Below are 144,179 nucleotides of genomic sequence, written 5' to 3' on the forward strand. Positions count from 1 at the left end.
CTAGTTCAGTACAAGGTACATAACCATAGATGCTGTTGGCTTAGGAGACAGTCATCTGCTCCAATGCTGGGCATTAAGGAAAGCACCACATTGCTGCAGAAGGTGTGTGACATCTGGAGGATTGCTTTTGTTAGGTCAGCATGTCTGGTTCTGGTCCTATGAGCTTCTGGGAATCTCAGCAGAGACTTCGGCAATTCCTATATGAGCCGCAAAAGTGTTGCATTTCATCCCAAGCCATTGGTAACTGGGAAACAAATGGAAACTCTTATCTCAGGGGATTTCTACAATTCCCATTTCCAACTTTCATTTCTATCAAAAGGTAGTTCTCTCTCCTGATGTGAGTATGCATGCATGTATTTCTTCCTTAATCAGTTTAATCACATAGATACTTACCTGCATAAACTCCCTTCTAAGATTACAGGCATGCAGCACTATGGACAAAAGCAGCCTGATCTACCAGGGTGAGCACATATTTCCAGCAGCAAGCTGCTCCCTACTTAGTAAATCCCACCTGAGCATGTGGACCTCATGTGGCTCAGGTGAAGGCTGGTCGGTGGTGAAGGTGAGGAGAACCAGAGAGAGAATGGCAGTGATGTGGCTTACAGGTTTTGTAGCCAGGGAGTTGCTCCTTGGCAGAACAGACGAACAGAGGGCACCTGGACAGCACGTGCATTATGTGGGCAGTAGAAAAGGCTGCCACTGGAGCTGGAACTGCCAGTTTAAGCAGGGTTTCCACAGTGAAACCAATTTTAAACAGGTTTTTTTGTTGTTGTTTAAAACGATGCTGATTTCCCACTCTGCTCTGGAGAAGTCTGAGTGGGCTGCTCTGCTGTGGGAAGTTGGCTGTTGGGCCCTGCCCTCCAGCAGCCATCCAGCCAGGCCTGCCTCCCTGACCACCATGGCCACTGTCCCCCTCCTCAACCCTGGAGAGCACTGTACTGCCCTTATCAGAGCACCGAGTGCTGTCAGGGTGGTGCAGCCCAAATGGCCAGTTGGGAGTGGTGCCATGTGCCATAATGTCCCCACACCTGTGTGCAGTATCCTCCCTTTCACAGGTGACAGCCCTGCCAAGGAGCATCTCCTGGTTGGCATTGATTTGGGTCTCCCAGCATCCATGCTGGGAAAGGCTATGTTAGCCCTCAATGGACAAACCCTACAATAACAAGGAGAGCTGACATTTGCCCTCAACCTGCTGTCTGAACAGCAGCAGACTTGTGGAGGCAAGTGCTTCTCCACAGCTCGTCCTCTGCATGCAGGTCTCCAAAAGCTGGTTAGGAAAGGGGCTGCTGGGGCCAGATCCTGGCAGAGAGACATCATGCACTTCACTTGGCTGCACACACCAACAGGCTATTTTTATGCTTATTTCCTGCTGGAATACTGGAATGCCAGACGTGAGTCATGTTCATGTCCAGAACCAGGAGACTGTCTCACCTCTTCCCTCTGCCCCAGTGGGAGCTGCAAAGGTACCCAGAGAGGAAAGCTGGCAGCTGTTGAGTCTGAGAGGAGCCACCATAGCTACAGATGCAGAAATCGCCTAGCCAGGAGTACTGAGCTGTACAGTTCAAAAAATAGAGCTGGGCTCTGCCCTCACAGCAAGGGAAACTGAGGCACAAAACGGAGGGCAGAGAAACAGTCATAGCCTGATTTGCCTGCAGTAGCATCACAGGAGGGAAAGAAAGGCTTAATGCTGACTGACACCCCACAAAAATGGCTCTGCAGAGTTGGCGAACCCAGGGGCACTCCATCAGCCCCTCTTGGCACCAGCAGGCTGTGGCTTAGGCTCCTGGGGAGCAGACAACCAGCACCTGTGCATGGCTCAGGAAAAGGAGAACAACAGGATTCATGAGGGGTGCAGAAAACTCACCCTCCAGATACACCTTCCAGGAGACCATGGCAGAGCCGCTGCCTGAAGCCACCTGGGAAACATCCTGCCTGCTCTTCCCTGGGCTGGGTCTGGCTGGCCTGAGTTAGAGGCAGACCTGCTCCTTTGCTCATGCTTGTGGCTGGGAGGGAAATGAGCTATTTCCTATTTTGACCTGTGAGTCACTTCAGCAATGCAAACCATTAGAATTGGCAAAAATAGACAGAGGACTGGGAAACTCCAGAGCCTGCAGAGAGCTACAGTTTCTCCCTGCATACTTTTTCCCTAGAGATGGACAAGTGCTGTGAGGCACCAGTAGTACCTGGCCATATCTGCTAGCTTGGGAAGAGACAGACCCCACCAGGGTCTCTGTGACTGTCCTGGTAGACGAGCTGTCACTTGTGGTGTCTCACAGACAGGCTTTGTGCATTTTTGGAGCAGGTCGCTCCTGGTGACCCACAGTAGACTCAAGTCTACCATCATGATGACAATGGCTTATAAGGGTAATTAACTACCTTCTGAAGGCACTTGTCTGCTGAGAACATTGCAGCATTTCCCAGTTGGAACCAGGCCCAACAGTCTCACTCACTGGCATCCCATTATCAGCAAGGCTCCCAAAACACCTTACACAGGTAGATCAGAAATCCAGAAAAGAAGAAAACCATAAAAGTAACCAGGACTAATCCCCACCTCTAGGCATGTTCACTTTTAACTAAGCTATTCCTGATGCACAAGGAAAGAGAGGCACAAAGGAGCCACAGTTGCATTTTTGAAGAGGATGAGCTACCACATATGCTTGCCATATTTTCCCATTGGTTTTGGTTGGCCAGATATGCCTTTGATGATGAAGGGGAATCTTGGGACTCCTGTTTTCAGCTGAAAACATCTTCCTATGTACTGAAAAAATGGAGACTACAAAACATTTGAGAGCATTTAGTATTTTACCCTAACAGTGCATGAGCCATCATCAGTAAGGAAAGAGTCACTTTATTTAGTAACCTGTGTCAAATGCACGTGTGTTTATTACATGTGGTTATGTCTTGACTGCTATGTTCCTCTGTACCCTCTGTGAAGACTCATGCTCTAAATCCCTATCCCTCTACCATCAGACAGAAAAGTGTATCCCTCTAATGTGAGGTGTTCTGGGTCACAGGACCTAGGAGATTTCTGCAGAGCCCTTATTTCTATCATAAAGGAACAGACAGTCTGCACCCAAGAATTATGGCCCAGAGGCTCAGCAGGATGCAGGACACCAGCATGGACGAAGGGCTGCTGCATGGCAGCGATAGGCTGGCATGAGTTGAGCTCACTTCAGTGAACTCTGTGGCAGAGACACAGGTGGGGTTATCTAAGGACCTTCATGAAGTATTTATCCATGCACAACAATCCTGCATCTCTGAAAGTTTAAAAAGAAACATTTCTCAAGCTGTCACAGGCAAAACCTTTCAGCAGGATTTTCCTTTCTTTCAGGGAACTCTCATCCCATTGTCTCACAGTTCTCCTGAGCTGCAGTCAGAAATCAGAGTAATACCTGGCTCGGAAACTTCCAGTGTACCCTCCCTTGCAGTATTAAGAGGGGTCCTCAATGTGCAGGGAGCAAGGAACTTTGCTGTAGAAACCAATGAAGTTTGAGATGAGTCCTAATACAAAAGGGCAAAGCACGTTCACAGAGTAAAGATCAGACAGATTCCAGCATGGGCAACATGGTCTGCCTGTGGTTTCTTAAGGAATGGGAGGACAGGGGGAAAGGGCATTTTTTCAGTTTCTGGCTCAGATTGTAAAAGCCAGTAAAATTCTTGCTGCTGACTTCCATGCAGCCAAATAGGGTACACTGGTGTATGTTCACATGTAAAAGCTGTTCCTGAGACTGTGAAGTATGTTTGATGAAAGATGCTATATCAGCACTAGAGGCTATTTATAGTCAAGTCCGTAACCAAAGCCCTGGATCTGCACATTCCCGGTCTCTGGGGAAGTTCAGGTCAAAACTGAATTTTGTTGTCTCAGGCATGCATAAACCTAACCAGCCACAGCTGCAGCCAGTGTCAGGGTTTTGTTAATGCAGAACAAAAATGCCCAGAGCCCTGGCTGCAGGACTGCTTTTGTTTATCTGATCTCTTTTGAGAGCCCAAGCCTGCTTTTTGCGTAAGAGGCAGATGGAGGAACAAAAAAGGAGCGAAGGCCACAAAACCATTCTGGGTGAGTATTGTCTTGCCAGCTTGAGGAGCAGACTGAGAGCAAGCCGGGCTCTTTGTCAGAGCCCCTGACTCCACAAGGGAAGAGCACAGCTCCAGGCAAAGGATTTTGGCTCCCATTAGCAGCACAGCCAGTTGGAGCTGCCAAGAGGGAGGGAGGTGCCTGCCTCAGCCACCATGCAGCTCCAACCTGCTTTGCCATGATGATTTAATGTGGCTAACGGATCCCCAAAAATCAGTGCCCACCGTTTTTGCAGATGAGGTTTACATGGGCTCGGGGGGCTGCATGTGTGCAAGGACCAGCTTCCTTTCCCATTGCACACAGGGCTGTGGTGGCCATGCTGGGCAGACTGAGCATGTAGCACAGCTCAGCAGCTTTGTAGCAGCCTTGATTACCCATAATTGCAGCCTGCTGGGGTTGGAGATTTTTGTGGCCTACCACTGTTGACCTTCTTGCCTGTCTTATGTTTCCACCAGTTCCCCTCCAATCCTTAATGCGGCTTGAAGAGATACAGAGAAAGCATTAGAAGCAGGGAGGGAAGAAAAAACTAGCCTCAGAGACAGTGAGGGAGAAGGGGTCTTATGGTCCAGTCCTGTGTCCTGCAGGCAAGACTCCTAAATAGTGGTGGTTGTGTTTGAAGTCTGGTGACTCCGATGTTTTCATAAGTGGGATTTGCCATAGAATTTATCTTTGCTAAAGTCTTGAGCTCTAGCATCTTATCTTGCATAGCTTTCACTTTGTTTCTATGTGTTAGATAACTTCAAGATAGCAGCAGTAAGTTCAGATCCTGTCCCATGTGTTAATCAATGTTTGGGCACTTGACTCCAGTGGAATTTACTCAGCATTTCTACCCTGGTACCTGAAATCTAAAAGGGTTTCCAACAAATGATGGCTTACTTCTGAATTAGGCAAAGATTAAATTTCTCACGCTAGAAACAGGAAACTGAGGCACAGAACATATGCTTGTCTCTACACAAATGATGAATTAATAGCAACTTGGGGATGGGATTCTGACAGCCCAACCCTATGTTCTCCTCCTGGCTGTGCTGATTAGAAACCAGGTACAGAGAAGCTTATCCCCTCTTAAAATGACCCCGTGATGAAATTCTTGGTAGTGTTTAACCAGTAAGCACTTTTATTGGTGATTTTGAATCCATTAAGACTACATTATGTTGGATTATAAGACTTTGGCTACATCTCCCACATTTGCATGCAGGCATTACATTTGCAAGGTTTTCTCAGAAAAATGGAGCAGGCGCATAAAATGCATAAAGGTTATATGATTATAACATGGAAGCAGCATGTCCGTTACAGAAATTTGTACCACATGTACCAGTAACAAACCCACAACCCCATGTAAAACTTCTTTGTCCCTCAAAAACCCAACTGCTTCCTCTGTCCCTCATCTCCATGTCCTGGCTGGCTGTCAGCCTGTTCACTGTTTCTGAAAACACACATCTTTTTTAGAAAAAGCATTTAGTACAGTACATTTTTCCCCTTGAAAATGAACACATTTCTCCTTCACTACCCCCCCCCCCCCCAGTGAAAAATCTAACATAATCTACACATCTGTTCAAGCACTGTTATATGTTAGGAATCTCTATTGCATTATTCAAAAGTATCAGATCAGTAACAAACTTCTAAACTAGGATGACTCAAAAATTCCCCTTCCCCACAAACTAGAGAGAACTGAAAATGCTATACTGCATTATCACACTTACTTGCATGTAACCTGAGCCACCTGTATTTATTCACCTTAAGCCCCTTTTAATAAATAACTGTCCAGCAGTAACATCCAGAAGTGTGCTGTCTCTTCCAAATTAAACTCTATATTTACAGAAGTAGGGCTGTTTTTTCAGTGAAATGTGTTTTTTTAAAAAACAAACCAAAATAACAACAATAAAACCAGCAAACTATTAAAGAGAGAAAGCATATTATTGATCATGTTGTCTGAAGACCAACAGGAGTAAAAAGCATTAGGAGCACCAGGTGCACATGCATTTGAACTGGTACAGTTCATGAAATAATGTCATTCATTGTTATGCTCGCTCACTGAAGATGAGGAGCTGATTATTTTCTTTTTTCCCTTTTTACATTTAGGACCGTCTGCTCGGTAGGCTACGCCCGCAGATGGCAATACATGCACTGAGGTTGAAAGATGGCTGTAAATATGCTTTGATCAATGTGGTTCTGTATCAGCTTTAAACACATGGGGTTTCCCTCCCCGCTGCTTTGCACCTTGTGTCATTTCACATCTGTGCTAAGTGTGAGCCAAAGGTCCCTCGAATCCACACTTTTGGATTTGGGGAAGCATTAGATACTTTTTACAAGTTTCAAATGATGCTATATGCTGGAAAATACAGGGGAATCATCCCACATGGGAACATTTCTGAGCAGTGTAACTACTGTAATCATAACTGGCATACAAGCGTACTGAAACAAACACTGAAATATCAAGCCAGTTAGAGGCATTTTGTCCCTTCATTTATTTTGAGCCAGCTCTCAGCTGATACACACCAGTATTACTGCTTTGATTTCAGTTCACCTATGCCGATTTACACCAGGTAAGGATCAAGCTCAACAGACAGTAAAAGAGCAACCAGTTTCTTCTATTACATTGTTATAGTGCCTGAGATCACCACAGATAGGTACATTTCTACACAACCAAAAGGCCTTTCTGTAGCCAGTGCATCATATTCACTGCCTGCACCTTTGCAAATACAAATCAGTTCAGGTCCACTTTCTCCCCGCTTTACTGGCAAACTAAGCCTGCAGTGCTCCCATCCCAGAAGCTGCAGCCAAAACTTGAGTGATACAGCAAATGATTAATTTTTATATAGTGAAAATGCTGGGAACTCCATTTATGCTGAATGTAATTTTCTAATTCATGGTGATTCCTGCTTTATCATATACAGATCTGATCACCTGGAGGACCATTCCTATCCTCACTGCACTTGCAAGTTACGCAGAAATTGCTAATATCTGTTATCTCTGCAAGACTGGCTGTTCCAGCAGAGAATATTCCCCTCAACCGCAAACAACAGGCATGCTGGGTGTGTGATTGTGAGAAACTCCCCCTAAGCCAACATCTCCATTCTTACTGGAAGTGAGTCAAATTCTACCAACATGAACATCAATGTAAATCTGCAACAACTCTACTGACACCTCTTAAGATCTGTACAGGTGCAAGACAATACAAAATATGTCTTCCAAGCTTTTTCATTAGCTAAAGTTTACTCCTAAGCCATCAATTCAACTTTATTAGCAGATACTAATTCTGTAAGCAGGTTTTCCCTTTTATTATTAAACCACATCACTTGTGAGATCCACTACTGTTTCAATCTCATCACCACCTGCTCATAAAAGACTTGCCATCTACAGAGCAGTGGTCCACCCCACTCCCAGAAGCAGCTAAACCTCAAATGCCATGTTTTGTCCCAGCAGAGGAATCGGTTTTATTACCTTCCGCCATTTCAAATCCTTGTTAGCATTTGTTGGCTTAACTATTCTTAGACAGCCAACATAAGAGGCTGTTGGGTTCAACATTACAACTGGTCTTAGGCACATGAAGTTTATTTCACATAGGCTTCCATATGACCAAAATAATGTCAGCCAATGATCTCTGCTTGTAAAGCATCTTCCCCCACATTCAGGTCTCTACCCCCTCACTACAGTCATCCAGTTTCTTTCACTGGTGTCAAAAGTGGAGATTCACCAGAACTGCAGTGGAAAATTGGACATGTTTTAGTTTTACCTTTCAACTGAGAGCAACAGAGGTAAGTAAGTGATGACTGTGTGTCACGCTGGCTGCAAAAGGCCTTTCCATTCATAGGAGTACTACTCTCCAAGCAGTTTTTGTAAAGGAAGAGAAACCAAACAAAAAAACTACACAGTTCCCACACACACGCACACACTTCTCTCTCCTCCAAACAGAAATCCATTCTTACGGACCAAATTATGCAGACCCTATTCAAGTGACAAAAAAGAATGAGGATAGGGTTGAGTGCATCCCAATTCTCCTTTGTGATCACAATGAAGTCAGAGGTCAGCAAAGTACTTGGGCATAAGGATGTTCCTCTTGACTTGCAGGACATTTTAATGCATGCAGAAGTGCTTTTCTGGCTCGGGCCTAAATTAGGAACAGCTCCAAGGCCAGCTGGCACCCACAACTGTGATTCCACTACCTGTACCAATATACATGAGGTAAGAGCGTAAGTCAAGAGAGCAGAGCAGTGCAAGAGGAGAAGGAGGCTCCGTGGTTCTTCTGAGTTTATCTTTGACAGTCTCAGCTGCATACACACGGCATGTCACAGTGATCAGCATAGACCAGTGAGAGCTTGGTATGGGGTTCTGTAAGTGGGACTTCCACTAGAAGTAGTAAGCCTGCTTTCTATTTGTACCAGTGCAACTTTAACAACTGCATAAAGAGGCCTCAAATCTGGAGTAACTGCATGACACAGTGTTTTATCTTGGACTTCTGTGCCAATAACTGTTGTGATCTGCTACACACCCGCACCTACACACAGATGGAGAGATAGGTATATGCTGTGTCATAATGCAACATAAACCTTATTTCTACAACTATCCTAATAACACAGCCAGTGCCAAAGCGAACCAGCATAGGGATTTGCAGCCACCCTCTCAAATACAATATGATAGGTAGTGGTGGAGAAAAAGCAAGCTCAGGTGTTATTTTTATTCACTAGGGAATGATCTGGGCAAAACCCACTCAGGTATTGCTTAGTGAACACTATTCATGGGCTGTCCCAGTCCCGCGTCATAGATTCCCACCTCTGTGTGGGTGCTCGCATCGCTTTCTGATGACACACAGAATTGAGGTCATGAGTGAGCAGTCATCATGTTTGGGAAATCCTCTAGCCAAACATTATATAAAACAGGGATAAAAGCTCATACTGACACTTCATGCCACGCTTCTCAACCACAGGTAGACTGCAAGGTTACATAGAGGTGGGATCTGGACTGTCTAAAGAAAGAGCTACTCATAGAGGAATTCATGGTTGAATCACAAAAGGATCTAATTCTGCCTGGCAATAAGATCAAAAGGAAATGTGTCTAACTGAATAGCAATAGAATCAGTCTCTCAATGCTGCTGATAGAAAAAACATCTGCTGTTTGTGTATAACAGCATTCATGCTCAAATTGCATGTATATTTGCTCTATTTGGACCACGTTTTCTGTACATGAAAACTAAAAATTCCTCTGAACTTTGGACAAAACTTAACCCCTGTCTTGTTTAGGGTTTGGATTTCTAGAACCAACATCCAGCCTTCAGTCGGCTATCCTATGCAGCTAAGTCTAAACATATGTAGAGATGGCAGGCTCAAAACTGATTTTTCTCAGGAGAAAAAGATATCCCTCTTCTGTGATAGATTACTGTTGCTAGATTATTGGCACATAGTCTCATCTTACCTCATTATTGTTATAGCCACCTTATAAACTTTCATGGAAATTCCACCTGCAGAACCAAAGGCAGAAAGTTATCTTTGCAATTATTGTTCCATATTAACATGTGGATGCAGTAGTGTTGGGGAAAAGAAAGCAAATTCCTCAGTGAACTATGTTTAACCAATTTGCAGGTGGCAGCTATCAAAACAACTGATGCACATGTACCGGCTAAAGTTATTAAAGAATGATCTGACATACCAAGTCAAACAAATGTCATACCTAAGTACATCTTGAAATGTATACATACAAAAGCTGCTACTGTATCTAGATGACCATTTTGGTTTGTTTCTATACCCCATAGCTCTGAATCTATCCACTGCATGTTTGCTCAGCACGTGTGGTATAAATATATTCATACACCAAAATTGACACTTGGCAGTTTTTTTTTTTCTTTCTTCTTTTTTTTTGCTGACCAGCAACAAATTCTGATATCTTTAACTGTAAACCAATACTCAATAAATATGCTGTGTTCAGCAAAGAGACATGTTTTGTCGATCAGGGTTTTGCTGCACTCTAAGCCATGGGCTGCGGGGGTGGGCGTGAAGGAGGAGGTCCAGGAGGGGCTCGGGATGGGGGTGGGCCAGGAGGTGGCTGCCTGGAAGGGGGTTGCAGAGACACAGGAGAAGGATTCTTTGGAGCATTGTTGAGAGGAACATTGTTGCGCTGTGGCAGCTTCGGCGGTGGGCTGTAAGGGGCAGACGTTCCATCCGATTTCACCCGAGTGAAGTTTATGCATCTTCCCTAGAGGTAAAGAGAAATTAATTATTCATAAAAAGCAGGTGTTTTGACTCATCAGCAGCTAGCCAAAGGGACTATAAGCAGAGGGGCCAGGCTGCACTCACTTGCTGGATGAATATCATACATGCGACATTCAAACCATGCTGTACTAATGGTCAGCATTATAAACCAATACTTTCCTTGGGTTTCAGAGCTCCTGTCTACAGAGAACAGCCTAGGACTGGTTTAAACCAAAAGGACCCCAGCATGACTTTGCTCACACGTGCACTCTGCTCTGCTACCGAAGCCATGCCTGCCTTGGTGAGATCCCTGAATGACAAAGCTGTGCTTGAAAAAAACCTCATAACAGAGACACAATTATACCAGAGAAACAACCTTAGCAAAGACACCATCTGTAGCTTTCCTTTTCACAGTGATGCTAGCCTACATGGTGTCCATGCTTGGAACACTACACTGGGATAGTATATCTGTCTTCTGTTCTCCAATGTAGATGTGGCTTCTGTCACAAACACCAACAAGGTGTAGGACTTGCACAAAGGGCTCTCCAATGAGTGTGTTTTCAGAATGTATGTATGATGCAGACAGGCAGGACCTGATGGGAGAACCGTGGATGGAGATTTTATAACAGGAGTAGCTTGGATTTGGAAAAACAGCAAGCACTGGGGATGTCCTACTCAAGCAGGGGCTGAATGTAAATGCATCAGGGTTTCATTAGTCAAAACAAAGCCTTGCATAGGTTCCCACTAACTAAGTTCCAGACAGGAAGAGGGGCAGACAGACCCCAAAGACCACCTAGCCCTTACTGTGGGGAACAGCCAGAGGGTCCTGGGCACTTCAAAACATGGATGGCAGCCTCAGTTAGACACCAAGATCTCTGCTGTCTGCTGTACTTGTTCCTCTCCACGAACCCTAAGTTTTCTAGAAAACTGCTCCACTATTTCTGCAGAGGCCTTGTGAAATCCTGCAGACACAACCTTGTGTGAGGAGATACAACACTTGGCTTCACTGTCTCCACCTCCTCACCTAGGGAGGTGGGAGGAGATGCAAGAACCCAGCTGCTACAAGCTTGGCAGAAGCCTGCACCTGGAAGGCAAAAAGGCTCTCATCATCATGTACAAAGGCTGGAGATGAAGACTGACTTAAAATACAGGAGTGACACTGCCAACAGCCCATTTACAGAAGCTGGGATGTGTTTTTAAATAAGTAACTGTGAGCTGGAAAGTACCCATCCCATCAATGACAAACTCCATTTGCCAGCACTTTGTCCTTTCTGTAACAGGCTAATTTTTTGTGCCATGTAGCAATCACCCTAATGAAAATGGCCTCTACAGTTTAGCATGGAGGGAAATGTTACCTGTTTCTCTCTTTTCAAGGCAAACACTAGCTGGGGTAAAAAGCAAAAATCCTGTTTGGTTTGTTCAGAAAATATCAGTCTCAGAAGGTATCTTTCCTCCATTATTTTGAAAGACCCACAGAACCACAATGCTAATGACAGCCAGAGGTTTAGGTTGCACACTGGAATCAACAAACCAAATTCAGCTCAAGGTTATGCCAACATCCCCCACGCAAAACTCAGAAGGCCTCCAGATTTAGAAAAGCTCATCTCGGAGCTAAGAAGCTGTAGATCATGAATCCCATAGCTACCAATGGCTGTGATAACAGGGGAATACAAGAACTCACACCAGTGACATATCACTGCTAACTCTGTGCCACCTGGCATGAGGAAACTCTGAAAGGTGTTTAGGGAACTGGCTGAGTTTCTGTGGCAACCCCACAAAGCAGAATTTCCCCTCGAATCAAGGCAAAAGCCATCACAACTGAACCACCACTACCTGTTTTAAGACTTCCAATGCCTTCAACTTTGTTCATGAAAACTTTCTTTAAGAAGAAGGGAATCACTTAGTCTATCGCTTTTCTGAAAAAAAGGCAAGCAGCATTATCAAGAGAAACTATTTGTGCAAGTTCTAGAGAGCTCAGAAAATTATTCAACAAATGTACTAACACCCAAAGGGTATACTACCCTATCACTTACTTGAATTGGATGGCTCAGGGCTTCAAGAGCTCAGCTCGAGTCAAGAGTTGTTTGAATGGGCATGTTGTTGCCTGTACATGAGACATACTCAGTAGTTCTCAGTCCAAGATTTCACCATCACAATTCACCACTACACTTAACAGCATCAGTAAGTAGGATAAAATCCCCTTTCTAAAAATCTAGGCTTGTTACAGCAGGCTTTGGTTATGAACCAGGTTCAAGGCAATATACTGGGGCCAGAGCCTTTGCATGGAAACAAAGGGCAAAAGCCAAGGTCTTGGTTACTTCTGCAAGAAAGATAAACCCCTGGATCAAAAAACCCCAAGTGGATGCTTTGCTCTACTCCATCACAGAACTCAAGTCCTCACCGGCACTGCAGAGAACAACAATCCCTGTCAGCCATTTGTCTTCTGCTGTGCTCCATTGTATTCAGAGAACACTTGGAAATTCTGCAGTACTTACTGCCATGCAATGAATATTACAGATATATTTATCAGCTGTACTGCAAATACATTTATAAATATTAAGGCTGAATTTTCTTAAAGTTATGAATTTAGAACAGCTAAATAATCACCCAGGGGAAAAAAAAAAAAAAAAAAAAAAAAAAAAAAGAGATATTCGGATGAGATGTACCATATGGGGAGGGGAAAAAATTAAGGATAGAACAATCTCCCTCATAGTAAATGCAAAGCTGCAAACCCAAGTAGTGCTTTTGCCTACAAGCCTTTCCTGCCTCTCTGTTGTGTCTATCTCCCAAACATCTATTCCAAATATATTTATAGTCTATAATCAAAGGGGATCCCACAAATCTGTTTGCATTACTTTCACTTCAGTTAAAGTGATAGGCGACGTCAAACTGCTGCCAGTTTCTGCCACACTCACTGATTTGTCAGACAGATGGGTAATTTAAAGGCCATGCACTGCATTGTGTCATGAAAAATACGGTTGGGTTGGGAGTCTGACAGATATAGGCTTGGATGATCGATGTATGTATTGTGACACTTCCTCACTAAAGATTATTGGTGTTAGCCTACAATCTCATATTTCAAAGACTTCTGGTGAATACTGGAGCAAATCCTCCTCAGCACTTCAGGCAGCCATTGATAAAATGAGGCCAAACTCTTAGCCAGTGTTAGGATTAACAGCTGAAAGGGAAAGGGAGGAACAAATGATAATAAATCATAAGTCACAGTTTGGACTTATCAAGCGTATTTCAAAGTGTGTCAACACACAAAAAATCAAAGGATTTCTAGATTGAAGAATTAAGACCTCCACTCACCATACTTTCCTAGTAACAGAGTGCCACAGCTATTCTACCTAACATGCACATACCTCTGGGGTTAGTTTATGAAAAAATCCATGATGTTTCTCAAAGAAACATCCTAACCACAGGAGTCACAAGAGTTAATATTCTGTGTTTGAAAGGATTAAGCAATTTCCTCTCCAAAGGCATATAAAGGCTTTTAAACCATAGAGGACATGGACAAAAATCAGGTATCCTGCACACTCATCTATGCTCTCCTTGCACAGGGAATTAACAGGGATGAAGAGCCACCACCACTCTAGCAGTGGTAACAGTATTATTTTCCCTGAAGTGGTGTATCCACTTAGTGTATATAAGGAAGGTGTCCAAGTTGCAAGGTGCAGTAATAGCATGATGATCTCAGGCACAACAGCTGTCGGTAGCTGCTTTATTGTTTTCTAGGAAGCAGACGATCTGCACAAATCCAGTTCTGTCTGGTTCCAGCCCCACTCTCAGTACAGCATCCCTCAGATGGTACGACCTGCAACGCATACTGTCATTCAGGCACCAACTGAAGGTCAGCAGTGTGCCATATGGAGTTACGCCCTTACTTCAGCTCACATCTGCACAGTCTTCCTAATGCACAATTATTTTGCCTCCCCATATGTCCATCCACTTGTTAGGCTCTTGTTATGCTGCTTGCCAAATTGGCTTTTCAGAAAGTACAAATACTGAAGCAGCGGGAACTGCCGTTGTCCCGACTCCAGCTTTTATCCCAGTGTAACAATCACATGTGCAATTCAGGCACTTTGTACTTCTAGGGAATGCCTCCTCGACCACCTAGGATGTGTTTTTGTGTGTGGTTTAAGGGGGGGAAGGAAGGGAGGAACCTCTTGAAAGCCACCGCATCTTGTTTCTGGGCTACTTTCATCATAGTGCTCAGTACATCGTTCCCCAGAGAGCGCTTGTTCCCCCAAAATCTTTAGCTGCTACTCAGCAAGTTTTCAATGGAAAGAAACAACTGTTAAAAGGATCCAGGCAATTCAAAGAGTGTCATGGGCAAGTCTCTTCACCCATGATCCTAAGAGGGCTTGCAAAAAGAATTTTAAAAATCTGCCCCACCTGCCAGTAGCCGTCCCTTTTCTGTTCATTTTAATATACGTGTTGTTGTTTAACAAAAATCAAATCCAGTTTCATCTTTGTGCATGCCAGAGTGTTTGTGTACACAAAAGTGTCTGTTTCTCATTTTTAGCTGCAATAGTTGACATAATAGAAGATATCCTTCCTGTTACAAAATTTGCTTGAGTTTTCATTCACTCTTGGTTTTGCTTATGGAATCTCAGCACAGCAATTCCAACTAGCAGAGCAGGGTATCTGACTGAGGAAGAATTGGCTTCAGTTAAATATTTACTGAAATTTGTTGGTCTTTGATTTTGTACGAATAGGATACTTGCCTTTAAATTTTAGAATGGATTAAAATAAAATAATTCCTTTAAAGTTTCAGCATAGCAATCCAAAACACTGGACTACCAAATTAAAAAAATTAAGCTCTCAGTCAAAAGTATTACATTTTATGATGCTGAAATCTGAAATTAACATAATTTCCTTGGGCTCAAATGAGTAGTCACCTTTCTCCTCAATTTTGTTTACGGATGTCACTGGGATGACTCTGCCAGCTTGCTATGGATGTGGTTCATCAGCATGTAGCTTCACTTCCTAAATATTTATCGATAGTTCAATGTAAAAGCGGAGCTCTAAAACTCAGAAGAATAGATTCAGGTTTTTATGTTACCTACAAAACCACAGGAGTGAGCATCCACAGTCAGAATCACTTCAGCTAAGTGAGGCTTTTGATTCACACACCCATAAACCAATAGGATATATACCTTTAAGATCAGTGACTTTTACAAAAGTTGTATGTTGGAAAAATCCCTGTCCTCTAATAAAGAACAAAAGTGTTCTAGCAGAAACGCCTACACCAAGTATCCTAGAATAGCAACAGTATGGGAAACTTGTTCAGCAAATGAGGTAGATTACGGATACAGTAATTTTATAGAGAAAGAGCTGAACCGAGGTGGTACAGAGTTCCCACTATTTGAGTTTCCTGGGCAAGAGTTAGGATTAGCAGCTGGCTCCTCAGGAGCCAGGATCTACCCACATCAGCCTTTGCCAAAAGCTTCCTCACACTGCACTGCTTCATGCTGACTGTGTGCTGAACATGTCACGGCTCATTAAAACCTTCACAGATTTCCTGAGAATTGCACTGATTACCCTGCAGTGCACAGGCTAGAAATTAAGTGAGCCGCTGAAACAGTTTGTCACATAAAACCTAAGCCTGCCTGGTTTTCAGGCACATTCAAGTTAACTTTTACTAACTCCTACATTTGGGACTCAGACCGCTTTCGTGTTGAAAAATAAAGTACTGGTAATGTCAGATATTCCTATATCAGCAGTCTGGTGGCTGATCATGCTTTGAGGTCAATAACTATGTAAATTATAATTAATTTCTAATTATATTATTTAGCAATTAAGTTTTGATCATCATTTAATTATACTGTGGTTATTGCATTAATAGTTAATTTATTAACTTGCAATTAAATTTTATATGTAGCCATTTTATGTTATTAGGTCTCAAATAAAAACCTAACCTATCATCAACATAAAATATTTGTTTGCATGAGAATCTAACTCTTTAAGTACCTTCCAGTTTAATAAGTCCTCTCTTGTCAATAACAATTTTCTGGGAATCTATTTATCAGCTCAGCAGCGGTGAAGAAAACTGTGGTAATCCAAAACTATGAAGAGGTAAGAGAAGAGGGGGTTGACTGAACAGAGGAAGATTTTAGAAGTAAGGTCCAGTAAAGTGGCAGTGTCCAGCAATGAGAATATAAAAATTATTTTCTTTAGTCTGCTTTTAAAAAAGAGAATCAGTCCAGCCCATTCTTTATCCAGTGTATTATCTGGCCTCTTTATAAGTAAACTCATATCACTTCTGTTCCCTTCCTCTGTGAGGGAGTTATTGGAGGGGAAGGACATCACTGCGTTGTGAATCACTCCTATGGTAACAGTGAGGACCCTATAATGGCCTTAGGTACCTCAGATAAATTCAAATTGAATATTAGAAAAGGATAAATGCAAATGCACACAGATGATACAAGCAGCAGCAGAAAACTCTGTTTACAGCACAGCATGAGCAAGGTGGTGCTGCCAAGAGGTGTAACCTACTGGGCTCACTCAATGTGCTTCACACCGCTAAAGGAATCTGACTGAGCTTTAAGATATGAGAGGTAACACAACTCTAAACAGGACACATATCCTGACCCAGAAAGTGGCAGTGATATTTAAAAGCAGCTGAGGCACATGTGGATCCTTCACAAAGTCCACAAAGACACATGCATAAGCAAATTTTGTGCATTTTGTCTTGTTTTTTAGCAACCAAGCTAAACCACTGATAAGCTCCAGTCACTGTCTCACTGGTGCAGCACCAGGGAGACACAGCACAGAAAATGAACCCCTGCTTCAGAAACTGACATGGAGTCACAAATGAGAAGATAGCTGCATACAGGCCAGGAACAGAGCACATGGTGACAGTGAGACACAGCCAAGCACGCTTTAGGCTTCTGACACATTCAGAGTAAAACTTGGTGGCTTAGCTAAAGGCGTGGCCCACTTCCTGCCCAGAAAGCCCAGGCGAGAGCTGAGATGCCTCAGCCCCTCTCACAGAGGTGAAGGGGGACCAGCCTTGCCTTGTTACGAGTCTGGGAGAAGAAATCCTTCAGGAACTCAGCATACCCTCAGACACCCTGGCTATGGGAGCCAAATAGCTGAGAAAGGGTTTATGGGGAGGGCAGGGAGGAGAAAGCACAGGAGCTCTTTTGACACCAAATATGTGATAACCCCATCCAGGGGATCCCCCAGGGACCGAGGGCAGTAGGTTGCCAGGGCAAACTCACAAACAGGCCCATGGCATGCACCACACAACAGCAGCAATAAAAGTAATCTTTAGGTTCACTTGCTGGCCAAGGGAAAAGTCAACAACAACCAAAAGTCTTAATTTTTCAGGTAAAAGGAGTACGTCAAAATAAGTTTCACTTGGGCTTGAAACATGTGCAACTCAAGACATCTTTGAATTTTGGACAGAGAAGGTGTTTCAAAACAAAAATTGAAAATATTGAGACTTTTTTAAGGGTATTTTTTCCACTTCAGCTAATTTCATTAACATGCAGAAGTATTTACAGACCATCTAAAAAAGCAGTTTCTAGCCAAAACAAAGCAAGTCATATGGAAAATGGTGTCCAGATCTACTAAGGAATTAAGATAAGAACTGTTTTGCAGTAATATTAATAGCTGCAGTATCCCAGGCTACTGTAGCTTCTTTAATCAAAATACCGAGAGTTAAATACAATCAAGTACTGATAGGTTCCCAAGACAACACATGTCTGCAGACCTTCCTCCCCAGTTCACAATCCCAACTGCAGGGCACTGCTGGAAACTGGGGGTGGGTCCTCTGAGAGCAGAATATTCCGTTAGTTTGAAGACTAGTGCAGGAATACACCGAAGTATGCTACTTCCCACTAGAGAAACTAGCCAGTAATGAGGAATCTGAGGGAGGAATAGCTCAGTCAGGGAAACCGGCCTTTTAAGCTAGGACCAGGACCCATCAGCAAAATAAACTTTGTGCTGAATGCATCCCCATGATCCAGCTCACACATGCCTGATAGTTTTCCAGCTTAGGCACACAAGGAAAGTGACATGGAGACATGAAGCAAGTGACATGGAGAACCCATCCCAGTATTGAAGACAGGGCTCTTCAAATAATTTGTATCACGCTCCATTCAGCAGGGAGCTGCATGTTGTTTCCAGCCCTACCTTTGCAGGAAAACACAGCAATGGACTACAGACACCTCCTGAAAGAATGGCCAGAGTCACAAGATATCTTGCAGGAATGCACAAAACATCACATGTCTTGGACCTTGCTGAGCTTGTGGCTGAAGTAACACACAGTGCAGGTCCATAACAAAGCCTGTTGAATCTGAGCCCTAAAAAAACTGAAGAGGCAAATGGAACAGAAAAGGATGACAACGGGCATAATCAAAGTTAAGGTATGTCAGGCATACTTTATATTCAGTAGATCTCGAAGTACAATCATACCAAATCTCACCCAAACCTGAGAGAAGTATCTTAACCTAAACCTGCACTCACAACGCATGATTTACTGACCTCCTCTTTTCTGACAGGTTTTATGGATGAGGCTCACAGAATGGAGGAAGTGAGGAGAGCCACTGTCAGGTCATATACCCAAGGTTATACAGCAGCTTTAGGGGAGAAAAAAAATGGTATTTACAAGTTCAGGACTCGTGACTCACATCCCTTGTTTTAACCACAGCACCATGCATTTCCACACTTGAATGCTGACCAGACTAGAATGTGGTTCAAGAAAAAACAACAGTGGTTTGTTTGCAAAAGATTTTTCTTTTTCCTTTGGCATTTTCAGGGAAAAGGAGCTTACATTTGTCCATCACCTAGAACAGGGAGGGCTTTGGAGCATAGCAACAAGAGCAACAAACATTTGCTGGGTGCAACAGGCTCAGCCTTGAGGTATTGGCAGCTTGCTGGGAGGAGCAAATTAGGCCACAAAGGACCATAACTGGTCTTGCTTAAACTGCAGTTAAGTGTCATCATGCTTTCTGGGGTGAATTATTTGATTGTCTCTTCAGGAGCAAACTGGGATTATGGCATGCACAGAGGAAGAGCACAATACTCTTTACCCGCCTAGGGTATAGGACAATGTTGGAGACTCAGAGATTTCTGGTGAAAATGGTTATTATTTTTCCTTGCCTCATCCAAAAATGTAAGATCATGGCCCACCACATAGACAAGCTGCCTCTTTGTTTAGAGTCTGGAAACAGATTCAAGTATCTCCAACCCATATCTGGGTAACTGGCCTTTAAATGACTCTGCTGCTACCTAGAGCAAGTAGATGGTAAACCCAGAGTTCCCAGGTTCCTCTGTGCTTATCTCACAAGGATTGTCTTCTCCTAGGATGAGACTCATACAGCTCATTATCAGTGTTGGCATATTTACAAAGCACAAAAAACCGCTTCTCCCCCAAAAACTCCTCCATTAAGTTGGATGGAAGAGCTTCTTGGGACACAACCCCTTCTGATTTCTAAGAATGAACACACCAGGGAAGAAACTCAAGTACCAAAGTCCTGACACGGAACTCTCCTTCCCATTTCAGGTATGATATAGAGACCTAACACTCTATGCAAATATACTCCTGTCATGTTTCCCCGCTGCAGCTTGACCAGTCTATCAAGTACCAGCTCTGCATTTTGAAGTTACTCTTTTCCATGAGCACCCTATTGCCACCTCTCATACAAACTCTGTTATACACCGTGGTTTCAACAGAGATAGTGACCTGTCCCACAGCAGTAGAAAGCAGGCACCAATGATCCAGCCAGGAGAAGTCTGAGGAGCATCAAGAAGGATTACAGAGCCCTGTGAGCGGCAGTAAGGGACTCTGGAGCACAGGCAGTTTTTTCATTGGTCCTCCCAGTCAAAGGGAAGAGGTTTGAAAATTAAATCTGGCAAATCAACAATTGGTTATGGGACTAGTGCCACAGCCAGAGGTTCAGCTACTTAGACTGTGGGACTTGCTTTGAGAAACCTGCTCTACTGAGGGCTGATGGGGTCCGTCTGTCAGAGAAGGGGAAGAGCACCTTCAGTCACAGGCTTGCCAAGCTGATGAAGAGGGCTTTCAACTAAAGTTGCCAGGGGAGGGGAACCTCAATCCATCCCACCCTATCAGCTTGCTGCCAGTGACAGCAATAGATGCCCAGAGCCTGGAGAGAGATCACAGGTCAGCAGGAGAATACCTGAAGAGCAGCAAAAAGGAATTCCAGCCAGTAAATCAGCTTCATCAGGGGCCCAACTTAAATGTTGCTATACAAATGCACATAGCATGGGGAATAAAAAGGAGCTAGAGACATATGCATGCCTACAATCTTATTGGCATCATGAAGACATGGTGGGATGACCTCTATGACTGCAATGTTGGAATGGAAATATAGGCAAGGGACATGAGGAGGAGGTGTCACCCTCTATGTCAATGACTAGCTGGAGCACATGGACCTCTGCCTGGGGATAGATGAGGAGCTGACTGAGAGATTATGGGTCTCCACAGTACTCCACCTGAAGTACTGTGTCCAGTTCCAAGGACCCCCACATAAGAAGGACATAGACCCATCAAAACAAGTCCAGAGGAGGGCCACGAAGATGATCAGGGGGCTGGAGCACCTCCCTTACAAGGAGAGGCTGAGAGAGTTGGGGTTGTTCAGCCTGGAGAAGAGAAGGCTCCAGGGAGACCTTATAGTGGCCTTCCAGTAAGTAAAGGGAGCCTGAAGGAAAGATGGGGAGGGACTCATTATCAGGGAGTATAGTGATAGGACAGGGGGTAACAGTTTTAAACTGAAAGAGGGCAGATTTAGATTAGATATAAGGAAGAAATTCTTTACAGTGAGGGTGGTGAGATATTGGAACAGGTTGTCTAGAGAAAATGTGACTATCCCCTCTCTGGCAGTGTTCAAGGCCAAGTTGGATTGTGCTTTGAGCAACCCGGTCTAGTGGAATGGAGGGGTTGGAACTAGATGATCTTTAAGGTCTCTTCCATTCCAAACCATTCTGTAATTCTATGATAGTTACTATAAGTATGTAAGCAGAAAGCTAAGGAAGGCTACATAGATTAATTTCTGGACTGTTACCCAATTCAGAAGACAATAAGGGATGCAAAGCTCCCAGCAATCCAACTGAAACAAGGTAATATGGCGTTCAGCATTCATCGAGGGGTGCTGCCAAGAAACAAATAAACATATTTGCCACAGCATATCTGTTCATTTGCACGTACAAATTGTGGATCTGTACATACAGTCCTAGTAAGAACTGCACATGCATTTGAGCAGTTGTCTTCTCAAAAAAGATGTACCTCCACTTGTGGGCCTCCTCGTAAGTCAGGCCTGCAGAGCCTAGATGCACTGTACTCTTAAGTATGATTGTGGAGCACCAGTGAAGTGCTGCCTAGGAAACTGTGATAACAATACACAAGAGTCTAAATCCCCCAAGGCAGACATGTCAGAGTTGCAGTTAACAGGGGGCTAAGTCCCCAGTTCTTATCCCGAAGTCACATTCCCTATAAAAAAATGAGAATTAGACCAGATGAACCTGTTCCTTTACCATAAATATCAAAAAATATCAAAGTGGTACACATGTTTTAGGAATAGCAGAGTCCATCTATGAAGTGCTCAAAGTGCTGTTCGGAACATGGGCTCGCCCTCCGAGAACTTACTGTTCACCTCATTTATCACTGTGGAACACAGTACAACAAAAGTGAAGTAACTTACATCAGCTACAGCCAGGGTCTCCAAAGTCACACCTCACTGTCTTAATTACAAGGCCAATCCTTCTTCATCTTGTATGCTACGTGGCACCAGCCCTGGGATTTATACCCATCCTTCAGAAGAGCCTCCTGTGATTGTTGTTACTGAGCATGCTTCTGGCTCCCAAAGACATGGACAGACTGCTAGTTCCACCCAGGGGCAGACAGGCAACATCTATCTCCAAAGCCTATTTGTGAATTCTTCTTCTACATCAGAAATAACAGGATCCTGGCACCAGTGAGAGGTAATGCCAGTAGGGGGGCTTCTTGTAGGACAGGAAATTCAGTAGTCACTGATTATCTGTTTCCAGCTGCAGTGCTCAACACATCATGGGAACTGTGTTTTAGGACACTGGTCTCACACCAGGGAGCTTTTTAACCCCATGCCACGCCTACTACAGACGGAATGAACCTTACAGATACTGGTGTCCTTAGCAAAAAGGAAAAAAAAAAAGAAGTAAAACAGGAGCTACATGCATCGCATTTTCATTGAAAGTGACAAAGTGAGATCACCTACTGTGGCAGGTGATGTCCTCATCTCTTGGCTGCTGAAAGATTAAGCAAAGGGAGGAAAGCCACAGAACCAGGCAGCAGTCACTGCTGAATACAGTCTGAAGGATCTCAGTGCTGCTTTTCCAGCACCCCCTGCAGCTCTACCAATTACTACCTGAGCCATCACAACACATCTCCATGTGGCAAGGGAGTCTATTAAAGACCATTACTTGGTCTTGAGAATAAGTAATTCAAATGAGCTCCAAATAGCACTGGTATGTGGGCAGCCAGCGTGGAGTGACAAGCAGGTGCTGCCATCCCTATGGGCTGCACTCAAACTGCTGATGTAGCAGCCAGAAAGTAATTACTAGCCACTAATAATCCACAGATTTGGTCTCCCACCATTCATCTGAGGAGTCCCAAGTGCCTGGCAGGACTTAACTAAACCTCACAGCTGTAAGGAAGGTAAATCCTGTGTTCTCATGATTATTTTGCAGCTGGGAAAACTAAAGCACATAGATGTCTTGGTCAGCATTATAAGGAATCACTCAAAATTTGAGGGTAATCAGATCTTCTGAGCTTTAACAAACCTATCAGCTTAAGAGTGATCATTCTGAAAGGGACACACAGAATAAGGAACCCAAATACTCCTGTTCTCATTTCAGAGGCTGGTGTTTAAAATTCCAGCTGCTGTGCCTTGTTCAAAGCCAGAGTAACTCAATGGTGTGAACTTGAAAGGACCCAGAAGTTCTGGCTTCCAAAATGACCAGCAGCTCATAGTTTATGACATTTTTGGCTGCACAGCAGCCTTTTTACCTTGTTTTATGGAATTAAGAAGGAAAAAAGGCTTTCAGATTTTTATACAGACTGCTTCTAGTCCCCTTCCCCAGGAAAGGGCTTCGCATGTGCAAACCACAGGGTAGTAATGTTAAAGCACTGCTTTTTTTCCCAAGTAAAGTCCCATGAATATACAAGGGTGATGGTGACAGCAAAATCCAGACTACACTCTCCCTCTCTGTTGCAGGTAATTTTCAGTGACAAAAATGAGATCACTTTCTAAAGCTTTAAAATACACAAGAGCAATTCTGCCTGGGGAGAAAAATGTCTTCTTTTTTTCAGTTGAGGTTTTTGGTAAACCAAGCCTCTGAGAATTTCCTGTGACAGTATGTGCTGAAATGCAAAACGGAATGGAATTGCTGAAAGCAGCAACTAAGCAGACCATTTGAAAGAAGCATCTCACCTTCTCTGCACATAATGGGGCTTTTAATTTTTACTTGCTGGTGTTGGTAACAGCCCCACTTTTGATCCATGAGGCCAAGGGGAAGAAGCTCGAAAGATCCCTTTTGCAGAGACTACCAACAACCTGCCTCACCAGTTACTGTGGTTTCGATAAGATATTTCATGATAGCCAGACATTAATATTTCCCAAACTCCAATCTTCATAGCAGCCCCCTGCAAGCTCAGAACCAAGCTCAGGACAACACAGTGACAGGGAAGTCCTCAAGGCAGTCTGAGTATCTTGAGCAACGCATAACTGCTTACCAGGCCACGTGGCACTCTGACATGCTCCCTGTTGCTGAATGAGCAGTATCCCCACCTCAGAGCTGTCAGTCCCTTTCCTGGTCCAAAAAGGCGACTGCTAGTCCTTTAAGTCCCGAATCTCTGGGGGTGGAAGGGAAGAAGAGCAGCCTAGCTCCAAGGGATCAATCACTGCAGCAGTAGCACAAATGCCTGTGAAGGCTTCACCTTGCAGTAATGTACAAAGGAAGAAAACCCAGCAGTCTGCAGCAGAGCCACTAGACATTTTCATCTGCTGATGCTCTCTGAGAGCTCAGCAAAAATCCATCCCACAAATAGCAGCCTATCTGCTAATGATGGGGTAGAGGTAAGTGTGTTTATCCCTTGCTGTCCATCCTGGTGCAACAGAAGCTCCTGCTAGGAGTGGCAGAAGTTGAGTGAGCAGGGTCCTGTGACCCTTAACTGAGGTACTTGCCAAAGTAATAACCAATTTCAGCACTGGTACTGTGATATGATCTTAAATGGAGACTGCGAGGAGCGAAGCCAAACACTGGGAGCACAGCTCCCAGGAGAAGGGGCATCAGAGCTTGCGCTTGGCTGGTTTTCTTTAAATAGGCAGTTCCAGAAAGCACCTGTGATTTTCACAGCCAGCCCTATTAATACAATCCTGCCTAATACTGATGGGTCATCCATCCTGTGATCATTTCGTTGATCAGTCCATGGAAGGCATGAGCCAGGGCAGGGGAGCTCTCAGGAGCCTCAGCCAGCTCTGCTGTGAGGCCATAACCCAGGGTGTGCTGCTACCAGCACAGTTCCTGCAGTGTGAGCAGAACAGGGGAAGGAAGCTTGTCACCAGCCCACTACTCCCAGAAGGCAGGACACCAGTCTATCTCATCAAGGGGAGGTGTAGGAAAACAAGAACGGAGAGAGACAGCAAGAAGAGGAAGAAAACACAGAAGAAAATGGAAGGGAATGTCTAGGGCAGGAGTCCAAGGGGAGCACAGGTAAGGAAGAGAGCAGGTAGTGTGGGAAAGGCAACAGGATCATGGTGAAGGAAGACGAGGATGGACGAACAGCAGCCCTGGCCACCCAGAGGAAAGGACAAGAGAAAGGCCCTTGCAGCAGTCAGCTGTGTATTCCTGCACACATGCTTCAGCCTAAATTTTCACTGCAAGGCTCTCACACACTCTGGAATGGGCTTCACCACATGAAGACTCAAACACAGTGCTGTTTTTAACTTCACTTCATGATGAGAGTGGGGGAGAAGTCATGATTTGAAAACCTGGTAGCAATACTGCCTCCACTGTATGGTTTGCAAAGCCAAAGAGAAGAGGGCTGTGTTGGGGGGGAAAGATGCAGCTCTAAAAAATGTATAACAGACTTTTGCTTCTCTGTGACAAAACCAGGTACATTGGTGAATGTATCAAAAACATTAACATATTCATCTTCCAGCAAAACTACCACAGAAAGAGTTTTTCTACAAGTATTTTTCAGATTTACTGGGGAGAAAAGCTCCCAAACCACAGTACTCATTTTCAAATGGGAACATTTGAATACACTTTTCAAAACAGTTTTTAAAGAATCTTTTAATGTCAAAAAATTCTCCTTTGCCATCTTCTCCCATCCCAAAACACTTGTGAAAAAGACTTTCCTCCCTGTACTGTGGATGTTCTCTTCTCTATAATTAGTATTTTCATTAGGCAGAAAAAAGTATTTTGCTATAATTTCTTCCAATTGCTTCAAAAAGCAAACAATATGCCAAACAGAAGCAATAAAAATGAAAAATTAAAACTTTTCTTTTTTTCAATGGAGGTAAATTGTGAAACAGAAATTTGGAAAGTGTAACTTCAGTGAGTTATCTTGTTCCAATGTGAAACAGCCTATATATCTGATAATACCTAAAAATGTAAAGATAATAACTTGACTGATTGTGGAAAATTCAGAAATAGGAATTTTCTGACTTATGAATCCAAATACCACTCCCAAAACAGAGTTGAATGATGTTCCTTTTGATTACTGAGCTCTAAGTTTTCCTGAACAACCATGAAATTTAAAATCAAACAAAAAAAGGCAAACTAACAAATCCGAAGCACTTTTCCCCCTGTCCCCCTAGATCCCTCAAAACCCCATAAAGCAAAGCAATCCCTCTCTCCAAGATCACCACACAGTCACTGGTGTCTGGATAACACAGTCTGGAAGAACTGTGGCCAAGGCATGTCAGGTTTTACTTTCATGTCTACCCAACAGTAAACCAAAACCCATTGACTGCTGTTAGCACACCCGCACAGGAGTGACCTTGTCCCTGCCTGGGCTGGGTGGAGCAGAGCTGTGGGCTTGCTCCTGTGGCTGCCTGGCTCCTCCAGCTCTGCTCAGCCAGATCTCCAGGCTCTCCACACTGCCAGTCATTCACAGCACTGACTTGATCTCCCTATTCTTCAGCCACAAAGTAAGTGTGCGCATACTCACATACACTCATGTGTACATGCATGTATATTTATACACCTCACCCACACCAAAAGCCTAATTCACACAGAATCAGTTCACCACTGAGGGGCTGCTACTAGAAAAGTCAACCAAACAATAAATAATAACCTTGCTCTTTTCTGTGCAAGCTTTCTCCCTGAAATACAGGCCTGTGATAGCCTTTTTTTTTTTTTTTTTTTTAAAAAACAGCAGAAGGATGACTAGTCATTTTCTTGTTTTGCTTTCAATATTCATCAGCTTTAGTTAATTTCACAGGCCAGGGAACAGAGATGATCCTATTCTTCCAGCAAATCTGGCTCAATAGAATTCTTTCCACCCTATTTCCCAGATGTACATTTGGTTTTTCTAATGTTCTCCCTGATCCTTCAGCTTGCTCTGTTTTACATCGCTTCTTTTGAGCCCCTTGTCCTCCCCGCAGCAGAGCTGGAAGGCAAGGAACTGAGGATCCCTGTTCATAGCCAGCCCTCTGCATGTTTCTTGATCATGCAGGCTAACAGAGGCTCTGTTGTGTTCTGCACTGATAGAAATGTACCAACTGAGGGAGTTAAAGGCAGAGGACAGATTCATATTATACAATGTTAGTGCTATCAAAATACAGCTGGGCCTAAAGAGCCTATTCAGAAGCTCTAGATCGTGCTTAAAAAGTAAATAAGGTGTCTCGAGCACAGCTGCTGTGAAAATGTAGCTTAGTGAAACAGTTAAGACCATTTTACAAAACAGCATAGGAAGCTGAGTTTGTTCTCTTAGTTTCCTTATGCACCAAAAGAAAAATGGAAGAGACTAAATTTTAAATACTGAAGCCGCATGTTTGGTTAATAACTAGACAAATGCCATAACAAAATTTTACCAAAAGCCAGAGGGATGCAATTTATTTGCTCCAGATGATGCAAATTAGGGCTACTTTAAAGTCTGTTATTAGGTGTGAAAGTCACCCAAGACTTTCAAGCCAAGAGGCCCAGAACAAGGGCCTCTGCACCACTCCGACCCCAGAAAAGCACTTTATGGTCCCTACTGCTGTAACTCGATAGCCAAGGTGATGAAATGTACAAACTCTGGCCAGAGAAGGGCCACAGAGGGGAAGAAAAATGCTGTTGTCTCTGCTCAATCCTCATGTTTTGAAGCACCACCACAGAAAGCCAAATCTGAAGGTTTTCAGCAGCACTCAATTCTTATGGAGTTGTCCCCACAGAATAACAAGATAGAGATAACTGTAAAGGTTCCAGGCTCACAGGGAAATTGTGAGAGCTCTGAACTAAGCTATCGCAAGTGACTGCACGCTGACATCTCTGTGGCTGTGAAAGATGTAGACTCCTTGCTTCCTCTCAGGAGGGATCTCCTGGCTTATGTTTGGCCTATAGACTTTATCAAGGCAGGAGATACTCTCTGCCTACATACAGGACGTGACCAAGGAATATGTCTTTGCACAGAATTCTACAACTCTATTCTCCATCAACTTTGCTATAATTTGTTCAATATCTGCACAGTTCATGATTTCTCTCATTAATTGCTTCATTATTAAATCTGAGAAGCATTTTTATGAAGGTGGGTAGGAATGATAATTACTGTTGTAGAATGACTACTGCATATTAAATTCAAAACAAGCAGTCCCCCAGAACCCACAAACAAAGAACCTATTCTTTGACTTCAACACATTCACCCAGAAAAAAACCTGCTAAGAACTTATATGGCTGAAAAAGGTCTCATACACTACTGCTGCCAGCCAGCTTCTTCCTTGGTCCGCTCAAATCATCACAGGGGAGATATTGCTGTTGACCTTTTGGGGAAATACTTTTAAATAGATGCCACAGCAAACATTGTAGCTCATTTTGAAATCTCTGGTTCTTGTGACAAATTTTTAGCCTCAGGGTAATGTGAAAAGAGGTGAAGTCACACACAAAAAAAAAAAAGATAAAAAAAAAGATGCAGTGGTTGGGAGGGAAGAGCATTGCTGCTAACAGAGGAGTAACATGCCAGTGTGTTTGTGACACCTTACCTTATCCCCCGGCTGTGGTCTCATAAGAGAGACTTGATCATAGCCTCGTCGAACCAAAGCCCACAGTGCATCAAGTTTGCCCTGGAATAAATAAAAAAGAATAAAAATGACACGACCAAGACATTTTGGGAAAACAGCATGAGATTAAACTACAGGTGAGTTGATCCTGCCTTTCTGTATTAAAATGTTGATACAAACATTGCTCCTGTGCCCTTGCCCTCTGTATACTGCTTATCTAGACCACCAGAAAAGACCTCAACAGGGTAACATGCACCTGGTATGCAATGGGCTAAATTCAGCCTGCTCAAAACTCACTGAAGATACCTGTAGTTTAATGTGAACAACTCCCCTAAGAGGCACAATTAGACAGGTGTTACGTTAACAAAAGGCAGAACAACCAACGTACTGTACTGATGAGAGGTGAGCTGGAACACACAGCCACAAGACTACCTACCTAGGCAAGCTTTAAAATTCACAGGTATTTTTCAAATAATAAATTCAGGCACTGTTCAACTGATCTGTGTGCATGGTGGGGAGGAGCGACCTCATCCCACAGAGCACTGGTTTGAGACATGGTCTCAGGTTTCTGGGATGAGCATGGTATGCTGCTCCCTTGGCCTGTGCTAGCCCTCCAGCTTCCTTCTCTGTAAGTGAAGATAACAGCTCTGCCCTGCCTCAAGGGTTGTGTGAGGATACATACATTAAAAGACAGGGAGACACCAGATACTATAATGACACAGGAGAAATGGGGATGAAAGTGTGGAGAGACTGAGTGACTTGCCCAAAATCACACAATACATCTTGTGGCTGAACTAGAGGGGAACAGAGCAGAATCCCAACCCAAGGCCTTAGCCACAGCGCAGCCAAAGCAAGGACGGTGCACTTTATCTGATCCTCTTTGTATGCTGCCTTGAGATGACACAAAACAGCATCCACCCTCCCTAAGAGCTGAAATATCTGCTGTTGCAATCCAAGCTGTGCAAAAGTACCTGAAAGGAAGGAGTGAGCTGAGAGAAGGAATATATCAGCTCACACCCTCCAACACCCTCCACTCTTCCTCAAAAAACTATGGCAACACAGTGCCAGGTGAAATGCATGTTCCAAGATGTGGGCAAAGTTGAGGGTTACTGGCCATTTTTCTAAATAGGGTCTCTCAACACCACCACAAGAAACGTTGTGCTAAGGAAGCAGGATGTAGTAACATGCATGACGTAAGAGACTTGGTAAAACTGAGGGGCAGACACATTACCTTGATTGGAGTGTACCATTTCCGCCGGGAAGGTGGTTTTCTCACATGGGGCTTTTTTGGCTTGGGTTCCCATGGCTCATACTCTTGTTCTGGCAACTTAATAATAGCATTTTTGGGCTTCTCCAATTTTGCTCCTTCCTCCGTTGATCCCTTGTCTCCCCATCGCACCTGAAGTCAGGAGAGCATAATGTAAGTAGAGACATTTCAGCAGTCCCCACCAGCAGGTGGTTTTCACTGACATTAATCTAGTTCCCATCAGATGACCCAATGCCACCAGACATGAAGCCAAAATTTATGGAGGCACCAAACTCCCACTGTAATCAGAAACAGACATTTAACAGTCAAATAGTCTCACTCAAAAGCTGCTTGAACTACTAGCCTTTGAACCTAAGGTGATGTGGGAATTCACAGCACCTAGGGCAGATTAACCCATTTCCAAGTGAAACCTGAAGCACTCTTCCCAGCTGTGCTAGCACAGGTGTAATAGACTTCCCATTGCCTCATGCAAAAAGCAGGCAGCAGCACCAGCTGAAGGTAGGCAGTCTTTACAGTTAGCCCTAAGCAGGTCCTTGTTGTTCAATTCAAAATGAAAAAAGAGTCAGTGGACAAGTACATGAGTGGTTTAAGAGCATCAGCCCTCAAACTTGTGCAGCTACTACCAAAACCAGCTCTTCCAAAGATGACCTTGCACAGTCACAAGAGAAGTCAGTAACTTTATCTTCACAAACTATACACTACTGATTTCAAGCTGAAATTCTGATTTTGTTGTCTGACTTACCTCAAACAGAAATGAGACCCCGCATTTAAAGACAATATATGATCCATGGGGTTACTCAGCATCAAGGATAAAGTTCTCCCAAGGAAAATGGCTAGGGATATTAAAATGCAATATTTCAACTGCAGACTTGAAGGGACTTGCTGAGAAGCCATTGCCTTTGTTCTGTTATCCCTTTTTGGGCCCATACCCCCAGCTGGCTTACGTTAGCCCACCTCCCCCAGCTAACAATTAAATATAGTGGGAGTTTCTGGTGTGACATCCCTAGAAGTAATCATTAGGCCCTCAGCTGATACAGGTGAGTGACAGTGCCCTGCCTTATATCATCCATGGGTAGGAATATTGAACTATTTCACTAACATGGTTATTTACAGGAATTAGTAGCCGATCACAGCATTATCCACTGACTCCCTAAAATATACATGCCACAGGACACCACAAGGCAAATTTCTTTCACAGTAACACCTTACTTTACATATCAACTGGTTTGTGCATAAATCCCAGGGCAGGAGTTGATTCATTGGCCAATTTCAACACAGATGTGCTTTTGTGCATGAAGAGTTAATGCTTAACTGAAAAAAAACTCTCAAAAAAACAAACTCAAAACATACAAACAAAAAAGAAACAAACAAGCAAAAAGAAAAATCACTGGTTTAAATTCTTCAAAGCAACTGCTTCCTGCCAGCCAGGCATAGTGTAGATGGCACCCTCAAATGCCCAAAGCCAGTGTAACTCTGCCTGAGACAAAAGAACTGGACCCAACTGCCCTGAAGGATTTGATTCAGTAAATTAAAACTTCTTTTGGTGTTTATCCCATTTCTTAAACTGCAAATTTTCTCTGGCTCATAATGCTAGATCCATTTAATTATTCATGCAAATGATGACAGCTTCATGTCTGTTACTTGGTGCAATCAGGTGGACAAGCCCTAATTAAATCCCAGTCTTTAGACCATCAAGGTTACTTTTTAAAAATCATAAAAACATATTGCTACGATTTATAATTAAATGTGCTGATTTTTACAACACTAAAGAACAAGCCAAATACCTCCATCCTCTTAATCCCACCAACACCTCGACCTCCATAATAAGATGCATCCACAGTTGGCCACTTTTTCTTTGGCAATCCATCTTCATCATCTGATTCCTATGGAAAAGACAGGGAGACGTTACTGCTGTTCTCACATAAACAGCATAAACTGTGGAAAACAACTGAACATCCTATAGTTCAGTCCTTGGATATCTGGCTTTATCTGTTATATTCTGACAAAAAACAAAAGTCTCTTGTTGTTGCAGCTGCAATTTTAACTAGGGAAGCCAAAGAGGATTGACTATTCCTCTCTCCAGGCAGCTTTTATTTAGTCAAATATGCATTGAGCTTCAAAATCACAACTGACTTGTAAGGGAAGGCAAAGTGGAGATGAATCGTACATTATACTGGCTTGCCACTATGCTATGCAGAAAATGCAGTAATCAGTTAGCCCAAAGAAATCATTTATTAATTGTGCTTTTAGAACTTAATGTCACCTAACAGAGGAAAAAAGCTACCACTGTGAGTTTTCTAACATGTGCATCAGACCCTTTTCTCATGGCAGCTGTAACTAGTTATTCTACACTGCTTGATTCTTTGTAGAGTCTGGCTCAGGCTGTACAGTTTAGAACCAGGACTCAGACTGGAACATCTCCAAATTGTCAGGAAACTCAGATCCAGAGTTTTTGACCCGCAGTTACCAAGACTGCAGATTATTTTTCTTGAACGTGGGAGAGCCCAAATCAGGGCTTTACTTCAGGTTCATTGTTCTGTTCTTACTTAACTAAAAGTTGGCAAATGTTTCTGGTTCAACAACCCTGGGACCACATCTCCAGCTCTATCATCTTGAGCTGACAGAAGTCACAGGGATTTCTGAGACTCCCTATCAATACGCTGAGTCACCCCATGACACTCTCCAAATACACGAATAATTGAGCAAAGGGCCCAACAAGCCTCCTACAACACCATCTTCATTCCTCACACTCTTTAATAAAGTCAAATAACTACACCTCATGTTGATATGCAGATGTGCCTGCTGCTCTTGGACTGGCCATGCACAGTGCTGTCTGCGTATTTTTATCAGCACAGGTATGTTTCTAGAAACACTGGCTGGACTTAGTTTTTACTAAAAAAACCCCATCCAACAATAAAGTGAAATCCACATACTAGAGAAGGACACAAATTATTGTCAGATTAATAGGTGGTATTTTCTCAAAATTGCCCTACATTGGAATTTAAAAGGAATTGAGAGTACAAAAGCCAATTATAGCTAAACATGCCTTAATTTTTGTTTGTTCATATTTAACTCTCAGGTTATGCCTTGGAGAAGGGTATTCCCATTAGTTATTCAGTGACACCTGATCTCTCAGCTATGGTTCATGGGTCAGTTCCTCCAATAAATTCTTTAGTATGGGCAGGCAAGACTAGACCTGACATTTCTGTTAACTAGTAAGGGGGTCTGATTTTTTTTTTGTTTTGGTTTGATTTTTTTCTGTTGAGTGTTTTTTTCCCTATTGTTTTGGTTTTATCCTAAGTCCAGGAAATAAATATACAAGAAAGGCACTGTGGTTTGATGTTGGGTTTTGTTGTTTTCGTTTTTGTTTTGTTTTTTATTTAAGAGTATAATAAATATATATACACATTTTATCCCATTTCGTGGCACATCTAAAACAGTTAGCAGCAAACTGTAAGCTTCTCTTGTGGGTTAAGCAAGTATTTTTCCATCTTAACTGTCTACGCCTAGGAAAGAAATAAAGGTGGGAATGAGTTTTCTCTGGAGGTATTTGTATTTATCACTATTATTTTCATGAAATTAGTACAGTGAAACTAAGCTGAGGTCAGAATCAGTATTCTACTGTCCCCAAAAGAGCTAAATACAACCCTGCCTTAAACAGCTCTCAACCTAAATGGGAAAAGGCTAAATGTCCTTCCAAAGTTCACTCTGCAGCAGGGCCTCAGCCAGGGCAGGCTCTTGTCTCTCTCTCCTGTACCAAAGCCACAAGACTGTGGCCTTTATTGTCCTTTCTTCTATTTGCCAGACTTTGTTCCTTACTGCCTATCTGGGATAAACTCCTGCTGAGAACAGCAGCTTTACTGAAGTAGGGACAGCTTTCAGCACAGTTTGAGAAGCAAAGATTTGCCTACACATCCACTTGATGCACAGCGGAAGGAATGAAATGCCATAGGAACTGCTGGTCTGTGGACTTCTGAGTTATGCAACTATTTTCTGTGTGGATAGAAATAATTTTGCTGTGTGTACATAAAGAGGCCAGAAGGCAGAAATAATTGTCCTGACCCAAAAGACTTCCTCTCCCAGTCTTCAAGGTGTCATTAAGACACCTACATGTTCCTGGCCAGCAGAATACACTACAGTGGCTGCAGACAGTGCAACAGCTCAAAAATAGCATACTTACAGGCTCTGGAGGTGGTGGTGGTGGCGGCTCCTTGATCACCTGGAATATATAAACAATGGGAGAAATCTGAGATAATGGTAGGGTTCATTTATCTTTCTGCCTTCTTGCTCATATCACAGATGGGTTGCTGTGCTCCATTCCTCCACATTCAATCCTCTCATTAGCTCCACTGCTTTTCAGCAGGCATAAAATAAATGCAGATCAGAAGCTAAATCCATCACATTGAACTATCTGATTAGTCAAGAAGTGCTCTATTAATTCATATACAGCTCCATATTCTGGTAGTTCTGCCTTAAAAATATCATGCAATTATCAAGCTAGTGCAAAATATTCACTCAGAACCTGCAGCTCCTCTGAATAAAAAAGAAAGCCTAACTCTTGTCTTTAAAAGGGACTGTAACAGCCTATGCACGTATTAATAAATCAGTTCCATTACACTCTTCTGCAGCAGGTTTCAAATCTTGTTCTAGGGAGGTCTCAATCCCTACAGAAACTTGGGCCATGTCTACGAGCTCACTTAAACTTCTTAGTCAGTGTCAAAATCACATAGGCCTTGCAACATTCAAAAACCCAGACCAGAGTGACTTCAACAAGCACTTTAAGCAATTTGTTGAATCAAGGCCTTACAAACCTGGCAGCATTTTTGTTAACAAAGTTAACCACTCACTCCAACACTTTAACTCTGTGCTTTTGGAGAGAAGAGACGAAACTAAGTCAAAAGAATAAAAACTTGTACTTACCACTGTGCAGCAAAGGGGCCAGAACCACCACAGAAGAGCCAGAGCCAGCATCAGAAAGAGAATCAGGAGAGCAATAAAAAGGATGGTCCCAGTCAGCTGAAAGCAAGATGATTACTCCTGAGTTATCTGCACACGTCACAAACAAGTCAGGATCCCTGACGTTATATATGTATAATATTTATACGAGGCAAAATGAGCCAGGTTTCCCTCACTACGAGGTCTTAAGTAGATTGTGCAGTCAATCACTGTTATTACTCGGGTCACATCAGTATTGATTTGATGTGATAAACCTGTATTTGAAGTCATAATTCAGGGAAGTACCTCTTGTTTGTGCTGTGTATATGTATAATTTATGTATAAATTTATGGTATATTTATATCCACTAGATTCAAGGCTGTTAAACTTTTGTATACACACCATTTCCAAATCTGTGTTGACAGGTCCCTTAACACTGTCAGAGGGGCGCTGCAAACTACATGACCACAGACTCTCAGGTGTGCAGAGTAACCTTCCATCACTAGAGATGCAGAATATGCAAACGACGATATTCCAAGAATGGGAATACTGGCACTAAGAGCTTACGGGTAACTGTTTGCATGTCAACAACACAGAACAGAGCACAATTTACTTGCTCAGCCTCATGAGCTCCCAAGCCTGCCTGTATTGCCTCTTGACTCAAACTACACACACAACCACAGCCTGAGTGATTATGCAAACTAGTCCTTAATGCTGCTGGTCTTTGGTATGCTTCCTAGGGTTGGTTTGACTAATTTTAATGAGATGCTGTAATCATGGTCTTAAGCATTTCTGAATCTTATATTCCATATTTGTCTGCAGACAATGATGGGACTCCAGGACTGGATAATTAAGGGTTTACATTCAAAAATAAAAGTTAAATTTTCTTTAAAATTACTAGAATAAAAAAAATTTTAAGTGTTAACACTTGAAATTACTTTTTCAGAACAGCCAGGCAACCAAAGAGAATCATAGCTCTGATTTTCCTGAGTAAATCTTGATGGATTCTTTGTACTTTGAGCATTTCAGTCAGTGTGTTCAGAAGTCTGGATGGCTCTGATGACTACAGGTGTTCGTATGCTGCTTGGCCCCTGAAGAACATACAGAGCACATGGCTTTTTGGAAATTAAACATTTGCTGCAGATGGGCAGTGGCACGCTGGGACATGCCATTTCCTTGGACTGCACCGTTATCAGGGATGAAGTTAAGATTAGCTCTGATACTTCAGCTATTTCTTTTATAGTGGGAAAAGAAACCTCTTCAATGGTAGATTTTCTGAGTTTAAGAGGTTCAGTTCACCAGCAACAGGGGTACCAGAGAACAGGGAAAAACTGGCAGCAAACTAGAGGAGAGCCTGGGACTAGGAAGATGTGAAAAGACCTTGAAGAAAGGTTTGTGAGTCAGGCTGAGGGAATAGAAGCTGGCTAGAGAGGAACCTGTAAGAGATTTTCAAAGAAGGATAGGTGGGAATATAAATGTAAAGAAAGCAAATTCCAAAGAAGATTTATGGAGAATAAAGTCTATGAGATTCACCTTATTAAATCTGAAGCTACTTTTGGGTGGTACCTAGCTCCTTCTCAGGCCAAATCCTAGAGCTGTCAGGACTGACATGTTCACGACAGGACTAACACAACCACAGTTCCTACTCCATGCAGGTGTCCCACATCTCTGTGTCACAGCCTCACCATCTCTCAACTGCTCTGTGGCTTCTTGTTATGGATGCAACAAAACAATCTGTTTTGGGATATGCTATTTAGGTCACCCCATTCATTTGGTCAGGGAGCAGCTGAAAGCCCAGGTGGAGTGCTGTGACATGTGCCAGATCCCCTGCTCAGAGGAGTCCTGTTAGAAGACACAGTGCCCAGCTGCAGTTCAGTGCTGCAGCCCTCCTCTATGGCCCCATGTAGCATTCATGCATCTGGAAAGCAGACACCTGAGAGGCATGAATTCCCACAGAAATCACTTTGCTGAGGAAAGGATGAATACAAGTCAAGCATAACATTAAGAGGTATTGATGCACTCCCTAAAAACAAATCCAAGCACAGCACCAATGCAGCGCATGAGCCACAGATGCACAAACCACTGCTACTGTTATTCCAAACACACATCACCTCCTTGTTTTGCAGCCTTTGTTCCCAGGCATTGCTTCTCCCATGCTAATGGTCATATAAATCACCGAGACATTTGCCAGCAGCAACGGAGGAGCTGCTGGCAGCAAGAAGCTAAAGACCCGTTTTTTAATTATAAAATATACAAAGCATTGCAGTGAAGCTGGACTTCGAAAAGGAAATAGCAGACTTCATGCAGATGAACAGAAATAAGCATGGGGAATCACACAGAGGCTTTAGGAGTAGGGTGAAGAGAAGATACTTACTGTAAAGAAAGGACAGAAGGGCCAGCTGGGGAGGAAAGCTGAGCAGGCCAGCTGACTGCCACCCACAGAAAAGGAAACGGGAGAGGAAAGGAAACAGAGGGAGTCTCTAAAACGAGAAGAGTGAAATGCATGAAATTAAGACAAAGTTGGAAACTGAACTGCCAGTCTCCCTGCTTATGGGATGTGACTGGAGCGAGACAGTCTTTTTTTGTACCTGCTGAGAATAAGGCTCCCTGCCTCCTTCACATTCAATCTGCAAGAGGCCGGTCAAAAACTGTTAGACTGACAGGACTGGAGATTGGATTCCTCTCTTTATCATAAGGCTACTGAGAGGAAAGCTTCCTCTGTCCATGTTCTGGTCCATAGGAAGCCCAGACAGAGCTAAGACTTCAGTCTTCATCAGAAATAAACTACATATGGGTAACTAAATGCATCAGTTAATGCCTGTGTTTCACTGCAGATTCAAAAGGCTTTATTGTACCTGAGGTAGAAGAGAGGAATAAGTGTGAAAATGTCAGTCTTCAGTGTAGAAAATTTGGTGGAAAGTTTTGGAAAAATAAAAATAACCAGGTGAAGCAGCAAACACATCTCTGCTAAATTCTGAGTCCCTGCACCCCAGACTGTTCGAGCAATCTGGCATGAGCTTCATTGCTGAAAAGACCAGAAATCAAAAATTTGCAAATTCAGTTACTGCCTTTATCTTAATTCTTGTCCTTCTGTTCTGCAGCTGTCAAAAGGGCCAACAATGATTACAAATCAATATGACAGCACTTGGCATAGGCTATAAAAGTCCTTTTGACCCTAGTATCAATAAAGCTCAACTTGTATCAAAGTGTTTGCTATCAGGTACTTCAGCAAACTTTGTTTAGCCCACAAGCAGAAGACCAAATCTGTAGCTACCATACTTGCTTGCACCAGCCACGGGCATTGCCTATTTTTACTCCAAGGCAAGGAAGACCACTGCTTATCCAGTAGTCAGCTTCTTCATTTTGATGGTTTGATTCTAAAATCAGATTTTGATAAGGGATTACTTCTAGCTGTTGGCTCCTGACACTACACCTGGGGATAGGTGGTCTTTCTGACCAAGAGATGCTTATATCACAGCCATCGCTGTCCCACAGAAGCACATTCTCTCTCGGCTGGGCTGAGCAGCAGCCTCTTATCAAGAAGCTTATCCCAGGATCTGAGGCTGCTATCTCTTTCTGGTCATCCCCCGTGACGCCAAGAGAAAAGTGACCAGCTCCTATCACTAAAACTGTAAAAATACCTTAGTGAATCCTGAACTAGTAAAGGAAAATTGTGGAGGTCTAAGAACAAATACTGTAAGCTCCAATGAAAAAATAACCGTGTAAATTTAGAGGACCTTCCACACTGTAGCCCTTCCAGATCCAAGTCCTAGCAGCTGCACCTTTCACTGCAGATCCCATAACAGATCTCAAAGCTTAATGGGGTGTTGCTTCCTGATGCTCCTTCCCTCGTTTTACCAGATTCCCTTCTAGTCAGATCCCAGCTTTGAGGTTCTCTCTTTCCTGGGATAGGAATGGGCAGGGTTCTTTTTGTTGTAATTTTTTATTCATTAAATCTATCATGATTTAAATCAATAATGATTTAAACTTAACTAGCCCTGGTTATTTTTCAAAGAACTGCTGGGATCCAGCCAGTAACTGTGATGCAGAAGCTCTAGAGAACTCACGCTCACTCAAAGAGACTTTGCCTGAAGAGCCACCACCTCTTTCCAAGATGTCATGGTTTCTCTGTCAAGCCCCATTGCAATTACTTACACACTGTGTGCTGGTGATACTGACAGAACTGGAGATGAAGGTTAGCCCATTGTTCATGCTGACTTGTAGGAAAACCACCCTAAAGCATAAAACAGATACACTTATTTTTAGTGTCATCTTTATACCCATTGTCCCCTTTATTCTGGCTCTGTTTTAGCCATTGGCTTATGAACACACATGGATAAAATGTCCTGCTGAGTCAAGACATTTTCACTACTTCAGGTGCTTACCTGCATTTGTGTCTCTGATTGCCCAGGAGCTACCCTTTTTATGTTGGCTTAACTGAGTTGGGGCACATGCTCTTTATGTAAAAACCTACATTCCACTCGGGGCTAAGGGCACTAGGACAGTGAGTCATAACATAAAGTCTCAGATGTTTGCAATACTACCCTAGATAGCACAAGAAACTTGAAGGCTTTTTTTTTTTTTTTCTTTTTAAACCCCTTCTGCAGCTTAAAAAGCCACAATGTGTTGCTTTTACATCCAAATAAATCCAGAATACCTGCACTGAGGTTGAGGGGTTAAAACACTGAAATAACACTGAAACTGAAGAAGAATCTGGCCTTAGCCATTCTCCAATATCAGAGAAAGGGTCTGAAGGAAAAGAAAAAAACCCAACAAACAAACCCCAACCAAACAAAAAAACCCCACAAAGCCCATACCAAACAACTTTTCCTCACCCACAATTAGGAAAGAGGAGGGAGGCATTCTCCCTCACCCCCAGTACAGTATTTAAGCACCACAGAATCACCCATGGGGAGGTAGGGCCTTGTGGCATGTCTCCCAGAAGTCTGCAGGTTCACAACAGCTGAAAAATACCTAACACTAGCCAGAGCAGGGCAAAACACAGGAAGCAACATCTACAACAGCAGCAAAGGAATTCAAATCAACTATCTCTTTTCAATCAAAATGAAAAGTTTGCCTAGAATTCAATTACCTTTTGGTTTGAAAAAACAGGATATAGGACCAGAGAATAAATCACCATTTTATGATTCCGTGATATGGGATCATGGTCCAACAAGGCCTTTGGTTAAGCTGTGCTGAAGATCCAACACTGAATACAGCTATGCTGGCTCATACTAGAAAGCATTTGGCACAAAGGGGATGGAGGTAATCCTGCCACATACACACACACAAATTCATTAGCTTGGCACTTCAGCAAAATTCTGAGCCCTTGGCTCATTAATGACATCCTCATCCAGTAGTCCCCTCTCTTGACATGTGCCAGAAAGCAATACTTACTGTCCAGCGTCTTCTATCACCGGGGCAGGACAAAGTAAGTAAGTATCGTGAACAAGGGTCGGTTTTTCATCTGAAAAGAAATGAATATAACTGTCAGGGATGAAAAAAAAAAAAAAATTGTCCCAAGCAGGCCACCCCCTGGAGAAGCACTGACACCAATAAGATCCACAGATGAATTCAGTGTATAGGCAAGTACCAATATTCCCCAATGATACTGATTACAAAGCCGAGTACTAGGATGATGCTTCTTGTTGATGCCAATATAACGTTATCAGGCTAGAGATACCACAGGTAAGAAATGGAAGTATATCTCTGCTCCCGACAGCAGTGATAAGCCATCTGATCCCACAAGTTACTCAAGGGGTCAAAAGTACAGGGTGCAGTTTTTGCCTAGCCACTTCCAAACACACATGCACACACAGGAGAAGCCAAGGCTGCACTGTTTGAGCCCAGGGAAAAAGAAGAATAGAGATGAAGTGGACAGAAGTGAGATGAAGTGGATAGACACCAGAGGAAAAAAAACAAACCTGGTTGGTCATATATGGGAGACAGACAGAGAGGTTCCATGACTGATGTTACTGTAAGGACTTGTTCTGCAGCAGCTGCTCATTTTTCTGTCCCCAACCTTCCCTCAGTGGCAGTATCATCCAGAAACAACCCATGTTTATAGGGGTCTAGTGCAGGCAGAGTCAAATGTAAGGCCACGGGTATTTTTCTGCCTCGCTGCACTCCGCTGCTCCAAGAGTCAGCAGTGCTGATCCTGTTGCTTTCAAAAGTCACATCCAGACAGCCAAGACCCATGCAGGTAATCCTGCAATGTCATTCCACTAAAAGTGCATAACTGAGGCACAAGAGCACATGAGCCACTGCAGTTGACCTCACCTTAGCTCCAAATGGCCCAAGGCAGCTAAGATGCTACTCCAGAGAAAGTCTGGTTCACAGAAGTCTAGACCAAGTGAATTAGGGGCTGTTAAAAGATGTCAGTTTATTTAAACCTTAGAGGCTTGATTAGTCTTTCTACCTAGGGAAAAAAAAAACAACTCAAGTAACAACAGATAGAAGAGTTGTTCGTTCATGCTTCATTCACCCCAAGCACACCTGAAGACAAAGCTCATTTCCCTGTTTTGGCAGAGATGAGACCATAGAAATTATAGTGATATGTTTCAGGGCAAGCCTGAAGGGAAAAAAGCCAGCCAGCATAGATGAGTGTTGCATCACAACATCTGTTGCAGACCTAACCCAAGAAGAACACAGCACAGATGAGATGTAGAACTAGGGTAGTTTTCCTCCTGTGTACTTCCAGGCCCAAGTCAGCACACACTGTGTGAAGTCCAGTCAAGGTGCCAGTGCATTAGGGACAAGGAAGAAAAAAAAAAAAAAGTTTGTCTACCTGGTAAACCACAAGAAACAAATTCCTGGCAAAAGGCATCTGTAGGTGGAATGACAGCAAGACCACCAGAGTTTAATTTAATGCAGCCTCCATGTAAGCAACTAGGATGAGAAATGAAGGAGCAATTCATGCATAATTTTACACTCCCTCTTATAAGTGAATTCACTGCTAGGGAAGGCACCAGTCTGACCGCGACAGGATATGAAAGCCTCTACTGTGCTTGGCCAAGAAGGGTAGTATATACAGAAAAGGAGCAAAGCACCTCTCCCCATGCTGTGCTTCACCCTGCCAGATATATGGCTTCTCAGGAATAAGAGGACTGCTGAGAAACTGGACACTCAATCATTTTTGGCCATTCAGTTCTTTGCCTGGCTACTGATGGAGCTAACAAAAGACCCTGTTCAGCACAGTGATGACAAGGAGTTTTCATGTTACAGGCTCACTGCAATGAGACCAGCAACTGGTGTCAGAGGAATGGAGCAGGACTGGGAAGGGCCTACTTTATGGTGAGGGTCTCCTGAACTGGTGAATAATGAGTCTGAAGACACGACCAGGGGATCAAGATAGCATTATTTCTTTTTACTGTTGATGAACAAGGGAATAGGGAGCAATTTTATTTCTCTGTCTTAAAACCTAACAACCTGTCCTCACTGGCTGTATGGATCACTCATGTGCACCGTTACAATGATGCTGAAATTCATTGTGCGGCAGCACATCCCATGTAAGCCCTCATGACAATGCCCACAGGTCACACAGTTGAATAAAGATGCATTTCAATCTTCTGTTAGGTGTAGATCCCTTCTCAGCTCCCCTGCGCTCCACTGCAAGGACTCCCCCAACATGGATGAGAGGTGGGCTGTGTCACTTCTGTCACTCATGAGGTGTCACAGCCAAAGGGGGCACTGGAATCCATTAGCCTGCAAACTTACTGATAGTAAGACTGTCGTTGAGCTTGAAGCTGCAGAGTACCTGGTCGATATTTCTTGCATGATAAAAGCCGTTGCCTCTTACCACAACCTGAAATGATTCTGTAAATAAAAATGCAGAAGAGTGATGAAAAACAGCTCAAATACAGCGTTTCCTTCCAGAGTGATCTGAATTACAACATTACAATCGCTGCTTTCTGCCCTAAACAATCACACTGACACCAATATTCAACAGCAAAAGAGTGCTATAGTGGCACTGGTGCTTCAAATAGTAACACTTGTCTCAAGGTTGCTCCCACAGGCATCCCATTGACTCCCAGTACCTTAATTAAAGGTGGCCCAGTAATACTGTGAGCTTGATATGGCTGACATCATCTCGTGGTTCCCCCACAGCTTTTGGGCCAGACACTTTCGCTAACCATGAGCACCAGTCCTTCCTCCTATCTCCACAGCAGATGGCACTTAGCTTTCAGCAGCAGCTCTATTCAGACAGATGCAGACAAATAGAACTCCCCTCATAACCCCCCTGTGAATCAGAGAGGAGTCTTTGCGTCTGGTACAAGTCCTGGAAAAAAAACAATCTTTCAGTCCATATAAGAACTGAGCCTGTGCACAGCCCCATTAGTATCTGTTGCATGTGGGAATAACTAAAAACCTAGGTGCTGCGATTTTCTTTGTGCTCTTCCCCCACACCCCTGTCCCAGCAGCAGAAACCGCCAGTGACACAAGAGACCTGACACATCAGGCACACTGTCTGCTGGCCAGAGCAAGCACTCCTAAACCTGCCCCTTAGATGTTCTCAACTTATGTTTCTTCAGTCCTGATGGGGGGGCAGCGACACATGACACATGATGACGATGACACAGGGACAGGAAACCTGTGATTTTTGTCAATACTGTGATAAGCAACTTCGATTTGTTCATTCAAACAGAAAAAGCACTGTCAGTTTTTTAAGCCAACGTTTCAATGGTCTTTTTACTCATAGAGCAGTTTCGTATCTAGGAAAGCTGTTGTCAGAAGTGAGATCCCAACTGCACATGCCCTCTACTGTTGGTACCACTGATCAAGTTGCAGTGCACTGAGCTTGCTCACACAGCTGAAAAACAACCCTCTGTTTGTTGCCAGAGAGATAAGTAAGGGGATTTGCCTGGCTCAGCACCTGCTGGGACTAGAAATGTGCAGAAGGGAAGGGACAGTAACAAGTTGTGGTAGCATCAGGTAAGTTTGTGTCTATTGCAAAACCTCTTGGAGTCAGCGTCCCCAGGACAGTTAGAAAGAGGAGAGGTAATCTGAGAAAGAAGGTATTAAGAAGCCTGGTTTGGTCTTCTCAGCTTCTCCACAGCAAGCTTTTAAAATTATTTCTTAGTAAGCTATATGGGTAACAGTACAGGGTTTGCTGCTCTTCCTTCCCTTCTACTTTACACAGGTAGAGCATGACACAAATTGCCAGCCCAAATTGCCAAACTAGGCACAAGATGCACCAGGAGAGGGAGTGGCAAGGGAAACCTCCCTTTAAGTCAAACTGCACTGTAGTTGCTACACTGACCACAGAGATAACATCTTTAATACAGACAGGCGGAGAGACATTACAAATTTGTTCTGTGCCAAATGTATTTTTGAAACTCCCTTTGATGCTATATGCAAGAAGCCAGATGACAGCCAAGATCCATGGTATACAGCAAGAAAAGCACAGAAGTTGCACTTTCACACATAAATCTCCCGATTTAGCTGAATCCTCCACAGAGCTCACTTATCCCAGCCACTGAGCAGTGTTTGAGACCAGCTCAATACCAGGGGAATATCAGCACAACACAAGACCAATTAATCTTCAAGATACACACAGAAAAATAAGAATGAACTGCACAGAAGTTCTCCACTAGTAGCAAGTGAACCCATACATGAACAAGTCCATGTGCATTATCAATTATAGTCTGACCAACATAATAAAAATGAGAGGAAGACAATGTTGATAGGATTGAGGGGAGCAGTACCTAATTTTTAGTGGTATGAGATCTGGCTTTTGATAACATTTCATATGATCCACTGCCACGTTACTTGTATGCTTTGAAGGAAGGACTTGTTATTGGATAACACTATATGAGGCCCAAATGTGGCTGAAATACAGATTCAGCTTAGTCTGCCTGCTCTTCACTATCAAGTTACTGCAAGGCAAGCTAGCATGAGGATGTGGAGCGCTTTAACTTTTCCATACAAACAGCTTGTTCTTGCCAAAAAATACATTCTCACTACACTGAGGTCTAGTGCAACTCTGAGTGAAGTGGACAAGGATACGCACAAGTTATGATCAAACACTGGAAACCCACACTCTGGTTTTCCTCATGGTTAAGTTTCCCTTAGAACAGTGCTCTGAACTGACACAGGCTGCAAGGAACACGGGAATCAGAAAAGATATTTTGGGAGGGGAAAAAGAAAATATGTACTGGAGTGCATATTAAAGTGAAATTTAAGTGCAATTTGGCACTTTGCTGAAGAAAGATGATCAAATCTGAGACCTCACTAAGCACATCAAGAGTCAAATGCACAATTCCAGAATCAGATTTTGGCCTCTTTCTTAAGGGAGGGGTTATACCTCCTTCTTCCCACTGCAGGTGGAGGGTACTTCCTTAAACAAATAGAAATGGACTGTAGGGCAGATTCAGCTGCTGCTTAATCCAGTAAGAATCTGGAGTTACTCTAAGTCTGATTCATGCCTTCGTCCAATCCAGCCGATATGCTAAGAGTTATTTTTGATGAGCATCCCTTTTTTTTGCCAGCAGAGCTGCCAGTCATGGTCAGCCCCAAGGGCAGCTGAGCCTCTGCGCACACTCACCAGAACTACCTGCCTGGGACCATGCATCACCCCAGACTTGTTTGTAGCCAGCCCACTCCACAGTGACTTGAACACCCAGCTAAGATGATAAATTTTTTCCTCTCAATTTCATATTATAAAAATAAAACTGCACTTAGATTTATTTTTACCCCCTCCTGAACTAATGGTCTTAAAAGGCAGCTACCACAAAGGGTTAATTGATAGCTATTTCAGCGGCTTTAAAAAGAAGCAGCAAGTAAGAGACTTTCAACAGAGAACATCAAAGGTAAAAGCTACGTCTAGAAGTTTAGTCTTGTCAAGACAGTTTACCTCTCCTGCCCTTCTTTTCACCATCCCTGCCACTCTGCAGAGTCAGTCATGAACAGTTGACTGGGTAGTAACCAGTTCACCAACACAATCTCACAATATAGTTTCAATACCAGACTTGCATGGAAATGTAAACAGGTGATACTGGATTTGGTCATTACCGTTAAGAAGCCTGCCCCTTCGGATGCTGTTCTGGATGATGGTCTGCTGAAATGGCTAATTCCATTTAATTTTGCGCCCTGGCTCTGGCTGCGTCCTTTTCTTCCCTAGTTACTGTCAGATTGTAGATTGTAGCTTTTGACAAGACAGTGAAGGGAAAAAGGTCAGCACTGAAATAACCGGGCAGCGCTAGCAGCGAGATGGTAGGTTGAAGCTGGTGTGCGCTGTCTGCGCTGTCGGCTTTGCTTCTGTGACTCTGATGAGAAGCTGACGGCTTGCATCCACACCTGGTAGTTGATGTGGCCAGTAGGATGCCACATCCAACAAAACCTTTCAATCACATCTGCGTACCATAAGCATAATCAAAGCAATGATGCTGTCAAACAGGATATGAGGCACCTCTGATGCTGCATTGATAGCCTGTTTACAGGCTGCATGTCTCGGTCACTTTAAATCAGAGGGAACAAAAAGGACCCAACTACACTGCTCCACATTGAGGACAATGAATTTGCAGGGTCAAAAAGCATTAAACATCAGATAGCTGTCACAATGTGACGAGATCAATTTGTAAATGGACTTGCCAAATAGACCCATCAGAGAAAGCCAGAGTCCCAACTGGAATTGTCACCACATGAAAAGTGTTTCATCAGCATTTTACTAAATTTACTAAACCTCTGGCAAGTCAAAAATGAAGCCGAGATCACCAGTAATCACCAGCACAGTGGTAATTATGAGTTACAAGAACAGTTACAAGGAGTAGGTCAGCCTGCTCTAAGCCCTGATCACAACTGGCTTCCAGTGAACAACACAAAGCCCTCATGAACTCATATCAGGTTCTAAAAATTAGTAGTAACACTGAATAAAAAGCCAAACTGATTATCACCTCCTCAATCAGATAGGGATCATACAAAAAGCATGGACAGAGCCACATTTCAAGACTGTAAACAAGCAAGCCTCTTTGCTGGAAAATGTGATAATATATTGCTTTCTTTCAAAAGGACTACTATTTTTCAATCAAAATTCTGAAATCCAAATTTCAATTATGTATTTTTTTAAAAAACAAAATTCCTAACTTCGATAAAAGGGGGAGGAATGTTGTTTTTCTAGAAAATCTTATATTCTAATTTTCAACCAGTTCTAAATACAGTGGTATACATATATATTTATATAGGATTCAAACTGTACATTATCAGTAAACTATATTAGTAATTACCTACATTTAAAATGCATGAAAATTCTGAGATGACTTCACAGGCTTTGGTATTTTTTGCATTAAAGTCCATATAAAGTACATTAAAAAAACCTCAATCACATTACATATCGAGTAGAACTATATCTGACTGTCCAGTGAACTTGATTTAGAATCTGGATTCATGCTACCATGAAAAAAATTGTTCAATCCCAGGAGATTCCCTCCAGGAGACAGTGGTACACACAGCTATAAAGATGAACCTCTGGCTATGCTGAAGTGGGATAATCAAGGATAATAAAGCCAAGCACAAGTGTAAATATTTGCAACCTCACACTTTAAAGCCTCTTGCAGGAGTTAATCTCAGAGATAAGGCTTGTAGGACTAGACTCATAATAAAAGCTATTACAGGGCTGATTCTTGGTTCTAAAGACCATTTAACCCACAATGACAACATGCACCATTTGGAGCTGCAGTTTTGGCTTCCTCCTATTTTCATGCTCCCTGCTGCTAACAAGCAAAGCTTCAAGCACGCAAGACCCAAGTCTTCATACCCTTGTGATTCAGCACCATACTTCGCTGTCTGCCAGCTTTTGCTGGACAGCTTTCTCAACAGGGACAGAACAAACATCAGAATTTAAGTGAAACAAGTGCCAGTATTTTGGTGAATCAGCAGCAATACACAGAAACTGGTTCTGCCTGATTTATAATGATCTGATTTGAAAGCCACAAAGACACTGAAAAACTTTTACAGATGCAAGTAATGCAACGATTTATTAATTTTTTTTTTAAGGAGGGAAAACTATTTTTAAGTGTACTTGTGTATTTTTAATCACATTTGTGATAAACTAGTTACTTAGCAAGCTTGGCAAAAAACGAAGTGGTTTGAACTCATGAATCAGGAATCAAACTGATTCCTTTTGAGATAAAGAAATTTTACTTTTTGATGAAACATATCAATTTTTGAAAAGCAAATTTTTTCTTGAAAAATTATTTCCTCAAATGCTTTAGAAAAATATTTTCAAATTTCCATTTGAAAAAAATGTTTTCAAATTCAACTTTCCAATACTCTTAAAACGGTTCCAAACCATTACAAGAATACTATTGAAATTGGAACATTCACATTTTCATGTAGCTAAATGCAAATTTTGGTGAACAGGAAAGCTTGCAATACACTGTTGCACAAAAAAAATAAATTGCCTGGTATACAAATATGCAAGCAAAAAAAGAATTTCTCACTATGAAATAAAAAAATCTTTGAAATGTCAAAGCTTTGAAATTGTTTTTATCAACTCCACAAGTAGATTTTTAAAAGCAAAATACTTCCTTTTTAAATTTTTCCACAGACAAGATTTTATCACAATGTCTAGCCCACAACTATATATTTAGGAATAGTTCAAAAGACAAGGATATTTCATTTTAAATTGAAATATTCTGGGCAAGATCATATTGTGATCAACATGTGAAAATGAAGAGTCAACAATTTCTTTGTGATATTTATTAGATTTTTCCTGAGTTTCCTATTTTTATGTTTTCAAGGTTAGCTTTCATGCATCATTGCTATTTTATTTTTATGTGCTCATTTTTACAGTGTATAAGGAAATGGAACGCAAGACAGTAAACATCAAGATCCAAATAACCATGCTGTAAACGGTATCTTCCAGCAAACTTACGGTGTCACCCTTTCTCTGCTACATTAGCCTCTTAAGTACACAAAAACACAGCAAGTGAATTGCTAACGTAAACTAGAACAAATCCAAGTTAAATATACTAGACATGAAAGGGATGAAATTATCAACAGCTCCTCTGGGGATTCTTTACATTTACCATATACAGGAAGGGTTCTTTCCTTGCGAGTAAGTAAAATGTAGTACTTTGGAAAACACATCTGGTACCCTGGCCTATGCAGTTAATTATATCCAGCTCAGTAAACCTGAAATTTCTCTGAATGCTTTGCAAAATCTTGTTCTAACTGCTCACGAGTCCTAACAGATCCCAGGAATGCAGTCTTTCCAGAAATTTATGAGACATCACCTCTAGACTCTAAAGCAGCTCTGACAGTCTGGCTTCACTTCTGTCTCCTTCCCCTGGATATTTTGAAAAGCAATATCCCCAATTCCCTGAGTGCTACCTCAGTCAACTCTAAACTGGCATTTGGATGCAACAGCTACGTGTTTGTCGGCACAATTTTTTTCCTCAAGTGAGAAGGAACACATGGGTCTTTAGCCACAGCCTGAAGGGATGCTCTAACACATCCGTGGGCTTCAGCTCCAATACCATGTTAGGTAGTTACTGACATTTCACCATTGTCATTCATTTGACTTATCACATTGTTCTTGTGGAAACTTACCTCCTGCACAAACACTCGACGGTTCAGCCGCTAGGATCTCAATGCAAGATTTCTTGAGAATCTAAAAGATTTAGATAATGGCATTTTTGGCAATCATTTTTACCTATGCTTTATAGGTAAGGCTATACGGGAAAGGGTGCCCTTTTCTGGGTTTCAGAATCCCCAACTTACTGAATCAATGGTTCCTCTTAGGGCATAAAAGCCTCCCGTAACTGGAAAAACATGATCGATGCTGTCAGCAATTGTTGACAGCTGCAGAGAAAGACAATCATAAATCACGAGGAAAACAAAATTACAGTGAACAAAACCGGGCCCTTTCATACTTGCTAAAAGACATCATACTGACATGAAATGATTTATGCCTCAAGTAATTAAATGCCTTCATCTGATGCTGTTACTTGTGCACTAGTATAAGAAAAGCATAACAAAAAGAAAGCAAGCAAAGTTACCTGAGTTTCATTGAAATCTTTCACTCCAACACAATAAACAATAGCTCCAAAGCTTCTGGCTCTGTTAGCCTAAAAAAAAAATTGCCATTAATTACAAAGCCATATAATCAGTGAAGCCAGCAGTAGATGCCTATAGGTTTGACATAAGCTAGGTTAGGTAAATGTGAAGGTGACTTACTTCTTGTTCTGCATAATAAAACTGAACATCTTGCAATTCTCCATCCGTCAGAGCAATAATCACACTAGCAGTCCGAACTCCTACATGGAGGAGAGTTAAGAGATTGCATATGTGTGACACAAGATTTAGCAATTGAAAGAAAGTTTGAAGTGAGGCATTCCTTTTTGCTGACAAATAAATGCAAAACCACAAGGCCAGACTCTCAGCCTGATTTGTATGGACTTTATTGGAGATACACCAGCTGAAGGTCAGATGCATAATAGCATGCAAGAAGTCAAAACTTATGCACCTTCATATCATAGCATAACTGAAGGAAGGAGGAGCACTGCCCTAACACAGTCCATGCACAAACTTCTTTATTCTGAGTAAAATCCATCACCCACCAAGATTACATCTAAACCCTTCATGTGGAGAAGTGGCAAAATGGATCTGCAGAGAAGGAGAGGCTTTCTCTCTTGACAAACATGTCTCTACACAAACCATGCCCAGAGACTATGGTAGGAGATACGTCTGCAAAAGGAGCCATCCTACCTTCCCCTCCAGCAGACTTTCAAGGAGCTACCCCAATGAACATGTCATGAAATGTGCTTCTATATGGGGGGTTCAGTCCTATACTGTTTGAGCAACAAGAGCCATCAGTGAAATTCATAGGAATTCTGAGCATGTGAAAACCTTAAGATCAGGTCAATTGGAGGAAATTCATGTGTTGCAATAAGACATTTCATGTCCCGCCTAAGCTTAAGGGAAAAGGTTGCATGGACTTTGAATAGCTGTATGTGTAATGCAGTATAGAATACAATAGTAGCTAGAAAAATGCAACATGTTAACAAAATTGAACCAAATTAATATGCAAACTATGGTTCAATTAACCATTCTGCTTCAACAGTTCTTAAGCACAGTAACTAATACATATACGTATTACTTTTAGGGAAGTATCTGTTATTGTTTCAAAATAATCTGTTAGAATTTCAGGTGTCCTTCCCCATACTGACTGAAATTAAAGACTGATTAGTTCTGACAAGTTTCTTATGCCATGCAGTCCTTCCAATGTCATGTCAGACAGACATAAATCTTAAAAAAAAAAGACCTGAAACTTGGGGGGAAAAATAGCTTGGATTTCTTGATGCCTTTTTTTTTTTTTTTTCCACCCAGCATGTTTGAAAAAGTCTGAAAAACTGGAGATCTTATTTTGCTTTCTTTTGAACACTTGTTTCTTCCCTGATACCATAGTTTATAAATCCAGATCTCACGTACTCCTTTTTCCTTCCTAATCAACTTATAGAATAGTTGATTAGATCTTAGTTATATATTATGAAGAGGTAAAATAGTTTTCAGTTGGACTCCTCAGGACTCTTTATTTCACTGGCAGAAGTACCTGACAAGCCATGCAGAGTTGCTGCTGAAGATTCTACACTCACAGCCTATTTCATTAAACAAGGCACTGACCCATTTCTCCATCTTCCAAAGAGACCATCAGCCCACAAATTAGAACAACTGCACACCAGGGTACAAAGCAGACAAGAAGTGTTCAGCTTACCTAATTAGGCCTTCTTTTGGCACAGATGGAACACACAAATACACTTCTCTCTCTAAATTTAGTGAAAATTAACATTTTAGAAAGTCAGAATCTGAGCCCAAATCACTCACACTGATGCAAAAAATCTCAGCTTATTGCATTCACACCTACACTAACAAGAACGAGGGCTTGGGCACACATTGAAGACAGGGCTGAGTGCATCAGTACAGAAAGGCACAGAAAATCTGGCTATTCCTGTCCCCTGGGTGCAGGATAGACAGTTCTGGTTGTAATGCTTTGGTCTGTATGCTGCACTGGGTCAGATCTGTGATCATACTGGTCTCCTCTGGTCTTAATAAACCATGAATCATGCGTTTAAAGTAGGGCTGTAGTCAAAATGGAATGTAGTGATTGTGTAACACCAATTCCTTCTCCAACACTTCTTTCAGCGGGTTTACTGCAGGTCACAAAGAACTATCATCCCTGTCTTTTCAATGCAGATATATAACATGAGTGATATACAATACATACCTCCATAGGTTTCGTGATAAATCTGCTCATTTGCCTGCAACGAAGTGTAGAACATTGTTAGCTCTTAAGTACATTGGCAGCAAGCAAAGCAAAGTTTATATGTATAAATCAAAGAAAGGAGGTACTGTGATGTTTACCCTTTTAAATCCTTCATGCATGAAGGTGTCTCCTCCAGGCACTTCATACTGAAGAATGTCGAGCCCTCGTCTTATGGCTTCCCTTTGGATAAAAAAACAAAAACAAAAAACAAATGCAGGAGAAAATGTTATTGAAAGTTCTTTTTTCTTTTGTTGAGATATTCCTGTACCACAGCTAGATTATGCACCCTCTCAATACATTGCACAGAATGCATAGACATCAGCTAAAACACTGGTAAAACCAAGATTTTTCAAACCCCACAATTTTTCAGCCAAACACCCTTGGGTGCACAAAACTGGACATAAGATACAATGTTAGGGTTAACACATTTCTAGGGCACAATTCTGTCCCTGTTCCCTCATTCTGATATACTGTCAGTCAGGATAAGATTGAACTAAAGCAAATCCCAGATAGGAAACTGACAAACTGCAGATGGAATGAGAATTTAAAGCTTATGACCCTGTCATGAAAATGGGACAAATAAAACTCCATATTCAATCAATCATCAGGACAGTTAGGATTAGGACTTTTCCATTATAAAGACAGAGGCCAAAATATGAGAGAACAGGATGGGAATGATGAGAATTTCCTATTCTAGACTGGGGATTGATCAACCTTCCTGGGGCACAGATTGCTCCCTGGTAAGAGAGGGACGTTGATACCATGACCTCCTGTTGCGCAGCTTCTTACTCCACAAATATCTGTTAGCCAAGAGGATTGCTCAGGGAAATTAATAATTTAATTGATCACTGATCACTAAAAGACCCTGATCCTTGACAAAGTTTTCATTATGTTATTTGAACACATATAAGGCAAATAAGGCACAACTATTCAACAGGCGAGATGTAGGCGGTCCAAACATCCCCCCCAGATGCTATGGGGCATACTTTTCTTAAAAAGATAGCGAGAGCCTCCCTAAACTCCATTTTGCAAATGGCATTTTAGGCAGCGCAACCCAAATTACAGAGAAAACAGGAGTGAGTCTGGGACAAAGGTAAAATCAGGAGCTGGGCCTGGGGATGTCCTTAGAGCAAAAAGTACATTTTAACCCTTTCAAAGTATAAAATATCTGAAAAGGCACACACGGTGATCAATACAGAGAACAGGAGTTTAGGAGAGCAAATATTCTAATACCATCTTCAACAGGCTGCCACAGGGTTCCCGTCTACTTTCCACCTTGCAAAGAGCAAATCCACCTGGGAGAAGTCAGCAAGTTTGAGCTCTGTCAGCAAGGTACAAAATGGAGACCTGAGCCAAATCTCAGTGGAGCCAGCAGAAATGCAAGACCCTTGTGGGATTTCTGGCTTTGGATGAGGCCCTGGACTACAAAATAGAGAGGACGGTGTTGTCTTTCAAGACTGCTCCAGAGTCCCCTTTATTTATAGGGTGCACTGTACAACAGAGGACCTCACACAGACAAAAGCAGTAGCAAAAGCAAGAGCTTTAAGCTGAAATGAAAGAAAATACTTAGAAACACCTCCATGACAGGGATTTCTGTGCATAATCCAAAGTTATGTGGATTTTTTGTTTTGGTTTTTGGGGTGGGGATTTTCTGGTTTTGTGGGCTTTTTGGGTTTTGGGTTTTCTTTGTTGTTGGTGGTGGTGCTTTGGGGGTTTTTTGGTTTTGTTTTGTTTTGTTTTGTTTTTTTAAGAGAGGATTTGGTTGTGAAGGTGGCAACAAGAATTTCACTCTAGCCTCAGACTCTCTTTCTCTTAAGAAGCCTGTCGCTTGGCTTTGCAAACTGCCTCTGTGGCAAACCATGGGTGCTGTTTGAAGGCAGCCCAGGAGAAGGGTGCAACAGCCTGGCAAGGTGGTGCTCCGAACACTGGCTACCACTGGCTGCTGGTGTAATGTTCAGGGCTTTGGGTCACTTTGAAGGACACTGTGGGTCTTCCATATAGTCTTTCACTCATCAGCTCAGGGTCTGAGACCTCTTATAGAAAAACTGCCCTTATTTGGGTAGTTTGGGTTAGTGAGGATGTGCATGAATTCTTGACTGAATATGCAGTTTCTCCCTGAAATACTGTGGTAAAGAACAGACAGCCCAGTGCTGCCTTTCTCATATAAGTCTGAAAACAAAATGGTAACGGGAGACCCAAAGGCCTTCTATTCCCTCTTTCAGTTGGGAATGGTGGACAGGATTTCGGTTGGCGCCACACGAAGAACTGAGACAGACCTCCAAATTCTGGTTCTGGGGCCGCTTACTGCTTGAGAGGAGGGATGGAGGGTATTTCTGGATGAAAGCTGTGGGGAGTACTTGCCTGTTTTCTGTTAGTTTCATGACTGTAGTGCCTCGTGAAGAAAAAACAATGAAAGACATCCGCAACATCGGACTGAAACAGAAGAACAAGCCAGTTGCATATCACACACACACATTACTTCAGCAGATTTCAATTTGCTAAGAAGCAGTGAATGAAAAAATAGATTTTATATATAGCAAATTAAAATTATAATCTTAAGAAAACTCTACCTTATGAACTTCTCAGCTAGGCTTTCCACAAAAGAGTAAATCTCAGTCCAATGATTTCTGACACTTCCAGACCTGTGAACAAAACATAATTTATTACATTAATCTTACCTCACAGCGGAATTCCTTGTTCTGGTATGAATTTTAAGCCTGGTCTAGTCCAAAGGTGGTTACGGACACAAATTACATAGAGGTCTATGGAGACAAGGCAGCTAACTCTGTTGAAGCTTCTACAGCAGCTGTGTTGGAAGCCATAACAGGAACCATCACGCTAAAACCCACCGACTCAAAGAGAAGTAGAAATAGGTCTGAAGTGGTTTACCATACCATTTTGAAACAAGTTCAGTAAGTCTTCCATCTGCTTTTTTCCTTTTATAACATAAAATATAAATATTTTATTCTGGTTTAATTTTATTTGACTTCACTAAATCATCTACCAGCAGATTATTTACTTTCCTAGAGCACCGCTCTGCCCTTGCCGCCACAGAGAAAGTCTTGACTGATCCTTTATTCTCCCAGAATGCGTGGGAGAATGTTTGCATGAATTACTGTTTGTTTCAAAAGAGAAATCTTTTGAAGTAATTCAGAAGGGAAAGGCAGTACTCGTAACTAATTTGCTGGGCATTCTGGACAGTCAATCCCTGGTTCCATTACAAATTTCTTGTGAAAACTTGGGCACTTTGTTACATGCACTAATTTACACATTTGTGCTGCCATTCCCAATACATAAAACTCCCTGGCTTTTTTCTGATTAGTTTTACATTCTCAGGGACCTCCACAGTCTGGTGGGACTCAGGCCTCAAACAGAGCATTGCACGCAGCAACTCAACAGTAAATGATAAGTGATTTCTACCATGTGGATCTCTGCCATACACTTTTAAGCCATCAAAAGGCTACAAAACATGGGACTGTGGTGTCAGCTCATTTTCTCTCCTTGCCAGGCAAACTCCTCTATCAGGTGTCTTAGCAAGATAAATATAACACAGCACATACAGAAGGATTGCGGGGACTTACATGCTGAACTAGAAAATTTCTGAAATTTAACTACTGTAAAGCAGTAGCTTTCCTCTAACTGATGTTAGACATTTTTCTGAGTAAATGTATAAAACCAGTGAGAAAATTATCCCGTATTATAATTCTCAGTTCTACTATGGAGTTTCCAAGTGACCCTAAGCCAGTCATTCCTGTCCCTGTATGTCAGGTACAGATCAGCATACAGAAGCCCATGTGTGCAATATAATATGTCACTGCCTGCCCTCCAACACTGCTAGTGGAGTGGAGGAGAAAAGCAAAGATCAAGGAACAAGGATTGAAAGGAGACCCCTTAAGTACATAAACTATAATAAGCTTGCTCATGTAAACGCGTGCTTTCATGCTGCTCTTCTGGAGAACTGGCAATTCATTTGCAGAACAAACTGGTTATCAGAGTGAAGAAATTGCCAGGCACTGAGCAAGGGCAACAAAGATCCGGGACTGCTCAAACCAAGGGTCTGGATCCTTTGCAATCTCTGATTTATATGTGCTATGCTACAACATGTTTATATATTTGTGAACAGCACCAATGAAAGGTTCTGGCACTATTAGCAAATGAGCCCTTACCATTAACTGAGCTCATTTTCCTTTATTTTCCTTGAATCTATGCAAAATACATTTACAGAATCACAGAATCATCTAGGTTGGAAAAGACCTTGAAGATCATCTAGTCCAACCACTAACCTAACACTGACAGTTCCCAACTACACCATATCCCTCAGCGCTATGTCAACCCGACTCTTAAACACCTCCAGGGATGGGGACTCCACCACCTCCCTGGGCAGCCCATTCCAACGCCCAACAACCCCTTCTGTAAAGAAATGCTTCCTAATACCCAGTCTAAACCTTCCCTGGCCCAACTTGAGGCTGTTCCCTCTTGTCCTATCGCTTATTACTTGGTTAAAGAGGCTCATCCCCAGCTCTCTGCAGCCTCCTTTCAGGTAGCTGTAGAGGGCGATGAGGTCTCCCCTCAGCCTCCTCTTCTCCAGACTAAACACCCCCAGTTCCCTCAGCCGCTCCTCATATGACCTGTGCTCCAGACCCTGCACCAGCTTCGTTGCCCTTCTCTAGACACGCTCAAGTCATTCAATGTCCTTTTTGTAGCGAGGGGCCCAAAACTGAACACAGGAATCGAGGTGCGGCCTCACCAGTGCCGAGTACAGGGGTAAGATCCCTTCCCTGTCCCTCCTGGCCACCCTATTGCTGACACAAGCCAGGATGCCATTGGCCTTCTTGGCCCCCTGGGCACACTGCTGGCTCCAGTTCAGCCGGCTGTCAATCAACACTCCCAGGTCCCTCTCTGACTGGCAGCTCTCCAGCCACTCCTCCCCAAGCCTGTAGCGCTGCTGGGGGTTGTTGTGGCCCAAGGGCAGCCCCCGGCATTTGGCCCTATTGAAACTCCTCCAGTTGGCCTCAGCCCATGGCTCCAGCCTGTCCAGGTCTCTCTGCAGAGCCTCCCTGCCCTCGAGCACATCAACACTCCCACCCAACTCGGTGTCATCTGCAAACTGACTGAGGGTGCACTCGATCCCCTCGTCTAGATCATCAATGAAGATGTTAAACAGGAGTGGCCCCAAAACCGAGCCCTGGGGGACACCACTCGTGACCAGCCGTCAATTGGATTTAACTCTGTTCACCACAACTCTTTGGGCCCGGTCATCCTGCCAGCTTTTTGCCCAGCAAAGCGTGTGCCCATCCAAGCTGCAAGCAGCCAGTTTCACCAGAACGATGTTGTGGGAAACGGTGTCAAACCTTGTTGTCTACCTAAGTATCTACCTTACTGAAGTCAAGGTAAACAACATCCACAGCCTTTCCCTCATCCAATAAGCAGGTTGCCCTGTCATAGAAGGAGATCAGATTTGTCAAGCAGGACGTGCTTTTCATAAACCTCAGCTCTCAGCTTTTTTTTTTCTTTTTTAATTCTTCCCCCCCTGGATTTGACACTTTCAGTTTCATTCTGAGCTTGCCATCCCACTTAAATACAATTCCTGCAATTTCCAATGGAGTCATTTCCCTGCACAGAATGGCCACAGTTTCTTATTTGGAAAAGACTGACCTATTTTGGATGAGGTATCAAATTTCTACTGCCAGCTGCAGAGGCACTGATGCAATCTAAAAAAGAAAGTAGCAACAAATGTTCTTTATAACAGCAACAAATCATCACTTCCAGTACCTTCTTAGGACTGTTGGAATTACTTTTATTTTTCTTTCTTTCTATTTTTTAATCTACCCATCAGGCAAAGAACAGCTTGGTAAAACAGCCTAGACACTGAAAATTCAAGAAAATCATAAGCCATTAATGCGGAAAAACATGAAGACTTTTAAAGTGAAAATGCACAGATAACCTTAATACTGTGCACTTTCATGTGCTCTGACCACAACAAAACACACCTTCGTGGAAAGGGTACAGCCAGTGAGACTAGGAATTATTATAGCTGTAATAAGTCTATCGATGTCCACTTCTGAAAAGCTAGGGAGGTCTCTGTCATGGGCTAGTCCTCACAGGAAGCCTACTGTGCTCTCAAGAGTACCTGGCTCTACACCACTGAGCTAGAACGCTGGTTCAGCAGCAGTACTGCAGCAGGGCAGGGTGTCTCCTTCTCCCCTAGGAGGAATTCAGCACCCACATGTTGTTTATCAGCTGGGAAGTGTCAAAGCGACCCATTCTATCAACTGGGAAGTGTCAAAGCCAGACAGAAATACTAGCAAGAAAATGTTACTGTTTCAAAATCCCATATAAAGAGTACCAGAGAAGTGGTCAGCACTTAATCATTTTCCTCACCACACTCCTCCAAGCCCAGATGTGTCATCTCCTGCTGCAATTGATGCCCAAATGTCACCAATGCTGGTCATGTCAAACCCCTCATGAACACCAGTGGGGGTGACCTGTCTTATAGAAGAACCTGATTTTCCCTCCCTTGCACAAAAGCTCACCTCTAAATATCCCTGTTTGCAAAGTATTTTTATTTGCCATTTCATATATATGTAAGTTTTGAAGGCTTTGGGGGTTTGTCTTGATAGTTTCATCTGTTACCGCAGAGGCCTGATCCCACACCACCAGCAACAGCAATTTTAATGACAGACTAAACAAAAAATTACTACAACAAAGTGTTTGCTAAACTATACACTAAATTGCCAAATGCTGTCAAGTATTACTCCCAGTACCGACAAATAGAAGCTGCCCAACACTACTGAAAATACTGAGTGTGATGGTTTGACTCTGGCTAAATGCCAGGTATCCACCAAGTCGCTCTATCACTTCCCCCCCCCCCCTTCCCTTTGTTTTCTCAACAGGGTAAAGAGGGGAAAGAAGATAAACTAACCCTTGTGGGTGAAACAAAAGCAGTTTTAATATAAGCAAAGCAAAGCAAAAGTCCGCGCGCGGAAGCAAAAGCAAACAGATTTATTCTCTACTTCCCATGAAGAGGCGATGTCGGGCCTTCTCAGGAAGCAGGGCTCCAATACGCGTAGTAGTTGCCTCGGAGGACCAAGGGTGACCCCACCCCCTTCCTCCTTTCTCCCAGCTTTATACTGAGCAGACGTCATATGGTATGGAATATCCCTTTGGTCGGTTTGGGTCAGCTGTCCTGGCTGTGTCCCCTCCCAAGATCTTGCCCACCCCGTCCCACTGGGGAAAATATCAGAAAGAGCCTTGGTGCTGTGTAAGCACTGCTCAGCAGCAGCCACAACACCAGGGTGCTATCAACACCCTGCAGCTCCCAGCATAAACCACAGCACCGTGAGGGCTGCTATAGGGGAAAACCGATTCCAGTTCAGCCAGACCCAATACAGTCTCCACCCCTTATTCCATACCATTTACGTAATGCCCAGGTCCCACATAATATTCATTTATCTATTCCATAAGCTTTCTTCACTTCTTCAGATGTTCAGTGTCTTGGCTTCCATCTGTCAAGATAGATGCTCAGGACAGAAGTATGCTTGACCGTTGGACTCCAGCACCGGCTAGGTTTGGGTCGTCATTGCACGTGTCTGGTTCACTCTTCATCGTTCCTACTTCCTCCATCACTTCCTGCAACATACAACTCATCCCACAGATTACTTTCCCCCCAAGGTTAAATGTTCTTGAGGCACACACTGAGTAGTCCCATCCTCCCGCATTACCCACCAAGTACATCCAGGTCCCTGGGCAAAGACAATCCCACGAGTGGGCTTGCCTTTTCCCAAGGGAGGAGCAATCCACACTGCCTTCCCCAGCCACCTCCCTGTGTGTACTACAGGGACCTTATCTCCTCCCACAGTATGAAGGGGGTTTGTTTGGGCAGGCCCAGGACGGTTAACAGATCCTCTGGTATTAATTAGCCAAGTGGCTTCTGCTAAATTTATATCCCAATGCTTCCATCCCCCATTGTCCAATGCTCTCAACATAGTCTTCAACAGTCCATTATATCTTTCAATCTTTCCAGACGCTTGTGGGTAATAAGGGATGTGATACACCCACTCAATGCCATGTTTCTTTGCCCAGGAGTTTATAAGATTATTTCGAAAATGGGTCCCGTTGTCTGACTCGATTCTTTCAGGAGTACCATGTCGCCATAAAATTTGCCTTTCAAGACCCAAGATGGTATTTCGGGCAGTGGCATGATTTACAGGGTATGTTTCTAGCCAACCCGTAGTTGCTTCTACCATGGTGAGTATGTAGCGCTTGCCTTGGCGTGTTCGTGGCAGTGGTCCAATATAGTCAATCTGCCAGGCCTCACCGTATTGAAAACTCAGCCATCGCCCTCTGTTCCAGGGAGACTTTACTCGTGTGGCTCGCTTGATTGCAGCACATGTTTCACATTCGTGAGTGACCTGTGAGATGGCCTCCATGGTCAGGTCCACCCCTCGATCACGAGCCCATCTGTACGTTGCATCTCTGCCAAGATGCCCTGATGTTTCATGGGCCCATCGAGCTACAAACAGCTCACCCTTACGCTCCCAGTCCAGGTCCAGCCGAGCTACTTCAATTTTGGCAGCTTTGTCTGCTTGCTCATTGTTTTGGTGTTCTTCAGTGGCACGCCTTTTGGGCACATGAGCATCTACATGACGCACCTTTAGAGCCACGTTTTCCACTCGGGCAGCGATGTCCTGCCACAATGCAGCAGCCCAGATGGGTTTACCTCTGCGCTGCCAATTGGTCTTCTTCCACTCCTGTAGCCACCCCCACAGGGCGTTAGCCACCATCCAGGAGTCCGTGTAGAGATATAATACTGGCCACTTTTCCCGTTCAGCAATCTTTAGGGCAAGTTGGATCGCTTTTACTTCTGCGAACTGACTTGACTCTCCTTCTCCTTCAGTGGCCTCAACGACTTGTCTTGTGGGACTCCACACAGCAGCTTTCCACTTCCGATGGCTTCCTACCACACGACAGGATCCATCAGTAAAGAGAGCATAACGCCTCTCATCTTCTGGTAACTCGTTATATGGCGGTGCCTCTTGGGCACGAGCCACCTCCTCAGGCCGCACTCCAAAATCTCTACCTTCTGGCCAGTCCATGATCTCTTCCAGGATCCCTGGATGGTTGGGTTTCCCCAGTCGAGCCCGTTGAGTGATTAACGCGACCCATTTACTCCAGGTAGCACTGGTTGCATGGTGTGTGGAAGGGATGTTTCCTTTGAACATCCAATGTAATACAGGCAGCCGTGGTGCCAAGAGGAGCTGTGCTTCTGTACCAACAACTTCTGAAGCAGCTCGAATCCCCTCATATGCTGCCAGTATCTCCTTTTCAGTCGGAGTGTAGTGGGCTTCTGATCCTCGATATCCCCGGCTCCAAAATCCTAATGGTCGACCTCGAGTTTCACCTGGTATCTTCTGCCAGAGGCTCCATGTGAGTCCGTGCTCCCCAGTTGATGTGTAAAGTATATTTTGCACAGCTGGTCCTGTCCGAACAGGCCCAAGAGCTACCGCTCGAGCTATCTCTTGTTTGATGTGCTCAAAGGCTTGTTGCTGCTCAGGACCCCACTGAAAATTGTTCTTCTTTCGGGTCACTTGATAGAGAGGGCTCACAAGCTGACTGTAACCTGGAATATGCATCCTCCAAAATCCCACAAGTCCTAGGAAAGCTTGTGTTTCCTTCTTGTTGGTCGGTGGAGACATAGTTGCTATCTTGTTGACAACATCCAATGGCACATGACGGCGTCCATCTTGCCATTTTATTCCCAAGAACTGAATTTCTCGTGCTGGTCCCTTGACCTTGCTTTTCTTTATGGCAAACCCAGCTCTCAGAAGAATCTCAATTACTCTTTGTCCTTTCTTGAACACTTCTTCTGCCTCATTGCCCCACACAATGATGTCATCAATGTATTGTAGATGTTCAGGGGCATCACCCTTTTCCAGTGCAGTTTGAATTAGTCCATGACAAATAGTGGGGCTGTGCTTCCACCCCTGGGGCAGTCGATTCCAGGTATACTGGACACCCCTCCACGTGAAAGCAAACTGTGGCCTGCACTCTTCTGCCAAAGGAATTGAAAAGAATGCATTGGCAATGTCAATTGTGGCGTACCACTTGGCTGCCTTTGACTCCAGTTCATACTGGAGCTCTAACATATCTGGTACAGCAGCACTCAGTGGTGGCGTCACTTCATTCAGGCCACGATAGTCTACTGTTAACCTCCACCCTCCGTCAGACTTTCGCACTGGCCATATTGGGCTATTAAAAGGCGAATGTGTCTTACTGATGACACCTTGGTTCTCCAGTTGACGAATCAATTCTTGGATGGGAGCCAGAGAGTCTCGGTTTGTACGATACTGCCGTCGGTGCACGGTCCTCATAGCAATTGGCACCTGTTGTTCTTCAACTTGCAACAGTCCCACAACAAAAGGATCTTCTGAGAGGCCGGGCAGATTAGACAACTGTTTTACCTTTTCTGTATTCACACTGGCCACACCAAAAGCCCATCGGTATCCTTTTGGGTCTTTGAAGTATCCCCTCTTGAGATAGTCAATGCCCAAGATGCAAGGGGCTTCTGGGCCAGTTACAATGGGATGTTTTTCCCACTTGTCCCCAGTCAAGCTAACCTCGGCCTCCAATACTGATAGTTCTTGACAGCCCCCTGTCACTCCTGAGATCCAGATAGGTTCTGCCCCTCTATAACTTGACGGCATTAGTGTACATTGTGCCCCGGTGTCAATTAAAGCCTGGTACTTCTGTGGATTTGATGTGCCAGGCCATCGAATCCACACTGTCCAATACACCCGATCATCCCTTTCCTCCTCCTGGCTGGAGGCAGGGGCCCTCTATTCCTGTTCTTGGTCGGAGTACTCACTGTCTGACTCTTGCCGTGCCAGGCCAGAGGTTCCTTCTTCAGGATCAAGGGAGGTGATCTCAGTCTTTCTGTATCTGGGAGATCGCTGGTTACTTCCTTGTGGTTTTACACCAGCTACATTAGCAACCTTCTTAGATGTCTTCTTGTTGGCAGGGGTCTTTCCTCGCAATTCATGTACACGTGCTTCCAACTTAAAGGTGGGTTGACCATCCCACTTCCTCATGTCCTCCCCCTGGTCGCGCAGGAAGAAGCAGAGTTCGCCACGTGTCATGCGCCTTGGCTTTCCTTTCCCCCTGACTGGGACAGAAGAGAAATGATTTCTTGGGGAGCTCCTAACATCCAGGGCACTCGCCCGTAGAGATGAGGAGGTACCAAGACTCTCTTCAAAGTTCTGAAGCCAGGAAGAGACTGCCTCCACAGTTGGCGTACATCTTAGTCCTTCTCCTGCATCCATTTCTGGGTAGTACATTGCGGCCAAGCCGGCAGAATACGAGGATGGCGCACCTTTAATCACCTTCCTCCACATGGCCCGTGTGCATGGGACATCCTCTGGATTTTTAGGGGCTTCATCATTATCTGGATCACCATAGATGACTTCCATCACTGCTAATTCTCTCAGGTACTGGACACCTTCATCTGCAGTAGCCCACTTCCCTGGGGTGTGGTCCATAAGATCTTCCTTAAAAGGATACCTTGCTTTAACACTTGAAAGGAGCCGTCTCCACAGACTGCAAATTGCTGTCTCCTTTCCAATGCCCCTTTCAATTCCTCGATTTCTAGCAAGGGAACCCAGCTGTTGGGCTTCCTTACCTTCCAGCTGTTGAGCATCTGCCCCGTTATCCCAGCATCGCAGCAGCCAGGCAGCGATCCGCTCACCCGGCTGGCGGCAGTAGTCTTTCCGCAGATCTCGCAGTTCTGATGACGTCAGGGACCGGGTAGTTTCTGCCTCCTGTTTCAGTTCTGTTATTCCCTCTTCTGATACCTTTGCTGAAGGACCAGCTTCTTCCTCCTCTTTCTCCTCCCTTATTAATCGAGGGTATGGGCCTGTTGTTCTCCTTGTCCATTGTTTCTTTTTTACTACTGGGGCAATCTCTGTTGTTGTTATTGTTTGAGTTCCCATGTCAACCACAGCCCTTTGAGAGTGCTGAACTGCAGCTCGATAAGCACAGGCCAGGCCCCAGTAAAGTGCTAGAAGTTGTTGATTCTCATTGGGATAGGCAAGGCACCCCTCTATCAGGTGATGTGTCAATTTTGTGGGGTTGCTTGCCTGTTCAGGGGTGAGATCCCAGGCTACAGGAGGTGATAACCGTCCTAGGAATCTGCCCAACTCCTTCCACTCTCCCTGCCACCCAGGAACAGGCCGCCTCAGAGCACATTTTGGCACCGATTCACTCAAAATTTGCGTTCTCTTACACCAAGAGCATACCGAGCTCCACACAACCCACAACAGGCGAACAGCATTAATAAAGAGTATCAATGAACTAACATAAGGATGACTAAGTACCTCGGGAGCCTGCAAAATAAAACCACTCATGATGTTCCCGATTCCTTGCAGCATGTTCCCGAGCTTAACAAAATAAAGATAAGCAGCGCAATAAACAAGCCCGTGACCAGCACAAGAGCTTGTTGCTTAATAACTACTATAGCTACAGCACATTTAATATAAAACTGCTGTTGTTTTGCCCCACGTTGGGCGCCAGAATAGACTGTGATGGTTTGACTCTGGCTAAATGCCAGGTATCCACCAAGTCGCTCTATCACTTCCCCCCCCCCCCTTCCCTTTGTTTTCTCAACAGGGTAAAGAGGGGAAAGAAGATAAACTAACCCTTGTGGGTGAAACAAAAGCAGTTTTAATATAAGCAAAGCAAAGCAAAAGTCCGCGCGCGGAAGCAAAAGCAAACAGATTTATTCTCTACTTCCCATGAAGAGGCGATGTCGGGCCTTCTCAGGAAGCAGGGCTCCAATACGCGTAGTAGTTGCCTCGGAGGACCAAGGGTGACCCCACCCCCTTCCTCCTTTCTCCCAGCTTTATACTGAGCAGACGTCATATGGTATGGAATATCCCTTTGGTCGGTTTGGGTCAGCTGTCCTGGCTGTGTCCCCTCCCAAGATCTTGCCCACCCCGTCCCACTGGGGAAAATATCAGAAAGAGCCTTGGTGCTGTGTAAGCACTGCTCAGCAGCAGCCACAACACCAGGGTGCTATCAACACCCTGCAGCTCCCAGCATAAACCACAGCACCGTGAGGGCTGCTATAGGGGAAAACCGATTCCAGTTCAGCCAGACCCAATACACTGAGGCATTTCACTGCTTTTGGGATCTTATCTTTCACACTGCAGAATCACTTTTGCTGCCAGCGTAAACTAGCTTGCTGCTCTTCATGGCTGGATCAGATTAGGAGGTTTTTGCATTGACTTCCCCTATGTCAGGTGAGAGGTTCCAAGCATACTCTAAGCTCCTTTCCGACCATGGCCAATGCTTGAAAGCCATACTCATTTTTAACTCCACATTTACCAAGCCCAGAGAAAGCACAGGGTCTTTCAGTGATGCTTTACACTACAGGTTACTCTTTGACATCCACACAGCATGATTTTTACAGCAGTTTCAGTGCTTTTGTTGCTTCACTTAGAAGCTTCCAGTAACTAAGAGCAAACTGTTAATTCGAATACCCATGCTAATAGGAGCCTTGACAGAGTTGGCATGTTGTCCCAAAGTGCCATCAGTAAATAACCACAAACAGATTCCTTGTGGCCACCATATGATAATACATTACTGTATGATTTCAGAGGAACTGTGAAGACTTCTGAATAATGAGGAAAGAATAAACGAAGCACGGAAAAGATCAGTGCTGTGCAGAAAAAGCACTGGGTGTGCAACACACACTCATTGACCCTCACCACTAACTAGGAGAAGCCATGAGGAAGTGATACAGCCCGAGAATTCTATGCATCCTGCTGTGGAGGTTTGTACCAGTAGATTGCTCAAGCCAACACTGTTGCTGTCTGCAAAGAAAGACTATGTTAAAGCCAGACCTATCTTTCTGGCTCACATCTTAGAGATTTTCTGCTTTCAGTCATCAGCGGCCGGGTTCAATTTCTCACATCAATCAGAATGGCTGCCATCACCCAGCTGAGCCCTGGGGCTTCCTTCCTGCACTTTCTCCTCTGAAGAAGTCCAGTGAGCCTGATGTTCTCGGCACAGCACCAAGCCCCACAAACCAAAGACCTCTTTGATAGCGACCCACAGCTTACAAACAGTTTGTGTGCCTTTCAGAGTCAAGAGGGATGGTGAGGTTTCAGCCCATGGAGGTTACATAATTCTTATGGTGGAGGAAAATGCTCTGGCTGCTTGTGGGTAGCCAGAGCACTACAGAAAGTATTTCAGGGTCTGTTTCTGATGCTGACACCACTGGGGTGAACCTGGAGCGTGTCCAGAGAAACAACAGAATTTCCCCAGGTTCACACCTACGCAACTAGTATGAGAAATAGGCCTCAACCTGAACTTATCCAAGCTAGCCCTTTTACGGTCCTCCACGAGTAGACCGAACCATGGTCTCCACTTGCATCAAAACCACCGCCAGAAAGAATGTGGTGACCCAGACAGAGCTGCCACGCAAACATGCAGAGGTTCAGGTCTCGGGCTGCAGGGAGTGCCTGAGCCTGTCGGTCCTGCCGGAGGGCAGGAGGGACAGCACCTGTGTGCGCTGCGATCGGCTGGGTGACCTGCTCAGCCTGGTGGCAGAACTCAAAGAAGAGGTTGAGAGATTAAGAAGTATTAGGGAGTGTGAACGGGAAATTGACTGGTGGAGTAACACCCTAGCACCCCTGAAGCAACAGGAACTAATGGAAGCTCCAAACGAGGCAGGTAATCCCTCACCCTCTTGCTATCAGGCAGAAGGAGGGGCACTAAGAGACGAGGGAGGCTGGAAACAGGTACCTGCTTGGGGAGGCAGGAAAATCCTCTCCCCACCTCCCTCACCCTCCATGGTGCCCCTTCACAATAGATTTGGGGCCCTGGAACTTTTGAACAAAGAAGAGAAGGAGGAAGAAAATGAGACAAATGAAGAAGACCAAGGTCCACTGAGGCCAGGTCACTTCAGTCCAGGTATTAAAACCAGCTCTGAAAAGAACCCCAGAAGAGTCATTGTAGTGGATGACTCCACTCTAAGGGGTGTCGAAGGCCCCATGTGCAGACCAGACCCGCTTCATAGGCAAGTCTGCTGCCTCCCTGGGGTCCGTATCAAGGACCTCACAGCAACACTCCCTACCCTAGTGAGACCGAAGGACTACTATCCTCTCCTGGTTTTTCAGGTAGGTAGTGATGACATCACCAGGAGAAGGCCTAAAGCAATGAAGAGAGACTTCAGGTTCTTGGGAAAACTGCTTAAGGGGTCGGGGGCACAAATTGTGTTCTCCTCCATCCCTTTGGTTGAGGGGATGGATGAGGAAGATTACAGGAGAATTCAGCAGATGAATGGGTGGCTCCAAGACTGGTGTTACGATCAGGGCTTTGGATTCTTCAATCATGGGTTGATATATGGGGCACCAGACCTTTTGATATTAGACAGGATGCACCTGTCCCAGAGAGGGAAGGGGATCTTGGGGCAGGAGTTAGCTGGGCTCATTGGCAGAGCTTTAAACTAGATTTGAAGGGGGAAGGGGGCAAAACATCGGCCCATCTGAAGTGCATGTATACCAATGCACACAGCATGGGTAACAAACAGGAGGAGCTTGTAGCTGTGATGAAACAGGAAAATTACAATGTTGTTGCTATTACAGAAACATGGTGGGATGTCCCCCATGACTGGAGTGTGCCAGTTGATGGTTACAAGCTCTTTAGGAAGGACAGGCAGGGAAGGAGAGGTGGTGGGGTGGTGCTGTATGTTAGGGACTGTTATGATTGCTTCGAGCACAGGTGTAGTGAAGACAGGGTAGTGTCTTTGCATTAGAATCAGGGGGAAGGCCAACAGGGCAGATGTTGCAGTAGGAGTCTACTACAGGCCACCCAACCAGGACAGAGAGATGGACGAGATATTTTATAGGCACTTAGGTGAAATCTCACAATCGCTTGCCCTTGTTCTTGTGGGCAACTTTAACTTCCCAGACATCTGCTGGAAATGCAACATGGCAGAACGAGACCAGTCCCGGAGATTCCTAGAATGTGTGGGAGACAACTTCCTGAGGCACCTGGTGAGTGAACCGACTAGAGCAGGTGCCCTGCTGGATCTCCTCTTCGTGAACAGAGAAGGGCTGGTGGACGATGTGGAGGTTGGAGGCCGACTAGGGCGCAGCAATCATGAAATAATAGAGTTCCCTATTCTTAGAGAGGTCAGGAGAGAGCTAAGCAGGACTGACATCCTGGACTTCAGAAGGGCTGACTTTGTCTTGTTTAGGCACCTGCTTGAAAGGATCCCCTGGGAGACTCTCCTGAAGGGTATAGGGGCCCAGGAAGGCTGGGTGCTCTTTAAGAAGGAAGTGTTAATGGCTCAGGAGCAGGCGGTCCCCAGGTGATCTAAGAGAAGCCGATGCCAGAGAAGACCACCCTGGCTGAACAGGGAGCTTTGGCTGCAACTCAGGGAGAAAGGGAGAGTTTACAGCCTTTGGAAGAAGGGGCTAGCCACACACAGTGATTACAGAGAGGCTGTGAGGCTATGCAGGGTGGAAATCAGGAGGGCTAAAGCCCAGCTGGAAATTAATTTGGCCTCTGCAATCAAGGATAACAAGAAAAGTTTCTATGTCAGTAGCAAAAGAAAGTCCAGGGAGAGTCTCCATCCCCTGCTAGATGCAAGAGGAAATATGGTAACAAGTGATGAGAGAAGGCTGAGGTGCTTAATGCCTTCTTTGCCTCAGTCTTTAATAACAAGGTTAGTTGTATTGATGAAATCCAGCCTCCACAGCCAGAAGACAGAGACGGGGAGAACAACCCCCCTGCAATCCAGGAGACAGTCAGTGACCTGCTGCATCACATAGATGTACACAAGTGTATGGGACCAGATGGGACAGACCCGAGGGTGCTGAAGGAGCTGGCTGGGGTGCTCGCCAGGCCACTTTCCATCATTTACCAGCAGTCCTGGCTGACCGGGGAGGTCCTGACTGATTGGAAATTGGCCAATGTGACGCCCATCTATAAGAAGGGTTGGAAGGATGATCCAGGAAATTACAGGCCTGTCAGCTTGACTTTGGTGCCCAGGAAGCTGATGGAGCAGCTCATCCTAAACACCATCATACAACACATGAGGGACAACCAGATGCTCAGGCCCAGTCAGCATGGGTTTGTGAAAGGCAGGTCCTGCTTCACAAACCTGATCTTCTATGACAGGGCGACCTGCTTATTGGATGAGGGAAAGGCTGTGGATGTTGTCTACCTTGACATTAGCAAGGCTTTTGACACTGTTTCCCACAGCATTCTCCTGGCAAAAATGACTGCTCGAGGTCTGGACAATCGCACACTTCGCTGTGTAAAAAACTGGCTGGACAACTGGGCCCAAAGAGTTGTGGTAAATGGAGTTAAATCCAGTTGGCAGCCGGTCACGAGTGGTGCCCCCAGGGCTCGGTTTTGGGGCCACTCCTGTTTAACATCTTTATTGATGATCTAGACGAGGGGATCAAGTGCACCCTCAGTCAGTTTGCAGATGACACCGAGTTGGGTGGGAGTGTTGATCTGCTCGAGGGTGGGGAGGCTCTGCAGAGAGACCTGGACAGGCTGGAGCCATGGGCTGAGGCCAAATGGAGGAGTTTCCATAAGGCCAAATCCCGGCGGCTGCCCTTGGGCCACAACAACCCCCAGCAGCGCTACAGGCTTGGGGAGGAGTGGCTGGAGAGCTGCCAGTCAGAGAGGGACCTGGGGGTGCTGATTGACAGCCAGCTGAACAGGAGCCAGCAGTGTGCCCAGGGGGCCAAGAAGGCCAATGGCATCCTGGCTTGTGTCAGCAATAGCGTGGCCAGGAGGGACAGGGAAGGGATCTTGCCCCTGTACTCGGCACTGGTGAGGCCGCACCTCGATTCCTGTGTTCAGTTTTGGGCCCCTCACTACAAAAAGGACATCGAATGACTTGAGCGTGTCCAGAGAAGGGCAACGAAGCTGGTGCAGGGTCTGGAGCACAGGTCATATGAGGAGCGGCTGAGGGAACTGGGGGTGTTTAGTCTGGAGAAGAGGAGGCTGAGGGGAGACCTCATCGCCCTCTACAGCTACCTGAAAGGAGGTTGCAGAGAGCTGGGGATGAGCCTCTTTAACCAAGTAATAAGCAATAGGACAAGAGGGAACGGCCTCAAGTTGGGCCAGGGAAGGTTTAGACTGGGTATTAGGAAGCATTTCTTTACAGAAGGGGTTGTTGGGCGTTGGAATGGGCTGCCCAGGGAGGTGGTGGAGTCCCCATCCCTGGAGGTGTTCAAGAGTAGGGTCGATTTGGAGCTTAAGGATATGCTGTAGGTGGGAACTGTGCTAGGCGAACAGTTGGACTAGATGATCTCCACGGTCCTTTCCAACCTAGATGATTCTGTGTGATTCTGTGTGAAAAAAAACCCCACAGGAGTCATTTGTTGCGAGCATGCTCCCTGCTCCACAAGCTCTGTTCCCATTACACATGAGACAAAGCGAAGAGTCAGCAAACCACAACATAGGAAAGAATGTGCTCCCGGCCTCATCGGGACTTGGCTCGGAGGAGCAGCTGCTGCTGCAGCTCCTGCTGCTGCTGTTTTCCTGAATTTCACATTGCTATCGCTTGATGGGAGGGGAAAACAGGAGGTCAGTGAGTATTTCTGGGGGTGGAAGGAAGTGATGTGATTGCAAGGCTTGATTCTGCTCCTGATTATTTTGGAGTGACTCCTTCTAGCTTGACTGAGTTCTATGTCACTATAAAAACAGTGAGCATATCAGAGTCATGCCTACCTCAGTCTTAAGTATTTCACTACTGTTAGTGAAGACAACAAAGCATGAGATGGACTGGAAACTACTCCTTTCCTAACAGGCTCCCAGAAGTGGTGGAACCTGGAGCCCGGACAAATCAAGCAGCACAACCCTGGAATATGGAATGCCACTCTCAGCACTGTTACTTCAGCAGGCAAAAACCAGGAGGGTAAATCGTCAGGTGTTTGTTCTAGGGCGTATGTGATTCACAGCTACAGCTAAACTCACTGCCAGAAGCCTACACAAATCAACCTCGTGCAAAATACATCAGACCTGCAGCTTAGCAGTGAAAATTAAAACTCTAGCACTACCCAAACTGTAAATATTTTTATTACCACATGTACACAGTGAGAGGGCAGCAGGACCCAGAGCCTTTCCTCCCTGCTGAAGGTGGGAAAGTGAAACCACTTGAAGTCACAGAGCTGCCCCTTGTCCTATTGCCCTGCCACATGCATTTGCCTCTGTTACAGGTTAGCTGAAGGCAGCAATTCAAGAGATCCTGGAGGAAGAAGACCCATTATGACTGATGCTGGGTTCAGTTTGCGTATGGTGTCAGGGAAGTACAACACCCATTGAGTTTTCAGGTTCCTTTAAGTCTACATCCACTTGAGCTAGTGGTGGTCCTGTATACAGCCCATCGCTCAGAAACATGGCACTTTGTTGTTGTTATTTGGAGAGCTTTGTGGCCCCAACCACACTGGAGACAACAGAATTCTTGCACATGGCGAACAACAGCTCAGCAATAAAAGCAAACCCCGGGGCATCTAGCTTGTTTTGGTTTCAGATGCACTCGTGTGTTCATCCACCCCTCTGCTCCCTTCTGAGCTAGCCGAGCATTCAAAGTGACAATCCTCCTCTCCCAAACAATGCTTCTTGCGAGCATGGAAGGGACCTTGACTGGGTGATTCATCCAGGCAAGGAAGGACTAGTTTATATTATCTGCTCCAGAGGCAATTAGAAACACTGGCAGAGACAACCATTCTGAGACAGTCCTTCCTTCAGAGTACTTATAACATTAATGGACAAGACAAGTGCTGGAATGGGGAAGGGAGGATGAAGAGAAGTGACTGAAAAACAGATTTTCCCCCTAGGCCAGCACCCTGAGCACAGGACCCTAAGTACTTGAATCCAAAAGGTTTCATGACCAAAACCATTGATTTTATAGATAGCTTTTCTCCTGTAAAACTACTGACAAAGTCTGCAGCAACATTACAGGCTTCTGTAAGTCATGCCTCAAAGGCTGCCCTTTGTTTCTGCAGTAATCCATCTGATCCACAAATCTTGTCCACCTGGTGCTACAGCTCTTGCTACATCCCCAACCAACAAAAGAGCACAAAGCGAAATTCAGAAGCCATGCTCAGACGGTATTCAACCATTTCAGATCTTCCTGTAAAGCTCCAGAGCTGCTCTGAGCAGCATCAGGGCTGGAAGACCTGCTCTCAGTATCCCAGTCCTCTTCAGCACGACATGGAGAGCAAAGCAGGGCACTCAATCCCAGTCACAGTACAATACTCTTAACAAGGTGCAGGGAGTTACAACTCTTGAGCTGTGACAGGAGTCTATTCATCTTCTCTCCATTTGAGATGAAAAGGTTCAGTCCTACTATGCCTCATAAAAACTCAAAATTCACACCAATGTTTGGCCTGCAAGCTCAGACAAAAGTCATGAAATTCTCAATCATTGAGTGCACACAAACAAAAATCCTATGTCAGTGGGAATCTTACGGTTTAATTCCTTGGCTCGAGCCCCAAATAAATCAGATTTAGTTACATGCATAAATAGACTGCAAATGACAAGCTGCCATGGCTTTTTCTTCCCATTAACTGTACACATTTCATGTCAAACAACCACTACCCATTAGCTTTGCCTTGTGTTTTATAAAGAATTTTTTTCTTGGGACAGAAGGGAGGATAATGGTTTTCCTGAATATTCTTTTCCTACCAAAAGGCAAATCTGGCAGAATAATAGCAGACAAAATACAAACAAATAAAACCTGGTTCCAATAGGTATGTCTGAAGCTGAATAAAAATCTGCTTTGGAACATTCCAAGCAATTATACCTGGTTGTAAGAAAATCACAGCACTGGCTGCGATCTAACCACAACAAAGATAAATGCAAAGGCAAAATACCAACAGATTATGTTTTGAAACAATCAAGAATATTGCTTACAGACAGTTGGAGAGTATGAGAGGTGTCATGTAGATGATGTGGTTACCTTATAAAGGGAGGCAAAAAAATAAAAGCCAGACAGCAAAGGGAGAAGACAGATAGACACAACCATTTTTAAATATACATACATAGTAATCAGTGCTACCTAAGGAACAAAGTAGATACTTTTGTTCAGACACCAACTCCTCTCAATTGACAGCTGACCTGTGTCAGGTCCCACATCTTACAATGAACTGAAGTCTGGCCACGGCAGGTATTCTTGCTTACAGAAAAGGGAGTCCAGCAGTGGTTTCTCAGTTAATACAAGATTTTCAAATGCAATTAACTTAGGTGAGAGAACATGTGTTCAGACACCTATCTTTGCCAGCAGTCTCATTTCCAACCACAACAGTGCTGTTAGCCACACTCTTCCCCTCCTCACAAACTGTGTAAAACCAGCACAAAACATCATTGCACTGAGATAGCGCAGAGAGAGAAGCTGCAGAAGTTCTCACAGGTCCAGCTCCATCCTAGCACTCTTAGGCTAGTACTATGTGGGTGGTGGAAGAGATGTAGAAGGATACAGTGAAAGCCTAAGGCCAAAAATACTTGCTCTCACTAGTACTTGTAATTCATGAGTGTGAAATTTATTCAAATCATTGGCAAGTAAATCGGATGGGGGGGGGGGGGGGGAAGGGGAAGAGGAGGCGCAAAATGTGTTTACCACACTCTTCTCATTTACTTTAGAGATGGCATATTGTGAAAAAACAAGGTATGTGGAGATCAGCAATTCACCGTAGTTGCCTTAAAATGATAAAAAGCTGGCCCAGAATAGCAGCTCCCAAAATGCCTTTTGTTCTGATGGTTTTCTGGCTTGCCTGAAGTGATTTAGGAAGTATCAACATCTGTCCCTTCTGACACATCCTTTCCCCACAAAACTGGCTTTTCAAGGGGAAGTTGGAGAGGGGGACACAGATCCAAAAACCAAAACCAGGAAGACGACAGGACAGGGTAGCTAATTTCCTATCTAATCAGAGGTTTGGCTCTTCTTCCCCCAGCTCCCTACCAGGGACACTCACCTCCGGAACAAGGCTTACCAAGTTTAAGAGAGGCAGCTGGAAAACAGATTCCAAGTGAGAGGCTGGCCACATTGTAGTGATGTCTTTACCAAAATTGCACTTGACATGGATGCTCTTGGGAGCACAGGAGATAAAGCAAAACTGATGTGAAAGACAGTATTGTTGTGGGCCCAAGAGACAGGAGTACCATGAAAAGGGACTACCCAGAAGCTCAGGGAGACGATGAGGAGTTGATAAAGGGTACTTGGGCCAGCCTCCCCCTCAAACAAAGAGTTATAATCACTGCTCTTAAAGTACATCAGCCAAGGCCTTACTGAAGACATTTGCACTGCCATGGTCTGTGCTGTGGAAAAAGAAAACATTTTCCCAAGACTGTGCAGCTCATTTTTCCTCAAAATCCAAACAATTTCTTAGCAAACATCCCAGCAGGAAAAATGAGGAAATATTTTTGACTAAGTCACATTCTTCCCTCCCGCCATTTCCCATCCTGTCCTACAGTCAAAAAACAATCAAAAAAATTTCTTCATATTCAGTAAATGTAAAATACAGACAGCTCCGCAGCTCAGATCTGTCATGTCAAGTATCACCAGCAGTAGATATTTATGTCAGTTGTAAGTTCTTACTTTAAAAGGGTTTCTATTTGTTGCACTAATAAACAATCATAATGATGCTACCAGGCACTGTTATAATTAGAAAACACCAGAGGTCAGTCATCCTTTCTGCTGTGCAAGTGCATTTCAATATGATTACAAACAACAGCTGGATGTTAACAACAAGGCAGGGATGAAAGGGAGTTATTTACATACTCAAGCACAAGGATGTCACTACAAGATCTGAGAGTCAAACAATCGAATCCCTAAGAGGACCTGTCCCCAGCAGTTTGGGGTGGGACTGAACCAACTTCTTTATGCTCCTGGACAGTCAAAGCAAATGAGGCAACCATAGCAAGTGAGAACTACTCAGCTATCCGTTATGTTGGGCTTAAGGGCTATGCTTGTTTAAAGGTAAATAGCAGATTTTCAATATCACATGTGACTTGATCTTACCACATGCCATAGAAGACATGGGTATGCCAACTGCACAACTTACCTCATGCAGAGGGAGCGAGTTAGCTGCAAACAGAAAAACTTCTGCTGCTTGAATATGATAGTTTAAAGACTTCCACTACTCTAAATAAGCTCAAGCCTGCATAACTCGTAAAGGATGACATACTGACAGCACAAGATACCAGACTCTAGGCAGCTGCCTCTGCAGCCAGCAAATGTCCAGTTCTCCTAGCTTCAAGAGGTTTGCTCATTTAAGCATCCCCTGAGACAAGGCAGTCCTAACGTGGCTCGGACACAGTCAGACAATCTAAGGAGGATGGCAGCAAATCTCCCTCCCACACATGCTGCTTTTCCCTTTCACCATGCCAGCTTCTTGGGCATCCAAGGCTTAGTTCCACTGCTCTGATCTTGCCTATCCCATGGAGTTAACATAAAGGGCTGCAATCAACTTCAGGCAGAGAAGAAACTGTAAGAAATCAGCGAGTTTCTTTTTCTAATTGGCAGCATACATATTATACCAATAACTTCATCATCAGATGATCTTTTCCATATGATGGTTGTTGCCTGTAGGATTAAATCCCCACAGACTTTGCCTGGCAGAATGAAAAGGAAAAATCATGCCCCAATAAGTCATTGCACTAACATAGAGTGCTTACATGCATAAGGAGAAAGGTCTGTTGTCTTCTTCCAATTTGCCTCCTACTGATGTGAGATTGTATCTTTCTATGGGGAAGCAAAGTAAAGCAGATTTAGAGTCATTTTTGGTTCATCCAGGCCGACTTTAGAGACAGTGCCTGTCACTCAGCTACAGGGTCATAGGATTAAAGCTTAAAAGCCTTAAGTTTTCAGAGCCAATGCTTCACTGCCATTACAGGACAGTTAATTAAGACTGAATGCATCTAACTCCAGACTGGCAAGGCACCAATGAAGAGAGGAATCCCCAGGCCATGTGGGGATACTCTGTGGCATATAGGGCTGTTTTTATCTGGGGATTCTCCCATTAGAAATTACAGCCAGAATTCTTCCCAGATATGTATCAGCATGGATCCAATTCTAAAAAAAAGTCTCCACTGCATTTTCAAATTTGACCAGCTGCTTCTGACTGTCTTCCTTCCTTCTCTGTACCACAAATAGCCTGACCATTCTCAGCACTAATCTAGTTCCTTTCTGATGAATGTCCCAAGATCCAGAGTCTATCCAGTCAATCCTCCCTGCCTCCATAAAGCTCCTTGTGCTGTACCAAGTGTCACAGAATACAGCTGGGACTAAATACACCCTCAGCCAGCATGAGACCCATGGCTCCTAAAATCTGTCACTCTAATATTACCCATATGGACCATAATGCAATCTCACTGAGGCCAAAAACAACATTGCCACAGACTTGGTGGGAACAGGGATGGACTCTAAAACCACTCAGGGGCTCAAGTATTACAGTGTTTTTTTCTAAAGAGGAACTCTTTGGTATAACTCTAAAAGATTATAAAGACTCAGTTTGTGATTGAAACCAAAGAGAACTTTCCCACTAGAACCGAAGTGCATGACTTCAACCATAATCAGGTCTAGTCTTCAGTGGACCACTGTACTGAGTGAATAACACCTGAGCCAAGATACAAGACCTGTGGCCTGCTAATGATATTTGGCATGTCAAAATGCAATTTAATTACAGTGTTGAATAACTGTTCAACTTAGTTGTTGGAATAATAATATTTTGTTAATGTGTAAGCAAATAGCTACATGCTTAATGCCAATTTATAGGTTTTACTTAAGTGCAATACATTGAGGACCTTTTCATAATATATCTTTGTAGAAACAGTAATTGTTCAGAGAATCACAAATTAGTCTTTACAAATAACTGCAGGTGGTGTTGAATCAGAAGTTCTATTTCATAACATATCAAACATGATATAGATTTTCACAGTAATTATTTGACTTATCAAACTTGAATTAATGCTTAATGCATTATGTGAATTTTAAGCCATCTGTAGTCCTACATATAAGTAACATGCACACGATATTTTTTTAAAAAATCTGTAGGGTGCAGTGTAATTTGGTATATTTTAATTATGTGCCATACCAATAATTTTGTACTCCAAAATTACGGGCTATTAGGCTGTATTTTTTTCTCAACTACCCAAATGCCAATATTTTTTAAATAACTAAATATTCAAAGAATATAAAAAAACAATGTTCTGTATACCTGCTATGGTCAAATTTTCTCCCAACTACTTCTGCTACATTTTCTCTATAAAACTATGATTCTGTAAAAGAAAACGCATGATTTTATGTCTACAATACTGAAGAGGAACTTTCTGACACAACCAACTTCCTATTGCTTGACACATCTGTAACTGATCAAATCACTCTCTTCTCTGCCTTGATTTCCAAAATACAACATGAGTGATAACACTGATGACCCCAGTTTTTGAATCTACAGATGAAAAGTTGAATACGATCACAATGTGGTAATTGCTAGGGGGACACAATGCCATTGTAAACAAAGAAATTGTACTGTAGAGGACAGATACTGTGTCAAGGAGAATCCATACTGCAATCACCAATATTTATTGTTCCAGGGAATTCAATACAGGAAGTGAGAGTAACAACAGTACCAGTCACTTCTTGAAAGCCTGGTGGGAATGAATTTGAGAACTAACACTAGACCCCCATAGAGCTCTTCCTAGACATGAAGTTTACTTCAGGAACAACTTCTTAGTGAAAGAAAACAAAACAATGACTATGTGGTGTGTTAGTGCATCTTTTAGAAAGGCAGAATGCCTTTGGTCTTCAGACCCTTTTGCTCTAAAAGCAAAATCACTGCTTAATGATAGCTTCTTTCTTCTTTTAGAATATGGAAGTATACTGGCTCCTAAGTGATGGTGGCTTTTTGCCCCACATAGGCTGTGCAGAAGGCCTGATGGACTGAACAGTTCTCCAAACTGGGAAACAGCATAAGGCAGATTTCATACCTGGCATGTGGGTAAGAATCACAAAGAAAAGGCTTCAGTCTTTCATAATACTATGTCACATACGTAACGCAAGATGTATTAGATAACACAACCATCACAATGACTGTATGTGGGAGACTAACAATTTACTTCGTGAGTCTAGCCCTTGGCTGTCAAGCCCTAGCAGTGCACCAGGAGAAACAGAAGTTTGTGCTTTGTGAAAAACACCTGCGGATGCACCAGCTTACCACTGACTTTGCTAGCACTTGCTATAACATGCTTACAAATGTGAGCTTAACCATACCCTCTGGCCATACCTAAATTTGGCTAACACGGTATTAAACAAAAGTATTTACCAACCTATTTTAATAGATGTAACCCAAACACAGGTTTAGACAATTCCAAAGAAGTTGGGCAGAAACAATTTTTATGAAACCTTACAGTGAGTCTGTAAAAAGCAACCACAATAAACAGTCTAGTCTTAACTTTAGGTAGTCTGCACAGCCCTGGCACTGCTGAATTCCGCAGATGACATTCGAGGGCTTAGCCCAAATCTGGACACCAAGCTCCTGGAGTACTGGGGCCGCTGACCAACATCCCCTCAAATCTAATGCTCACAGCCCATATACAACACACGCTACAACCTGAGGGCGACCACATCTCCCGGGTTTGCACGTGCAACCAACCCAGGACAAAGCACGGTGTTCCCCTAAATGCTCTGCTTGGGAAACGTGCAAGGCTTGGGGAGCAAAAATAAGGACCCTGCCCCACACATCATGTTTGGCACCAGGGGAGGTGGGAGAAGGCACCCAGGGAGACGGGGGAAACAACGTCCCTGCTGCTGTAAGGAGGCACTGAAGGGTGAATAAACGTTTTCAAATGCGACTGTCACTTACTTATCCAGGACGAAGTAGAGATCAAAGGCACCGTGACAGGAGCGCTGCTCTTCTTGCTCTTCCTCCTCCTCCTCCAGGCGGGCGCAGGAGGTTAGGCTCCCCATTGCCAGCAAGAAGCAGCACAAAAACGCTGCTTTCTCCACGCTGCTCCTGCCACTCGCCATCTTTTCCTTTCCTTAATTATTCCTCCTCCCCCAGTCTCTCTCTCGCTACAGACCTTACGGGCTCTTCGGAAGCACCGAGGGTAGAGGGGAAAAAAAAAAAAAAAAAAAAAAGAAAAAAACCCCAAACCAGTAACTTCAGGATCTCAGCTCAACCGTGCAGGCTCAAGGCAGCCCTGCCCGCCGGGCACCGTACTGCTGGCTCAAGGCCGGGGGCTGAGTCCGGCCGGATGGACCCCGCAGCCCCGTCCCCATGCTCCGCCGCCCGCCCCGAGCGGCTCAGCCCCGTCCCGCACCGAGAGAAGCGGCGCCTCTCGCCAGGGCCGGAGGCAGGAAGGGGCAGAGGGAGGGGAGCGGGGGGAGGGAGACAGGATCTGATGGGGGAAAGCTGAACCGGGACTTTCCTGTTCCGGGATACCGAAGTGGGAACGGCGGCTGCGAGCCGGGGACCGGGGTTAGGAACCGCTGCGCCGCAGCCCCGCCGCCTCTCCCCGCGGGCACGGGACGGGCGGGCGTCCTCCCCTCCCTCCTTCTCTCGGCCTGCCCGGCAGCCACCCCTGCCGCCCCTGCGCGCTGCTCCGCGGAGGCGGCTCCGCGCCGGCTGCTCTCGGGGGTGGGCAGCGGGGCCGGGGGCAGCGGGGCCCGGGGCAGCGGGGCCCGGCTGAGGGCAGGGGCAGCCGGCTGCACGGCGGGACATCCCTGCGCCTCCCGCTCTGCCTCTCGCCCGCAGCCTCGGGGAGAGGCGGGGTGTCCTGGGGTGCCTGGGGCTGCGGGGCATTAGCCGCCGAGGCGGAAAGCAGTTGCTGTAGGAGATGGGCGTCATTGCAAAACCCTGTGACAAACCGGGGGGCGACGGGACAGGACAGGACGCGAGGAGGCACTTGTGAAAAAATTAGGTGCAGGAGATGAGTGCGATTGAAAAAGGTTATTGACTGGTGGCGGACGCAAGGGCAGGTTTTCACGACCCTCTCATGCTACAGCAAATAGTTTCTCTTCCGTGGTAAAAAAACTTAGTTTACTCACACTGAAGCCTGCACACATCCTGCAGGCAATGAGGAATGATGAAACGAAATCTCTCAATGGAGGCCTTGCACAGTAGCATGATCACTCCCCGCCTGATGCATACAGGTTACAAAGAACAGCCCTAAAGAGCTGACCCAGCTCATCTGGATGCTGTCTCCAGTTTGAATAATTAGTTGCTTCCAGCCGCTTCCAGCCCCTCCCCCACGCTGTTTGCAGCCCCTAATTAATGAAAAGCCGCAGGGAGGGATGCGAGCAGAGTCATTTTGCGTGACAGAGTCGGGAATAGATGTTTCTCTCTCTTTCCTGGGGGGAGGCTATTGAACGAGAGTCGAGGCCGAGGGACTCCATCCCCTGTGGGGTGCTGGCACGCTGCCCCACCGGGCAGCAGCCACCCCAAACACCCATCGCTTCGCTGGGTGCCTCTTCACCCGGGAAGCCGAGCGATAACGCTTCGGCCTGGAGCCGCTTCTACGTGCCAAGAGGAAGGAGTGACCCCTCCTCTCCGCGCCGAGGCCGGTACCCGAGGGGGCGCAGGGCCCTGCGGGGAGGCGCTGGAAGGCTGCGGTTAGGGGTGCGGGCGGGGGGAGTGTTTCTCCGCAGCACACGGCAGCTCTGTCCGGGACGCTGCCGGCTCCGCCGCAGGCGAGCGGCTCCACGGGGAGGCGGCGGGGTGCCCCACGCAGCCGCCGCGCCCTCGCCCTCTGCGCCCGGCAAGGACACGCGTGGTCCAGGCGCGCCTGCTCCCGCCGCGCAGAGCTCCTTCCCCGTCGGACCCGGTGCCCCTTCCAGCAGCCCTTCGCGTGTTTTGTGCGGTGTAGGTTGCCGCCGGCAAGTCTGAAATAAAGTTTGCGCTGCGGGGAAAGCATCTCTGTTTCAGTTATCCGTTTGTGTGCTGGACCGAGTTCAGACACACACAACCGCGGCGGCGGTCGGGAACTTATCAAGAAAAGATTAGAGGGTCCACCGGTTTTCAGTTTTAACTATGCACAGCTAGAAGCTGAGCACACTGCTTGAGCTAACCACTTTAAAGGGTTTTGTGCACTGGCCAGTTGAGACCCAGCGATTACTTAGATCATGGAGAAATACATGAAACCCACATCCTCCCTGGTGACATTCACAAAAAATGAGCAAGAGGCTGCTGGGCAGCAGGAATCCCCCTTCCTCCCGCTCTGCCGGGCTTCGGCCTCGACGGTGCCCACTAGCGTCCACAGCCGGAACGGTCACCGGGAGCCGCAGGCCCGGCACGGCGTCCCGGCCGCCCTCGCTACCCCCTGCCCGAAGCGGCCGTTCCCCCCGCAGCCACCGCGGCCTTTCAAAACGAAATAAAAATGCTAATAGCTTCAGGTTCCCTCGGTGCTTCCTGAATATCTGATTGTTTCGTAAAATAACGCGGCAGACTTCAAGGGAGTCTCCAAAGCAGAATAAGGCACTAGGAAGAAAAATTTGGCTGTAACGATTTTCTGATAATGTGCATCGCCCTTCTCTGATCACTAATAAATCATCTTACTCGGAAGGAGAGCAGGCTGCCCGACCTGCCTTCTCCAAAGGATACGCGGTCCCGGCGAAAGGGGCATGTTTTGAGGCTCGTTGGGTTTACGCCAAAGCAACGATACCACCGCGGTTAGCGCTGGCTAGCGACTGCCGCGGTCAGTGCCCGACGGACAAACACCCGGGTGAACGCGGGGCTAGCGGTTCGCCAGCGCCCCTTGCCCGCTCGCCCAGCCCCTGCGAGGAGAGCCGGGCACGGCGGGGCTGCCTCTGCAGAGCCGCCTCCTGACACCACAGCCTCGGGTTCTCAGCAAACCGGGCTTTCCGATCTGCGTTAAAGTCTCCCGCGTCTGCCACATATACCGGGCAAGCCCGGCAGGTCCGACACCGGGGCGAGGTGGGCTCAGTGTTCTTGTCCCAGGGAGGGGAGCGGGGGGCGCAGCCCGGGGACTGCCGGTGGCCCGGGCGGCCGGGCTCATTTCCTCGGGTATTGCTCGAAGGAAAATCACACCAACCACCGGCTGAGCTGGCCGTAAGGTGCGGATCTTACCCTGGGACAGGGGTTCCCTCAGCGCACTGTCTCACAGCGATTCAAGCTCCGCAAGGCAGGTGGCAACGTCTAGTTATCCCTCCCCGCGCCTTCTGTAGCTATTTGCGTGAAGGCTGCGAAAATAGAAACGCTTGCGATACGAAGTGCGGTGGGAATTGTTCATCTCGGTTTCCTGACATCTGCACCCCGAATCAGAAAGTGTTTCCGAGGAAGTATTAAGAGGTGCCACTGGCACGTAAACCCGTCCCTGGGAGGGTGGTAGGATGCGGATCCCCCCACAGCGGCGGGTCAGCTACCAAACCCCATCACTCTCCATAACGTTATTCGTTCTGCCTGAGCTGAATTTTAAAAGAAAACACAAACTCTTGACTTCATCCTCTTTAATCCCTGTAGCACAGGATACGTAGAGCGTGATTCACGCTCTTCATTGGTGTAAGATTCTCTTTAATTGCAGCGAAAAACCATCCTTTCAGAAGCATTAAAGGGTTGATGTTTCTTTTCCCACTGCAAGCCAATATTCAGATTACATGGACACTAATCAAATAACCCGCGTTATTTCATTTGTCAACATGTTCATAAGAATTTTCTACCAGGCGTTAAAGGCATTTATATGGAACGACATCTTTCAAAAGCAATGTCGCTAGTCCGAATTTAGGGAATATTTGACCATGACAAGAAGTTTGACGGTTTTATTTTACATCCCAGCTGCACCACAAATCGTTTCATACCTCAAACACATTCCTAATTTTGTTTCCTGCGAGTACTTTCTATGAAGCAGTTTTTCATTTAAGCCATTCTTGTCAATACCCGCAGCTCCCAGAATAACCCGATATTCAAAAGTGTTGTCAGATGCTCTAAAGGACAACTGGCAAGAAGGCTTTGGAGGTGTTCTTGTTTGCTTAGGGTTTCCTCCCAACTTTAAAAGAAACTCCTCTTGCTATCGTACCGTTACGAGGGGGAACCCCGTCCACCTTCCGAGGCCCCCTCGCTGCGGTCCGCAGCCGCTCCCGGGATGGCTCCTGCCAGGGGAAGGGCTCCGAGTCCCCGGGGGTGGCAGCGGGCCCCCGGGGGGGGTGGTGGCGGCGGTTCAGGGCCGGCGGGGGGGCCGGGGGGCAGGCGCTGCGGCAGGCGTTTCCCGGGGTCTGCTCTGGGCCGGGAGCCGGCGCGGGGGGGGAGCTGCCGGCAGTGCCGTGCCGGGGCGGTGCGACGGCGGGGGGCGGCTGCCGGCGCAGCTCTTGGGGGGCCGGGCGGCCCCGGCCGTTGGGGACGCGGTCGTAGCGGGCTCCGCGGAGAGGGCTGCGCGCCGGGCGGGCAGGGGCGCGGCGGGGCGGGAGCCGGAGAGCCCCTGTGCGCGGAGAGCCTGCGGCGGGACCCCCGGGTGAGGGGGCCGCGGCAGAGGGGGCGGCGGTGGCCCGGGGGGCGGGCCCGGCGGGGGGAACGGGGGGGCGGGCCGGGGCGGCCGCCCCGCCGCCGGCAGAGCGCGGGCAGCGCGCGGCGAAGCGGGCAGCGCGCGGCGTCCCTCCCCGCCGGGCTGCGCGGCCGCGGAGCGCTGCGCTGCCCTTCCGCAGCGGGTAAGGGCGGTGGCGAGGGGCCGCGGCGTTCCGGGCCGTGCCGGCGGCCGGCGCGCACCGAGGGGGCGGCGAGGCGGCCCCAGGGGGTCCCCGACCAGCCCCGCCGGGACGTGCCGTGCTGCGGGGAGGGGCGGGGTGGGGGGTGAAGCCGGCGAGCAGGCGAGGGCACGGGGGTGCCTCTTGGTGACTAGTGCTTAACCCCGACCTCGCCACCGCCCGCTTCAATGCGGCAGCGAGGGGCCCCGAGGAGAGTCCTCCGGGCGGCGGGTACTGTCCCTGGGCTGCCGGGGGGCGACAGTGAGGCGACGCAGGCCGGGGGTGAAGGCGGCTCCCCCTCGGCAACTCCGAAGGTGGGAGCCCTATTCCTCCCTCCCGGCTCCTCTTCTCTCGCCGAGACCTCTCGAGCATCACTTGCCCGTTTTCCTGGTTACAGCTCTCCTCATCCTTCCAACTTCGACAGGTGATCGCAGCATCGTGGCGGTTTTAGGTACTTACTTGGGGTCTATTTGCTTTTAAGAAACCGATGAACTTTCTTCGGAATACCTCACGTTGTTCTTCTCTATTCGTATTTAATATAAGGATATCCACGTTCCTTAGCAGCAATTTCCTACTGGTTAAGTGACTGCTATTGTCGCCACTTTAAAATGTCACATTGTTCTTTACATTTGCAAATTCTTCCATGAAAGATTTTCTGTACGATTTCAGTCCACTAGAAATGTCTGAAGCATTTTAATGACTTTATTCTATGATCCGACAGATACTATTTGGAAAAAATATCGATAAAAACTTGATGGAAGACATGAATTTTAAATAGTTTAATATTTTTAACATAGTTCCTCTTAAATAAAAAGCAGTTGCGCTCATGCATGAAATCCGGAATTTAATAATAAATTATTACTCAGGAGCTATCTCTGATTGTTGGCTTTTAGAAATGCAAAATTTAGTGCTTGACAACTCTTGTTACCGTTTATTAAATATAACTGGTACTAGAGAGAGGGATTTATTTAGGCAATAGGAGGACTGGGAAACTAAATTGAAGATTTATTTCTTTTAATGTGTAAAACTACACCAAAGCTTAGATTGCTCTTTGAGAAAGCAAATTTATTCAGTATTTAAGCATCCTCCGTTATTTCAAAGCAAAGTAGAGCTGCCTTATAGAACTCCACAGATATATCATCTTATAGGAAAAAAATAGCTTTATAGCCATAGAGATATTAAATCAAAATATTAATTTAGCTTCTATTATCTGAACATAACATAACCAGATGAGAAAGTCCAAAAATAAATTCTGTTCAAAGAATTATAGATTGTATGGAAGACTTTGTAGAAGAAATTACTTGGCTAAATTCCAGTATGTTATATGTGGATATTTCCATGTCTGTAATGCTGTGAATCACTTAATATTTTTCCTACAGCACAGTCATATGTTACTTGCAAATGCTATTAATAAACACCAGGTCAAAGAAAAAAGTATTTGTTGGGAAACAAATTATTTTAGGTCAGACCTATTTTAATTTTCAAAGTTCATTTTCCATTAAAAGGTTTTTTTACTTTATTGTAGTGTAAAAGGAGTTGTTTATGTTGTTCCTCACAATTTCACATTACATAGTGTTCTTCAGCTCAGTTACCTGCTGTTATTGGAGTTGACATTATGTAGTAAGTTTAGCATTAATGTAAATAAGATTAATGTAAGTTAATGTTACTTAGTACAGTTGAAGAAATCTCCATAATTAACCACGTGAAAGTGACTGCTCTTATTTTTACAATATTTCTCTTCAAATACAGATAATGAACATGCAAAATCAGAAAAGACTATCTAGTTGTGAATGCATGTATGTGTGTATATATATGTGTGTGTACGTATATATATGTATATGGTTACACACCAATATGTTAGTTTCCTGTCAGAAAGAAACATTTAAACAGATGTAACACCTTTTTTTTTTTTTTTTTTTTTAAATTGAGAGCTATCAAAAATAAATAGCAGGATTGTTAGCAAGAACTTACCTTGTATATCTTAAACATTAATCAGATAATGTATTTTCTTTTAATTTGTGAAAAAGGAGACATGATTGTGAACTGTATGAAGAGAGAACAAAAATTATTTGTGACTGTTTTCACAAGTTACACATTTTGGTTCAGTCTGTGTTTGGTCCAGTCTGTGCTTGGATTGTGTTGGTTGTCTGGTTGGTTGTTTCTCTGTTTTCTGTGGCTACATGTAGGGAATGGTGGTTTTGTTTGCATGGATGCCCGGGTGAAGGATGATGCACAAATCTTTGTGAGAACAAATGTGTTAGCACAAATTGCCACGATCGTGGCCCCTATTTACGTGAATCAAACACAGATTTTTGCTGAAAGTGGATACACACATCTGTGTGAGCAGTAACTTTCTTACACTATATCAACAAGATGAGTAGTTGCCTTCTCTGTTCCCAATCCCATGGAATAAGTTTGTTGCTTTAACATGCACATTTGTTGTATGCTTTTTTTGCATGTGAGAAAAGTAGAGGCATTTTTACATCTGCTTTCTCTCTTTTCCTGATGGTCCCCTGTAAAATTCAAAACTCCTGTGACATTTTGGGGCATTGGGTCTATTGCTGCATGGTGAACACCAGACCAGCAGGAACAGAAACTAAACCAAGTTTCTGAGGTGACCACTAGCACGATTCAGGTCTGGAATGTGAAATACTGTGTGCTCTGAACTGAAATATATCCATACAGTATACTGCATGTATTTACAGTCTGATAATCCTCAGTCCTGTCTGAAGAGTTAAAACGTGCTCACTTTATTCTACAGGAACCCTGTTTTTTAAGTCTTAGGCCTTGAAACCACAAGAGCAAAGTGGTGGATAAAGGTAATGCTTCCATTAGACAGAACAGCTGTAGTCCAGTGAAGAGTCAGCCCTTCAGTACAGTGCCCTGCAAACACAAATCAAATCTTTGAAAGCCAGCAGACTACAGAGCTGTAGTCAACTCCTCTTTGACCACAGGTCGATTGTCTGACTTATAAATGACTTGTACAAGTCAGTACCATCCACCAAGGTCCACTAGATCAGATGCAGTGCCAGACAGAAGCACTAATTCTGCCTCTGGGGCCGACCCAACTAGAAAGCAGTATTGATATTTTATGCATCATGGAGCCAAGTTCCTAGACCGGTCTGTCTGAACCACTGGGATAGCAGCAAAGAAACGTATTTCATCCTTTCTAATTAGGGCATCTTGGTATTACTGTTGCTCATTGTCCAGCTTGAAACATCAAGAGCCCTCCCAGTGCCTACAATGCATTTTTTGTATTCTAGCACTTGGAGATATGGAACAGAGACCTGTTACTCCCTTGCTCATGTTCTACCAGATTGAAAGCCTTCAGTTTACTTCAAGGTCTGCTAAATCAAAAAAGGCTTCACATGGAGCCATGCAGATACAGTTGTATCACACATCCCAGCAAGACAGTATTAACCAGGCTTTCCTGCTATGTGGGATAGTCCATTCCTCTCCTGCCTACCCAGTTTCCTGCCATGGAAGATGGTGGCAGTAGAAATAGGGTTTCATGTGGAAATTTCCTAAGAACACAGGGAAGTTTGGTGCTGACTTGTTCAAATCTCAGTTATTTTCTCATCAGGCTAGATGTGACACTCAATCTCAGGCATTTTGTTCCTGGGCCTCAGGTAGAGAGTGGAAATCGTATCCTTGTGGTGGCCTTGGAGAAGTGATTCAATATGCATCTACTTTGGAGAGGCAGCTCTGCCTGTCTGTGGGGCATCTACAATGTATCAGGAGAGAGCCCATTTCAACTTCAACTTTCCCTATCCTCACAGAAAATAAGAAGAAACTTGGAAGCTTTTATTTCAATCTGCACTTCCAAATGGCACCTCTATTTCACAAGATTTCCTTAAGGCAAATGTGGAGCTTGAGGTATTTACTCATTTCCAAGACGGGATTTTAGCTCTGTCTTCTTCATTATTCTCACTGAAGTTTGAGAGATTGTTCATAATAAAAAGATTTGGCAGCTTCATGATTCACTAGGCTGGGTATCCAGCCAAGATATAATGATGGTTCATCAAGAGCTGTCAGCTTAGATTGCACGTACTGGGGATTTCAGATGATGGAAGACAGTCTGAAGACCACAGAACCTTAACCTTAAAATAGTAGGAACTGGAGAACTACTCCCTGAAGATATCATGATGATACAACAACAAAATTGTGAGCACCCCATAAGCTTGGAGGTCTCTGATTCACAATAAAACCTACAGATTGAACTCGCACTCCAGAAAGGGCCATTTTCTGGAATCTGATAGTAGACACCAAGCTCTTCACTCTGAGCTGCCTCGTGATATTTTCAGGGGAAGCTAGACAATGAGTTTCCCTGTTTCTACCCACTATTTTTAGGGGCTTGTCAGTCAGAGCTGTGCATCTGCTGTGCAGGAAGGTATGCTGAAAGAAATCTGGGGATGCCTGGAATGCCCATGCATCAGGCTAGTTCAGTCCCAATTTAATTCCATTCTTTTTAGATTCAGTTCATCTCCACAGTCAGCAAATCCCTCCTTATTGCATAGTTTTATTTCCTTCTGCTTCTTCCCAGATGCCTAGCCCAGGCAAGCTGAAGGGACTGAGTCACCCCAGGAGTACAGGGGATACGTTCAGAGTAGCAGTACATCAAGGGCTATGAGGAACTGAGAAGAGCGGTACTCACAGTATGCCCCAGTCATAGCCCTGGACAGCAAAAAAATTCTAGTCTCCACAGGTTTTATTATCATTATCTCAGTTACTTTATCAGTGCTAATTGGGCTGTTCCTAACGCATAGATGGGAAGTGGTTCACTGGCAGGAAAGGGCCCTCTTTGGATCAGCTGGACCCTTGCTTCTATGCAAAATCATTGCTGGGATCCAAATTTGCCACCAGTGAAAATGGGAGGATGAAAGAGCATTCTCAGAGCTCAGCAATTCAAGGAATATTGTCTATGGGCTGTTTATCAAAGATGGACTGGTTGCTAAACCTGAGACTCAGAAATAAGTGAAACATGGATGAATTTTCTTAAAATCCACAGCAATTCTTTCCTTTCTAAGGTAATCCAAGACTTTCATATACTCTGATTGGGATATAATGGCTGTCTGAAGGGTAGCAAGCCCACAGCTGTCTTTGTTCACCCAAAACAGGCTGCAAATGGCAGCACATAGCTATATCTGTCTGTTCTTTCCATGTACACTTGTAAGATTTTCTTCACATACGCGGGATTTTCAGCTGTAAAGGTATGAAGTTACCACTTCATGCCCAAAAGGAAACAGTCGCCAGACCTGCACCCAAGATGAAGCACAGAAGCTCCATCCTGTAGTGGCAGTGAGCTAAAAGAAAAGACTTGTTTAGACTTTTCATGCTTTAAAAGGACCTTCTCAGCTTGTAACTTAATAGATTTAGGAAACAGGTTGCAGTTCCTTTCTAGATTTATTTTGTGGGTACTGGAATTAGCTATTTTATCTTCTAAAACAAGAATTCTCCATTCCTTTCTTTGATTGCTGCCAGTTTCCTTCAATTTTAGTTTTGATTCTTCTCATTTGCAGTTGACAACTTGAATAGGAAGAGAAGAAAACCTTGCATAGAAGGAAAGCAAATGTGTAAAACTCAAGAAGTGGATTTCCTCACTTTTCCATCCCTGATTCCCTTGGAATTCCCCTCATGTGTTAAGAATCCTCAGTTCCTTATAACAACAGTGAATAATAAATGCTTCAGACAGAAGCCCTCTTTCCGCATCAGCTCAATTCCTTTAATGACAGTAGTTTATTGTATGTGACACTGCATATCTGATCATGGATTCCTCAGATCGACAGACCTCCTATTGAAATCAAAGGCAGTTTTGGCAGCGGCCTCATGAGTGCATTGGCACAAACTTACAGGTTATACTCTTCAGGGAAAATGCTGTTACACTTTTGAGCACAGAGAAGTAAGTTAAAAGGTGAAGGAAATGATAGTCCCAGTATTTAATTTTTTTTTTTTCTCTTTCAGTTTTGATGTCATGGAAAATGCAGAGATTTTTTTACATTAATCCCTGCTCTGGAGAAAGTCTGGAGGATGTAGAAGAGTTTGGGGAGACAGTGGGATGATGCTTTCCAGGATCAAACACTTTCATTCGTTTTAATGAGTAACTTCTGTGCTGGTTTTGTTTTTGTTTTGTTTTGTTTTTTTTTTCCAACTAAGGTAATTGCTTTGAAAGTGATATAACTAAATGCAAATTATCCACCGTTAAAATGGAATGTAAAGGTGAAATAGAAGAAGTTACTGAAATTTTAAAAAACCAAATTAATTTAAGAGAAGCAATTTTTAATATCTCCCTCCATTGATGCTTGTGAAGAGCTGAACTAGCTAATTAAATTCTGGCTGAAAAAGTTCCCCTCTTGCAAAGGGGATGAATTTATTTCCTTCACACTTGCAAAGCTGTTCATAATATTAAGCAAGGCTTCCAGTGCTTTTATGACCACCAAGAAACTCCAAGTAATGCCATGTTCAACATTGTCACTGTGTCAAGGAGAATAGAGCCAAGTCCTATGAAAACAGGAGGCAGGGGAGTCCTTGCTCAACCTGGTCTTTCTACATTTGGGCGTTTCCAGACATTTCTTAGAAGAGCCTGCACTGACATCTGAAGGCCATATGGTAGAAAATCAGGGATCTGAAAATTAGCTAAGAACTGTTCCTATGCCCTTCTCTCACTTCCCCTCTGTAGAAACACATTTTTTTTTTATGAAGTGAGGGAGGTACGTAAAAAATTTTCAGGAAGGCAGAAGTGGCAACGCTAGTTAGTTAATAGGTTGCTTTGCAAGTGCTAGGAAATGGAGAGAGAAGAGGAGAAGGCTATTTTCAGGTTTCCAGCTTGGAAGAGCATTCAGGAAATGAAAAGATGACTAGCAATTTGTGTCTGGAAGCAAGCAGGCTGAGAGCAGTTGCTGTGAGCACCATCTATTTCATGTGGTTTTTGATGGAGCATCCACAATTGCATAATCAATAGGGAGTTGCCTGCCCATAGGTACTTGTTGTTTGACAGATCTGTCACACTTCTCAGAAATCAAGATGCAAAATCCATCACTCAGAGACATGGTATATGTGTATCAGATACTCTCTGAGGGGTGAAGAATCCCTTAAACAACAAGTCTTTAAACTCATCCATATGAAGAATTCACATCTGTGACAGATAGAATATGGAGAGTACCCATTGTCTAACAGGTGATCTGACTCTAATGTGCTACTAAAGCACTATAAATATTCATTTTATTTTACCCTTTCAGAGACATCTATGTGGGTGAGCCCAGAGGGATAGGAACTGCTTATGCAGAACATGAACGAGAACAGCAGGATTATGTTGCACGTGGGGGATCATGTCTCTGAGAGGCATTGGCACTCCCAGCACTGGCAGTTTGAGGCAAGCATATAATTTCCTGCATGATACATACAGAGCTGCCGATATGACCTTCACAATGAGGGTTATGACAGAGTTCTGTCAACTCTGCTATACAGTAGAAGAATTACTTAGTCAGAATATATGACAGCTAGTGAATCTGTAAGAAATGAGAGCACAGCAGAATTATTGCTCCCTAAAGGAGGTAGCCAAAATGTGGAAATCAATAGTATAAGATGAGTAATTGGTTAGGTGAAGTCCTGAAGAATTCTCTGTTATGATAATTTTCTCTGTCCTGATAATTTTCTCTGTCCTCTGCTCACTATGAAGAATGTGAGTAATTCACCTACTTCAGCCCATAGAAGAAAAATGCCAGGCATTTTAAAATACCTTCTCCATTTCTTATTATGACTCCATTTGCAGATTCTTAATAAGTATGACTTTCCTTGGACTATGAATACTGTTGGCAAAGATGTGAGATTTGCATTGAGACTGGATTTAGAATTAAACAAGAACTCAAGTACTGGTTTCATGGGTTGGTGTAGAATTCTCATTCAGGTTCAAGTCTGAAGTTCCTGAAAACTAAGGAAAGTTTTGCAAAAAACAAGCATTCTTGGTTGTGGCTAAAGTTTTTGCTTTAGATTATAACCAGATGAAAAACATGTAGAGGTTAGTCTAGATCCAAATCAAACCTCTGTCCAAATGGAGACATATTTCAGATTTATATTCTGGTCTCCTTACGTGTGATCTTTATTCTAGCTCATTTCTGTCACCTGTTTTAAGCATTGCAGCATGCTGCTATATTTCAGCAATGCTAATCTACCTGCTGGTGCTGTCAAGATAGGAGGTTGCATTGACTGTTATGCAGCAAACCTTCTGTGCTGCGTGCTGCCAGAGTGTAGCCACACACCTGCTGATACCCTCGGACAATCCAGCAGATGCTCTTCTGGCAGCAGTCAGACCTGACCTTGCACACAGTCATTCCTCAGCTCTCTCTGGATTTGCAGTGAGTGGTGGGAGGACTGAAAAGAGCAGAGCTGATTAAGGCCTTGGGCAATCTCATGCCCATATTCAGTTGAGATTATTTACTCATGAAGCATCAATGAGTATTTTACTGGACTTACTACAGGAAGAGCACTGAGCGGATTCAGCCTTGGCATACTGCTAAACTTGCCCGAGCTTTTGAAAAGGCACCTCCGTGTGCATTTTCCAGACTCTACCATCCTCAAACTCATGGGACAAAGGTAAAATCTATGTTAGCAAACTTTCTTAAAAACTGCCATGCAGCCTGATAAGTTTCTTTAACAGCAACAACTATTAAAAAGTGATTTTTAAAAAGTCTGTAATGTAGAAATACATTGCCTCCATTGTCTGTGTGTGTCCGTGGGTACCCTCTTCCACGCTGCAGCTGCTGAACTGCACAATACAGCCATAATATTGCAGTGATGCCTGTAATGCTTTTATAGATACTTAGCTCCCCTTCATCTCTCACTCCTGTTGTCCGTGGCCCTTTTATCTCTCTTCATCTCATCTGTTGTGTTTCCTTTCTCCACCAGAGTGTCCAGAAAGTAAATAAATTCACTTTCTCTCTCTCTTTTCAAGTCATGTTTCAAGACTCAGTCTTTATTTTTGAGGAGATCAGTATTTCAGTTCTCCAAGATAAGCGCTGTGGCTACCAGAGGACTTGTTCCCATATTGTCCTGTAGATGAATCTGCACTTTGCAATGCAGACCTCTGAGCAAGTGGTGGTCTGGTTTGGAAAGCCCACAGTATGCAGCACACCCCTTTGCAGAGGCAGCAGCTTATTTTTGAAAGCAGTAGTCATGCTGTTACCCCTCAGCTGATGAACTTGCCTCTGTAACACAAGCTGAAAGCTTGTCCATGTGGAGGGAAGAGCTTTCTCATGCTATTTGGTGACTGTAGAAAAAAAGATTCACCCTTTCTCTTCTAAAGATGTTGTAGATATCACCACTCTCCACTCCAAGTACCAGCAGCCTACTAAAGAGAATGCTATAAATTTAAATTACCCTCCCTACCTGACATAACCGTGACCAGACCCTATAAAACCCAGTACCTGTGGAGGCACATAACCTCCTGATTGAGCAGAGGGTGGCAGAGCGAGTGACCCACTCATGAGAGAAGCGATTCATGCCTGACGGGGTGCTCAGAAGCTGCGGTGATGCAACACGCTAACAACACCGGGGAGTCTGGGGATGTCCTGCTGTTGCTTTGTCTTGGGACACTGTGTTATACTGAGATGTTACACTAGATGGTGCATTCGACAAATTATTTGAAGAGATTGATCTTCCCGTGCTGAAAGCTCTTGGAGCAAGGCTGACCATAACAAGCCCGTTTTCTGTATTACACATGGTAAATAATTTTCATAACTTTTCACAGAATTGATGCTTCTGTACAAGAGTTGAATGCAACCACAGCTGCCAAGTCAGCACTTTGAGACTTTGGCACTAATGTCTGTAGGTTTGGGCGATGTTTTTGTCCATCACAGATCTTTGTCTAATTCACAAGTCACTTAGAAACAACTAAACTGTAGTGTCACATTGAGGGATGCTTGAGTTTGGATAGAGGAAAGATCTGTGAGAAAATATTCCTTATTAACCTGCATTTCTCCTATCCCATCAATCTAGGTGAATTAAATGGAACTGAAGATAAGCACATATTGATTTATTTGCTGGAGAATAAATATTGTTTTATTTGCCCCATGGTCAGATACCTTTGCCGTAGGGCAGTGCTTCTAATGAAGAGTGATGGCTTCCCTTCCTCTCCCCAGAAGGGAGGATTAACCCGCAGGCCCTCCTATGTCCGGGGCATTAGTTCCTGCCCTTCCCGTTGGGTGGAGGGGAAACCCTTCTGTCTTCAGGATTTGGGGCAGGGGAGTAGGCAGCAGAGCAAGCAGCACACACATTGCTGGGAGCTGTTGACAGCTTCACCAGGTTGCTCAGAAGAGCCCTCCGGGTTGGAAGTGTGGGCTGTGGGTGTGCTCTGATGGTTACGGAACAATCTTAAGGCAACAGTCCTAGAGTGTGTCCTGCCCCTTTGTGACTCTTTCTTTGGGACATATGTTATGGCAGAAATCACTAGGTGGTGCTGTCACACATAAATCTGACAGTTTTTCTTGATACCCACACATTTTCAGTCTTTGGAGAAATGGTTCTTGTTAGGGTTGGGTTTACCATACCTCTTTGAAAAGCTGCTGAAATAGAGAAAATTAGCAGTCAGCAATAGCTAGCTGGAAGGGAGTGTAGCTTATTCAGGCCCTTGTTTCTATTCTTGGGCTAAGATTTCTGGAGGAAGAGACTGACTGCACACAGGTAACACCCACCCTCTTCCAGGGAGACGTCTGTGTGCTCAAATCCAACATCCTTCCCCATTGAAAACTCAGTTTTGAGGGCCCTGGATTTCTGTTACCTCTGGAGTGACAGCAGTGTGCCAAGGCACAGCATTCTCTTAGTTTACATGGAGAAATTCAGATAAATTTCATAGAAAGGGAAATCTTAGTAAGATAGGTTGCCTTCTAGTGTCATAAGTGGATAAGTAAAATAATGTCAGAAGAGATTATTAATTTCCTGAATGTGGATTATTTAGAAAAGAAACTGTCTCAAGTTATAATTTATTTCTAAAATACTTCTTATTGAGAGAGACTTTTAAGCATCTTAGATCTCAAATTTATTTTCTGATTGGTTTGGAACTTTTATTTTTAGTATTATTTAAAATAAATATATCTTGATTGTTTTAATTTCTAAAAAATGGTATAGATTAAATGGAAATACACACATACATATTCATATGTTGTATTTATTTAGGTAGATTCTATATATTGTACAAATGTACACGTAGATCCCATCATTCTGTCCTCACACCAACAGTAACTTTAGGAGGTTATTGGGAAACCAGGCAATGAAACTCATCATTAACAGAAAGCAGAAATCCAGTCTGTCCTTCTAGTGACTAATCTCTGGCAATCCATCCAACCTTCTTTTTTACCTTTCACATTCCACTCTTTGCCTTGGTTGTCTGGTTTATGTCTTCACCCCGCAGATGTTTACTACTTACTGCATATGTAACCATGTATTTTGATATTTTAAGGGTAAGACCTTAGACCTTGCCTACCAGGAAGATATACTGAATTAACTATACTGATTTAGAAATTGATTTAGTTCAATCAGTGCAACTCTCCTGAGCACTTTGTATCACTTCAGTTTAAGTCACGAGTCAATGAGTAACAAATCAATTCTGTTGGCAGAGAGTAAGAAGGATGAGACTGGATCTTCAGCTCTTCTGTCTCAGCATTTATTAGGCTAAGACCTCTTCAGGGCTTGTTGCTGTTCTCTTTAATTTTCTCTGCCTAATGGACCTGATCCAGCTCTTGATGGAGTAAGTGAAGGTTTTTCCATGACCTCCAGCTGGGAGCTGGAGATAGCAATATCTTTATTAAAAACCTAGAGAAGGTTAGAATGACAGATAACTCAAACCTGCCTCCTCACTGCATACAGAATTCTCAGATTGTGGCTCATATTGCAGAAATCGCCCTGCTCTAAAAAATTCTACATTCAGGACAGGAAAATTCATCCTCTGAAGATAGCAATCTCTACTATCATTATACTAAGAGTATCACCATGCAAAGAGTCATAATCGGATTCGATTTTCCCAAAAATTGCAGATAAGTAAGATCTCATATATATTTTGAGGTGGGATGAAAATAATCTCTTTGTCAGTCTCCACAGATTTTGTGCATTCAGATTTGATAGACTCAGGACTCAGGTTTTTCCTGGTTTTGTACCAGCTTAACCAGAAACTAGACTGATGTACTCCCAGATCAAAAAGCACAGCTTTTTCAAAATGTGTTTCAGAAAGTGTTTGCTTTTTTGTTGTTGTTGTTGTTCTCCTTCTCTACCTTTTTACACACTTCTACAAACCACTACTAATAAATAAGAAGGATATCTGAGAATACGCTGAATGAGAATATGCCGAGCTCCACTCACTGAAAATTTTACTTACTGTTCCAAAAGCTTCTTATTCCTGGCTTTAGAGTGTAGAAGTGTAGTAGGAGTTGAACTCTTGGAGTGCCTGCCTATTCCAGAAAAGAGTAACTCACTTGTTTACAAACCTAAGATTTTTGTTTAGTGCAAAGTAATTATTCTCTCTCTGAACTGCATGTTAATAAAGCTCTAAACTCCGTGACCAGTGAAGTCCTTGCATGCTCTTATAATTCACCTACAACTCCTGGAAGCCTTTATATTGTAGATAGTGACGTTCCCTTCCATTTTCATCTCTATTCCAAATGTGTTCTTGTTTATTTTACAGGTTTATGATGGAACTTACATCTTTGCCTAAATTCCTTTGGACAAATGACAACAAACTTCTGCATCACCATTTTCCAGACATATTGGCTACTGTTCATACCACACAAGACATTCCTGAAGAAGTCGTTTTTGGACCATGCATGCTCCAGAACACCCTGCTGGATACCGTAGCTTTTATTGCTCTCAAGTGTTCTGATAGACGGAATACCCACTATGTGTTTAAGGTAGGAGAAAGTAGCATTTAATATTAGTTGTATTAAAAAGGGTTACACCATCCCTGAGAAGGTAACTTTGCCAAGATTTTTGTTTTGTAGATTTTTGTTTTGTTCAGCACAACTAACAGCTCCTTCAAAGGGGAGAAGTAGCCAGTGAATTTTTGATTTATGAGCCGTAGACTGGAGGGACCTCAGTGAAAACTGTTTCCTTTGCAGGCAGAATACAGAGTTCCATTTCTATGCTGATGATTGATGAATCCTTCAGCACTGACCGGGAATAGGAGGAAAGAGGGACAAATAGTTTACAAACTTCACGCTCAGGTTTCCTCCTTACAAAGGACAAAATTATCTTATCAGGAGGTGTGACAGCCCTGTGAGAGCAGAGGGGGAACTGTGGCATTGCACTAATTCATGCAGGTGGTACATTCATGGCATTTATTGACAGATCTGAGCAAATGTTAACCCAATTTGCTCAGTTATCCCTAAAAGTAAAATCACAATGGCAGTGATCTCATCACAGGCTGTATGAACTGTAGAAGATATCAGTCAGGCAATTAGTCCACACAATCTTCAGGCAGAAATAATTCATTGCTGTTAGTAAATGGGCCTCCTAAAGTTACCTTAGATATGCCCATCTGTGTTACAGCTGCACTTTTCAATCACTGTAGAGAAGACACAGGGATGTCTGTGAAACAAAAGGAACTGTCACGTAGGGAAAGTCAGAAATCCCAGGACTGTGATAGAGTATTAACTCTCCAGCCCTAGTTCACATTTTTTTGTTCCCTAGCCACTGTTTATCATAACATTTTCATCGGGGCAATGCATATTTCTCATGCTGGCCCCTTACCTTGGCTTTCTGTGTCTTGGAGTGCATTTCAGTCATCATTGGTCTAGACTACAGGGAGGTAGTGTTTTCTAATGTGAGGCAAGCAAATTTCCCACATGCTATGTCATGGACATGGGAGAGATCCAAGCTTTCTTAAGATTTCTGTACTCTGGTGGAGAGAAATCCAAGGGAGTATGTATAATATGGAAGATGCAGCTCTTGGGAGACACCTGTTTGACACTTTTGCTTTAAACAAATCAAGAAAAAGAGGCTTCAGGGGTTTTCTGACTATTTGTTTGAGTCTTTGGAACAAGTTTGCTTGCTTGGACAGTATTATTAGTAGTCCAGGAGAAATACAACCTCTCTGGAGAAAGATCTTTCCTGAAACAAGGGTTTATTTATGGAATATGTCTGTATTTCTCCTGGGAGTTTTGGAATTACTGTAGACTCAGGAAAGAGCCTCCAGAGGGATGGCTTTCATGTTTTGCTACATTTGGGCTAAGTAATTGTTATGCAGCCATGAAATTGGATGCCTGAATTGGCTCAAATCTCTGTCTTTTGGCAGTAAATACATCAAATTCTATGCAAGTAGCTGTTTCAGATGCAATTGGTGGTCCCATATTCTGTTAGCTACTCATAATTTAAAGTAAACCTTCTAGAAAGCAAGAACTATTGTTAAGCTCCTAACTGTATGAGTAGACAATTAACAATTCAATCATGACACTGTGTTGTTATCATGGCACTGAGGTGCAAAACAAGAAAATTTTTTTGATACGTTGGCTATGGTACAAACAGAATACATGCAGGAATAATTTAGTAATATGGATTCTTTACAGCTGAGTTTCATGTTCATCATAGTTCACCAGCACTCCTGCAAGACTTTGGGGAATATTATTTCTAACAAGTGTTCCTCATCTTGGGCTTTTATGGTTAGTCGAAAAGGGAGCTTTAAGTTTTTTCTTTCATCCTCTTGGAGACCCTAATTTGAGCTCCTTGGGCCAAATTGTATGTTTGGACAAAGAGAATGCCTTGGCAACCATTGGCACAGGTGGTTCTTTCCAGCAAATCATTCATCCCAGCAAAGCAAACTGTCCCCTGACAAAGCTTTCTGTCCCACTGAGTTCCTCTGCCCCTTAGAGCTTCTTGTGGGTTCCAAGGAAGAGTCTTATTCTCTGTCTTCTCTTCCAGCCTCTATCAAGGAAGCCAGATCGCCTCCATAGCCCAGCTGTGATTGAGCATGTTGGGCTGTGAAACCTTTACCTCATAGATGAGTGCAAAGGATTGATCTCAGGGATTGCTATCTCCAGAAGAGGGTGGGCTTGCAGGGTTTGTAGTGTTCCCAAACACACGGAAAAACTAAAGCTGCTTCTAGTTGACAGCACCCAGATCTTATGTTCTGTCCTTCTCCCCACCTTCTTTAAGCTTTCAACTCTGTCCCTGGAGCCCTGGTTCCTGGAGGAGCTGTGTTCCCTTTGACTTTGCTTCGAGCGCCGGGTGGATACTCAGTATTTCTGAAACAGAGAAACTAATAAATTACAGCCTCTGTCATAGCTATTAGTTACAACCACTGCATGTGGGTGGGTGTGCTTGTGTTGCTGTCAGACTTTTGTATTTCTCAATCACTGTTAATTACCATGGCATTTAGAGAGAACCAGCTACAGGGCATGCTGATTTATTTTCTCCCTTATACTAAGTCATCCTAATGGTCCTTTAACGTTTCATTCTTGTATTCAGGCTACTAGTGTGGTCATACTTTTCATGGTAGGTAATAGTCAGAGAGAGTTAAAAACAGAGAAAGAAATAGCCAAAATAACGTTTCTGATACCAAACACCAGTGAATGGCGGCCCTACAATTAGCGGAAAACAAAGAGCTATACATTGCTTGGGGTGAAATTTAGATTATACTTGTCATTAGACATTTTTAATTTCCAAACTTCTTCCTTTCTAAACAATGACTTCAAAAGTGCTTCAAAAATTAGTTGAGGCTTTTTATTCATGTAAATGTTGCCCTTGATCGCCCTGTGTTTCAGCCTCCAAACTTTGAAAATCTTCCCCATCTTTCAAATACTGCAGAGGACATAGATCGGCATAGATCTGTGGCAAACACCAAAGAAAAACCTATAAAGAAATAAATCATCTCCTATTCAGAGCAAATGCAATAAAGTAACTGAGATGGGAGCCACCTGTTGATTCAGAAAGACAAAGCCGAATGTTTTATATTATTTCCAGAGCATGGCCAACCTGTGACTACATGATTCGGGAGTCCTGTAGAGAAAGTAGTATATGTGACTGAGGACTATGCTCTAATATACACACAGAAGGGAAATTTATTTTGAGCAGTAGATTTAATATTATTTTTTAACTTCTGAGTGCCTGACCTTGCAACCTAAGCAACAGTTTTTAACTTAATCTGTTTGGTATTTCTGAATGCACACATACCGAAAGTAAATCAAGCCCTCACAGGTCTCAGAAATAATTGAATGAAAAATATTCATCTGATGAGTTTTTTTCTGGTTAGATACCTTGAAATTAATGTAATCAATTTATCAAAGGCAGAAATAGGAATATATAGTTTTATTTCTGAAAAAGGAAAGAGATCATATAAGTGCTTTTTATTTGTATTTATTACAATCTATTTTTTATGTAAAGAGTTATTTATGAAGATGTGTCTCCTTAGGGTGCTGAATCAAATAACCAAGATTATTCTGACACCTCCCGATACATATCCTCCTATGTCAGTGAAAAACTCCACATGCAGCTGCCCAGAGTGTGTGTTCATTTCTGGGCTCACACTGCACTGATCCAGAGGTCTGCACTTCTCACACCCCTCAGACCACAGTACTCGCACCTCTCCTGATGCATATCCCATTTTCCCATGGGATTGAGACCCCTACTTACAAAGGAGCACACCTTCTGTATCTCTGTGATCCACACCTGACACAGTCCCATGGGACAACCTGCATTGGACAGAAGACATCATCCTTGCCATGAGTGGGCTAGAGACTGACCCACATACCAGCCCTGCCATTGCCATGAGAAGTTACCTGTGAACATCGGTGTCTCCTTCTCCCTCCCTTGCGGCTGTGTTCCCAGAGCTCTCAGCACTCACACGGGAAAGCCTTCTCCCTATGGTGATTTTGGATTTGGTGATACTGGCGTATGAATTGGGCTAACAGCATTGGCATATTGGCCCTGTGTGAGGCAGAAAACAGGCTTTGCTCTTGAATTTGATGGAAATCTATTTTGGGTCCCAAGACCTGAAACTTCATTTTTGTGTCCTGTCTCACAGGTAGACGTTACGTCTGTGCACAGTCCCACAGGACTGCCTTGGATGAGACTTGTACAAGCAGCTGCCAATAGCAAGGAGCAAAACTTGGAAGCTTACTTAGAAAACAGTCAGTTATATTATCGCTCTACCAGGAAAATCAACAAAAATGAGGAGTTGCTTGTCTGGTATGATGAGGAGCTTTCCAGCCTCTTGGGTTTTAATGAGATAAAAGCTCAGAGTCCCCAGAATGGTAAGTACCAGACTGCTGACTGCAGGGGTCACTAAGGACTGAAGTGAATCTGCAACTTTAGTATGTGGTGGTCTTGTTATACAGGAAATATAACCTGCCTGAGTTCTCAGCCAGTTAGCTAGGGGAAAAGACCTTCCACTCTGGGGATTGAGCTGAAGGCATGAAGCAAGAACAAATTTAGAGTTCTCAATGCCGTTTGCATTGCCACTTTCCAGCAGAGAATGGTGCACTAGGGATTAATACTGAAATTTTTAGCTGTGTAATGGAAGTCTATGCACCTGACTACTGTGGAATCCTAAAAGCCTAAAATATCAATTGGAAATATGCCATTTTAGCTCACTGAGGAATCAGGTATAGACTAGTGTTCAGCTCTAATCTTATGATCAGGGCTATAAAAATACATAACAACGCAAACAGTACCACATACGGCACAGTCTGCCTGTTTAGTGTGGGACACGGTGGGAACAAGGAAAGGGGCATGATTTTAATTCTGAGGTGTTGCTATAAATTTATTGCTCTAAAAGAAACTGGCTTGGCAATTGTTGAAAAAAATAATAAATCTAGACTATGGAGAGACCAAGCAAATCACTCTCAGGTCCATGCCAAGTTTGACTCCAGCTGTCGTTTGCTCCAAACTTTGATCTAGTTAGACTGGAATAAAACCCTTTCTACATTCCCTTTAGCTGATTTAAAACCAGTTTATATAGGTTGGCTAGTAAACGTGTAGGTTGGTAAAGGTATGAGTTGGTAAATTTATAAGGTAATCTACTTGCCTGTAAATTAATATTAAATTAATAGACACATTCATAGAAGGAACCACTAAATAAAATTTTAACTGATTTCAGTGTATTCTGTTAGCTTCTGTGTAGACACACACTGTCAGCCCTTCAAATTTACCAGGGCAAAGTATTATCTACACCAGAAACACTATATCTTCTAGACGGAAATCTTTAAACTAGCAGGTATAATGTTCCACCCAAATCAGCAGCCTTATTTTCTTATAAAAAGTTCCATTTCTGTATTTTGGGAAGTGATCTTAGCTGTTCTGAGCCTACAAAATAGTGGTTAGTAGTTCTACCCAACCAATGTATGAACTTTCCTACGTATCCCAGGCCTCAGGTTCTGTCTGGCATCATTTGCCTTTAAAAACTGCTGTGTGTTGCGAAATAACATAGCACAGATACTGTTTACAAAGGTTAGGATGTGCCATATGTGTCTGCACTGCCATTAGCTCTACCACGTGTAATTTTGTGTGACACAGGAGTTGTTTCTGGGTTTCTGTTTTTGTCAATGACAGGGTCAGAATTTGCATCCATCTATGATTCTACCTTTGCAAAACTCAACCATCTGTTGTCTGTTTCTGCAGAGTTGAGATGCCAAGAATGCGACCGAGTCTTTAAAAGTGAGCATTCCTATCTCTCCCATGTGCGCTTCCTATGTGTCCCAGAGAAGAGTGCCCTGCTATGGAGAAACTTCCAGAAACCTAAGACTGAAAAAAGCAACTTAGCTGAGCAGACCACAAATTTTCACAGCCTGGCAAGGGATTTAGAGATCAAAATGGCAGCTTGTAAAGATAATGCCCATGGTCTCACAGGAGAAAGGAGAACAAAATCTGAAGAGCCTGAGAACAACAGGAGCAGGAAAACAGTGTTGTTGGAGAAAACCAATAATCTGAGTGAGGAACATAACTGTGGGGGCAAGGAAGAGGTTGGGGGAGAGCATGCATTGGCTGGTTCTTTCTGGAAGCTTAGTTCAGGAAGGCAGTCAGCTAGGAAAGACACTTTAGAGCAGAAGCAAAGTGCTTTCACTGAGGTCAGGAGGATGAAGGAGAAGCTGAGAAATGAGAGACTGAAGGAGCCAGGACAGGAGGATACCACTGTTCCACTTGGTAAAGAGCAGATATCAAAGGAAGTGCTGCTGAACTCCTCTGGTAGTGCGTTCTCCTTTGTGTGGCCCACGAGAGCCCGAGGAGAACAGAAGAGTGCTTTTAGCAAACCCAGTAAGTGTCTAACAGAAAGAGCTGCAATAAATTCTTCCCAACCCATGAGTGAGTCACCAAAGAGCCTGGGGGAGCTGTCTAGCTTCATTGCCACCACAGACATCATGTGCTGCAGCACTCTTCTCAATTCCAAGTTCTTTGTCAGTGATCTATGTAATGCTCAGATGCTGCAGACAAGCATTACTCGGAGTAATGTTTTCCCATATACCTCAGAACCGTGGCCCAAACAAGCAGGAGGACAGTTACAAAACACAACCACCACTTCCTCCTCCTCTTCCTTGACTCTTCTTCCTCCCACCTTTACATCCTTTGGAGTGGCTGCCCAGAACTGGTGTGCCAAATGCAACTTGTCCTTTCGCATGACATCTGATTTAGTCTTCCACATGCGGTCACATCACAAAAAAGAATACTCCTCAACTGAATCCCAGTGCAAGAGGAGGCGAGAGGAGAAGCTTACATGTCCCATTTGTCATGAGTACTTCCGAGAACGCCATCATTTATCCCGGCACATGACTTCTCATAATTAGAGCTGTGCAGACAGATCTCACTGAGGGACTGGGCAGGTTGGGCAAAGAAGGGGAACATATTTCACTTGTATCTAATTTTTTGTTGAGTTTACATTAATTTCTTACAGGAAATCACTGTTTACAGTAATTTATAATAGATGCTTTGCAGAAAAATATAAAATGTTTACAAGAGTCTGAGTGGGTTCTAAGTTTTGAAAACTCAACCTAGCCCTTTTCAATCTATTTTTGAGGAAATAAAATAGTGAAATGAATGCACATGCAGTATTAATTTGCAAAGAGTTGGGACAAAAATTATTGTTTTGCAAATGGAGTTTTCTTTGCTTGTATTTGGTTTGGTGGTGTCTGTGCAGTACAATGTAAATACAAAAGCAACAAACACCTAATTGAATGAGGAATCTTTAAGCACTAAAAAAATAGAGCTTATATGCTAAAAGAAAAGAAGCAACTGTTTCTAGCAGCTTTGGTGGACTCAATTCTTTATGTTAGCTGAATCAGCTCTCTTATCAGATTTGCGAGTCTGAGTAAAAATCTTGTATCTCAGTGTCTCCTTGGCTTTGAAAGGGACTTGAAGTTAAGACTCTATCTGAAATTTGTGCTTGTCAACTGACCAGTAGACTGTCAAAGAGGATGTTACTTGTAAATCAGTATACCTAAGTTCTGTTCTAGGCTCTGCCACTTTTGAAATATCTTTTACAAAGACAAATCAACCTAGATCTGTATCAAAACATGACCCGTTGTCATCATTATTGTGTAGACAGGGAGCACAAATTCTGCCCTGATGTGTGCTTGCAAGATCTGTGTGACATTAGTAGCTGTACAGATCTGATGGGTGCAGAATTTTGTCTGTAGTATTTAGGTTTTGGATATACTGAAGGAAGCAACTAGGGTATTTGAGTTACTATTAGCTACTGATAGATAGAATCTGCACACGTTTATTGTGGATCACAGGCTCTGCTCTGCTAACAACTAGAAGAGGAATGTCCTCCACAAAACGATACAGGCATATGTGAATTGCATTCCCCTAGACCAGCTTGTCTATCCTCCGGTTTCTACATGAACCAATTCCAGCGTTTTTTAAAAGAAAGTGCCAAATTATCTCTGTAGCCCGTCCGTCTGAGATATTTTTCTCTTGCCTACTTTGGTTTGAGCTCTGCTTAGTTGCAGAAGCAGATGGGTTTATACTGCTCTGGGCGTATAGGGGGGAAGCAACAATCCTGTCTATTGCTACTGCAAGCTCATCTGATTTGCCTTTCATTACTTTTAAAATCCTTTTAGGGGATTAAATGCTCTTGACAATTTATAACAATGTGTTCTTCAAGGAAGCATTTATCTCTCTCACATAGTATTTTTTCAGATTGATGTTTTTGTGGCCTGTCTCTGAGCCTTATCTGCTATTATCCTCTTTTAGATAGAGAATGATCAGAAACCACTCATTTCCCAGACAAGAGTAAATGACATTGCAGTATGCTCCTTATTATTTTCCACCATACTGATGAAATAGTCCAGTGTTTGTCTGCTGCACACTGGACAGAATTTTTCTTTGAGTTCCCATGATGATGCCTAGGCTGATAATGCAAATATTAGCAAGTAAACACATCTGAGTGATAAAAGACAGACTGAGAGTTTTAGGCTGTCAGTTGGGATCAACTTACGACACTCATTGTCATCTCTTGGGAGATTTCTGTAAGAAGACTGTATTCTTCCCAGTATATTGCTGTTGAACGCTAATACATGGCAGTTTCCTATTAACATAAACATTTGGCTTATTGCAGGCCAACCACCGACTGTGCACACCGGCTTTATTTTCCCAACATAAAGTGATTAAACAGTTACATTATGCCTTTGAGTTCAGAAGACATAAATTGAGACTGGAGGTCTAGTTGGATTGTAACTCAGCATTCCAAGGTCAGTGATGGAAGGGCTTTCACTGGAGTCATTGAAACCCAAAATGAACAAAAGCTTTGAAACATGGAGCAGAGGGAACAACCTTGCATTGAGTAGGGGATGATGTGGTTTCCTTCTAATCTTTCCATCTCTATTTTGTGTCCAATAACATTTACTGTGTAGGAATATATTTATGGCAAAGTTTAATGGGCCAAATTTCACTCCATCTGGTTTTATCTGGGTGCCAGCCAGTTTACTGTGAAGTCACTGTCCATAAAGTGTAATGAAGGTGTAACTGCATTCATGTGTGGTTAGGGTTATAGTTCCCATTAGTAGTTTAGGCCAGATTGTGATCTCATTTATTCCAGTGCAAATCCAGAATAATTCCATGTTGCTACTCCTGATTTACATCAATTACTTTAAGATCAGCCTGGCCCAGTATAAACAAGACTAAAGATTTTTTGGTACCATTACTGCAAAATGTTCTCTTCTGTACTTACTGAGAGATGCCATGTTTTCTTAACAGTTTTATGGTTAGAGACCTAGCTTCAGATTTCTTCTGGAAAAAGACAAGACCAGCTGTGTAATGCTCCCTAGTATTACGTTGGCGCAGCACTTCAACATTACTCTGCTCCAAGGGCCTATTTTTCCAGTGTCCTACACCTGGCATATCATTTAGATCAGAATGAAGTAATACCAAATCTAACTGGTTACATGTTTCACTAATTTTGTGTTGGTCTAAGTGATCTTGAGAAAGTGTGGAAAATCAGCCACTGATAAACAGCCGCTGAATCTCAAAACCTCTTCCAATGGTGTGTTAGGTCTACATACCTAGAGGTCTCACCAATAATTAAGCTTCTTCACTCTGCTTATGGTATGATACTTAAGCAAGCAGCAAGACTATAGAGAGACACAGCTTTCCTTTATGTAATGAAGTTGTTTTCTTTTGGGGGAGAATTAAAGGTAAGAACTCTTACCCAGTTTCTTTGTGGACATATCTCAGTCACAGCAACTTACATACTGTGATGACAAGCAATGTTTAAATGCCTTCTGTGCACAGAAAAGCAAGAGAACCAGTTATGAAAAGTGGCAGAGCTGACTCAAAATGTAAAAATGAAGAGCAGAGGGTTTTAATCAGCTTTATTTCTGGTACTGTCCTCACCTCCCCCAGCTGCAGGGGCTGTGCAGTTTGGTTCTAGCATGTAAAGGCTGGGGATTTTTCTCTTGCAAGATGGAAATCACACTGCAGGTAAATGTGTGCAATACTGCCCTTGTTTCTTTATAAGTGGCCACTGGCATAAAAATGGAGTGCACAAATTGCTTCTTGTACTCAACTGAAGTGTTTTGTGAACTAAGACTTGTTTACACACACAACTAACCAATATGACATCTTGTTGCCTGCTACACCTGTGCTGACATCAGAGCAAAACAACATAGATGCCAACAGAACCAGAACTTGACTCCTTATGTGTAAAACAAACTCTTGTGTAAAGCCCCTTGTGCAGGCAGAGGGAATGTCTTTTATGTGTCTCAAGTTTAACTGAGTGTCTCATCTAAGCTGGGTTACATAAACCAGGGGGCTTATCCAAAATTTCTGCAGATTTTATTTCTTGAAACGAAAATATTCATATTAAAGCTGAGTGAACCAAATATTGCACAGGCAGAAGGAAGCCTAACGAGACAAAGAAAAACAAACTTCCTATAATTGAGTCAGGCTGGTAGCTTTTTTCCCCTTATGTCTAGAAGTCTGAACATTTAAACTGGTGCAGATGAAAGGAAATCCTGCTGGAGGAAAGGCACTCCACTAGAGCAGGGCATTCATGAAGAAATGAAGGGACTTAAGGAATTCATGAAGGACTGCATTCTGTTGCAGTCCAATACTGTGATTTTACATCAGGGATCTGTGTCTTTTCTACAAGTAGAAACACTTGGGAGAAAAAAACTAGGATTTTGTTTTTTAAAACAGGAGGAGACAATTTGAAGTCATCTGACTGGTTCTTTTCCTGTTTGTTAGCAACTGCCTGTGTCATTTTGATCAAACCACTGTTTCTCACATCTGTTTCTGGATCAGTGAAAAGGAACATGACACAATGCTGTCAAGTTGAGTTGTTCAGGGGGTTGTGAGTTTACTGGTAGGGAATGCCAGATTAGGATATTTGTTCCCTCATTGATCCCTGAATTTTTTCCAATGAAGATGTGTTTCTCCATCAAAATGGCACTCAGATATGCTTTTGAAGAATATATATTTACTTGCTTTTTGAGGGGGGAGGGGTGACATTTTTCACTAATCAAAGCAGTCTGTGGGCTCCCATTGGTCTACAGGACACAGTTTGAAAATCCCTGGACTAAGGGAGCTTCTGTGGTATGATCAAGGAAGACTCTCCAGAGAGGAAGAACACATCATTTTAATGGAAAAAAATGAATAAGCTGGCTGCCATTTCTTGGTCAGAGTTCTACGAATGCTAAAAGAAGAAAGATCGTGCTGCTAGGAGGTCTGATACACCAACTCCCTTCTTCCTGCCTTTAAAAGGAATATGATTAGGATTAAACTTTAGGAAGCTATTCTAGGTGGATGGTAAGGAAATGGTGCTATGAACTGTTCAATGACCATGTCAGCTATGGAACCAGAAGAGGGAAGGATGGCAGTTCCAGTGTATTCCCTGGTGCTCCATGGAAGGGCACTTCCAAAATTGCTTGTCCCTAAGAAAACTTCTTCTAACTTTTTCATTTAAATCACAAGCCATGGGTTTTCCATAACTAATTTTCATTCATAGTTTTGTGATGTTCAAATCTTTCAATGCTGTGTAATTTTGTATACAATTACTGTCTGTAGTTTTGTGAGCTCTGTTGATCACACTGTGCTGTGGTCATAGTTTGGTTTGAGCTCACAGATTTAGTGGTTACTAGAAGCATCAAAACTGCCAGGTGGAGCCAAACCTGGGGGACGTGCATACAAAGTGGGATATACAACTCAGGATCTATGTCTTTCTTGACACTGTAGAAGAAGGTGGCAGATCCATGCAGAAAACATCTGTGGGTAAAAAAAGAAAATTCTTGACTGCATAGATGATAGAGATCTGCTTTATTTCTGAAAGTATGGGTTTAGGTTTCAGGGAAAGTTCTGTTACCTATCATAATTCCAGGTGTTCTAGAAGTGTTTGGTACCTCTAAACAGTACAATCTCACTAGGTTCAGTGCCACTTTTCTCAGTGAGTCCTGCAGACTCTGCCTTCACATGTATTTCCTTTTTGTCAGTTCTGAATTTACCTCCTTTCAACTTCACCGTATTAAAGTGAGATAGGATATAGTTCATCTATCCAGCTTGTTACCTCTCTACTCTGAGATAAGAAAGACAGCCTTTTCAGTGTCTTCAAACAAGATGTTTCCTGTGATCCTACCTTGAGCAAAAAGTACAATCTAACACAATTTACACTACACCGTGTCCAGGTTCTAAGCTCATTGAGATGGGTATAAATATGATGTAGCACTTTGTGAAGACAGGAAAAAATAGTTTTTTAACACATTGGCCTTTGTTAAGCCTGATAGTTTCAATGCCAATTAGCCAGTAGATGACCTATGAAATAGTTAATAATATTTTGTTAACTAATAAAACTTGTCAAAGTTTCACATTAATTTTCCAGTGAAATTGATCACTTCAGTGAACTAACAGCACTATCGATTTCAAATGGACTCACCAGCAAATACATCTTCATTGTTTGTTTTCCCAACTGGATTCCAATTTCTAGACTTATTTATTATTTGTAAGTACTTACCATATTACTACAGGAAGAAATTATTTGCTCTTTGTGCCCCTATGGTATAGTTTTTTGTCCTTGAATGGATGGCTAAATGTTGGGTTTAACAGCTACTGTTGTTTGTACATGATAACACAACTGATTGTGTTTAGGAAAACAAAGCAGTATATCTGGATCATTTAGATATTAAAGAGGCTTAAAAGACATTAGAAGAAATGCATTATTGTTGTTTACTCATTCATTGACTACTCCAGTGTTTTCCATATTAAGAAACTTTAATATTTTTCATACACGTATCACTTTACACAAAATTCTGTATGAGTTTTAATTAATTTAAATATCTTCCACAACACTGATAAGTTCAACAACTAGCTAGTGAATAAAAATCAGAACGCAAAAATGACTCAAAAGAGTCCAGGTTAGCAATTATACTGAGTGTAGTTGGTAAGACAAACAAGTAGTAAAAAAGATGGAAAGTCTATTTGGTTGTTAAAATTATTTTCCTGTAAATACCGAAAGAGATTCTCTGCAGTCAGATGTTTAAACACAATTCATTAAAAAAATGGCAGTAACGTACAAATGAGCAAGTGAACAGCAAATGCGTAACTACTTCAGACTCTAACTGCCTAGATTTCCTAACTTAATTACCTTACAGCTGGCATTTTGTAGAGATGAGAAAATCTGAGATCTAGATTAGAGTTGTTAAATGTATTTCTAAATAATTACAAAGACAGGTGGTTAGAAAAGAACTGTGTGAAAGACAAGGAGGGTTGTGCATTGATTAAGCTCCTGTTAATAACTGTTAGTTGCCCTGGAATACACCATTACTTAATACTATAAATAGCTTGTCGGCAGGGTGCAAAGGATATTTCTCTGCTCTCTTCTCGTCTTTGGGGCAGGGCACACAGCATTCTGTTTTTAGCCTTAAGTAAAAACATATGATTCTTTTCCCTGGGTCTGTTGATCTGAGCACTGGGTGAAAGAGTCAATGTACTGCCTTTCTCCTGCTCATTCCCCACTCCTCTGCCAGATACTAGGGAGGGAAGCAGGCACGTACCTAAGAAATACCAGGAGTCTGGGCAACCCTGACAGACTGAGATGGTTATTTTTGATACATCTAAATGATGAAATAGAGAAGACTTAATTTAGCTCTTGTAGTTTGGGAAGCACGCTCTCAACAACTTTTAATTCTTCTTTAAGATGTATAACTAGAAATGTACACAATTTCGAAAGACACAGAGGTGCTTTTTCTATCTTTGCATAAATGCTTTGAGGTGGTTCACGTGCCTTCAATACTGACAGCTGGGATTTTCTAAGTGGCCAGAGGAAATCTGTGATTTGGAGCTAAAATCTTAAAAAGGAGACACTACAACAACTAACATTCACATTTGACCACAGGAGAGGAATCCAGAAACCCTATTATCCAAATTATCCAAATATCTCAAACATGCCCAGAAAGAGCTGGGTTCCATAGAATGGGGGTAAAAAAGTCAGTATGTTGAAGAGGGAGACACTTTGAGCTATGTACAGGGAACAAATAACTGATCATAGAGACTGAAATGAAGTTCCCACTCCTGTCTAGGGTTTACATTTGGGGAAGTATAATTCTTTCCCTAAGATCTAGGGGCATATTCCCCAACTGGGCTATCTAGAGCTGTGCAGGTGAGCGCTGAGCATCTCCTTTGCTTTGATGAGTGCTGTTTCAGCTGGTGTTTCTATGTGAGGAGGCACTCCTTTCCCTTCCCAAGAAGTGCTCTCTGCAGAGGTGACTGATCTGGAGGTAGGGATGATGATGTAGAAGTTGGTATCATCTACTTGATATGTCTGTGGGGAATGGCAGCCACCACTGGTTTGTTCCCCAATGATGAGAGCTCTGCCCAGTCTCTTCATTATGTATACAAACTCTTCAGCAGCCCCAGCTGTCATAGCACTGGTGAGGATTATTAGCCCCTTCTGAGAGCCATACCTCTCCCCTGCCGGACAGGATGAAAAGCATCAGAAATGCATCCATTTTCAGAGATTTATTTGCATAACAAAGCAAGAGAAGCCAAGATACAACACACTTCATTTCCTACCTGCAATTAACAACCAAAGAAGTTTGGAAATTTACTTTTTACCTATGATGGTATTAAAGCATTTTTTATACTAGCCCAGCAGCTAAAAAAGACTGTCACTCTATGTGGTGCTCTTGTGCCATTGGTTTCTGGTTATGAGCTCCAGCAGCTGGGAGGCCAGCTCATGGTTACTGCTGTTGGCTCTTCTGTTGCTTTGACTTTTACAGGAGCTTTAGATCTCATCAGAGGAGTGGTACAGGCAGGTGAAGAAAGTGACATTTTCCACTGCTCCCGCAGGAATACTCAAAGCTCAGCCAGCATCATCTTCAGTTTCACTCTCATCCCTGCTCTAGCAACATGTCTATCATAGAGCTTGGCCTGCAATTTATGCAGGCGGCATTTTATGAAATTATAATTATAGTGGTTACTCACAGGTTTTTTATAGTCTACAAATGAAAGCTGTTACATGGCCTTTGTCCCAAACCCTTCAGCAAATACCCCTTTATTATTAGGTTCTGGGCCAAGTTATCTCATTTTCTTACATAAACCAGCTGACAGGAGTAGGAGGTTTTTTGCACCTTTTTTTCAATATATCTGAACATGTTACATACTTTTTGAGAGGTTAGTTCCTTTGAAGAAGTGGCCAGTGCATCATAACTGTGACCTGATAACCTGAAAATTAACTGCTCTAAAAATGTCATTCTTTAAGTAAGTTACAGTATGACATATCATTCTCATATCAAAATGTAAGAGAGGAGCCAATAGCATGGTAATTAATTTTCACACCATCTTTGCTCTTCTCATTTCGCTATAGATGTAGTATCCATTAGAAGACCCTTTTCACAGTAGATATATATAATACAGGACCAGATCCAGCTCCTTTGAAGTTAATATGAGTCTGCCTGTTCTCTTTGATAGGAACTGGAATGTGTCCATAGTAATCATATCCCTTAGCACAGCCCACCTCTGACTGCCTGGGAAAATAGATGGACCCTGAAGCCTGTGACAAAGTTGAACCATTTCAGCATGCTCCAAACCAATAATTGCAGATACCGTTTTGACACTTTTTTGGTACTGTCTTAGCTTTAAAGGGAAAAAGAATTAAAACCAATATTTAAGGCTTCTTAGGACTCTAACTGCACTTTATGAGCGCTGAAGAGCTCCGTGTCTGCATGTTGCAGCATCCTTTCAACTTCCATGGACAGCAGGGGGGAAAGGGGTGTGTGTGTGATACATTGCCAAATGCTCCAAACTCACTCAGATGTGCAAAATATACTGGTTTTCTTTCTCTCTTACATTCTCTGGACAAACTGGGCTATTGTGAGTGTTTTCATCTACTGAAATAGTGGATTACACAGGTAGGAAGTGAGTAGCTACATATAAAACTATGTGTGAGTATTGGAAGAGATATTCCTAGAGGTCTATGCAGCACAGGATTTGTTTTTAATTTTGGCAACTTTTAAAAGCAACAAGTCACAACTGCTGTACAAAGTATTCAACTAAACCTCCGGGGACCAGTACACAAGCATCTGTGCCTAAAATATCTCATTCCTAGGAGCAATAAACTTATTTATAGATGGCATTGAAGGACATGGCTGAAATGCACATTTTTGGTTTTGCATTCTCTGAACAGCTTGAGCTAATTGTGGCAGGTGCTTTCACCAAATTAGTTACGGTGTCTAATGGGTCACTTTAAAATACACAGGGAGGGACATCTGAAATTAAAAGCTACTCTAAAAAGAAATTGTCATTTTACCTTTGAGCTGTGGCTGGGTCCGTATTTCCTTTACTGAATCACTGGGTCTGTCATAAACTTTGTCCAAGAGAATTTTCTGTCCTTCATCAAAGAAGTATGAGCACAGGATTGCTATGGAAGTGGTGGAGCCTCCAATATTGTACCTTTTCAAAAATTAAAAATATTAAGGAAACCATTGAAAATTTGTGGCAGACAGTAAATCTCCCTTCCAAGTATTGTTCCTTAACATCCGTACTGAAAGGGTTTATGGCTACATTTTGATAATTTACATTAATTCTTCCCTATCAGCATTTGCATATTTATCAGAGAAACAAAATCCTGTGTAAGTGTCTTGGATTGTTATTGCCCACAAATGACTTCAAAAGCAAACATAAAACTGAATGGTCTACACTTTTCTTGATTCAACCTGGAAAAAATTCAGAAAATAAGAAAAGACTCTTAAAATGCAGAGAAACATCAGATTCTTGTTATTCTTCTATTCGGAATAACCCATGCTATTACTGACATAGCATGAGTAAATACCTAAACCCTAATATATAAACGTAGATCCCAATTTAAGCAACTTATGTTTGTAGGACTGTCATGTTCTTATTTTTTGCTGCACACAATGAGAACACTTGGAGTTTGGCACCTTATAAGATGAGACCATTTCTTTTTGTGCCTAAAGATTGCATTAGCCATTTCATTTAGGACTGTCATGTTTGAAAACTTGGGTTGTAGTTTAATTTCATACCAGTCTCTGAAGATTAAATTCACTGAAGAGCCTAAGTATCATGAGAAAACCCCTGCTATGAATACACACAATGGAATACCGAATTATATTTTGTCTCTCACTTTTCACTAACACTAGAGCATGCACAGCATTGGAAATGTTTGTACTTCGCTCATTAGTAGTAGATAAATACAGTGCTTTCCTGTAGGTGATATTAGGAATGCCTGGCACAGACATTCTAGCGAAAACCTGCTAGAAAATTAGTTTTGTTCAGTCCAGTCCATAACTAAGGTTTTTTCACCTCCAGAAAAGGATTAGACAATCCAGGAGGCCTCTGTCCCAAAGACTGAAGCTACCTCTCTATTCTGCAGAATTTGGGAGCTGTATGCTGGATTCACACTGTGACCAGCTAGAACTGAAATAAGCCTCTTCAGATGTGTCCTGGGTAGTGCTGTGCTGCCAGGAGATCCTGTTGCTGCTGCACAGCCCAGGAGGCAGCCAGGAGGCTGCCATCATGGATGAAGTATGTGGTAAACAAGCAGCTAGAGCAGTGCTAGAGAGCTCTTCCTGGGACTCTTGCAGGCAGTGAAACTCCAGAAACTTTAGTCAGTAATAATAACTGAGAAGTTGCTAGAGTTTTAGGTTAACTTTTGGAGGCAAGTACTTCATTACAAACTTCTTGTGTGACATTAGGGAAGTTGTTTATCTCTTCTCAATGCTGTGAATGTTAAAAACATGAAGTTCATGAATGGCACATAAGGCGAGAGACATTATGCATTATGGTTAATCCCATACAAAATTGAAATTATCAAAATACAAAGTTCATGAGTAGCCCAGTAGTTCCAGGGAGGGAAACCTGTAAGGTGAAAAACATTGATTATGGTTAATCACAAGCAAAATTGAAATTATCAGTGTTGCTTAAAATCGTAAGATTGGTTTAGGGAGAATTTAAAAATGAAAAAATGTTTGGGGTTCCCTTTTATATGCCTTCAGACACTGGGTCTTTTGTGTGCACTCAAAGGGCTGGAAATACATTAAATATAAAAACACCAGAGCAACCCAAGAAAAGAACTATAATCAGACCATTTGGTACCTGAGACATGTTTCCACCTTTGCTGTTTTATTGCCCCCGGACCTGATACAAGTTTTAGCTTGGGAGAAAACTGGGGCAAGAAAGAGGAAAGTCCCAGTCCCATCTCAAGTCTATTGAAGATAGTGGTGCCTTTGCTGAATTTTAATTCAGTCATGGGTGTGTTTTGCTAGTTGTTGTTCTGCCTCCTCTGTGCTCACACAGTGAGATCTCTCTCTCTGCTCTCTCTCATTGTTGTGCTCATCTTTTCCTGCACATGCTGCAAATCCCAGAAGAATGTTAAGAAGATTACCAAATACTGAGAGCCCCATGATGGCAGCAGACATAAGTGGTTCTAGCGTTAAAAATGAGTTCTTACAAAAGCCTTCTTTTTTTTAGTTGATATTCATATTGTTCTGGTCTCACAAACATTAGCTCTGGACCAAACTAAGGGAAGGACTTACCTAAATATTGTATGGGAAATGCATATTTGTGATATTCATCTGCTTTGATAGCTGGCAACAAATGGATGCCATCTTCTGGCTAATAAGATTTGCAGCATTGTTGACACACTGGAGTGTTCAACAGTATCCTAAGTTGAGAGCAGGCATATGATGCTGTAGCTTGCTGCAGCAGTGTCTAGGAGTACTACAGTACCTTTAAGCCACCTTTGTGCTTAAGGCTCATTCTGTACACGATAATTTAATACTGCAGATATGGCAAACCAGATGTTGTAATACAGCCTTGTGCATGGTCTGTTTTTTTGACTGTTCAATCACTTGACCACTGCCTGCAGTAAAAGATTTAATTAAGCCATATATATATATATATGTATATAATGAATACAAGGCAGATGCGGAGTTAGATTAGAAAGAAATCAGAGAAAACAGATGTGACATCCAGGATTGCATTCTTCAATATATTCCCTAAATATGCCTATTTAGTTGTAAACATCTCAAGTGATGGTACAATTTATCTTGAGATATACTCCCAGACTGTTATTGTTTTCCTTGGCTGTTTTCCTTTTCTCATTTAATTCCAGCAATGTTAGCCTGTAAACAGGACAGTAAGCCATGTAAAGCTAATTCACTGTTACAAATAAAATGCTGTTTTGAAAGAGCTTTGGTTATTTGCCATTCAAAGGTTTACCTCATGTCTATGATTAATGCATCTGTGTGAGCAATTTTCCTCCAAACATGCTCTACCAGTAGGTCGGACACCTGGGTTAGAAGTTCAGAGTCTCCAAACATATCGAATCTCAGATAGCCGATGTTGTTTTCAAATACATTTGTGTGGAATGAAAATTTAATCAGATCTTCAAATACTTCTGGGGAAGGGATCTGAAAGAGTTTGGAAAAACAAAACAAATCATTTGCTGGCACTGATAGCTTGGCACAAGATTTAAAAAGAATTATGTGGATCAAGTTTAGTCCAGGTGGGACATATATGAGGAATGTGACCAAGTTTGAAGAACATAATGAATGATATTAAGATTTTTGCATATTAAACACAGGTTAGCATTGGCTGATGAGCTGTTTTCCCAGTATAGGGTGCCCAGAATATGGATCAGGCATCTATTTGTCAGGGCTCAGTTTATTTTTCAAAAATAAAGGAATTTCCTTGGTCCAAAGAGCCTGCAAAGGCTATAAGAACCATTCCCCAGCCTGCAGCACAGGCCACTGTCCCAGGCCTACCACCCAAGCCCACTTGTTTCCTTTTACAGTTCTTTCTAAAGAAGGTACTTGAGACTTTTATAATCTCTTGATTGGCCTCAGCTGACAAACAGCTGCTAGCTACAGGTGGGGATGGCCCCAGCCCCTCTTAATAAGCCAGTCCCTGTGACAGTAAGGAATCTGATGTGTTGGGCATGTGCTAGGATACTCAAGAGATTGATGTGTTAAATCTCTTATATGGTGGCCGTGTGCCTGCAGTCTCACGTGTTAGGCTGTGATTAATTTCATTTTGTTTAGCTTATGTTATTAAACAGCAGACATTTTTAAATAGCAATGTGTAGGCATCTAATAAAGTTATCCTAGCAACCCCTACATGCATTGAGACATAGCCTGATCTTATTGCCAAACTTCTGGTTTGCTTACATGTGTCTGAAAATGAAAGACTCGCCTTCAATTTAAGGCCATAAGGCTTTGGGATATATAGGACTTATGTGACCTTCAACAATTTAGCCTTTTCTCCTCAGGACTGCTGTATGCCAAAAAGGCAAAAATTTCAAACGTTAACTTAAAAGCCCAGTTGGCAAGTAGATGTTGATCTGATGGTAAGAGCAAACTCCACTGAGTCCTTTTCTGTACCTTCCTTCTCATTGTACCTTGTGAAAATAACCATTGTATCTGGACTGATATGCAGTCCAGATAACATTGTATCTGGACTGCATGTAAGTCCAGCACTACTGAGTTTGTCACTTCCAATCAACTTCCCAATGACAGCAATGCTGCTTGATCTGCCCACTGTACTTTGATTAACAAATCACAGTTTTGAAGAATATATCCAGCATGAATTTCATTGTTCTGACAGAGCTTATATAGTTCAGAGGTACTGGTGTCCCTAGGAGAAAAAAGTCATCACTCATTGGTAACATCCCCAAATAAAATTAATGTGTTACTCTCAGTCACTAATGATATTTTAACTAAATGCACAGATTTCTTAGCTTTGTCTCCAACAATAATTGCTAGATGCATACCCATAAGTATGTTGATTAAGAACAACCCCTCTGTCTGTCTGGTAAATAATTTTTTTCCACTTGTTCTTTTACTGTGCTGCATCACGTGTTTGTACACTGAGGACTGCAGTACTTGCTAGCAGTGTTGCTAACTCTTGGATTTCAAGGTGAGCAGATTTATTTTAAAGCCTTAGGTCTCATAGGATAAAATGAATATTCAAGGATCTCAAAGAAACTCTTCTTCATCTTCATGGCTGCAGGAAAAGGTATGAAAATATATCTATTCTAAAGGCTCTAATACCAGAAGTCAAATGAAAAGCACTCGGAATGTAATTTTGGTGTGCTGGGGAAAGCCTCCTAATTTTTAAGCAAAAGAGGGGAGGAGGCTGATAGTGACAGTAGAGAGTAAAAACTACAGGTTCATGACACTGGCACATGGGCCATGTGCTGCTGGTACTTAAGGGGTAAGACTAGCTTCAGAGAGCAACAGCACACTTTCCTTTGGAAGGCAGGGCTCTGTCTGCAGGCCAAGAACAAGCTGGGAACAGGATGCAGCTGAAAGTAAGATCCTGCTGCTCATTCAGGCAATGTTTACATACAAATGACTTGATGTTAAATATAAACCCTCAGGTGCCTTAGTAAGAACACTATAAGCAATGTGGCTCAACTAACGGACCTCTAAGCTAACACCACTTAGGCCAAGGAAGAATTGTTTTTTGTTAACTATATAGAGTCTTCAGCCCTATTCTGCAGTCCCCTTCTGCAAGTGACTAGCCTAACTGGAACAAGTGATGTGACACAAAATGGGACCTAGAACACTGCCCTACAACTCATGCATGGAGTTTCATCCCTAATTCTGCTACTGACACATACCCCAATCATGGGCAAACTACTTTTCCAACTGTGCCACTCTTCCCTCTTTTCTTCTTTTTCACCTCTCCCCTAAGTTGCTTTGTCTATTTAGATGAAAACTATATTTTCATAGCTAATTCTGTGTTGACCATTGCAATGTGACTCTGATTTCCATTAAGGTTGCTTGTGCTGTCAACTGCCAGCTGTTAAAATACTACAAGCCAACACCCCTGTGCCATTGCAAATCCTGAGATTGGTTTAAGAACCACGAGATTTTGAATGCTGGGCAGTGGGGTTGCGCCTTTCTTTCTTAGAATAACATTTGGGTTCCTTGTGTACCCTCACAGTCTGGAATGGAACCGTTCATCCTAGTAGGTCCCCCAGCTCAAGGACAGAGCAGGATCAGCTATATCCCTTACAGATGATTCTCACTTGCTCTTAAAAACACCCATATCACTGGGTCATTTCCAGGCAATCCAGCCTAGTACGTCACTAGCCTTACTATTACAAAGATGTTTTTAACATCTAGTGTAAACAGTCTAAGTTCACTACTTTCTACAGTTTAAGTGCATTACTTCTTGGCCTATTTACCATGGACAAGGGAACAGATTATTCTCTTCATATTTGAAACAGCCTCATATATCTGAAGACTGTTTTCATGTCTCCTCTCAGTTTTCTTCTCTCTGGAATAAACAACTCAAACCTTTTAAACTTTTTAGACATGACTCTTATTCAGTCTTCTCTTTACTACTGTCCCTTTTTTCTGCTGTCTCCGCATTTGAGCCACATCTTTCCAGAAAAGCATTGCCCAATACTGCACATAGGATACACTAGATGAATTTTCTTTATAGAGCTGAATGTGGCAGAAGAGTTCACATGTCTTACTGATTATATTCCTCATTATCCATTCCAGTTTGATCATTATTATTTTTTACTGCAACTTGACTGTACTGACTTGCATTCAGATTATGAACTCTGAAAAACCCACATAATTTTTTACAGTGCTCCCCCTAAACAAGCTGTTTTCCTCCCAGAGTTGTGCAGTCAATTACTATCACCCTAGAAACTGTGTAAGAACCCTGCATGTGTTCTCATTTAACCTCATCCTGCTTTTCACAGATCATTTCTCCAGTTTTTCCAGAACTGTAGCTTTGAATTCTAATCCTGCCCTCCATTGCACCAAGACAGCCAGGATGGGGGGTTTACCACAAGCAAAAGCTGAAACCCTCTGGGACAGTGCTCTGGAAAGGATTAAAAGAGGTTATTTAAGGCTCTCAATCCCCATTGAGGGAGTGCAGGGCAGAGTGAGAAGCTGTACTTTCACCCCACAAGGGTGGCACTGCACAGCAGTGTGTAAGCCTGCTCTGACAATACACAGTTTGTAATACTCATTGCAAGCCAGTGAGCAGTTATTTTCTAGTCAATGCCCTGGAAGATTACATTTGAAAGAAAAATCTGAAAACACGATTCATGGCTAAGTTTTGATTTTCATCCAAAACCCATTTAAAATCCTTAAAACTAATGGCCAAATCTACTGTAGCATTAATAACAATGGAAAAAATTAGCACAAAGAAATCTCTTTGGTGGGATTGTAATTGCAGATGTCGCTGCATTGAGCTTGAGTATCAGGATCAGAAGATGAAAGGTATTAGAACCAGAACAGGAGTGATTAATAAAGTGTCATATTCTTTTCTGCGCCAAATACAAGAAGCAAACATGAACTGCAAAAGGTGATGAGTCAATGAGAGTTAAACATGGGACATTTTTTTGGCTTGCATGAACCTGTATAGATCCACTGAGTTTACTGTGATTATATTGATATAAATCAGCATCATATGGGCCCACAACAATTTCTTTCCACCTGCTAGGAATAGATGTAGGAATTTGATTATCTATCTTGACACTTTGAGGCTGAACATTTTGATTTCACTCATTAATGAAGGGACATGAGCAAACTGTACTCCTTTCTGGTGAAATATCTGTAACTGTTGCCTCCTTCAGCATGTATAATACTCTGCTATGGATACATATTGATTATCTGGGAAATTTCTTTAAATTAAGGAATAATTTCTCTTTATAAAGGATTCCTTTTTGTCTTTGATCATCATTTTCAGGTGCTTATCTAAAACATTAATACAAAAATTCTCTTAGGCATGAAGACTGCATTAAAAGTATTTGGGCATTATCAAGGGGCCAAAAAAGTCACTCAGTGAGACTCTTCTCACTTAAAATTAACATAACACATTTGCCAAAATCAGGCAGTAGTTCTTCCATAGGTAGTCTACAATACTCAGATATTCATGAGCACAAGTGTTTCAGTATGAATGGAAGGTATGACTGGAGGCAGAGAGGCAAACAGAAGAATAAGAAGTAGGGCTTATTGAACTGCACATCAGCAAGTTTATAGAGCTCTGACTTATAAGCAAAACGCTGTTTTCTGAATCACAAATAATATATACAACATTTGCCGCTGGGAAGTCTGACTTTGGAAAGTGGCATTTATGCAGCAGACAACTCCAGCTAGCATTGACCTTGCTGCTGTCATAGAGGAGACATATTCACTACCCTGCATTATGCTTCAGCAGCTATTCTAGTGTAGCAGATGCAAAGGTCTACACGCATTTCACTTGTCTGTCTCCTATGTCCCATCCCATCCTTCCTGCAGTTATTCATCATCACTTTCATTTAATTGTGTTGGATCTGCTTCACTGTCAAGGTCATTATCAAGAAAATTCTACTGTCAAGGGAAAGGGTGGCTTGGAAGTAGGTAGTATGAGAGAAAAATTAGCTTTTAGGTTTTTGAGGAATAAATGTGATACAGATTAAAAGAGCTACCATTTCCATGTATAGGACTGTCCAAAAAATTTAATGATTTATAAATGCAATTAATGCCATCATGTAAGCTTCACTGTAATCTGAAGGCATTTGCTCTCTGGGGTGTTGGTATGGGGCATTCCTGAAATGTTCTACCCAAAGTAACCCTCTTGACCCTGCAAAAGCAAGGCAGGAATTAAGGTACTCCTGCTCCCCAGTGCTTTGTGAAATAGGTGAATTTTCTTTTACCTCTATCACAAGGAAAAGCCTTTACTTCAATGACTTCAGTGTCTTCGTTCATTCATCCTCTTTCACCTTAAAATGTCTTAACCACTGCTCTCTTGTCTCTCTGCCTCCCAATTTCCTTAAGCACTATAAGGGAATGCATACACCTTTGGAAACTATTTTAGCTTCGTAAGAAACCTGTGCTTCTCCACTGTTATTTATACATTATTTCCCCTTGAAGAAATCTCACATTTTTATCCACACTGTCCTGATTTTCATCCACACTGATGTGATTTCATTCTTATGTATGTATGTCTGACCTCTTCCCATCACTTTGCTTGACAAAGAACTGAGATAAACAGAAGCATTAATTACTATAATGGCATTTCCTCACTAGCTCTATCAGGATCAGGATTTCATGTCATGAGACAAATAAGATATTTGTCCTTTACATCTTGTTCTCAACATTCAAGGTCTGAATAAAGTAAGGTTTGAACAAGTAAAAATAGCCAACAATATCTATTAACAGCCTTCAGTGAAAACAGTGATTAATTTGCAAGATGGGTCCACTTTATAGAATGGGAAGAAATTATGATGTATCACTACTGATAAGTTGCTAATAACATAGCAGGGAGCTCTGTCAAAAACATCTTTAGAGTGAAGTTTTCCACACCCAACAAATGTAGGAGGGAAAGTAAGTGATGGAATAGAAAAATCCTTTAATTAATTATTTTCATTTAAGCTTAGAGGCAAGAATGGGGACAGAATCTCTTGGTTAAAAAACTTGATAAAAATGCACTCCCCTGGCAATGCTTATACTCTGTCCTTGACCTTAGTGTTGGAGATAATACCACAAAGGTCATGCTCGCTTTAAATCATGCATGCCAAAAACTTCAGAGGGTGGAAGCCCATAGATTTCCTCCCCCAGGAAACATTTAATAGTTATCTGACACTTGGTATACTCTGGTTCATTGCAAAGGCAAATACATTCTCTTCAAAAAGTAATTTTATGAGTCCCTGGAGAAAAGACGTCTCTGATAGCCATGCTAGAGCAGTAGCCAGAAAGGAGCTAACTCCATTCAAGAAAGGGATCAGGTTATCCTAACCCTTCCTTTAATTTGAAGATGGAATTTTAACAAGTGCTCCTGGGAGCTCTCTCCAGCACAACAATGAACAAGAAAGATTGCCAAGGCAGACTAGTGTATAAATACCCAGGCTCCGAACAAAGCATAGACTGTTATGCAAACCACATAGCAAGGACAAAAGTAGATTATTAAAAATCAATTTCTCCCTGGGGTCACCTAAATTCCACCCAGATACTTCTTCCAAAGTATTTCTAGGTCACTGGGAGACTGTTTGATGCTGAGCATGAGACACAATCAGAACAACTTTCTGCTGTCACTACCAAAAGAGTTACTTGTTATTCTGGTGTAATAGAAGTCAGGTACAGCAATTTTATATAGAAGAATCCATTAAAGGGTATGTGGCTGCATGTTTTGTGGGTATATGCATTTACTCTGGTCCAACAAAATTTTTCTTAAATTACAAACTCATTTTGTAACCAGTGGGTTTCTGCATTCATTTATTACAGCTTGAAAAGCCATAGCACTGAAAGAGAGGGGATCATAGAGACAACGAGATATCTTCCTTCTAACTGTGACAACGAGGTATCTTCCTTCTAACTGTGAAGCCCTGCATATTTGCTTGGGGCAGATAGCAACTGGCAGAGATTCACAACCTGAAGGTTGTTCCCAAAACGCCTGCATCCAGAACTACCATCTACTACTACAAGCTACTACCCTGACTTGCCTTACTGTCAGAGAGAGCTCAACCTCCAAAACCCCACTCAGGCATTGGCTTCTCCTCTGGGTACAGGCAAATCCTGGTGGGCTTATGATATGGCATAGAAACAAGGTAAGATATCTGACTCAGTGCTCCCATTCTAGCTGGCATCAGTATAGCTGGGTACAAGAGAGCAGTACCTGTTTTGGCATGATCCCTGGAATGCTGTCCTTGGCATGTTCAGGGATGTAGAGTAATTTCAGGTGCTCATCATCAGAAAGAGCTTTCAAGTTGGCAGTCACCATCCTGGCCAGCTCCTCTTCTGTATTAATCCTTTTATAACTGTCTTTGTTGATGTTCTTGGTGAGGTTGGATGCTATAACAGCCCCAATGTCCACAAAGGCATAATTATTTGCCACAAGCTTGCCTACAGTTTGCAGTGTCTGTGGCACCTGGGCACGCAGGTTGGCAATGTGCTGAGCTACAGCCATGGCTTCACTGGCCTGGATGGTGATGTGTGGCTCCACCCCAGACACACTCCATACTTTGCCAGTGACTGGGCTGAGCACTACTTGGCTGGGGATGGAGGCATATAGGGAACTGTTACCAACACGATAAATGCCCACTGAGAGGGAACCACCGACGGTGGGCTCACCAATAACTGTGGCCCGGTGTAGATCCTTCATAGAGCGAGTGAAAGCTTCAGCTGCTGAGCCACTCATATGGCTTGTTAAGATGTAGATGTCCTTGAGGGAGCCATATCTCTTGCCAGTGACTTGGGGGAAAGTCCACACCTCTGTGCTGCGGGAGGTACTACGATCAAAGACAGTATAGAGGTGCTGACGAGGCTCAGGCTCAAAGAAGTAGGAACAAAGTATTGGGATAGCAGTAGAGTAGCCACCTGTGTTGTACCTCATGTCAATAATCATGGCATCTGTGTCCACCAACTTGTTCCATACCATCTGCACCAGCTGGGGCCCAATGGCCTTCACTGTTTCTGCCTCAGCCATCATATCAAAGCGAAGGTAGCCCAGGTTGCCTGGAAATACCTCAGTTTTGAAGAGTGCCTCAATGATGTAGCTCAGCTCCTCAGGGCTGGGAATCATGTTTGGAAGCTGTTCTTCTGGTGTTGGTTCCACATGGCTGTGGAAGACATGAAGCCGATGGTCCCCTGAGGCCTCCTGCAAGTCACTGGTAAGCTGGGAAGCCAATGTCTCAAAGTCTACAGCTGATCGGTAACCTCCTTGGGCCTGTTTGGTGCTGAGCATAGCGTTGGCCTTACCAGCCACTTCTGGGATGGCATAGTGAGCCTCTAGGAGTTGCCCAGTACCCTCCAAAAGTACTCCCATGTTCTTGTGGAAAGCTATCACCTCTTCAGCCTTCTCCAGTGCATCCTCAGCCAACACTATGGCATCAGGCACAACTCCTCCACCCATCCAGCTTTCCCCATGGTTGTCAATGAAGGTGATAACAGGAACTGTGACAGTTAGGCCACAGGTTATTCCCTGCTTAGGCTGCAGCAGAGGGAATGTACGGGTGTGTGAGAGGCTTCCTGCTGTGATCTCACCAATCAGTGTGGCACGGCCCAGGGACTGCATGAGGTAAGCAAACTCCTCAGCAGCTGTAGCAGTGTGGTGGCTAGTGAGCAGGTAGATTCCACGCTGAGCCCCATAGGGCTGGCCCAGCAGTTCTGCCTGGCTGTTGTACTCCTGTGTGTGGTTGGTACGTCTGTCATAGGTTGTGAAGAGATGGACAGGCCCAGCAGCAGGATCTTGGAAATAGGAGAGGAGCACAGGCACAGCAGAGGAGGAAGGGCCCCCAGGGTTGTAACGTAGGTCCATGATCAAGTTCTCTGTATTTTGGAGGGGCTCCCACACTTTGTGGACAATGTAAGGTCCCAGCTTAGCAAGCACAGAGGCATCTGCAAACTCATCAAAGCGCATGTAGCCAACATTGCCTGGCAACACTGACATCTTGAAAACAGTATCCACCAAGGCGTGCAGCAGTTGCTCATTGTCAGGTAAGTCAGCTTCCACAGCAATTGGCTTCTCAGCAGGGGGGGCAGCAGCTTCATCTGGCATCATGACTCGGACCAACAGGCGGGGGTCTTCAGATAAGGTCTGCATCTCAGTGTTGAGCTTAGTGGCCAGGTCCTCTGCTGACTGCACAGAAGAGAAGTCAGAGGTGACGAGGTGCCGCAGCAGTGCTGGCACCCTCTCCACTAAGCTGTAATAGTCTTTTAATATGTTTGTGAGTTGACTTATGGTGCCAGGCACTGCTCTGCGCACTGCCAAGATGTCCAGGGATTTCTGCAAGGCTTGCTCTGCCTCAGTAGCCACACATGGCATCACCCCACTCACCTCCCAGCTCTGCCCACCTCCACTCAAGGGGCTCACAGATCGTGACACGGGAACTGTCATATAGAAATTGGAGGGGCCTATACGCAGCTTCTGGATGTCCAGTGAGCCCCCAGCTGTCTTCTCCCCAACAGTGATAGCCCTGTTCATGTGCTTGAGGATGTAAGCCACATCTTCAGCCACTCCTGTGGTCTGGTGGCTGATCAAAACAATTACATCCTTGTCTTTGCTGTACCTTTCTCCCAGCACCTTTGGCAGTGTCCATATCTCTGTGGTGATGTTGGAGGACCGATTGTATACAGTCTCAACATGCAGCTTCTTGTCATCTTCATGCAAGTATGAGATGATGAAGGGGAGGCCAGAAATCTGTCCCCCAGTGCTGTGACGAAGATCTATCACCAGGGCAGATGTCTCTATTAGCGTCTTCCACACCTTGTCCACCAGAAAAGCTCCAACTTTCTCCACAAATTCCTGTCCTATGATATAATCAATCCTCAGGTAGCCAACATTGCCCTCCAGCTTGTCATACATGACCACATGCTCAATAAGACTCAGAAGTTGTTCATTAGTGGGGGAAGGCTCAGCTTCTTGTTTGGGAGCTGCATGCAGTGATGGTTCATAGGAAATCACCAGTCTTGGGTCATTCAGAGCACCCTGCACTCCAGCTGTCAAAACACTGGCCAGCATTTTTGGATCAGAGATGTCCAGGATCTCCCCGCTCTTGATTGCTTGTTCAATGGCTTCTTGCATTCCCACTAGGTTTTCAGGATAGCAGTAGTTATCCAGAAGGACTTTAGCCATGTCCAGCACTAGGGTTGGCTGAAAGATTTCCTCAGCAGGTATGCTACACATGATCAGTGCTGAAAACAGGAAGAAATGTGTCCTGATCATTTTTACTTTGTATGGAATAGAAAAGAAGGAAAGAAATCAGAAGCTCTTATTGATCAAGATGAATGTAGCTCTCCAATGGCTCTCTGTGAATCACACTGAAATCCCTGCATTGAATCCAGGTGCACTGAACAGATAAAAATATTTTATCTGCTATAAACCTTTAATCTCATTAAAATGGAGTGCATCATCCGAAGTGCACCAATAGATGAAATTCAGCTCCTTAGTACTTCACAGACCTCTTATGAAACAGTAATAAACTTCAATCACCAAGGAAGATCTTTCTGGCAGTTGTTTCTAAAAGGTAATACATTGCCTGTTATAAACTGGCCCTGGCTTATCCTAACAGTGGATTGCTTATATGCAAATCTTTGATTTTAACCACCATTGCAACAGCAGTAATCCAGTCTTTCAGCATTATTTATGAAAAGCTTATACCCGAAGATTCTTCAGTGACTTAGTTGTATCAACATTTAATATTTTTTCAAAAGTTGTTGACAATACATTGTCTTTGGTGTTTTTCAGTCTGAGCTGCAAAGGACTGTTCTTACATTCTATGACTAAGGGCTCCAAACAAGGAACTCCAGACATTTAGAACAGCTCATAAAATCCAAGGTAATGACAGCCTGTTAATTTCTGTGCTGAGAATTGCCAGCATTTTAAACAGGACTTTGAAATACATTTGCCTCAGCATAATACAGCTAAATCTGAGGTGACTTTAATCTTCATAATTTGCACTCAATTAGGATTTACTTGTAATACCATTGAGTAACATATGGTCATGTCTGATGACAGCTCCCAGCCAATAGACTTTGGGCTCACCATACCAAAATAGAACATGGGGGGTTGTTTTCTTCTGCTCACAATGTATTTGAGACCCTATTGTATTAAGAGTTTGAAAGAGGATCAGAATATGTGGGATGCAGCTGCAGGCTGTACCCATGTGAGTTGTCAACATTCAGAGCTCCAGTATGACATACCAAAGACATGCAAGAACAGATTCTTGGCTTTAAGTCTGAAATGAGTTGCTACCCCAGTCATTCTACTTGCTGGAGTGAGCTGCAAGAATAGACTAGGGACTGTGGGAAGAGCACGTTTTTGTATTGCTTTCAAAACGTCACTTGTTGCTATGTATGAATACATGTGTAGGGAAGAGTCTAAAGATGGTCTACCCTGTCTGGATGCACTCTGTTGGTGCCATGTGTGAGTGCCATGAGTGAAGCTTGCCACTCACATGAGCAAAGTTTAGTGCAGCCCTCTTTCTGGGTCATTCAGATGTAGGAGTTTTGTGGTTTCTTCCTTTAACATGTCCATATAGGAACAGCTTCATCTATATATGCAGGGGCTATTTCATCCCATGGTTGATTTGCATCTATGTGTTTGTAAATGTACAGATGTAAATCCATCAGAGGGAACGATTAAATTGTTCTAAGAGCCCACTCAAGAAAGGACTGCTCTACGACAAAAGCTGTAAAACTTGATGTTATAATGACAGGTGTCTTCGGCCACAAGGCTGTGCTGTCATCTGTAAAAAACCCTAGTTCAAAAAACATTGCCACTTACCTTGTCAAAGGAGAGGCCTAGGATATAGTTGAAACTGTTACTGCTAATATATAAATAAGTAATTATGCTCCAAGTGTGTAACAGCACCACTCTGTGTGCCTCACTGGTAGAGAAGCAGTGAGATTCAGATCTGTTGTATCTTTTTAATTTTGGGGGGGCAGTGCTATATTGTGACAATGTGTGACATCTATCACAGACCTAACTCCAGGGCATTATCACCAGTTTGAATTGCTCTTCTTGCTTTGTTCCTCCAAAGAATAATGCAGCACTTTAGGGCAAAGGTAGCTGGAAAAAACTCTCCAGCATAACCACACTTTGTCCAGAAACAGACTTTTGAAATATAGGGTTTATTGTCAGAGCTGCATTAATTGCTCATGTGGCCAATACAGTGGACAGGACCCTGGGCAAATAGATCTCTACCACTTTTCTAAACCATGGCTTTTCTGTCTGTCTAGCTTGGAAAGTTTTGGGGGCAAAGGATCTCTTTTGCTATATTAATGTCAATCACATACTCTACCTTTACTTTGAACCTCTGATAGTGTCTCTAAATGCTGTTACCACAGGAATAATTGCACACACTGTACTGTACATTAAGACAATCAGTTCAATAGTCAAGAAATTGTACTTCCTAAATCCCCAACTTAATTCTTAAGCACCATGTGCTCTGTGCACTAAGGCAGGGGATGTCTGAAATAAAAACATTGTGAGTTGTGATTGTGTAATTAATGCATATGACCAAGAGGGGGATGACACATAGATAATCTTAATTCCGACATTTCTCACTTTGGAGTGCTTAACATTTTAATGCTGCTTGCAGTTTCTGTGTCTTCCAACACCTTTCAAATAACTTGAAAGGGAAGATACAGACTAAACAATTTTGTTATGATGGAAACAAAGCATAGCAATAAAGAAAACATATGTATGATCTAAAACAATGAATTAAAAATGTGTAAACATGGAAGGGTTAGATAATTCGCCTGCTGGGCTAGGGGGTGGGGTTCAATGGGTCCCTTTTTTTGTTTCTTATTTCTTTCTTTCTTTCACTCATGCTGGGTGCTGGAGGAGGGCATGCCCAGGAGCCAGGGAGCAGGGTTACAAAATGGATCCATTGTGACAGGAACTGGGAAAAAAAGTACAATAATCCATGTCCCTAAGAATATGTCAAGATGCATCTCTATTTCTGTCTGTCTGTACAGTAGCTTTAAGCATGCAACTTTCTATCCAGAAAAAAGAATGACATTGCATATTTATGGAGTATGCATAGTACTTTCTGGTTTAATCTAGTACATAGTATATAATGGACACACATATTTATATGAAACTATTTACTAAGTATGGCATAATTGTGGAAACAAGGTTAAATTATTTACCATATGCATTAGAGAAATTAATATTTTCTGGATTTCTTGAAATTCAAAATTCAAATTCACAGCAAATCTCAGAAAAATTTATTTTTTTAGAAGGGCCTTCTTTTTCACTGTATTCTTCTCTGCCACTTTCTGCTTTTAGAATAGAAATGAATATAATTTGAAATGACAAAGCATTACTCAAATTACCTCAGTTTCAACTTGTTATGCAAAGAGTGGTATAGGGTGTTACAAATATTATATACAAGGTGTTAACAGCCACCTCATCTTACTCTGAATGTAACAGACATAGATAAATTGCCATGAAGATCATACTCAGAAAGGAGACAGTAATGGAACATTTTTAATCAGGGTATGTGCCAGATAATTACCTTCCATATCTAAATGAGTTCTACATATCCACTGCTAAACTCAGTATATGATTTTTTTCCCCCTAGCATTTAAGGATGTATTTCCACAGATTCTCAATATTCTTCCCCAGTGAGGGCTTATCGAGAGGTTAAAAAATCATTAAATGGTCCTTTCTTGCCTGTGATTGTTGTAAAATCATGATAACAGAAGAAGAAACTTTCTCTGTTTTTCTAACATTTAGTATGCATTGTATCATGTTCTAAAGATTTTCATATCAGAAGGGCTGGAAACTGTAGCTGAGGCTTTTATGAAGCTAGGGATTTAAGAAACATATACACGATTGTGATTAGTTTTACCCAATAGAGGACAAGATATGGCAACACTCCACAGCTCAATTTATTCCTCAAGTTCAGACACATATTCTTCCCCATGCACTTTATTGCTAGTACACAGAAATAAAACTAGCTTCACAATGTTAATGTGAAATAATTGCTTTTCCCCACATGCACAACTTAAAAAGCTAGGACAGTGGAAAAAAGTATTTTTCCACACTGGATCTGCTCAGTGATCTATTTCTCTTGCCTTGAATTCACTATGACATGTATCACTCACTGCTACCTTGGTAATTATTTATTGATGGTGTTAGAAGATAAGAATCCTTCCTTTGTGTGGTGTGGATTCTTCAGGCTTTGAAAAATGACTATTTACTGACGCATTTCCTGATACATACAGCTTAAAATTTTATCAAACATGTTTAATGCAAGTCTGTTCATTGAACTCTGAGTACCTAGATTCAAATTGTAGCTGTACCATCAATTCTAATTTCTCATATAACCCAAGCCAAATTTCCTACTTTGATTTACGTTTGAGCTGAACTCTATAGCTCAGGCCTAGCTTTAGATTTTATAACTCATAAAACTTTATGATCCTTTAAAATCTGTCCACAAGTATTTCATTTTCTGACTTCCTGTGGGTATGAACTTCCCACATACTCTGAGAAGAGGTATTTTCTTTTATCTGTCCCAGACTAGTCTGCATGCATAGTCTGCATCACTCAGATTACATGCTAAAAATCTTCCAGAAGAGTGAGATTAAATGTTTTGCTCTCTATATTTCGCTTTATATATTTTGCTCCAATACTCCCTGTTTCTCATTTGCAGCTGATCTCACCATTCCCTCATCAGGCCTATACAGACTATTTGGTCACTGTTAAAATGCAGTAGCAGGAGGCTCATCTGAAGGTGGCAGCAAGGGCAGTTTTTTCACTGGCAGAAATGCCAACAGGATAAAGGTGAAATTTGGAAATAAGCTACTTTTGGTTTTAGTAGAGCCTTCTAATACAGCCATATTTTAAATTATATGCATGAATTAAAAGTAATGTAAAGATGATATTTGGCTTCTAAACACCAAGAGGCAGGGTTTATTAGCTCAAGCACAGGACTATGCTAATGAAATATTTAATGTTTCCAGGACTTTGGTAAGTATTTCTAGACAAACTTTCACTGCCTTTTATAGATGTACAAGTCTGGGTCAATGCTACTTCATGGCTGTCTGCAACGGGCATGACTGGATTGCATAGGTATGGTCTAAGACTGTCTTCTCTGTTCTGTTATTCTACTGTTTGGTACAAAGAAAACCTTGTTCCCGAGTAAGCTTCCTAGGCCCCTTAGTAATACAAATAATGAATACTATCACCCTTATATTCCTTTATAATTCCCATGCCAAAAGAAGTATTGTTAGGTTTCTGTCCCTAAGTTTTTTAGTTCTTATGTTGTACAAACATGTATTGATTAAAATTAAAGCTGTTGGAAGTTCTTTTACATTTTTTTTTTTAGTATTGAAAGTTTTGCATTTTATGAGAATGGAAATAGCATTTCAAGTGAGTTCTTTAATGATTACATTTGTAACAAGAAAAACTTAAATTCAGAATGTGTTGGATTTTTATTTACTTGTTAACCCTTCCCTTCCCTTCCCTTCCCTTCCCTTCCCTTCCCTTCCCTTCCCTTCCCTTCCCTTCCCTTTTTACAGTGACCAAGAAAGAGAAAAGGAAAATAAAGAATGAGAAGATAAAAATAAAGAATCTTCACTGAAAGATTGGGGGAGGGTAGAAAATATATGTTCGCATTTAGAAATCTCTCTAACTTCAGTGAGGAGGTGGAGAGTCATCACAGCTCACAGAGCACAGTTGTGATAAACCCACATTAACCAACTCTGCTGAACAGATGAACTGCCATAGTCTAGGTAAGCAGAAGATTCAGGAGGGCCCCAGGAAAATGTATTGCAGCTGTCTAACCTGAATTAATTCAGGAACATAGTTTTAAATTTTGGCAAGTAATTTTTCAACAAAAAGGGGAAATTGATGTGCATTCCTTGGAGAATTGGTATACTATGCTTTGCATTATATTGTCTGTATCCTCTACATCTTACATTTCTGGTAGATTTACATGTTGGTTCAGCATGGTGCACCAAACAGAGCTAATAAATAGTGAATATTAGATACTGCATCAGGAGCCCTTCTAGCCTAAGGTCATTATTTGAAACAGTAAGAACTCTAGTCAGCTACAGTAGCCCTTGTTTAGTGGCCAGGCACTGTGAACGGGGGCCACCAAACCCATCTGATTCCTATGAACTGTGCTACTGAGGGCCTGACACCTCTGACGACTAGTCAAACACATCCTGGTGCTGTTGTCTGCCATGATGACGTAGTATAGAAGTGCCCAGCATATCCTGGCAGACCAGCTGTTGGCATCTTAAGCTATCTAGTTTGTTGTAAAGAACTAGGTTTGTCCCTCGTTTCTGGATCAGAAGTTTTGGTTGCTGGCCCAGTACCAAGGTCCAGGCTGCCAGGACATTGCTTGCTCAGTTCTTCTGGTGTGCTAGGCCAGCGTGAAGGCCTCGGTGAGGGCTAATGTCGAGTCTGCTGGGCTCCAGCCAAACTATACGCCTCAGTGAGGGGACTGACTCTGGGTGTCTCATTTTCCAGGGCTACAGTGAAGCCATTCTCCTGTGAGGCAGTTAGCTGAATTATGAGTGACAGTCTAGCAGAAGCTTTAAGGGAGAGAAGAAAGGAAACAAGAGCAGCTCTGGAGCAGTTTGGAGGTATGACAGGTTCCTGAGGGAGCCTAGATGCAGCAGCCAGTGCAGACGTGGCAGTGGGGCAGCTCGGAGAGTGCAAAAAATGTTGTGGGCAGCCCAGAGGGAGATGGCAGGAGGCACCTTTAAGCTGAGAGATTTTAAGGTATCATATGAGGGAGAGTAAGAAAATGTGTGAAGACAGCGGGGGAGTAACGAACAGAGCTGGCGCAGAAGCACCACGCAGCCTGAAGATGGCGCTGAGGCAGCACGGAGGCCCCTCGCAGCCCCGATATGGTGCGGCGGGGGCAGCCAGCACTCCCCTCAGCCCGGCGGTGTTACCGAGGGAGCATGGAGGCAGGGCTTAGAGAAAGCACTGAAGACTGAAGAGAAGCCGAAGGTTGCTCTGAGGCGGTTTGTAGGCCTCAGTCAGACCCGGGATCGCATGCATGGAGGACGTCTGCACCTCAGGCACCTGCAGATAGATCCTCCAGTCTTGCAGATGGACAGGCAGAGCTCTTGGAGCCCCTCGCTCTCTGGAGACTGGGAGGGGGGATCTGTCCTGTTTTTGTGCTAAACACACAACAAATGGTACGTTGGGGAGTTAACACGGGGAGAAGGGAGACAGTGGTTAATAATCAGATGCAGTGTGCTTTTGGCTGTTCAGAGCAGCCCGAAGGGATGTGGAGCTGTTGTTATGCTGTTTGAGGATAAGGTCTTGCCTCACAGATATTGTTCATTTACTACTTGTTGGCTTTGCCAGCTTGTTCTGTGTTCCCATCTATACCCTTCAGCTCTTCTTTGCAGTAACAAACTTCCATTCAGTGCTGCCTATGAGGAGCTACAGCAAGGTACTGATACCTCCTGGAGCTCACAGCGTATGCCTGTGTGGGCCTACATGGTGCATGGCCATGTGCATTACCTGTGTGACAATGGCCAGGCTCTGAGGACGCTGGAGAGAAGAATCAGCAGTGGTCTGGGAGTAGTGTTAATTGTGTTAGAGCCCACTTGTCTCCGATATGATAAGCCTCCTTGAGAGGCAGTCCAAACCATATTATTCTGAATATCAGGAACTGGCAATTATAGCTTAACATTTCTCTGTTATCATGATCTTTCCAGTATAAAGGTGCCTGAGCAGATACAAGACAAACACCTCCAGATTCCCATGAGGCCATTGCCTCTTCACCTGTGGAAAAGAGTGAAAATTGAAATATTTTTGACTTTTAGTGATTGCTTGTGCTGCATTCTTAAGTGTTAAGTTGCATCAGCTGTTCTTTTGTGTTGGGACATGGCACAGAGGAGTAGTTGAGATCAGAGGACATTGAGCCTGCTGTATACACAGACTAGGTGGGAAACTGTATAAAAATAGTAACAGCTGTATCTCCTGGCCAGCTTCCACCAGCTTTCCATGTTTATCTATTAAGACTGAAGTGCTATAGGGTAGCCTTAAAATTGGCTGTGGAGTCAGCTGGTGATTCTGATGTTACAGGGCTGTTACACAAATAGTTAATGGGCCTGAGAAGGAGGGCATGCTCCAGCCTCTTGTTTGTGTTAAATAAGTTTTAATTTTAACTGTGCATCTGCTGGACAGTGCACAAGCCCCAGCTTGCTCCCCAATAGCAGCAAGCTCCTTGGTTGACTTTCAGAATCCAGTGATGAGAGGAGGTTTTCTCAGTGTCCATTGGGGCCCAACTTGAAGCAGGGGGCAAAGTGCTTTTCCTGCTCTTTGCAACCTGTATACTCTGCAGCACATCTTGACCACCTGGCTGATTCAGTGCATCCCAAAGCAGTTGAAACACAAGAAAACTTGAGCAATTGTTTAAAATTGAGTGTTCAGAACTACATAAATCAAGCTGCTAAATTTACAATGTGAAACCAAACATTAATTTGACACACAATTCAGCCATGCTGTAGGTAGCATCTGTAGTCGCTACTGGGTTCTCATTTCTTCTTGACCCTGATCATTACCCTATGGATAGGTTCATGCTTTGTTTTACTACTATACCAACCAAAATGTTAAGACTGTGGGAAATGTGACCATTAAAGCTGGCTGGAAGAGCAGCTGATTTTTTTTTGGTTGAAATACAAAAGCGACTTGTAGTCCAGTTTTGAGATGGGATCTGAGTTTCTGAGCCAAAAATGGCTTTGGGACTTTTATTTAATTTTTAATTTTTTTATTTTTTTTTTTTTTTTTTTGGTCCAAGTAAGCTTTGGAAACAAAGATCAATGTTTGACTTCAGAATGTGAAAAAAAAAAAAAAAGGATTCTTGGGAATTTATCTCTCTATGCATGTGGGAACTGGTCTTTCCCCTCTCCACTTTTTCATTTAATTATGGACAAAGTCCTATATTCTGTGAAGTCAAAATAGAACTAGGACCTTGTGTTTGGATGACTTGAGGGCACACAGCTACAATTACCTTGACACACGGGTGAATAACTTTTCTAATGTGATCACACCAAATGCTTATTTAGTGGTGTCTTTTACTTGATTAAGAGTTGTACAAAATGGCATGAGCTCAGGAGAAATGAACAAAATGGGTAGACGATACATGGGGTTCTGAAAGGAGGAAGACATAATGATGACTGTAACATGACAGATGACAGTGGGGTGTGTAAGTGTATAAAATGAGAGGACTGCTGCAGGAAGCTTAAGAGGTTAATGACATGCAGCTATGGATGGATGGAGTTTGCATGGACCCAGATCTCGGATCTGATCCAATTGCAGCCCAATTCTAAAGGAAAAGCATATAAATCAGTCCAAGGATTCTGGTGAATCATGCTTTGTACTTACGGTTTGTGATGTAATCAGCAGTTCTTGATGGAACTACAACCGCCCTGCTCACACTCACCTGCTATTTGCTCTGTATTAACAATAGTAAATAAACTGTGTATTAGATTTCAAGCTGGCCTGTTCATGGCAAATTCATTTGTCTTGCCCACAGGCTGCCCTAATTTAAAACACATGTATTGTTTTAAATCCTTGTTGCTTCCATACATTAAGCTACTGTTTAGATTTTGCCTCATCAATATTCTTCACCATTTTGGACAGATGTGTAGTTTGATGTGGGTTTGGATCAAAAGTGTTCTCCAACAGATTTTTTTTTGTATGTGTGTGTGTAAGGTGTTGGAGGAGTAGAAGTGAGGTGGACTGCAGCGACATCGTACAGCACTTACACCTATCACCTGAAACCAACAGAAGACACCTTGTTCGTGTACAGGCAAAACTTTCGTTAGAATCAAAGGAGGTTTACTTTAATTGCAAGAAAGATGGGGTCCTTGTTTAGTGAAAATACAACTGAAGTCAGGGAACTATTGTATGATAGTATGTTTCCCATACAGCACTGTAAGTCTCATAGAACACAGATAGAAGTTTTCAGGTTTTCCCTGACTTCCAAGGGGTGAAAGAATTTTGTATGTAAAATAGAGTTTCTCTGAAGAAGAAATTTTAAAAAAATTGGAGCCTAATGTCAGACTCCAAAGAATGTATTTAGGCTTCTAAATAAGTAGCCCGGGCTTTTCACAAGTGCTGAGCTCTGCCAACCCCCACTGCTCTTAGGATACAGCTTCTAAGGCTGAATGTCGTTTGACTGCATGTTCTTGCAAAGAAATACTAAGAATATGCAGTAGGTCAAAGTGGCTCCTTATCTTTGTGTGGAGATAAGGACTGCTGTTCCTCCTAGGAAACAGTGTCTTAGAAGCGGAAGGCTGCACTTCTTATCATTCAAGTATGTGCCATAAAGGGGTAAAAATAGGGACGTTCAGGATAAGAAAGCTGAAACCAAGGCACCTGCTACCCACAGAAGGAAACTTGGGAATAGAATAAGACTGAGAGTCTCTTCTGTTTTGAATACTGCAAATCTTCACTTACAGGAGTAAATAATTTGCCTGTAAAAGCCTCTGAGATTACTGGTATGAGAAAAGGCTTGCAGGATTTAGACTCCATGCAGACTAAATTCCATTTACTGAGTTTTACAGAAGTTGAAAATGTCACAGTTGGCTGAGAGAATTAGATTTCAACACCTATTAAACATTTACAGGGCATCCTAAATCCCCATTGAAAATCCTTTCATTTGTGACCTAAACAGAATCAATTAAACAGAAAAGTTGAAATAAGATATTCAAATTCTATCACTGTTGCCAAATAATTCATTCAATCTCACAATATTTTAATCCAGGATTCGCTTTGCTATGATATGTAATGCAGGCTATTTACAATGATTACCATTCTTTAAATGCCAGTTTTCCTTTAAAACAAGAACCACCACCACCAACCAGCCCCATACCCTGCTCCAAACCTTGTTTGCAAGGATTTTCATTTGCATCACTAATGTACAGATTTACAAAGAGCAGAAAAAAGGGGTATTCTTATTATTAGAGATTCTGCCTTTTGTACTACCTGCAACCACATTCTGCCACTTTCATCCCTTCATAGTTGTATATCAAAGTGGGCACACCAGCATCATCCTTATAAAGAATTGAGATTGAATCCAGTTTGGTTGGAACACAACAGGCCTTGGAAGCTTTCTTTGGGTTTTGGAGATGCACCAGTGTTTGGACAATAGCATGTTTTGTTGGGGTAACGTTATCTGTCAGAGGGAAGAAGCAACCTCCTTTACACTCAAAAGCCTCATAATCTTTTGGTGCAATGATCCAGGAATCCCAGCCAATCTCTTCAAAGTTCACATGGAGGGAAGTTCTCCGGCAGTGGTTGGCTCCGATGCTTCTCTTGCTTCTGGAGGAATGTTGGTGGGGCCCAGTGATGGCCTTTTCCTCTCCCTCTTCTTCCTCTTCAGATGAAGTGTTGTTCTTTACTAATTTCTTTAGCACACTTTCTTGTTCATGAACAATCATCTCCCGGAGCTCCACTTTGGTCTCTTTTGTCCCATTGCTGCGGTCATTGGAGAACACTATTAACAGGGGCAGATTTTTAGTGTCAGGGGTAACACTGATATCCAGCTTCCCACAAGTGAAACCACCCAGAGCCTTACTCTCTATAACAACTTCTAGCTTGTTTTTAGCCTTCAGTTTGTCTGCCCTGACCCATCTTTTCACAGCACTGGACACTTCAAACATCTCCCAACCACACTCCTGGATGTTATGGGAGACAAGGAAAGATTTGGTACTTTCTGGGTTTTCCCAGTGGTCACCATCTAAAACATCATAAATGACCATGTTGCCTTCCAGCCTAGAGAGAGACCCAACTTCCCTGTGACAGGAGATATAAATTCTCAGTTCAGCTCTGGTGATTTCCTCGTATCGTGGAATAGAGATGTTGAAGAGCAAGATGTGTTTCTGAAATGGATTTTCTTCTGGTGAAGCTAAAGAAACAACATCTGCAATAGGAAATTAAAACACGTGTTTACAGTGCTTCTGACTGTCCAAGTAACTTCCTTTTAAAAGACTCGAGATGTATTTTGGGGGTAAAATAAGAGCATGGCTACCCAGCATTTAAAACAAAAGAAAACAAAACAAAACGAAACATCTTCTGACCAAATTTCAAGTGCAGGGAGTGAAAAGAGTAAAATGAAGGTCCCAGGTGTTAGTAGTATTTCCTCAAAGATTACATGGTCAGGTGAGTGTGTGGAAGGGAGCATAAAGAGTCTGCCTAGAACAAGCTGTGGGTGATGCTGATCAGTATCATGAACAAGGCATCTGGAGAGTGTTCAGATTTAGCAATTTCCTAATGAGATTTTTACACAAAGAATTCCTAAAAAACCCCTATGAATTTCCTACTCTTACCATCATGCAATGGGATGAACTGCCCTCCTAATACAGTGAAGTATACTATGTATTTAAGTGTCTCTAAGAACTCACTGTGCTGAGGCTTTTGTTATTGTCCTCCAGTAACTTTGAAGGCAGCGTGGATTACTGGGAGTTTGGGGAAATGGAGAAGTTTTTGAAAATCCTGAATTGAAGCTTGAGGGTCTGTCTAATTTGAGACTTGGTGATAAACAGCTTTTCATGCCCAGGTCCCAGTCTGTTCCGGGGGGGACTCACTGAGCTTCTGGTTTGTTTGTTTCTTTCTTTCTTTTTTCTGCAAAGCTATGTGCAGTACCAGCGACTCTGCCTTGGGAGGGGCAAGTATTTGGCTGGAAGGTCAGACTGGTAGTGTTTAAAAGTCATCACTGACTGATGTCTGTTTGATGGTCAGTGTAAGATAATTAATCATGATTGGGTTTTAGGGCAATTTTAACTGGCTACTGTTGACACTTCACAGTGTTTACCCACTAAAACAGTCGAAGAGAGTGAGATACGGAAACTATAATAATCTAGCTTATACTCTGAGGTTTTCTTTCCATTTCAAGACTAGGGACACTGATTTGGGAATTCTGAGTTCTCCATAGTGCTGTTATCTGTGTATGTCTATTTTCCATATAAACAGAAGCTTCAATTCTCCCTTTCTCATTTTTATCACAAGGATTGCATTTACTTCTAACCTTCTTACTGCTTATTTTGATGGGGCTTTTAAAAGTTTATTTAATGTCACAGACAAGGATCTTGAATTTTTTCAGTTGAGACAAGCTTGACTACCCATTTTCATATAAATCTTTCCATCTAACCCAGAATTTTTGGGGAGCACTGCTGTTCCTTGCCTGGATCCAGAGACACGTTTCTCAGTTGGCTGCTGTGGTTTTTAAGTATGCAGAGAGCCCACCGGAAAGAAGAGCTCTCTAGTATGGATGTCTCAATTATAGATGATCAAAAGTTCACTTTCTAACATTAAAACTCAGTTCCAAATCTCTAGCTTTGAGAAACATGATTCCTGCAAATCCTGTTATTCAGTGCATCATCTCAGTTGATGCATTTGAGAAGAGAATATTCTACAGTGAAAATATCAAAGAAGAAAACTAAAGGTAATTGGTTTTGTTTTTTTGTTTTTTTTTTTTTTTTTTTTAAGATTGAAAGAATCTACAAAGCAAGACTACAATCCAAAATTTTAATCTGTTTCATTTCTAAAGAATCTGTGGAAGTCAGGCACTCGGTTCCCTCTGAATTTCAAAAGAATCTGAGTACCTACTGTCCATGTACTAGTCTAAAAATTCTAGTTCACATATAGGACTTCTCCTACCTTCAGTACTGAAGCTCCTTACAATATTGGATGCAGGGATGGAGGACTTGTCTGCAGCATATCGGTTGTATAAATCAATCATGAACTGTGGTGGTTCTTCTTTGGTCTTCACTTGTGAGGGAACTCTTGACAAATTCAAACTCCTTAGTAAATCTGTCTTCATATTCTCCAGGAAAGATTTAAAGTCGAAATGGGTCTCATCTTGCACTTCCCCAGGACCATGAAAGTGTGCATCAGACTTTCCCATAGCTGATAACTTGTCCCAATCTTCCAAAGGCTTGCCTCTTGTCAAACAGGCAATGATGTTGAAAACAGACAGTGCAGCTAATACTCCAAAATAATGCATTTCTTCTATATTTACTTTCTGGTGGAGAGACAAGAGGACAAGAGTATTTTAGCTAATTAAAAGGCTTGTTTCATTACAGACAGAGGAAGGAGATGGAAGGCAAACAACTAGAATGCCCTTTGCAAATCACTTCTTGTGTTCTTTTTGCAGTCTGCTTCAAACCCCAGCCTCTTGTCAGTTGTCAGGCAGATTGGTTGTACACTTGCCCTTATCAGAGTCATTGATGCCATGCTTCAGCTTCTGTTATCTAGCAAAGCTCTTAGTTAATGAAGATTCTGTAAACATCTGACAAACACATGTAGCTGGTGGGAAGGACATTGTATATTGTAAAGAATCCACATTTCACTTTAGGGTCATCATTGCTTAATTACACTCTTCTATCATTTCCTTGCCAGCACAGAGAGAAGCTTTCTTAGGGTCGTAGAAGATTACACTGTTTTCATCAAGACTAGAAAATAGAGATCTAGAACAAAATTACTCTATTAGCTATTAGTAAATAACATCTCACAAATCGTTATTAGAGTCGCTTCATGTGCCATCAGAAAATCCCCAAGCATTTGATGGAGACCTGTGATTCTGCAAGACGTGATCTCATCACAGTACAAACAACCTTAAAACTTCTTTCCGTTTATCAGCCAAGAGCTATTGTTTGTACACAGTGAAATATCTGTTTTGTGTCAAGTTTGCTTCATGTTGTTTGTAGGCTTGTCCATTTTCAGTTTGATTCCTTTGGTGTATGGGAATTTAGTCTTTTTAAAAAAGTATCTTTTATAATATATTTCTTAGATTCTTGATGGTCAGTCCAGTCCAAGAAGAACCAGTCATTGTTTCGGTGACCTTGGAATGAAGACAGAATTAGGCCTTCTAAGGCCACATAGAAAGTAAAAGTTCTCCATGAAGATACAGAAGATTATCTATGAAGATACTGTTATCCATGAGAAGAATGGGCCAAGGCAGAAATACAAGATGGCAGAATTTCTCATGATACAGAAGAAAAAAACCTAGTTTATTTATAGACAAAATTATCACTCGCTGTTGATCTTAATGAATTCATTATGATTTAATCTAATGGTACATAAGTGTTTTATCTGTACTATAATGTATCATTTTTTTCTAAGCATGACTCAGTCCATACTGTACACATGCCACTTTTACATTAAAAAATTCTCATTGCAAAGATGTGGACAAGATTTTGTCCTTACTGGTCATTCTTCTCCAGTTTTCTAGCAGTGCATACACAGCGTTTAAAGTGATCCCAGACTTCTCAGATACTCACTTATATGTCTGTTCAAGTGAAAACTGGGATCCAAGATCCTGGTTCATAATGTTCCTATGGTGTAAAGTCAGAAAGAATTATTTGGCATTGATCCTGGTCTCCTGCATAGCAAGACTGTTACATTGTACTTTCTACCTTTGTGTTTCCTAGCTGTGTGCAGAGCCCAATTAATTCTGTTTGGCTAAAATGTAAGTTTTTTAAGGTCTCCAAAATTTATCTGAAGATGTCAAGGAATCGAAGATTTCTTCAGATTTGTAGCACTAAAAGATTATCACTTACACATAAAAACCAATGGTACTTCATTTATTATTTCATTGTGCCTGGCTTCACCTAGACAGTTCTTGTAATTTTCTGGCTGGCTTAAGGAACCCCATAGTGCTTTCATTTTCTCTCTATCAAAGTACTTGTACAGTGTAATCAAGTTACTTTTCAGTTTGCTTTCTGATAAAATAAACAGATAGTACTTCTTAGTCACATGTTATAAGACATTTTCTCTAACTGTTTTTGTTTCTTTTTCATGACTCTTTCAGAATTTGAATGTCTTTTTGAGAAGGTGAACACTGGTGCTGTACTTAGTTTTCTAGTGGCAGTCCACCAGTGCCATATGCAGAAATAAAATCTACTTTCTTTATGTGGTTCACTACTCCAATGTGTACCTTTTCAAAGCTTGCATTAGCTCTCTTTACATAACATCACCCTGGATGCTCATACTGTGCCATAAATCCATGATAACCACAAAAATTGTTCTAAGAGTTATGGCTTTCAAGGGTGCAGTCTTTTACTCAGTAGGAGCAGTCTCCTTTCCATGTACCTAGATACTAAGTTCTGCACCTGCCTACATTAAAATGAATTTTCATTACATAAAGTGCAGCTAGATCAAGTGATCTATATTAATACTTCTCTCCTAAACACTGTCTTCTGCAAACACTGTGGGGGTTGTTATATACAGGCTTCCAGTTTATATATAAAGATGTCAAATAGTGTCAGGCCAAGTGTTAGCTTTGCAGAAACTTTACAATGAACAGTTTAATTCAGTGGCAATTCCTTTTGAAATTCTTTTTGACGTTTGGTGTGAGACAATTGTTAACTCATGTGATACACAAATATATTAATATTGTTCAGTGGTTTCTTTTAATTATGTAGCCTTGTGCAAGTGAATTGAAATACTGCACAAAAACCTAGGTACATTCTGGTTGTTGCTGTTATCTCTGGCATGTTAACTGTGGCCTCAAGAAATGAAATGGGATTTGTTTTAGAAAAAAAATGTCCTTAACACTTTTCTGGCTAGTATTGGCTGTTTTCCTGTTTTGTCTGTCTTTAATAATCCCATATTAATATAGCCTCAATTCTTTCAGGATTAGTTAGTGGAATTATCTTGACCTGCTATTTTAAGTGTTTGTCAATAATAACTTTCTCTAGAAACTTAAACATTGAGTGAAATGGTTTATAGGATGTTCACAGAAATCAAAAGATCTGTTGGAACCAGGAGAGTAAGGATATCAGTGTCTTCCAGCAGCAGCTGACTGCGTTTGTGCCATTTCAAATGTGGTATCTTTTTCTAGAGGAAGATTAGACATCCAAATACCAAAGGCCCGGGAAGTAGTAGCTTAAACCACTAAACAAATAGTGGTTTAAGACCTTGTTCACATTGGATAATCGACCAGTACAGCTAAACTCCAAATGAAATAAACTTTACTAATAAGAGAATTATATTGCTTGTAGTAAGGGTATGCCTTGAGAGCTATGCCACTTAACAGGTATAATTTTGTTTTGCCTATCCTTAATAACATAGTTTTGCCAACAAAACTTTAAATGCAGACTGAATCTTTCAAGGTTTTATAGATATATTAATGAGTATAGGAGTAGCATTTTCCCTTATGTCCTATAGACATAACAGATCATAGGATGGTATCTCTTTCCTAATGGCTTTCAGTACTCAGGACTAATTTAAGATATAGGAAAGATTCTTTAAGGAAAACAAAATGCAGTAGGTGAGAAATTAAGCACACCAGGCTAATACATCATGCTGTTCAGAGCTGGTGCTAAATGGGAGCAAGACTAGATGTATGGAAGAGGGTAGATTTTCATAGAGAACAGAAATGACAGTGATTTAAGATACTTTGAAAAGTTTTATGCTTATGGCTGTTCTGTAGGAATAAATGGTGAATTTCTGAGAACTTTTAAATTTTTCTTTATGCATTAGCATTACTTTGTTAGCTGTAGTTGAGTTTCTCATGATTTATAAAAACACAGCACATTTTTAAGGGAGATCTTTAACGGCAACAGTATACAAAAGTTTGTCCCAGTAGTGCCAATGTAAATCACTGTAGTGCTTTGGGAGAAGAAAAAATGCCTAGGATCCATGATCTTTTCGCAGTCATAACTGCCAGTCACTACAAAGTGCCTTAGAACTATCTACTTCTTATTAAGAGCCATTTGGGAGGAAGTAGCAAGAACTGCTGTGAGAGTAACCTTGCAGAGACTACCATACAAACTGAATCTTGCTTTTATGTAAGTTGTCATGAACTACCATATTTACACACCTCTGTTGCCTGGGAATTTGTGCCACATGAGCATGGAATATTGGTGGCAGAAGTTACTTAGCACCTTAGCACCATAGGAGCCTTCCAGCTAGTCATTCGTCAGAAGGTAATGTGTGTAGTATCCCTCCCCTAAATGATATGACTCTTAATAGAACAAAATAGTGCAGAAGGTTAGACTGTCTCTTGAGGAGGAAACACTCCCTATCTTGCACTCTCTGTTACTTCACAGACTTCAGAAGTTTGTTACACTCCTGGTGTGCCTATGCTATTGTACAGCAGGTGGGTGAAAATGGAATAAGTGTGTCCTGGCATGCACGGACACTGAGAAAGAGGATTGACAGGCACAATGATGGAACATGAGCTCTTAAAGG

At 42.9% G+C, this 144,179-nt stretch overlaps 4 protein-coding genes and 1 long non-coding RNA gene across 7 annotated transcripts; 2 read left to right on the top strand and 3 right to left on the bottom strand.

The window, feature by feature from the left end:
- Positions 1-5,182: 5,182 nt before the first annotated feature.
- ANTXRL (ANTXR like) lies at positions 5,183-82,111 on the bottom strand. Of its 3 annotated transcripts, none has more exons than XM_074907371.1 (18): positions 82,039-82,111; positions 54,505-54,576; positions 54,296-54,367; positions 52,033-52,114; positions 51,896-51,929; positions 49,849-49,928; positions 49,671-49,739; positions 49,393-49,473; positions 49,222-49,282; positions 42,391-42,489; positions 40,072-40,141; positions 38,830-38,908; positions 34,660-34,755; positions 33,920-33,985; positions 31,524-31,622; positions 29,704-29,871; positions 28,455-28,535; positions 5,183-10,261 (listed from the first exon to the last, which is right to left on the bottom strand). In XM_074907371.1, the coding sequence occupies exons 3-18, from the start codon at positions 54,361-54,363 to the stop codon at positions 10,034-10,036; spliced, it is 1,461 nt and encodes a 486-aa protein (XP_074763472.1). In that variant the 5' UTR covers positions 54,364-54,367; positions 54,505-54,576; positions 82,039-82,111; the 3' UTR covers positions 5,183-10,033. The 3 variants fall into 3 exon arrangements, with proteins under 3 accessions (XP_074763472.1, XP_074763471.1, XP_074763470.1); XM_074907370.1 differs by lacking the exon at positions 82,039-82,111 and adding an exon at positions 78,817-79,061 and having other exon boundaries at positions 33,920-33,958; XM_074907369.1 differs by lacking the exon at positions 82,039-82,111 and adding an exon at positions 78,817-79,061.
- A 1,912-nt stretch (positions 82,112-84,023) lies between these two features.
- Positions 84,024-104,192, top strand: ZNF488 (zinc finger protein 488). The gene is made up of 4 exons (XM_074908342.1): positions 84,024-84,096; positions 96,313-96,535; positions 100,642-100,870; positions 102,237-104,192. The coding sequence occupies exons 2-4, from the start codon at positions 96,317-96,319 to the stop codon at positions 103,394-103,396; spliced, it is 1,608 nt and encodes a 535-aa protein (XP_074764443.1). The 5' UTR covers positions 84,024-84,096; positions 96,313-96,316; the 3' UTR covers positions 103,397-104,192.
- Positions 104,193-109,246: 5,054 nt separating this feature from the next.
- RBP3 (retinol binding protein 3) lies at positions 109,247-126,338 on the bottom strand. Its single transcript, XM_074907372.1, has 4 exons — positions 123,177-126,338; positions 115,776-115,966; positions 112,846-112,988; positions 109,247-111,008 (listed from the first exon to the last, which is right to left on the bottom strand). The coding sequence occupies exons 1-4, from the start codon at positions 126,222-126,224 to the stop codon at positions 110,680-110,682; spliced, it is 3,711 nt and encodes a 1,236-aa protein (XP_074763473.1). The 5' UTR covers positions 126,225-126,338; the 3' UTR covers positions 109,247-110,679.
- Positions 126,339-126,782: 444 nt separating this feature from the next.
- Positions 126,783-131,721, top strand: LOC141960970 (uncharacterized). Its single transcript, XR_012633718.1, has 3 exons — positions 126,783-126,836; positions 131,018-131,081; positions 131,531-131,721. It is a non-coding gene; the product is annotated as an uncharacterized LOC141960970 (long non-coding RNA).
- A 5,245-nt stretch (positions 131,722-136,966) lies between these two features.
- GDF2 (growth differentiation factor 2) lies at positions 136,967-139,989 on the bottom strand. Its single transcript, XM_074908343.1, has 2 exons — positions 139,644-139,989; positions 136,967-137,907 (listed from the first exon to the last, which is right to left on the bottom strand). The coding sequence occupies exons 1-2, from the start codon at positions 139,987-139,989 to the stop codon at positions 136,967-136,969; spliced, it is 1,287 nt and encodes a 428-aa protein (XP_074764444.1).
- Between the last annotated feature and the right edge of the window lie 4,190 nt (positions 139,990-144,179).

The sequence above is a fragment of the Athene noctua genome, chromosome 5, assembly GCF_965140245.1.
Source record: "Athene noctua chromosome 5, bAthNoc1.hap1.1, whole genome shotgun sequence".
Lineage (NCBI taxonomy): Eukaryota > Metazoa > Chordata > Aves > Strigiformes > Strigidae > Athene > Athene noctua.

Excerpts from the sequence above, each read along its gene's own strand:
- GDF2 (XM_074908343.1), bottom strand. The coding sequence starts at position 139,989 with ATGCATTATTTTGGAGTATTAGCTGCACTGTCTGTTTTCAACATCATT. Across the intron at positions 137,908-139,643 it reads AAGGAGCTTCAGTACTGAAG|ATGTTGTTTCTTTAGCTTCA; the intron begins GTAGGAGAAGTC and ends TTCCTATTGCAG.
- ANTXRL (XM_074907369.1), bottom strand. The coding sequence starts at position 78,980 with ATGGCGAGTGGCAGGAGCAGCGTGGAGAAAGCAGCGTTTTTGTGCTGC. Across the intron at positions 49,929-51,895 it reads TTATCACGAAACCTATGGAG|GAGTTCGGACTGCTAGTGTG; the intron begins GTATGTATTGTA and ends TCCTCCATGTAG. Across the intron at positions 40,142-42,390 it reads CAACGACAGTCTTACTATCA|ATGAAAAACCGACCCTTGTT; the intron begins GTAAGTTTGCAG and ends ATTTCTTTTCAG.
- RBP3 (XM_074907372.1), bottom strand. The coding sequence starts at position 126,224 with ATGATCAGGACACATTTCTTCCTGTTTTCAGCACTGATCATGTGTAGC. Across the intron at positions 115,967-123,176 it reads CAGGGATCATGCCAAAACAG|ATCCCTTCCCCAGAAGTATT; the intron begins GTACTGCTCTCT and ends AAACTCTTTCAG. Across the intron at positions 111,009-112,845 it reads GACCCAGCCACAGCTCAAAG|GGGAGAGGTATGGCTCTCAG; the intron begins GTAAAATGACAA and ends CCTGTCCGGCAG.
- ZNF488 (XM_074908342.1), top strand. The coding sequence starts at position 96,317 with ATGATGGAACTTACATCTTTGCCTAAATTCCTTTGGACAAATGACAAC. Across the intron at positions 96,536-100,641 it reads ATACCCACTATGTGTTTAAG|GTAGACGTTACGTCTGTGCA; the intron begins GTAGGAGAAAGT and ends CCTGTCTCACAG. Across the intron at positions 100,871-102,236 it reads AGCTCAGAGTCCCCAGAATG|AGTTGAGATGCCAAGAATGC; the intron begins GTAAGTACCAGA and ends CTGTTTCTGCAG.